This window comes from Lynx canadensis, chromosome A1 (assembly GCF_007474595.2).
Source record: "Lynx canadensis isolate LIC74 chromosome A1, mLynCan4.pri.v2, whole genome shotgun sequence".
In the NCBI taxonomy this organism is placed as follows: domain Eukaryota; kingdom Metazoa; phylum Chordata; class Mammalia; order Carnivora; family Felidae; genus Lynx; species Lynx canadensis.
Window position 1 is genome coordinate 174460518 of NC_044303.2, and position 144179 is coordinate 174604696.

The window sequence follows — 144179 nt, forward strand, 5'->3', positions numbered from 1 at the left end:
GTCAATGGGCTGCAGTTATAAAGAAATTTAATTTTCCCTGCCATTTCCTTCTTGCCTGTGTTCTCTACATCACTATGGAGGGGAGGGTGATATTAGGGGCTCCAGGAAACCGAGTCTATAGGTTTCTGGAGATTAGACTATTGAAATGAATGCCTTTTTCTTGTAATTTACTAAAATATTTGTAAACTGATGGAGACTCATGCCCTCATGACTGTGATCTCTGTCAGTTTCCTTTCCTTTGTTCTTGGGCATCCAGGAGTGCCTGAGGAATCACACGTATCCCACCTAGGGGTTGGGAGTGGGGGTACTAGCTTGTGCTTTGCCCTCAACTTGCCTAATGGTCCCTTGTCCGATCCCCCCTAATCAGTTTTGACTTTTAAATCTTTAAAGTTGCTGAAGGTGGAGGGTCTCATCTTCTATAGCTTCTTCCTGCTAAATAGCGGTATAGAGATGTCCCTACCTGTGGGTCAACATTGGTCAGTCCGGGGACGTATAGGAGAGTTATGAAAGGCGGAAGCAACTGAATTCAAGGTGGACAATGAGTATGAATCTCCTTGAGTAGAAAAGATCATCTGTTGGCTTGAAGTTATTGTAGTGATGGAGTCTTAGCATCAGGTGGAGAGACATGGGAGAAAACAGCAAAACATAATTAGAGTAAGAAGAAAGAAACCCCAATAAAAGTCCTTGGTAGTTGACAAAAATTTTGCAGTCTAGATGTTTAACCAATCATTAAAGGAAAGAGAGGGATTTTTAAAAGTGTCAGTTTGAGCATTCATGTTGCTTTGAAATCCAGAAATATTCGTGTGGTAATCTGGAATGTATACACAGCATTGTTTTTTTGTTTTTGTTTTTGTTTTTTTTTACTTTGAAAACTGTGCATCTCAAAGCAAACTTTATTTGTTCAATTATTTTTTTTTTAATTATTATTATTTTTTTCAACGTTTATTTATTTTTGGGACAGAGAGAGACAGAGCATGAACGGGGGAGGGGCAGAGAGAGAGGGAGACACAGAATCGGAAACAGGCTCCAGGCTCCGAGCCATCAGCCCAGAGCCTGACGCGGGGCTCGAACTCACGGACCGCGAGATCGTGACCTGGCTGAAGTCGGACGCTTAACCGACTGCGCCACCCAGGCGCCCCTGTTCAATTATTTTTAACAACAGCGTTTTATGATAAATACACTGATTTTTCAAGAAGGAAACTCATCTTAAATTTTTTTTTTTTTAAATAGGCCTGTATTCACCTAAAAAAATTTTCCCCCAGCTCTGATCAGATTATTTTGATTTGGGAAGAAAATACCATTTTGACAGCATGAAATGCAAAGTTTAAGTTTTTTTAAACATCCCAGTACAGAATTTTAAAAACTATTAATGGAAAATAGGTTAAGGACATTAAGTGCACAACACTAATTATTGGCCACCTAGTGGTGGTATTCGGTTCTTCCCTAGTTCTCCCAAGGGAAACTTAAATTCAGTCTTCAGCAGAATGCTCTTAAAGCAAAATGAGAGTGTTGTTTACATTGTTTTTAGATCTTGCTGTTCCTAATTTTATTCTGAACTCAGTTTTACCCCAAACCTTAATTAACATATTAACTTTGTAATGCACAGTTGTATGCAGTTCAGCAAGCAGTAATATACTAGCAGGCTCTGTTCACCCAGAGTTCAGGGTAAATAGGATTGGTCACACCCATTTAAAAACAAATCTCACAGGGCACCTGGGTGGCTCAGTCAGTTGAGCGTCCGACTTTGGCTCAGGTCATGATCTCACGGTCCGTGAGTTCTAGTCCCGTGTCAGGCTCTGTGCTGACAGCTCAGAGCCTGGAGCCTGCTTCAGATTCTGTGTCTCCCTCTCTCTGACCCTCCCCTGTTCATGCTCTGTCTCTCCCTGTCTCAAAAATAAATAAATGTTAAAAAAAAAAAACAAAAAAAACCAAATCTCACATTATTTGCCAATGTGTGATTTCCATCTAAGTTCTGACAATGAAATATATGGATATATATCTATATACCTTATCTTAATTTTCAAAGATAGGCAAAGGGAGTTCTTCACAGCTTAGCTTTGCCTGACTGAAGCTGACGATTTTGTAACTCCATAGCCAGACCCATGTTGTCAGTGATTTTCAATTTGCCTTGAAAGAATGCCGACTGAGGATTCATTTTACCAGGCGTTAAAGCCAGTAAGTCAGTAAGTCGAGTCAGCCATCGTGATTGTGCAGTCACAATCTAGTTAGGAAGCACTGACCTTTGCCATTCTTCACATCCACCATCCAGGTGGCTTCTTTACCCCCAGGGCCATCCTTCACCTTGAAGACAAAAAAACCACCGGTTTTCTTCAAGTTCCCTTGTCTTCAAGTTTCTTCTCAATCTCCTTAAAGACAAGATTTGCCTTAAATCCATCAAATGTAGAGCTGGTTGGAGCAGCCTCGATTTGATGAGTTCTGAAAGAACTGGCAGCTTCAGGAAAACCCATCTTGTAGAGCGTCTACACAGCATTGTTTTTATGAGAGCACAAATTCCACCTTGTGCAGCAGTTAAAACATCTAATGCCATTCTCTTTTGTAGAACTATGTAGAGAGCAAATTCCTCTTCTAGAGGTCCCCAAGATATCCTGAGGTTCCTGCACCTGCCAGGAAATGACGTTCTTTACACACCTGATAAGGCTGCTGGGAACTCTCTAAGCAAGGTATCAGGCCACCATTTCCAACGGGCTTTCTTGGCTTCATGCTTTTATTTTAATGTTTAATTTTATTTTAGTTACTTTAGTATTTAATAATATAGTGTTATTTTGAGAGTCATTTAAGGCCTTAACTGTGTAAAGGTTGTGTATAGCCGTCATAGACTCTGTTCAGGAAGCAAATAAGTAATCAATAAGGAAATATAGAAACAAGGCAATTATAGGTTAATGGTTATAGCAGATTTCAAACCCGGTGTCTGCCAGCACTGCCAGTGAGATTTTTAGATGTCAGGCTTGAAGCCTCTCAGAGGGGAGTACTTCTACTACTTCTACCCCTACTACTTCTCAGAGGGGAGTAGGAACTGGCAGCAGGAATCAGATGGGTCTTTTTGGTTTGTAATTCAAATGTCTTTGGTGATCCTTTTGAATGACCCATTATAAGAAGGAATTATCAGTATAAATTGGGAAAAGGAGAATGAAGAAGAAAGGTGCAACCATCACAAGAGAAGCTTGAGGTCTTCCACAGGTTTCAGGAATAAGAAAGCACATTAGTTGGCTCATCGGTTTCCTGTGAAGGAGGTACAGTTTTTATTCTGGGTATATGAGCCCATGAAGAATGCCCCTCTAACTTTATTGCAGTAGAAGTACACCATATGACCCCAGTAGGGGTCCTTCCATTTTGGAATTAAATCCCCTGCTGTATTAGACTTTCGCCCAGGACTCCTGGGTTTTTATGGGGTAGGTTTCTAGTAACTGTCAAATCAGGTTTAGGGAGGATATGGTTTGTATATTCACTTAGAGATTGATGAATTAACCCAGCCTCAAGTGAATAATTTAATAAAGCGCTATAGTCTTTATCTATTGATAGGTTTACAGTGAGAAAAGTCTTTTTATATACAATTGTTGGGGAAATCCATCCCACTAAAATAAATAAATAAATAAATATATATATATATATACACACACACACACACACACACACACACAAATATATATATATATGGCCATGGGGTCCTGTTATTATTCCCACAAAATAACAAACAAGATTGTCCATACCTGTGCTATTGTGACAATTCTTCTGAAGTTTACCTCACGTTGTTCAACTTAGGCAAACAACAAACAGGTAAAGACAATTAGAACTAGAATTTAACATCCATAAAGGTGCATTATTGAAACATAATTTTTGTAATAATCCTCATTTCCAGAGATAGCCAAATCAAGACTAATTTGCTTGTAAAACAAGTCCAGTTTTAATAAACTTGACCTAATTAATTACATAAGCTCAGCAAGAACAGCGACTGATCATATAAATCCTTTATAATTTGCTTTGCTAGAACTTTTTGTAAGGAATCTCTAGGTTGAACTTTTAGGCCTCTCCAGGCCAGAAGCCAGCCATATACTTGCCATCAGACGTGCCTGCAATACTTAGAGAGTTGGGCAAGTTCCTCTTCTAGAGGTCCCCAAGATATCCTGAGGTTCCTGCACCTGCCAGGAAGTGACATTCTTTACTCACCTGATAAGGCTGCTGGGAACTCTGTAAGCAAGACATCAGGCCAACATTTCCAACGGGCTTTGTTGGCTTCATGCTTTATAAAGTCAACCTTAGTTCCTTAAAGCTGTTTGGTTATTTCTGAGTCTATGCATGATTCTCAAATATGACCTTCCAGTCAAAGCCTAGTAAAATAACCAATGGTGTCCTGTTACAAAGAGAACAGATTCTTATATAACTCATGCAAATAACTGTAATTGCCATGAAAAAGAACACTTACTGGGAGTCTGAATTTCAGAGGGTTCAGGTAGAGAGAAAGGTTAAAAGCTTCAGTTTGTTTCCCAATGAATACCTTATCCTATTTTTGTATATCATGGATATCTTAAGAGAAAGTTTCCTTAATCGGAAGAGCAAACAGAGAACCAGCAATTGTTTAAAACAAGAGTCATAAAAAACTGTAATTTCCTCAGTTTATTTTGTACCATGTTCCTAATTTTTGTTCAGTTTGAATGATGTCTTTTGGTTCTGGAAATTCTTACCCATTTTAGTATTAATGTTAAAGATTTCAGATACCTGTATTTGTCCTAAAAGTCCTTTTTATAAATCTTGAAGATAAAAGACGTTTTGTAAGAGCATCAGAACAATAACTATAAGTGACAAAAGAGTAAAAAGTGGACATGGTTAACAGTCTGATGAGAGTTCATTTTGATGCAATTGACAAGGAAATTTGGTTATTTCTGTGACACATAACACTTTGATAATCAGAATATCAAGTGTCAACCTTATCACCAAAACATATTAAAATTTTAGGAATTGCGTATATATTTGAAGAGTTATAGCATTTACCCAAGCAATAAAACCTAAACTTAACCATTATTTGTTTGACAGTGTTTGCAGAGTAACTTAACATAACAAATAAAATGGCCTAACTGGTCAAAAAGACTTCATTTACAATTTAAATCTTGGAAGTTTGTTAAAACCTTAGAAAGTTATAAAGCACATCCTAAATAGGATTATAGATCATTACAAATCTTAAAAACTTTAAATTATTTATTTAACCAAGATGGCAATAAGAGATTTCAAAAACAAACATGTAGGGTTGTATAGTTGTTAGCAAAACTTAGGTCCTTTAACATTGAGAAGTTTTAACTTTAAGTTGTCAAAGACCTGATAAAGACAAAACATAAGCTTTCGTTTTCCCAGCAGACGAAAGAGAAAAAACCGTTTGCATACATATATTTACTATATGTATTATATATAATATAGAATTATAGATTTATTCATATATCATATAAATATTATATATAAAATTTAATATATATATTTATCAAGAGCAGAACAATCCAAGAAAACTTTGTCTTTTGAATATAGAAAAGCAGAATTTTAAACCTTATACCAGTGGTAGTTAAAAAAATATTTTTTTAATGTTTATTTATTTTTGAGAGAGAGAGAGAGAGAGAGAGAGAGAGAGAGTGTCAGTGGGGGAGGAGCAGAGAGAAAGGGAGACAAAGAGTCCGAAGCAGGCTCCAAGCTCTGAGCTGTCAGCACAGGGCCTCATGCTGGGCTCAAACCCACAAACTGTGAGATCGTGACCTGAGCCAAAGTCAGATGCTTAACCAACTGAGCCACCCATGCACCTCAATACCAGTGTACTTTTAAAATCCATTAATTTCACTTAGTCCATTCTAACCACATGTAAAATTCCTTTCCAAAGATTTCCTTTCACGAACCTTCTACAACTTTCCTTTGCCTTCAAATTTTGTCCCAAGCCATTTCTTTTCAAACAACCAATCTCATTTAGGACAAAATTACTTTCTTTTACTTTCAACAAACTTATATTTCCATTTACTATATCTTATACATCTACTTTTTTTTACATACAGAGTTGTTTCCCTCATTTCCATCAGTCTTAACTACATTTAGCAGAATTTTAACTCTTAGGAACCTTAGTCTCCAGTGAAAACTAAGTAGTAACCAATTGTGAACTGTTAAAGCAGAATTTTTTTAGATGACAAATTTATGAACCAGTTAAGTGCAAAGCATGTTTACCAACAGACCCAAATAGCCTTAGTTTCTCTGCAATAAGAAGTCAAAAGCACAAATCTACATTGAATCATTAATATTTTAACATTCCATTCTATTTGGAAAAGACCTATATGTCCAGTGAATTCAGTCCCACTTACCACGCAAGCAAAACTTTTAAGTTTCAGATTACCAAAGACTTTGAAAGCTATCTTAACAATTACCCATGAAAACTTTGAGACAGGCAAAATTAACCATTATTTTAAGTCATCTTTTCACTAACAAATTGGAACGGAGATAACGTGAGCTTTTGTGACCTTCAGCAAACCTAGATAGAATAAGTTCCATATTTAATGCTGATAACTGTAAAAACATGTCTATCTTAATTAAATCAACAAACTTAATTTAAATACCAAATATGTTCTACCTGTGTCCACTTAAAAGTCAATCAATTGTTCCCCATTGTCAGTTTTTACCTGGGAATCTGAAGTGGGCGGTCCAAGGGGGTGCTCTTCATTCTTTGACATTGATGATGGGAGTGGGAGCCAATGGTGCCAGAGACACCGAGGATGGTATAGAAGCCAGTTTGTAGGCTGCATCCAAGGTGGTGCAGAAACAGGAGTGGGAGGGGAAGGCAGAAGAGGCAAGGTGCCAGCAGAAGGCAGAGAAGGAGGATTCCCGGTTTTAAACATTGTCAGCTGGGACAGAGGAACAGACGCCAGATTTTTGTGTTGTTTTGTTTTGCTTTGTTTTCTACCAACTAGTGGAATTAGGCTGTCCAGTGTCAGGCTGGAAAAGACAGGGAATTTCCTGAAACAAATGGAATTTTAATAGCTGTTTGGGAATATTCCTTAAAGTTCCCATCCTGACTAACCACAGTTGGCTCCAATTATCATAGCCATTAACCTAGGAAATGAATGAGGGAGAAACCCTCACATTAATTAGAAGAAGGAACAGTAAGAGAGGGTCAGTGTCCCCTTCGTTAGGGATGGCTTGTGTTTCCTCCAGCGACTGTGTTCTATCAGAAGGAAGTCTGTTTAGACAATTATCATCCAATATATGTCTGGGGGAGTTTACTAACCAAATACATTTGGGCAAAAACATTCTACAAGAGGCCCTTAGGTCCAGAGCCTCAAAGGCCTGGATCTAGGGTAGCTTGTGCTTTGCCCTCAGCTTGCCTTATGGTCTTTTATCAGAGTTTCTCTCCTTTTTTTCTTAATGTTTATTTATTTTGAGAGAGAGATAGAGAGTGAGCAGGGGAGGGGCAGAGAGAGAGAGGGAGACAGAGAATCCCAAGCAGGCTTTGCTGTCAGCACGGAGGCTGATGTGGGGCTCAAACTCACGAACCATGAGATCATGACTTGAACCAAAATTAAGAGTAGGATGCCTAACAGACTGAGCCATCCAGGTGCCCCAGAGTTTCTCTCCTTTTAACTAAATGAATTCTGACTAAAGCACTTACATTTGGGTTTTTCCCCAATTTTTTTTCTTTCAAAATTTTCAGGGGCACCTGGGTGGCTCAGTCGGTTGAGCGTCCGACTTCGCTCAGGTCACGATCTCAGGTTCCGTGAGTTCGAGCCCCGCATCAGGCTCTGTGCTGACAGCTCAGAGCCTGGAGCCTGCTTCAGATTCTGTGTCTCCCTCTCTCTGGCCCTCCCCCTGTTCAGGCTCTGTCTCTCTCTGTCTCAAAAATAAATAAATGTTAAAAAAAATTAAAAAAATATTAAAAAAATTTTTTTTCAAATCTGCAGAAGAAAATTTAAGCATAGCTTAATGAACACTTGTAAATCCTTCATCTAGAGTCACCAGCTGTTAACATTTTGCTTTATTGTTTTATCTGTTTATCTCTCTCTTTGTGTATATTCAGACAGATACACAACGCACAAATACACACAAATTCTTTGAGATTTAGTTGCAGACATCATGGCATTTTAGTCCCAAATACATCAGAAGCTTCCTAACAAGACCAGGCTCCTACAAAACCACAGGACAAATATAACACACAGGAATTTTAATGTTGATGTAGTATGATTGTCTAATATGCAGTCAATATTTGAATTTCCTCATCTAACCTTTATAGCTGTTTTTAAATGGAAAAAGTTATGATTCTGGTCAATATTGGTTGTATTTAAAACATTTTTTAAATTTTTAAATTTTTATTTTTTTTAATTTACATCCAAATTAGCATATAGTGAAACAATGATTTCAGGAGTAGATTCCTTAATGCCCCTTACCCATTTAGCCAATCCCCCTCCCACAACCCCTCCAGCAACCCTCAGTTTGTTCTCCATATTTATGAGGCTCTTGTGTTTTGTTCCCCTCCCTGTTTTTTATTATTTTTGTTTCCCTTCCCTTATGTTCATCTGTTTTGTCTCTTTCACTCATATGAGTGAAGTCATATGATTTTGTCTTTCTCTGACTAATTTTACTTAGCATAACACCCTCCAGTTCCATCCATGTAGTTGCAAATGGCAAGATTTCATTCTTTTTGATTGCCAACTAATACTCCTTTGTGTGTGTGTGTGTGTGTGTGTGTGTGTGCAGAAACAGGAGTGGGAGGGGAAGGCAGAAGAGGCAAGGTGCCAGCAGAAGGCAGAGAAGGAGGATTCCTTTATCCATTCATCCATCTTTATCCATTCATCTTCTTTATCCATTCATCCATCGATGGACATTTGGTCTCCTTTCATACTTTGGCTATTGTTGATAGTGCTGCTATAAACATGGGGGTGCATGTGTCCCTTTGAAACAGCACATCTGTATCCCATGGATAAATGCCTAGCAGTGCAATTGCTGGGGTCATAGGTAGTTCTATTTTTAGTTTTTTTGAGGAACCTCCATACTGTTTTCAGAGTGGCTGCACAAGCTTGCATTCCCATACCTAAACTTTTTTTTAAGTTTATTTATTTATTTTGAGAGAGAGCACAAGTGGGGGAGAGGCAGTAAGGGGGGTAGAGAGAGAATCCCAAGCAGGCTCTACATGGTCAGCACAGAGCTCAACATGGGGCTTGAACCCATGAACCGTGAGATCATGACCTGAACCAAAATCAAGAGTTGGATGCTCAACCAACTGAGCCACCCAGGTGCCCCTGTCATGTGTTGTATTTAGTTGTTATGACTCTTTGGTGTACCTGAAACTAGAACAGTTGTAGTGTTTTTTGACATTTATGACATGATAGGAGGTCTTTTATGACATTGACATTTTGGAAGAGTCTGGGTCACTTGTGGGCAATCCCATAAGTTGGTTTGTCTGATTGTCTCCTCATGATTAGATTTGTGTTAGTTGTTTTTGGCAGGGATGTTACTTGAGTGACATGTCCTAAGGACATCACACCAAGGACACATAGCTATCAGCTTATTTTAGTATTGATGATGCTAATGTGATCACTTGGTTAGAGGTGGTGTTCACTAGATTGCTCCATTTTTAAGATACCCTTTCCCCTTTCTAATTAATAAGTAGTCTATAAGGGAATACTTTGAGATTGCACGAATAGCCACTTTCACAAGTTAGCATCTGTTGATTATTTTTGCTTGGATTATGTTTGGATTCATTTTTTTTTTTTTAGGTTTGTTTGTTTGTTTATTTATTTATTTTTGAGAGGGATAGAGAGCAAGCAGGATAGGGCCAGAGAGAGAGACAGAGAGAGACAGAGACAGAGACAGAGACACAGAACCCCAAGTGGGCTTTGCACTGTAGTGCAAAGGGGCTTGAACTCACCAACCATGAGATCATGATCTGAGCTGAAATCAAGAGTTGGACCCCTATCCGACTGAGCCGCCCAGGTGCTCCATCTTTGGCTTCTTAACATTATATTCAGTTTGGGGAACTGCTTCTGTGGTCTCATTAGGAACATATGAGTTTTGTAAAGTTCCTGGGAATAGGTGAATACCCAGGAGGTTCCCTCCTCTCCTCACTCCCACTTACTACTTCTAGGGGCCCCTTCTGTCCTCAAATCCTAGTTAGGAACCATTGTTATATGCAAAGAAAACTGGTCTTGGCTTCAGCAAGACCTTAAAAGGACACAGCATATTGGAAAGATCTGGGCTCAGATTCTGGACCCACTGCTTATTAGGTCTATGACCTTTATCAGTTTACATAACCTCCCCGAACCTGTTTCTTCAACTGTAAAATGGAGGGTGATGATTGTGGCAGACACTGTTGGTAGCCTACCTAACAGCCATTCTTCTGTTTTTCTTGCTAACAGAATCCCAATTTTATTTATTTGGCATGCGCCAAGCCCCAGGAGGAGTCACAATTTAAAACAAAGCTAGGGGCACCTGGCTGGCTCAGTTGGAAGAGCAGGCGACTTTTGATTTTGGGGTCATGAGTTTGAGCCCTACATGGGGTGTAGAGATTACTTAAATAAATAAAACTGGAAAAAAAAAAAAAAGCTAAGCTAACTGAAGCCTTCCAATTCAGTGTTAGTTTAGGTTTAAGTACCTGCCTCAGTTCTGGCCCAGGAGATGTAGGTAAACGATGGCCAGTTTTCTGGGAAATAATTTTCTCCTTTCTTGTAGAAAGTGCTGTCATGGAAGGAAGGTATGCTTTGTGAGCTGGGGTGGCCAGCTCAAACATGAGGTGCAAGCCTGCAATGAAACTCAACTTGCTTGGGGGGGGGGGTGCAGAATGGGGGAAGAAAAGAGCCTGGGTCCTTGATATCATGGAGCTTCCCAACCAATCCTGGGCATACTTTCCTCCATACCCTCTGGTAAGTAAGCAGATATCCTTATGCCATTGTTGAGTTTTTCTCTTGCTTATAGTCCAATGCATACTGACAGATATAATGATCCTTATGATTGAGGTAGGGCATGTAAAAGTATCTGTGTGCATGATGTAGGCACTCAAAGATGTTAAGTTCCTCTCATACTTCGACCCTTCATCCTATCCTTCTGTTGAACCCCACTCCTGGGTGAACCCAATAAGCCCCTCTCTGTGCCTGCTTCCAGATTGCTAAACTGTGTTTCAGGAGACACACAATGAGGCAGATTGGCACAAACATTTACTCTTGGTGACCACCCTCAAATGGGTCCTCCACACTTTCCAGGTAGTTTCTTCCACTCTCTGGAACAATAATTTTTTCTTTTCTTTCTTTCTTTTCTTTTTCTTTTCTTTTCTTTTATCTTCTTTTTCTTTTCTTTTCTTTTTAAGTTTATTTATTTATTTTGAGAGAGAGAGAGCGTAGGAGGGGGCAGAGAGAGGGAGAGAGATTCCCACACAGGATTCACACTGTCAGTGTGAAGCGCCATGTGGGGCTTGAACTCATGAACTGTGAGATCATGCCCTGAGCTGAAGTCAGACACTTAACATACAGAGCCACCCAAGCACCCCTGAAACAGCAATTAAAAAACTTCATGCTTCTCTTTCTTTGCCCATAACCCATGCCTCCCCCGTTCTGCTTGCAGAAGAGACAACCTCGTCTTCTACTTCACAGACAACAAAAAGCCATTAGAGTGGGGCTTGCCAATATTCCTGTGCCAAATCCCTTGAAAACTTCCTCCTCTTCAGTATTAGTCTCCTATAAGTCACACGATCTGGCTCACCCCACCCCCCACAGTGACTTTTAGATCTTCTTTGGCCCTAGTCTGTCTTTAGAAGTCTTCACCATGTACCACACCAAACATATTCAGATGTACTCACTTCCTATATGAAATATATATTTTTGCTGTAAAAATCTTAAATACTTTTTTTGAGAATTTAATTACTTAGCTGCAGGTAACTTGTCTAATTTGTGATTGGCAATGCTTCCCCCTCCCCTCCCCTCCCCCCACGTCCCCGCCTTAGGAGCACTAAGGTGCCACTTGGAATTTATTTTAAGGTAAGAAAAATCTAACTCCCAAATTGTTTTCAAATGTAATGCCATTTTTATGAACATTAAATATTGCCATAAAGGAAGTTGACATAATAATCTGTTGTGCCGTCATTTAACTAAACAATAAGTTTGATTAGGTATGGTTTAAAAACAATTTTGGAGGCAATAATTCTACATTTAGCACTCAAAGATTTTTGTGGGTCCCTGAAAAGCTCAGAGGCCCTAGGTAATTTGCAGAATGCCAGGTGCCCCTTCTTTCTTCTCAGGGCTTTTAAGCCCTCACTCAGTCACATCTTCCACACCTCCCTCTCTGCTTGATTCTTCCCAGCTGCATTTAAATGTACTGATTTCTGCCATCCTGATAAACCCTTCTAGCCTAACAAAACCTGGCCTAACAAAATCACACTAGGACCCACTGCAACTAACCTTTCTAACTGTCCTCTCCCTTCCTCACCAAAGGCTGAGTTCAGAATTGTTTACACTATATCTACTTTGAGAGGGCCCCTTATCCTCTGGGCTTTCAGGGAAAAAACAGAACTCCCTACCTTGGCCTGTAAAGCCCAACCTCATAGTCCCTACCCTCAGCTTTACCTTCTCTCAGTTCTTCAGACACAAGCTTTCTCTTACCTTTGAGTCTCTGCCCTTACTGTGGTGCCCCACTTGGAGTACCCTCTTCCACCCACTTCCTTGCTTCTAAACTTGTATCTCTGTGGGCAATCTCCCCTGACATTTCCGAGTCAGTCCTTCTATTACATAGTACCTGGTGCTATTGCTCCAGGACGTTTGATTTGTAATTATTCATAACCATTCATTTATCGTCTGTTTCCTCATGTTAGTTTGCTAGGGTTGCCATAAAAAGGACCATACACCGGGTGGTTTAAACAACAGAAATTTATTTTCTCACAGTTTTGGAGGCTAGAAGTCTAAGATCAAGATGGTGGCAGGCTTGGTGTCTTTTGAGTCCTCTCTCCTTGGCTTGCAGTTAATTGCCTTCTTACTGTATCGTCACATGGCCTTTCCTCTACGTGTGTGCAACCCTGGGGTTTCTTCTACTTATAAGAACACCAGCCTTGTTTTAACTAAATTATCCTTTAAAGACTTATCTCCAATACTGTTCTGAGTCACTGAGGTTTGGGACCTCAACATGTGACTTTTGGGAGGGACACAATTCAGCCCATAACAGTCGGACTGTGTCCTCCTCCCCAGTGTATCCCAAGCACTGAGCATCATATCTGACATTAAGTAAGACACAAAGAACACATTTCTATTTAATTAACTGCCCCAGACTGTGGGACATTGGGGCCTGGTTCCTTCTGTTTCTGTACCTTAGTTGCACCACCTGTAATATCAGGCTGGACAAACTGGTCTCTAAGGGGAGTCTGACTGTTGACCCAACATCCTTTAATTAATCTCTTCAGTGAAATCTTTCCCCGCCACCACTAGAGGGAGATGCTACTTCTAGTTTTGTTTTTTTTTTCTCTCTGTAGGAATGTGCCTTTAACTCTCTTGCCCCAGGGATATTAAAAGTGGAGGAGCTGAGGCCAAGGACAACCTGCAGCCAAACTATCATTGGGCATTCAAGCCTTGGGCTTGAATTTCAACTCTACCATTTCCTGGCCAGCTGAGGTATCTTTGGCAAGGTCCCCTTGAGAGCGTTCATTTTCTCTGCTGCTGAGTGAGCAATGGAAATGCCTCATCTATGATGATACGTGGGGCAGGCTTCCAGATAGAGCTCCCAGTCTAGAAACCCCAGAAATGGCAAATACTCCACTTGCTCCCATCTCAGTAAACAGCTCCTGTCTGCTGATGGGTGGTTTGAGAATGTTGGCAAGTCTAAGGAGGAAGGCAGGTAAGCAGAATTTGGTCCTGCGCCCTGCCTCCTCCCCCATGAAGTAGGAACGTAGGATGCTTTGGGGCATCCAGGGTAGATGCAAGAGAGGTCCTGGTCAATTGTAATTTTCGAAGGTCCAAATTTGTTAAAGTATGAAATGCCCAAGGAGGTGCAGAAAGGCAATTCAGAGACAAAAGCACTTATTTATTTATTTATTTATTTATTTATTTATTCATAACATTTATTTTAGAGTGTGTATGTGTGCACGTGTGTGTATGTGCTCTTGCACAAGCAGGAGAGGGGCAGAGAGAGGATCCCAGGGCTCGATATCATGAGATCATGACCTGAGCTGAAATCAAGGGTCGGATGCTTAACCAACTGAGCCACTCAGGTGCCCCCAGAGACAAAAGCATTTAGAAAATTAGTTTCATGGTAAGTGTATGTTGTAAACATACATAAAAAGGCAACCAGTTTCCCTGGTCAGTCACATACAGGGACCCCTGACTGTTGTCTGCCCCCAGACAAGAACCATACAGTCAGACCTCAAAGACAAACTTCTCAATGATGCTGCCACTCTTGGGGAAATAAAGTGGCTGTGTATATAACTGGGAGCAAGCTTGGTTATGAACCAAAACCAGAGTCAGAAAAAAAGCACAAAGGAGGGGATGAAAGGGAACTTCTATTGCTACAAGAAATCCACGCCAGGAGCTGCAAAAGAAAGCCTGAGCTCAAACAGCTTAAAAGGCCCTTCTTGGGCTGATGGATTCAGTTTTGACTGACTGACTCTCCTTAGCAATGCAACCATACCCTTTAGAAAAGTAGTTTACTTGCAAATAAGGCTGCTAAGAGACACCAGGGCTTTGAAATAATATATTTTATTTCCCCATGAAGTAGGAATGTAGGATGTTTTGGGGCATCCAGTGTGGATGCAAGAGAGTCCTGGTCAATTCTATTTTCGAAGCTCCGAATTTGTTAAAGTATGAAATGCCCAAGGAGGTGCAAAAAGGCAATTCAGAGACAAAAGCACTTATTTATTTATGTATTTATTTATTTATTTATTTATTTATAACATTATTTTAGAGAGGGAGTGGTGTGTGTGTGCACATGTGTGCATGTGCTCTTGCACAAGGAGGAGAGGGGCAGAGAGAGAGGTATAAAAAATACAACACCCATGTAAAGGGGAAAACTCCTTAAGATCGTAAAGGTTGAAAGTTTACAGTCTGGTTTTTTGTGGGAAACAGCAATTTTCTTACATGATATCAACATAATGCCATAGGTTCAGAAATTTGTACCATTAAAGGTCAGGGATAAAGTTGTATTAGAACATCAGGAAAGACTCTAGTTTTAATTTATTTGATGATAAGAACAAACCGATCATTATCACTTATAGAAGGGTGCAAAGTCCTGTTTCTCCCATTTTGACTGAAATGTTCTGTGCGGCCTATCCTCTTAATGGAGGAGGGCAACGTGTCAGCTTTGCTTCCTGCAGAATGAAAAAGATTACAGCATATTTTAAAAGTTCCAATTAACAAATTAACACTTTTAACCACACAAACCACACTGCAAGGTAATTGTGCTATTCATAAGCTAATTATAGAATTTATAAAAGACCTGAATTCATTCACAGGTTTGGTAATGGCACTCACGTTTAAAGTCGCGGGAGCAAAGCCTCTCAGGCCTACTAGTAGGCCCAGCAAACGTCAAATGCAGAAATCTAAATGTGAGACCTACCCCCAACCCTCAGAGCCCTCCTGAGAAGAGCCTTGATGGCAAGCTTTGGACGTGGGGTAGAAACGGAGGTAGATTTTTTCCCCCATCTTCTTTTACTTCCTCAACTTTGTTGTTCTGTCAGATTTGTAAACACTATTAGGGGAAAAAAAGGTCTTCCTTCAGGATGTGAAATTTGAGCTGGCACCATCTCCAAGTATCACTTTCCTTAGTGTTAAAAGGGACATGATATAGACCGTCTTATGGAGGGGAGAGAGCAGGTGCGGATAGCTCTTCTCGGTTGTGCTGTTAGTATGAACCCTGCATAACCTATTTATTCCTGGAAGAGGGTTCCGGCTCAGGCTCACTTCCTTAAGTGACTTCTCATCTCTCTGGGCCTCAAAATCACCTCCCTGAAACGGGTTTCAGGGTTTCACTTTGCAATGGCACCTCCATCTTCTCAGCCTGTCATAGACCAAAGCACAGAATGGTGGTAAAGGGTGGCTTTTCCTCTGGGAACTGGCTAGTTTCACACCTGCAACTGTGGCCCCACCCCTAACTCGCGGTGCGGCTGAAGTTGTGCGGCCTTCTGGACCGTGGACTACAGTTCCCAGCATGCCCCGAGGGCCTCTCGGGCCAAGTCTCGCGTGATGTGACGAGACCTCGGAAGGCTTTACAGGAAGGCTGCCGGTCACTGCCGGCCAGTGCTCCTTGGTTGGTGCCTGAGGCCTTCGGTGTCTCCACAGGCACGACGCTGCTCGCACCATGGCTTGGGTCCCAAATGCACCACAGCGTCTCGTGAGACAGGGGTCCTCGGAGCCTCTTTAGTGCCGGAGCTCTGGCCGCAGGCAGCCCCGCGGCGGCGGAAGAACAGGTAACCAGACGGCCCAGGCCTGGCCCTCCTTGGGGCTGTGTTCTGCGGGCATACGGAGGGGCGTGCCTGTGGCCCCTCCACCGAGGCGTTGGCAGAGGGCCTCTTCGTGGCTCGCCCTTGCCCCCTACCCAGGGTCAGAGCTCAGCCCCACAGCCCCTAGCTTCTCTTGCCCCGCCTTCTGGGAGGGTTGTCTAGTGGGACGTCTGTCTGATGATCCCCCTGCATCCCCGCACCAGGCCTGGTCTCTGCTTCCTCAGACTGGCCTAGCCCGGGAACCCCACTCCTAGCCCTCACCCCATGCTTCTGCCTTGCCCGGCCCTCGGGGAACCTTCGGCTTGTGCCAGGCAGCGGCCTTAATCTCCTTTTTCTTAGACTCGCGGGGTGGGAGGGGGGTTGGGTCAGACCTGGCCTTTCCAATCCTTGTGGCTTTGTTCTGTATCCTGTGCAGGAGCAGCGTGAACTCTGCGGGGGAGTGCGAATGGGGTAAGGGAAGGGGAAGGGGAAGTGGAAGGGGCTGTATGTGGGTCGGAATGCTTCCTGGACCCGGAGGATGCTAAACTTTGGTTTCTGCGATGTTTTTTAATGAAGAACTAACTAGTTTGTCCTCTGAGCTTTCAGGATAGAGGGTCAGTGCAGCAAGTTGAAAAGCAAATAACTTGGCTTTTGAGGGCTTTTTAAAAATATTTTTTTAATGTTTATTTTAGAGAGCGCAAGCAGTGGAGGGGCCCAGAGAGAGGGAGACACAGAGCCTGAAGCAAGCGCCAGGCTCTGAGCTGTCAGCACAGAGCCCCAGGAGGGCCTGGAACTCAAGAGCTGTGAGATCATGAACTGAGCTGAAGTCATATGCTTAACCAACTGAGCCACTCAGGTGCCCTCAAGGGCTTTGTTTTAATTCCCCTGTAAAATGGGGGTGAAACTATCAGCCTTGCAGATGGGCCACTTATCTGTGACAGTGGACAAATCACATATATACATCTCCTGAGTTTTAGTTTCCTTCTTTTAAAATTATAGGGGATAGAAAGTGCCCGCCTTGCAGAGTAGAAAATGCTTATGAATAGAATGTTAATGCTGGCAACAAAGAATGAGTTTAACCATTATGGTAAATAGCTCCTTGCTGTGGGTTAAGTTGTATGGACCCTGGGTCCTAACTTACTTAAAAATGAAATGTTTATAATCACTGTTGCGAGGTTGTGGGGAATACATGAATGTATAGGAAGGTGTTTGGCAGACTCTGAAGGGCTCTACCAATGCTGGTTGTTTGTTATTCGTAGAACCTCTGAAATGGATGGACTCTTCCCAAGCAGCTTTGCTAATTCACAGCAGCTGGACAATGTTCCTCATTAATACCTGTCTGTCAGCATAATCGTCACATCATTTCACTCTGGTAAGGTGACCTTTTCACCACGTGTTAGTGTCTTTGTCATATCACAGGTGTTAAGATCAGCCATGAGTGTGGTGAGACCTTTGACTTTATCCTTTTTTTTTTTTTTTTTTAAGTCATCTTTGGCATGTTTGTATGTTTGTCACCCACCCATTGGCTCTTCAACCAAGGTTGAAGTGTGCTTCAACCTTGTGAACAAGCTGTAAAACTGTGTGCCTGTCAGAAGAACAGGATTGGAGCTATTCTTTCGTGTTCACTGTAAGAAAATGCCCTTTGTTATTTTTATTAGGTGGCAGGCACTCAGCTCCGAATTCTATATAGAAAAAGCACCTGGATCCCAGTCTTTCAATGGCTTCGAGACAACCAGAAGTGCCTGGTAAACTTAATTCTTTTGATAAAGTTTTGTTTTGCCCTTAATGTTTTAAGCTAGATAGAAACCAATTTTTTTCTCAACCATATATTAATGGTTACTTTCTGCCTCCAGGCAAGTATGTAAACTTAATAGATTGGCATCATTTAAATATTATCTTGCTAACTACCCAGCCAGGGTACAAACCCAAACCCTCACTCATAAGCGTACAGTCATTTCACTTAAGCATATACCAAATTTGTCACTTTCCTACAGATATCAAATAAGAATTCAGAATAAGTTGTGTAGTTCTAATAGTATGTACCAAAAATGACTACCTATCCCCCTTTTTTGAGGGGATGGGGGTGGGCAGAATGGAGGTCTGGGCAAAAAGGCACCAGCCTGATTTAAAGGCAGATTAAATTTGGGCAGTCGTGAAAACCCTCACAGCAACATCTAATGAGTCCTGGGCCTGTGTAGGGCAGTACCTTCTGGGTTACTAAAGCCATTGATCCCTCCTAGGACTGTTTTAGTGGGAAGGACCAGTGATTTTTAATCAGATCTGAATCCCTCAAATTTTGATTCTCAGTAGAGAGATACTGCCTGTCTTTCAAGGTTGCTGTGAAGATTAAATATAACATATGTGAAAATGTGGGTTAAAAAATTAGTGATGAATATACATGTACTGCTCAATTTTTTGGTCTCTATCTGTAGGAATATATTTCCTAATAAATTTTAGCTGACTTAGTATTATTTTTAGAAGGGCTGTTGGGATGGCTGCTAAGAGGGGTCTTTAAGATACTTTGAAATTGCTCCCAAATTAGGTGGATTATTAGGAGTCTCCCCCACGTCTCCCGATGTGGATCTGTCTCTGGTCTCTAACATCATCAGTTTGCATTATAGTTTGTCTTTCATCATTGTTGTGATCACATAAATTCCCTGTAACCATCTGGGCTATAGGGTTGCACTCATTAGGTTAGAGTTTGAGTGTGGGGAGGATGGAGTGTTGCACATAGAGTGTGAGCAGTGGCTTAGATCTATGATGCAGTCCCCACCTTGCTACCTGGGTGTCACTTAAGTTCAATGCCTCAGTTTCCTGAGCTGGAAAATGGGAAGAATATCTGCTTAATGAGCATTAGGTAAGATGAGGGATGTAACTGCTCAGCAAGGAACGGTATTTGGTAATTATTATTTGCTTGTGTGTTTGTTTTAATTGAGTTAATTCACATGCCGTAAAATTCCCATTCAAAGTGAACAGTTTAGTGGTGATTAGTATATTCCCATGGTTGTGCAACCATCCCCACCATTTAATTCCCGAGCGTTTCACCACCCCAAAAAGAAAACCTTGTACCCATTAGCAATCACTTCTCATCTGTTTCATCCCAGTCCCTGGCAACCATTGATTCTTTATTTCTGTGGATTTGTTAGTAATTATTATTAATGTTAATAATAATGGTAGCTGCTTGTTCCCCTTGCTGTTTAAATGAAGTGTCTTTGCTGGTTTGGGACTTCCTGCCATTGAAGTTGATGTCTTAGAGAGTTATGATATAATTTTAAGCAGGAAAATGTCATGCTGAAGGTAGGATCTGGACATCAGTTCTGCAGTGAAAGGATTAGCAAACAAACAAAATGAACTTTGCTCCCTGGTCTGGCAGAACTGAGAGTGCCCTTGAAGTAGGGTGCCTGTGTCACAGTGGGACATTCCTTCCGCCAGTGAGTTCAGTGGACAGGAATGGCAGGATCAGCCGGCAGTGCTTTATGAGAGTGGTTGTCAACAATTTCTGTGATGGAAATTGGCTCTGCTGTTTAAATCACACAGACTGCTCAAAACTAGAGGTGACTCTGGACAGGAAATGCTTTAATTATATCTTTTTAAAAAATATTATACTTTAATGTTTTATTTATTTATTTATTTACTTTGTGGGGCAGGGGGCGGGAGGCGGGAGCCAGAGAGCAAGGGGGACAGAGGATCCGAAGTGGTTCTGCTCTGACAGCAGTGAGCCCGACATGGGGCGCGAACTCATGAAACGTGAGATCATGACCTGAGCTGAAGTCAGATGCTTAACCAACTGAGTCACCCAGGTGCCCCTAATTATTTATCATGGCACTCTTGTTTTCTTTGGTAGAGTAGGTAAAGAAGGCAGAAGATTTGCAGTTGTGCCCCAGCTGGCTACTTTCTGTATGAGCTTTGCCAAATCACTTTACCTGTAGGCCTTAGTTTCGTTATCTATAAAATGGGAACAAGAACTGCATATCTTTAGTCCTACATGAGTTGAGAGCCTTGGCTTTGCCGTTGGGTGGCTTCGGTGGCATAAAGAACATAGCTTCGAAATCAGGCTTGGGTTTTGATTTGATTCCAAACTGTACTTTGAAGGTGTATGACCTTACTCAGGTAATTTTAAATTGAAGTTTGTTTTTTCTGCTCCATAAAAGTGGATTAGAGCTTCTGGATGGGTAAAGTGGAGAATTCAAAGCATCAGGCATAAAGGAAGGATTTAGTACTATTACCTTTCCTTGAATGGATTAGCTATTCCAGAACAAGCTATTGCTCTGTCCCAGAAGGAGAGTGTTTCAGAGCTTTCCTGCCTAAAGATTAATTTAAAGATACTAGTATGTTCAGCTGCTGAACTCATCCTGACAGGTATCTCTGTTCTTAGCTCTAGAGCCTAGTGGGCCTCTAGGCAAGATGTCCCTGCCCATCGGGATGTACCGCCGGGCATTCAGCTATGATGATGCCCTCGAGGACCCTACACCCATGACTCCTCCTCCATCGGACATGGGCAGCATCCCCTGGAAGCCAGTGATTCCAGAGCGCAAGTATCAGCACCTCGCCAAGGTATCTGACTCCGCTGACTGCTTCTGGCAAGCCCAACCTTTTCGTTTTCCTTCGTCTGCTCCAGAAGCCTTCAGTGGCTCTTGGCACCCTTTGAATTGGGTAGCCCCCTGTATGTTCTCAGTGCCTCAGCTGGAGTTGGTGGGCCTTCTTTTTTTTATGAATTCAAACTAGAATGGCTGTGTCTTCTCTTACCTGAGACTCTGCTGTGTCATCTCCCCGCCCCGTGATCCGACCATGCAAATTATTTAAGATTTCTTGCACTTGATGGGTATCTTATGCCTCTAAGTCTTTGCATCACACTGCTGGGATGTTTACAGTCCCTGTCCCGTTTACAGCCCCCGTCCTGTTCTCCCACCCCTCCTCCTACTTCAGCTGCACGATACATCTTAGCTCAGACATCTCTTCTGGGAGGGTTTTCCTCCATCCTGCTGCCCTTTGAGCTCTCTGCTGTGCCCCTGTCATAAACTTTACGTGATTTTTATCACCTTCCATGAGGTTCTTGAGGGCAGGGGCCATGTCCAGTTTTATACTCCCATCTGCAGTATTTAGCAAAGGACCTGGCGTGAAGTAGATTTCCAAAAAAAGTTTTCATTGAGTGCTTAGGAGAAAAAATGGCTCTTTCCTGAACACATGCTGTGCTTTTCCTCATGCGGTTCCTCCTGCCTCAGATGCCCCTTCCCATCGCTATCCTCCGTAAAGGCGCCTCCTTCCTAAGGCCCACCTGTCACACACACACACACACACACACACACACACACACACACACACACAACCCCACACACACCTCGTTGCACCTTGATCTGCTCTCCAGCCCTTTTGTGTAGTTTGGCTTCATAGGTTCTCACATGCTTGTTATAGACCTGTTTCCTGACTGCAGGGGCTGCGTCTCCCTCGCTTCTGACTCTCCAGCCATCAAGAACCCAAGAAAGGTGGTACTGTTGCCTGAAAAAACTAGGCCTGCCAAGTTCACATGAGGCCATTTAACCTGCAGCTAGTTTCACTGAACTTTGAGCTGTGTGACAGCTCAGGGCCTGGCAGGAAGTGCACAGTACGCATCTGCTTAAGCAGACCTGGGTGTGAATCCCGTAAAGGTCTATGTACTAGCAATGACCTTGGGAACACAGCTTCATCCCCGAGTCACAGTGTTTTCATCTGAGAGATGAGAATACTTTATGTCATGGAGGTGTTGTGGGGGATCAAATCAAAGAAGATTAAGAGGCTTGACACGTTAGGTGTGTATCTGCTACTGTGACTCCTGGCTTAACTTTCACTGGGTAGAGCTGTATTTAATCGTTCCTTTCCGATGAGGCCCCCAGCCCACCCCCTCCCACAGGAAGCTCTCAAAATAGGGAGCTCCGGTCTACAAAAGCATCCCCTGCAGCTCTGGGGGGAACTCCCTGGATCAGTTATCTACTGAAATCTGACCCAGTCATTTGTGAAGGAGAAAATATTTAGTCTAGAAAGCACAAGAGCGCCAGGGGGAAAGGGCCTGGCAGCCTGGCCTCAAGGCCAGAGCAGCACACTCGGGGGACAAGGGCAGAAAATGGGTCTGGCTTCTGATGGTGCTTTGAAGGGCCACACCCTTTCCATCCTAAAGGCTGCTCCTTACTCCACTGGGCAAGGGATGGGCTCCCAGTTTTGTATCCTGCCCCAGCTGGAAAAGTTGACAGTTTGGAACAACTGTTCTCTCAAAAGAAAGCTTGATTTGACTCATTACATGCATTCTCTCATTTGTCCTGACTCCCCGTGTCCAAACAGTCAACCACGCTCCAAGTGAGGAAGTAGAGGTCCCTTTTAGTCCAATAGGGTTACAGCTAAAAGCTAGAAATCCCATTTTGTAACAGGGATGCAGCATTTCAGTACTTTCTTCTGCTCTCCTCCTTTTGGACCATCTTTCTCCTCAATTCTTTTGGGAGAAGCAGAGAACAAAGAATAAACCCAGTTCTCTTCTTCCTGGTAGTCCTGAGCATGGTGTCTAGATTACAGAAGGTGGCATGTCTCAGCTTTCTCGTGTTAAAGGTTAGGAGCTATTTATTTATTTATTTATTTATTTATTTATTTATTTATTTATTTTATTGTCAAGTTAGCTAACATACAGCATATACAGTGTACTCTTGGCTTTGGGAGTAGAGTCCCATGATTCATCGCTTACATACAGCACTCAGTGCTCATTCCAACAAGTGCTCTCCTCAGTGCCCATCACCCATTTTCCCCAGCTCCCCCCGTCCCCATTTTTGATTTGTTTTAAAGACCGTTACTTGAACCTTTAGAGCAGTGGGCATCAAACTGTGGTCCTGGGCACTAGCGGCATTAGCATCACCTGGGAATTTGTTAGAAACGTGATTTTTTTTTTTAATGCTTATTTACTTTTTGAGATAGAGACCCACACAGACAGACAGAGACAGAGTGCAAGCAGGAGACAGGCAGAGAGAGAGAGAGGGAGACCCAGAATCCGAAGCAGGCTCTAGGCTCTGAGCTGTCAGCACTGGTGCAGGGCTCGAACTCATGAACCGTGAGGTCATGACCTGAGCTGAAATCAAGACTTGGATGTTTAACCCAACTGAGCCACCCAGGCGCTCCAGAAACAAGAATTCTTGAGAGCCCCCCCATGCCTCTCCCCGGACTCATTGAATCAGCTCTGGGGTGGGCCCAGCAATCTTTATTTAACAAGTCCTCCATGGGATTTTGATGCTCAGCAAAGTTTGAGAACCACCTAGCAAATGTAGTGATTAAACAAAAGCCAGCATAGTGACTGGGACATGGTCAGGGCTTAGTAATGTTTCTCCTGCATTCTTAGGGACACAATCGTATAGTATATTATACAGAGGCTGGGAAGGTAGAAGGCCTCAAATCTTCAAATTCTGGCTTTCTCACTTTTATTTATTTTTTTAAAAGTTTATTTATTGAGAGAAAGCATGAGCATGCACAAGCAGGGGAGGGGCAGAGAGGGAGGGAGAGAGAGAATCCCGGTGGGCTCTGCGCGGTCAGTGCAAAGCCTGATGCAGGGCTTGAACTCAGGAACCGTGAGATTGTGACCTGAGCCAAAGTCAAGAGATGCTTAACTGACTGAGCCACCCAGGCGCCCCCAGCTTTCCCACTTTTATAAATTCAGACTATTCATATAATGTCTTTGTGTGTTTTCACTGTGGATAATACATACGTAATTGGGTGGAGATAACCAACCCCCTTTCAGATATTTCCTTACCTGTCAGGTGAAAGGTATTTGGGTAACTTCTTCCCCAAAGGAGTAAGTTTAGGTGTGTGACTCCCCTGCCCTGCTCAAGCTCCTCCTTACCTTTCTTGAACAGGCGGAGGAAGGGGAGGCCAGTGTCTCCTCCCCTGCCATGACCATGTCATCGGCCACTGACAGTGTGGACAAGGCCCCTGTGGTGAAGGCTAAAGCTACTCATGTCATCATGAATTCTCTGATCACAAGTAAGCACTTTTCATCCTCAGAATAGAATGAAGTAGGGGCGGGGAGAGTTTGGGCTTCCTACAAGCTAGCTGTGGGGGATACTGCAAACTCCCATGCCTTAGCATGGCATGTCCTGACCGTACCTGGCCCTTGTCAGCTTGGCTGCTGAGGCGTCGGTACTGACGATCATTTAAATGGAAGGTTTGACAAATATTGAGCATCTCAGTTGATTTGGGTGCATCCCTGCTGATCTGCTGATGCAATCTGATTTTCCCATATCCATTAGTGTGGTGTCAGGCCAGTTAGTTAACTCTCGAGACTGTTTCCCTCTCCGTGAAATGAGGCAGCTGGTTGGTGGGCTGAGGGGACATGTAGCTGGCCCCAGTGCTCAGTGGCTGGGAGCTGCTGCTGCTGTGGCTGTCTCAGGCCGTCCTGGAGATGGTGACACGCTGAGGCATCTCCCACCTGCCCTGTGCTACTACTACTTCTTGTTTTTAATTGAAAGGCTCAAAGTTGTTTCTCTTCCTGGACCTGAGGCAAGTTTGGTGCCTCAGACATCTTTATCGTCTTAGGAATGTGTGGTTTGTGGGTCTAATGAGACCAGAAATGAGAGCTAGCTTTTTTTTTTTTTTTTTCTTCTTTCCCTTTTAAAACCTTGTAACAAATTAACTAAACTTTTGGTTCTGAGGGCCCTTCTAGTTGCTGTGGGAAGTTAATTAACATCTCTTAGATCCACAGCTCTGCTGGTCAGCAGCGGCTCTGCCGAGCACCCAGAGCTCCTTGGTTGGCTCCGCTTTGAAGTTGGAAGCTTTTGTTTACCTGCTCCAGGAGGGCATCCGCTTGTCTCGGGCAGTTCTTGGGAGAATTCACCTAAGAACCCAAAGTCCAAACTCCTCCTTGGACTTTTTTTTTTATTCCTACATAAAGGCACTGTTTGAATCAGCAACTACCACTTGTATTTTGCCAGCTCGAGAAGGTATCGTGGCAGGCGTTAGAAAAGCTTAGTCATTGTCTTAGCACAGTATTAACTTCTTTATTGAAGATCCCATTTCTCACCAGTGCAGAATGTTGTTAACAGCCCAGTGTGCTCCTGTCACTCAGATACTTGTTTGGTTTAGTCACTTCCACTTTTGAGCAAGTTTTTATGTAATCACAGGTATAGACATACCATTCTGTTTTGCCCAACTAATAATGCCATGAACTTTGCTGTTGTTCTAGTCTTAAATTTAAAAAAAGCAACAAAAAACCCTCTGCATTTAAAATCCTGGTGTTAGTGAACTGCAATTCATTAAATTCTTTCCTGCTTTTAAAATTTTCAGGTGGCCACCTGGCAAAATTGGAAAACATTTTTATGCATTTGTTTTCCTTTTGCTTCTATTTCTGATGATAATAAAATAGTTCCTTAGAAGGGGAATGGCTAACTCATAAAGGACATCTGGTGTCTAGGCTTTTGGTCCCCAGCTGCCACATTCCTGTATGAAGGGGTGTGTTTTGTAGTGTGTGTACAGATGAAGCAAAAATGCAGCTGTCAGTCATACCGCAGATTAACTGACTTACTGATGAGATAAACGGGTCAGACTGACCTAACACTGAGTCTGCCTGTGTCTTCTGCCGGGCACCGTGATGGCTGATCTCACACTTGAGACACGTGGGATCAGCAGACCTTGGCTAGGTCAAAGCATGTTCTCTGTGGTTTGGATCTACTTGGGACCTTGCTGCCACCCGGCCTAAATGCGGCCCGTTTCTCTTTGGTAGAGGTCTCTGTGGGAGTAATGAGGGTGGGGAGTCTGGGGAAGCTCCACGCTTGGAGAACTTGCACCACTTCTGAATGTCAGCTGCCTTCTCCATGTTGCATTTCTAAACACAAAAAAAACCGTCAGTGCACAAATAAAGGAAGGTAAGGAGTGTTTCCCTGCAGGTGATCCGGCTGTCCCTTTAGGAGTAACCTATTTTAGTTTGGTGTGAGGGAAGGCTTCCTTCTGGTTAGAGAACTTTTGTATGAGGTTCAGCATTGCTGCCGTGATGCCCGTCTGGGGGACCCCTCCTCCTCAGATGGTCAGTGTGGTCTCTTGCTTCTGGGGAGAACAGCGGACATCTGTGTAGATCTCCCCCAGTTTGTGGTGGGAGAGGGGGATGGGCATGACCATCATCTCCTCTGTTCCCAGAACAGACCCAGGAGAGCATTCAGCGTTTTGAGCAACAGGCAGGGCTGAGAGATGCTGGCTACACACCCCACAAGGGCCTTACCACCGAGGAGACCAAGTACCTGCGAGTGGCAGAAGCACTCCACGTAAGCTCGTCTCTTAGGAACGTTAAGAAAGTCCTCCTCACTCATAGCTCGAGATGTGGCTGTGTGGCTTACAAGTTACCAGCGCAGCCAGCCGGGGGTTGTGGAGAGCAGTGGACAGAATTGGGTGAGCGTTTCAGAACTGGTTTAGTCCCACCCGTGGTGGCACGTTCTGGTTGAGAGCTCCAGAACTCTCAGCCTCTGGTTTCTGCTTATCCATCTGTAAAGTGGGGGTATCTGCCTTGTTGCCTTCTGGTCAGGGGGATCAGATGAGACTCTGAGCTTACACACATGATGTGTGTGAGCACGTTATGAACAATGGAGCGGGTACTTTGTGTACCAGAGTGACACTTTGAGGGAGAGAAGAGAACTGGACAGTCTCAACAGTTGAGCGGGAAAGGAACGTTATGCTCTATGTTTAATTTATTTTTAAAATTTTATTTATTTTGAGAGAGACAGTGAGTATGAGCGAGAGGCAGAGAGAAAGAATCCCAATTAGGCTCTGCACTGTCAGCACGGAGCCCGATGTGGGGCTCAAACCCACAAACTGAAATCATGACCTGAGCTGAAATCAAGAGTCAGACACTTAACCGACTGAGTCATCCAGGCTCCCCTAGTTTTTAAAATAGTAAAATCACAGGTAGAATTGAAATGTTTTTGCCCTTTCATTTCTAAAATTGGAATGAATGAGGAATAATTTTTGATGAGGTTAATGACTAATTGTATGAATGACATAGTTTCAAGGGATTTTCTGCCGGGGACTACTAGGTGGCACTTAGTAGTGCTTTGTGATCTATGAAGCACTTGGATTCACTTAGTCTTTGTATTAATCCTTGGAGGTAGATACTGTTCTCCATATTTTATAAGTGAAGAGACTGAGGCCCAAGGTCATATATGTAACCAGTCACAGTACTAGAACTCAAAATCTCCTGATTCCCTATTTCCCGGTGTTTTTCCCCCCATATTCCAAAGTTGTCTGGGAATCTGGTTCCTTAAGGGGTCATAAGAGGATCATGATGCACAGTATATGGTACTGGTGGCTTGTGGGTAAGGTATAGGACATTGTGGACTGTTTGCGTTTTGCAGTGAGCATCCCAGATGATTCTTTGCACCCTGAGTTTAGAAACCACTGCTGTAGGGCATCAGGGTTGGGTTGGTGGCTCATTTAATCTCTCAGACAAGGCAGATACTTCTGGAGAGGGGCACTGTCCGTCTTTGAGAACTTTCCAGGATAGGTGTCAGTCAGAATTCCAGTTGAGCATTTTTTCCAGTTGGCTGGCCCATTTTCTGCATCTTGGCCACAGGAGTAGAACGTGAGGATGGCTGAAATGCCAGCTTACATAAATTGACATGTTGAGTGTGGGAGAACATTTAGACATGCTCATTTGTTTGGAATGTAGCTTGGGCTTGCTAGATAATGGCGCACAGAGACCGTGGTGGTGGAGCGGGCCTTGATCTAGAAGAACTGAAAAGTAGACTTGTCTCTCCCCTCCGAGACGGCTAGTCTGCATGTTAGGAACCCAGAGTGACTTACCCCAGTGAAGGGAAAGGGGCAGGCTCCACATAAAAGCATTTAGCTGGAGAGGAGTAGCATGCCTGAGTCTTGGCTTTGAGACACCGGGAATGGCAGGGCTTGTACCTGGTAGGAGAAGCAGCATGAGTGTTCAAGGCCTCCTTAAAAGGCCGAAAAGGCCTATAGCTTGTGTTCCGGTTTTTCACTTGCTGGCAAGTGGGAAAATTATTTCTCTGAAAGCAAAAGCTGTATTGCGGTATTTAATACAGAACTATTTGAGATATGTTGTAGAATGAATACATTCTCCTTTTAAAGATGGAATTCTGTCTGGTACGGCAAAATCAAATATCTGTTCTGTAATCAAAATTATTCTACCTATTAATGTTTTTCCTTTTGCCTGAGGTTAAAGTGTGAACCAAGTTATTTATACCCAAACTAGCTGTTTTGTATTTGCTGTCATTTAAAAAAAGTCCCTTCACACCCATCTGAACAGAAATTAAAGCTACAGAGTGGAGAGATAACAAGAGAAGAGAAGCAGCCGGCCTCAGCCCAGTCCACCCCCAGCAGCACCCCGCACTCCTCCCCTAAGCAGAAGTCCAGGTGAGCCCTTGCTGGGAGCCTTTCGTGCTGCATCGTGCTTCCAGGAAGCTAGTGCTGCATGTGAAATCGGAGCTTAAGCCTGTGGTTTCAGAGGGAGCCGGGGGAGCTGACAGTTCTAGTCTTTTGGCATGAGGCGCTTCTAGAGGTGTCAGAAGGGGATATAAGGATATGCTTTATTCTTTCTCTTCCAGAGGCTGGTTCACTTCTGGTTCTTCCACAGCCTTACCTGGCCCAAATCCTGGCCCCATGGATTCTGCAGGTGGGGACAAGGACAGAAACTTGGCAGATAAATGGAGCCTCTTTGGACCAAGATCCCTCCAGAAGTCTGATTCAGGTAAGGCAGCTCCTTCAAAAAAAACCAAAAACCAAAACAAAAAAAACCCATGTGGATGGCATTTTACCATGTATATTGGGAGCTGCTACTAATTTTGAAATAATTTACTTTTTGGTTTACTTCCATAGGAGGTTTTGCCACCCAGGCTTACAGAGGAGCCCAGAAACCTTCTCCGATGGAACTGATCCGTGCCCAGGCCACCCGCATGGCTGAAGATCCAGCAACCTTCAAGCCACCCAAGATGGACATCCCAGTGGTGGAAGGGAAGAAACAACCGCCACGGACCCACAATCTCAAACCCCGTGACTTAAATGTGCTCACACCCACTGGCTTCTAGAGCTCTTTGTATTCCAGGGACTCTGGATAGAGGATATCTTGTATCCAATTCTCTTTTTACCTTGGCTTTGACATAGGAAAGGTTTCTTTTTTTTTTTTTTTTTTAACCTCTTAAACTGAGGCTAGAGCTGGAGATGTAATTGGGTTTTGAGGAATGTTAGTGCAAAGCTTATCCTTGTGTGGAAGAAGCCATTTTGTATGGTTTAAAGTTAAATCCCAGCAGTGATGTATGGGGGACCTCATTACCCATTTTTGTATCATTTACCTTAGACAAGAACTTTGATCACTGCTTAATAGGTAAATAATGTTTGTGTTGGTCCAGAACTGAGGCTTCTTGATGTCTTTACCACTATCAACACGTGTGCATGGAGAAACCATGAAATAGATGTGTTCACGAGCTAGTTTAGACTTTGGCCCTCTTGACTAGTGTACTTCTGTGTGTTCTAGCCTTGTCCGTGGAGCACCTGAGATCTATTTGAGCCAGACTCGGCAGGGACCCCTCTCCCTATGCTGAAACCGGAGCGTCCTTGCCTTTCGGTAGGCCTTATGGATCATGTCATCTTGCAGCCACTCATCGCCGCAGCGCCTCTTTGGCCAGTGCTGTTGGAGGGATGCTTCTCTTATGTGTCACAGAGCAAACACTAGTCTTGCATATCCTTTTTCCCGCTTTGAAAATGAGAGTAACTCACAATTCGGTTGAAAACTTCCTAAGGGAGGAAATTTAGTGTACTGGTTTGGTATAGATAAATGGATGTTAAACTTTTTTAGTATGGAAGGTGGTACCTACATTTAGATTATAGTCATTGAGGTTCATGTGAAACCAGTGTCACCCTATTTTGAATTTTTTTTTTTCCATTTTGATTTTCTTGTTCAGGCGAAGCATAAAACTTTTTTTTTTTTCTGAGAGGTAGAAGAATTTAAAAATTTTCTATATGAAATCATTGTCCCCCACAAAGAGCTGCATACTTTTATAAACATGTAAGTTACTGAAGAACATTTGTTTTTCCTCTCACCGTGTATATGTTCAGTCATTGTTCTAAACACAGTCTCAAATTCCCACTGTTTTGTTTTATTTTGGATAGTGTCCTGTCTACATAAGGACCTGGGCTGACCTTTCCATAGAGAAGCCCTGGAGTCTAAAATGATCAGAATAATTAATTTATTTGTGTCTTCTGTTCTGTATGCTTGTATTTCTTATTTGTTTTGACAATAAAAATCCTTAGTGCTTTCTCAAATGTGGATAGCTTTTTTTTGTTTGTTTTTTTTTGGGTTTTTTTGGTCCTTTTGAGAGTTGTTATTACATTCTGCCTACTCGCAGTCATAGAACCTAAGCATGGTAAACTTGGTATTTTGAAAAACCAGTGCCTTTTTATTGTATCCTTTTAACATCAAATTATTTGTAACACATTCAATCCTTTTGTTTCTGCCTCCTCCCCCCCCCACCCCAATACATTAGATCTTAACAGACTGGCCACAAAGTCAAATTCATAGGCAACATAACAGCTCTAAAATAGGATGTTTGTGTTCCATCAGGGAGAAATGAGTAGATCTTTCTCTTTCGAAACAGGTTATCAGTACCTTGAATGACATACGTTGATGTCCAGAATTTGTTCAGCAGAGGGATTCTTTTTTCACATATTGAGTGGAAATGGTAAACACATAGTGCATATAGTATTACCTGTTTCAAAAAAGGTATAAATAATTTATTAAAAAATATATACACCTTGTATATTTAAGCCATATTTGAGAACAGGCTAGGATAGAATATCAAAAGATATTTACTAAAGAGTTAGAAAGTCATTATAACCTACAGATAAATAGATAGGTTTGGTCCTCTAAGATTTTTAACTACTTCAGATACTTTTAGAACTTCCAAGTAGTTGGAGATAAGAGTTCGGGAGGTATTCTTGGTGTTCAGTGCTTAGAAGGACCTCAGGGGCTGCTCCAGTTCTTTGGAGGAGGCTCTGCATCGGGGTTCAAGTCGGCGGCATAGAAGAGCAGGAGCTTCAACAAGTGCACCTTGTCTTGGAGCTGCGGCACGAGCGGCTCCCCCAGCATCTGGACCAGGCGGCTGCGGAAGGCCTCGATCTGCTTCTCCACGTCCACCACCGTGATGTCATCCCCCTGCTGGGGCTTGGGCTTAATCCTTTTGATGATTAAGTCTTTTCGATCAATCACTGAACTCCGTAAGTGCTCTGCAAGAGGGAAAAAGTCCACTGAACTGTTCTGAACTGCTTTTAACTCCCCTTTATGGTTTAAGATGAAGTGCAATTTCAGCAGGTAGGGTCTGGGCAGAGACTGGTTACTGGGGTACGACTCAAAGGCTATTTGAGGAACTGTGGTAACTCCATTTTTTTTAAAGTTGCTTATTTTTACTAATTTATTTTTGAAAGAGAGAGAGACAGAGCGTGAGTGATGGAGGGGCAGAGAGTGAGAGAGACCCAGAATCCGAAGAAAACTTCAGGCTCTGAGCTGTCAGCACAGAGCCCGATGCGGGGCTCGAACCCGTGGGGCTGGAACCCATGGACCATGAGATCATGACCGGAGTTGAAGTCAGATGCTTAATTGACTGAGCCATTCAGGCACCCCTTTTTAAGTCTGAGAGCGAGCGAGCCAGCACGGGGAGGGGCGCCGAGAGAATCTTAAGCAGGCTCCACATTCAGCACAGAACTTGATATGGGGTCTCGATCCCACAACCCTGTGGATCATGACCTGAGCCAAAACCAAGAGACGGATGCTCAACCGACTGCACCACCCAGGCGCCCCTACATGAAGAATTATGATGGTGCAACTTACTCTCAACTCCAGTATTTAGGTGGATCAACAGATAAACCAAATGTGGCAAAATGTTAATAGCTACTAAATCAACATAAAAGGTAAATGGGTGTTCATTGAACCTCTCTTTCAACCCTTCTGTAGGTCCAAAAATAAAAACATTAGGGAAAAGTAAAAGAGGTTATAAAGGTGGGTCATCCCAATGCACAGATCAGCCCCAATAGGATTCTGGAAGCCCGTGGAGCTCAGGCAAAGCAGCACAGGTCAGGCTAAGGCAAATGGATGGAAGAGAGCTCCGAGGACTTGCGGACTCCCAGATGCACCAGTGTGCACTAACTAGAGCATCATTTTCTCGATCTCATTTGTGAAAAGGGGATAATGGCACCTCTGCCAGCAGGGTTATTAGGACCAAACTACCTTGTACCCAGAAGTTTGGGAAACACAGAATAAACTTATTTTTAAGCAACGTTAGGTTACGTTTTCAAATAATATGCTCAATATGTTTCTCCTGAACCTTTAGATAACTTTCCAGGTGAAGTCCCTCTAAACTTACGGCACTAGGCCTAACTGTAATATGAAAAGAAAGTACAACAAACACAACAAATGGAGTGTTCAAAAAGGTAACACAGGAAGCAAAACTGCCTTGAGGTGTCATTTCAGGGCCCTTTCAGCATTCAGTCAACAATTCCAGCAATCACCTACTATGCATCTGGAACTGGGCTAGTTTCCAGGGATACAGTGGAATTAGACTTGGGCCCAGCCCCCACGGACTGGCATTCTACTTGCAGAGAGCCTGACAGTAAACCAGCCGTCAAGAACAACTATAGTTTTGGTGAGTACAATCAGAGAAATAAATCAGATGCTGTGATAGTGGCACTGGGGGAATGAGGGAAGCAGCCCACTCTCGTCAGGGATGGCCTCTTATAAGGCTGAGTCCTGAAGGGTGAGAAGGAGGCAACTGCAAAGGCCTAGGGGAAAAGCAATTCAGGTAATGAGAACAGGAGCTGTAAATGCCCCGAGGCAGGACAAAGCTTGTTCTGAGAACTAGAGGTAAAATCTGGGTAGTAAGGGAGAGCGGTAAAAGATGAGACTGGAAGGCAGTCTGGACCACAGAACAATGTGGAGTTTGGCCTTGAAGAGCAAATGGAAGTATCTGGAGGGTTGTAAGCCAGGGAATGTCCTCCATTTTATTCTGCTACTGGTGGAGAATGGTTGTAGGGGGGGCAAAAGCCTTTTAGTAAAATGTGGTTTTCTTAAGGCGTATGCTACTCTGAAAAATACAGAAGTGATTTGGAAAAAATGGAAAGAACTGGCTGAACAGAGCGGGGGAGAGGGAAGACTTGGGGTGGGAAGAAGAGTTTGGAGTTCATTAAAGTAATACAGCACATTCAAAGAAGCAAATGTTAGCTGTTTCCATCCAAACACTGTCCAAGGGGGAGGAGCTCTCAGCCAGTGGACTTCGGCCATTCTGGTCCAGTTGGCAAAGGCCTTGGATTTTATGCTTCAGTAAGCATGCTTTAGTAAGTCTTACATCAGAGGCTGCTGGGATTACTGTGTCAGGTGATTTATGTAATGGGTTCAGCACAATACCTTACTCAAGATATTCTGGCTGGTGGTATTATTATTATTAGTTCCTGGATCAGGTTACTAGGGTTAACTATTATTATTTTATCATCATCCTCCTCCTCACCCTCATTATCGCCATCACTACAGGAATCTCCAACCTAACAGTCACACTGAGCTTTTTATCTTCTTTACAGATCTTTCTCCATTTATCTCCATGTCAGTAATGGCAGAACCCTGGAGTCAGCCTTCAGACTCAGTCACCCAAGCCCTGTCAAACGGATCTTCAAAGTGCTTCTGTTCCATCCACTGCCTTCCCTGCTGTACCACCCACGTCCTCGCCACCATGACCCCTTCCGGGACCTGCCTGGTCCTCCACCAAACTACTTGCCACACATCAGGCGGAACAATCTTATGCAAAACCACTTTGATGGCTTCTCTTCACTCTTGGAATCAGCTGACATTCCTTAGCATGGCCCAGAAGGCCCTTTGTGCCCTCTCTACCACTCTAGTCTCATCTCGTGCTATTCTCCCCTGGCTCTCTACATTCCAGTCTTTTTTTTTTTTTTTTTTTAAACGTTTATTTATTTTTCAGACAGAGAGAGACAGAGCATGAACGGGGGAGGGTCAGAGAGAGAGAGGGAGACACAGAATCTGAAACAGGCTCCAGGCTCCGAGCTGTCAGCCCAGAGCCCGATGCGGGGCTTGAACTCACGAACCGCGAGATCATGACCCGAGCCGAAGTCAGACGCTTAACCGACTGAGCCACCCAGGCGCCCCTCTACATTCTAGTCTTACTAGTGTGTTCTGTGTTCCTTGGACTCACTAAGCAACCTCTTGCCTCAGGGCCTTTAGACGTGCTATTTTTTTTTTTTTTTTTCTGGAAAACTTTGCCTTATTTGCCTGCTAACACCAGTACTTCTTATCTCAGCTGAAGTATCACTTCTTCAGGGAAGCCTTTGTGGGTCCCTCCAAAAATAGATTACGTCCTCCTATTTTATGTACTTCTCTTTTCCTTCAGAGCACTTATGTTAATTGTAATTATATGTTACTTGTGTGAATATTTGCGTAGGATCAAATCTTTTCACTAGACAGTAAGCTCTGTGAGGGCAAAGGCCATGTCGGTCTTATTCACTGAAGTATTCCCAATGAGCCAGGCACACAGGAGGCATTTCGTAAATATCTGTTGCCTGCATGAATATATGAATTGAACTGATCTTGCCTGCATCTGCTTTTCTCCCCTCTTTGGACAGGGCTCCTTGTGGGAAGGCTGTATGTGTCTCTCTCCTCAGAATGAACTGGGATCTGACTTCTGCGGGCCATCCTGCTAACCTGTCCAGCCAAGTGGAATTCAGAAAAGCATGTGTTTTTCTTCCTTTAAATACTGTATGTTTAAATTCCTAGCATTCCTAGCTTCAAAATAAGAGGTATAAACTATTCACAAGTGTCAGGAAAACTCATGGCATAAAGCAATTTGTAATTGTGCTGAGGCTCAAACTTGAGCTGCATGGCTATGTAAGTGGGGGTGTGGTGGGACTGGTTCTCTTTGCCAGACAATGTGAGCTCATCTGACAGACCAGCATCTCAGTGGGGCTGCTCTGCCTTGAAATATTTACAAAGTGTGGGGCTTCAGGATATACTTCTCCCCAAGGTCAAGGGTTTGTACAAAAGTAATTTAACTATGTACAGACAGTTTAGAAAATGGGGGCTGGAAATTCCTTAGAATCTCACCTTCTAATCTCACCCAGTGATTTCATAGAATAATAATTCCTTCCAGTGTGTTTTCACTGCACACAGACTGGGCGACAGACCTTTGAATCCTGGCTCTGCACCTTAATTTTCTCTCAGCCTTTGTTTCCCCATCTATAAAAAGGGGATGATACTCTTCTTTACCAGGTTATTGGATTATATAAGCCAGTCTGTGTGAATTTACTAGTCTTCCTTCTTCTCTTCTCCCATGCTAAGATGTTCCCCTAAACAAGGGGCAAGCTCCCCAAGCTCTTCCCTTCTTCTCCTATCCGTGGAGCTGGACAGCTCAGGCTGACCCAAAATGCCCTCAACATCGTCCTCAGACACTTGCAGAGGGCAGAGATGATTAAGGAGCCCTCACAGGAAAAAGCCTCCCGACAATGATACCGAACATTTCAGGGTACCATTTAGCTGTCTTCTTTGGAGGACATTGTTTCCAAACTATTGGTTCTAAATATTTTTTTTCTCCTTAACTCTTGGTCTCCAAAGAAAGTGGAGAGAATGTTAAGGATAAAATAGCCCTGGAATACTCCATTTATTTTTGGTCAGTATACACTGGTCTAAGGCTTTCCTCTCCTTTCTTAGAAGCAGAAGAATATTCTGTAATGAAAATGGATTCCTTGGGTGGGAGATGGGCTAGAGGGGTGATGGGTACTAAGGAGGGCACTTGTGATGAGCACTGGGTGTTGTATGTAAGTGATGCAGCACTGAATTCTACTCCTGAAACCAAAATTGCACTGTATGTAAACTAACTAAAATTAAAACAAAAAACCAAAAAAAAAAAAAAAACCAAAAAAACAAACCCAACAAAATGGATCCCATGTCCATCTTAAGTCACTATTGCCCAAGGCCTAGCTGTATTCCCTGAGAAGCAGAACAGAAGTGAACAAGCGTGTTAAAGGTGAACTTGAAATCAACCCAAGCTGCTTTAATATTAAACTTTCTGCTTGATCTCCAAAAGAACAATTACGTAAACCTTGATGAGGCTAAGTACACATGGAATTTGCCTTTGGGGCTTTGTCCTGAGAAGGACATGCACCTTTCTTTGAGGTGCTCAATAATGCACAAACTACACAACTACAAATGTCAAGGCCTTAACAATGCACTTTTAAGTTTCAGTTACAAGAGCCTGAAACAGAAGACCTTGCAGCCTGCTCCTGGCTGGGCAAACAGGCTGAGAGTCAACGAACATGGACTGTGGGCTTACTATTTTTTCTCACACCTATTAACAATCAGTGTTGAAAAGTTATATATTACCATCCCCATTCCATAGAAGGAAGAAAATGAGGTCTAGAGACATAAAGTTAGGAGAGTAAGTAGCGGAGTTGGGATTCAAATCCAGACCTTCTGTCTTAAATTCAGTGCCGTTTTTTTATTTCTCTACAACAGTTTCCTCAGTTCCAGGCCCGAGAGGGTGTAAGGACTAATTGTACCTTCCCAAGTGCCATTACTGAGCTAAGATCAATCTCAACATGATCATGGCAAATATAAAATTTGTATTACATGTAAATTTATATATTTGTGTATATTTACATATGAATATAGACTTTCCCTCCTGTTTGAGAATAAGTTGAACATTATGCATTTCTACCCTTCAGTACTTCAGTCTGGATTTCCTAAGACCTAGGACATTTACTTTCATAAGCCAGGATCATTATCAAAAATAGGAAGTTTAATATTAATATAATGTTATCACATAATCTATTTAAATTTCACCAATTGTCCCAATAATGTACTTTATAGCTTCTTTTTTCCTTGTTCAGGATCCAATCCAGGATCATGCTTTGCATTTAGTATTAACCTGCATTAATTTCTAATCTGGAAGTTTCTTGGTCTTTGTTTTTAAGACATTGGCACTTTATTTATTTATTTACTTATTTAATTTTTTAATTTTAGAGAGAGAGAAATTATGAGTCAGGGAGAGATGGAGAGGGGCAGACAGAGAGAGAGCAAGAGAATCTTAAGCAGGCTCCATGCTCAGCACAGAGGGGCTCAATCCTATGACCCTGGGATCATGACATTAGCTGAAATCAAGAGTTGGATGCTCAACCTGCTGAAATACCCAGGTGCCCCAAGACATTGGCATTTTTAAGGAGCATAAGCCAATTATTTTATAAAAGGTCCCTCAGTGTGAGTTTGTCTGGTGCTTCCAAGTGATTAGACTCAGGTCATGGATTTTTGGCAAGAACACTACATAAGTGATGAGGTGTTCTTCTCAGGGCATCATATTAAGAAATGTGTTTTCTTGGGGTGCCTGGGTGGCTCAGTCGGTTGAGCGTCCGACTTCGGCTCAGGTCACGATCTTGCCGTCTGTGAGTTTGAGCCCCGCGTCGGGCTCTGTGCTGACAGCTTGGAGCCTGGAGCCTGCTTCGGATTCTGTGTCTCCCTCTCTCTCTGTCCCTCCCCTGCTCATGCTCTGTCTCTTTCTCTCTCTCTCTCTGTCAAAAATAAATAAAAGTTAAAAAAATTAAAAAAAAAAATGTGCTTTCTCCTGTAAAAAGTTACTATCTTTCCTTTTGGAATTAATGATATCAGTTTTCCCAAGGGCCTTATTAGTCTTTGGCCAATAAAATCATTCTCATTCGAAGGAGCTATTAATTATTTTCCTTGTTGATATTTGCCTCTTGAGCGTTAATTAGTCTGACTCTCCTGGATCCTCATTGATCACTGGCTTTGCCAGGGCCTTGAGCAAACCTATGTTCACAGACTTTAGAGTGTCTTAACAATTTCTGCAAGATGTATGCTTTTAGCTTGCCACTGATTTGCTCTGGATTTGCATCATACTGACAGATGCTTACAATGTCTGCAGTCAATGAGCAAATGACTCAACAAAGACTTTGCAGTGACAGGCTAGGGTAAGATGCCAGGGCCAATCAGATCATTCCAAAATATTTCTCATGTTATAATGACATCTGCTTACCTATACAACCTAACAACTGCGATGACCACTGGATTATCTGCCATTACAAAAATATGTGAATTCTTTTGACTCACAGCGGTGATTCCAACGATGTCATTCCTTCTTCCTTATAGTTACAACCAAGGCACAATGCTTTACTTAGGCTAACAAATTAGAATCACCTATTAACTTCAATTCATAATAATGACCATTGTGAGGCTCCTACACCATCTTATTTGTGAACAAATGCTCCTTACCTCTTAAAACATGTTGATAACTGGATAACAGAAACTGCAGATGCTCAACCAGTTCATCCCACGTCTGCCACTGGGTTTTATCCGACTGCAGAGAAGTAAAAGCAGGTGGTAGTAGATGCCTTCCTCAATTAGAAGCTCAAGGGTTGGGGGGAAGGTGTTCTAGGCCTGACCAAAGCAGGGAAGCATGTACCTGGCACTTGAGCAGTGATGTGGAATTGTTCAGAAAGTAGAGGGCCTGGGCCAGAGACAAGGGCAGGCGGGTGGGAGTCTCGCAGCTGTGAAGGAATATGATTTCTAACACTTTGCAGCGCAGAAGGTGGCTCTCCATCGTAGTGAAGAACATCTCTCTGTGTGGAGAACAGAAAGGTTAACCATCACAACTATCACTTCAAGGAACACATACCACAATTCCCCCTGAAAGTGCTAACGTTTGTCCTGAAGCAGAGACGGCTAAGAAGGAATATGACAGGGGCCTACAAAATCACAAAGCTTGTGGACAGGGCAGAGGGGGATTTGTTCATGAATTAACCACTGCCAGAAAGAGGGAAAAGTCTTTGACATTTGGAAAAGATAAGTTGAGGACAAATGAAAAAGGATAACTTCATACTGTAAGAGAATTCATATGAGATAAATATTTCTGAGTGTCCACAGTGTGCCAGGTACTGTTTGGCCCAGCAAAGAACATCAAGGTAAATAAAAGAAGGTATTTCTCTCCAAAAGCTGACTGTTGGAACAAGGGCAGACGGTACGCGACGGGAACTTAAATATAGTGCGGGGCAAGTGCATGTGTACGTGAGCTGCCTGTGGTGCTCCAGACACACAAACAGGAGAGAGTACGTTTGGTCAGGGGACTCCGAGTGGCCTTCTAATGGAGGAAGAGGCATGGGACAGTGGTCCAGGAAGAGCAAAGAAGACTCAAGGCAGGAGGCCTTTCTCCAGAGAGAAAATGAGAGACAAAACGAATAAAGTAAAAAATACACAGCTGTGGGCACTGCAGCCTCTTAAATTTCAAGACCAGGACTTGAGAGTCCCAGAGGGCTCTTGCCCTTGACTCTGTCACTCTACCCAGTGAAGGGCTCAACCAGCAAGGGTGGGCTCCAGAATATTCAAAGTCTCAGAGAGGGAGGGCTACAAAATGACAAAACTTCCTGTGCTTCAGGAAGGTGAAGCAAGCTCATTGTTTTGAAAGCAATGTCAGCTTCTAGAAGAACGGTATAAATCTCAGATGCATCTGCTCCAAGGTGTTTTCTTAAAGGTTTGTCAGTCCTTGTCAGGTCTGCCGGTCACAGCAGTTCCGGGGAGCAGATAGCTCACGAGCACATAAGGAGGTGCAGCTGTAAGGAACACGGGTAGCCCTGATCCAAGAGCTCTTTCTCCTGTAACATCTTGCCCTTTGTAGTTTTGCAACATCTGGAAAAGTAGGGGGTTCTTCGTGCCACTGCCATTTATAAAAAGGATAAAGCACAAAGAGTTTATTATTTTAATCTTCTTTTTTCCCTTTCCCTTTGCTTTTGTGTCAGGCACATATATTATTTGTATAAAAGCAAAATGAATATTTTTAACCTTTGCTTATTACTATTCAAAAGTTTAAAAAGTCAACAATAATTTGTGGCTATCCATTTTATCTCTAATGATTTGAAAATCATTGTATATTTTCTGACACATTTTCCTGATATAAGGAACTCCAAATGATTACATTTGCAAGATAGTTCCCAAATTCTTTTTAAAGTCCAATCTGTACAGTGTATTTGCCCTATTTCTTTCACAAGACAGTTTTCCTATTCAATAACCTTTTACTTCAAACTGTATTTTCTCTTCTAACTTTGTTTCCAGGGCTTGCGGTTGTCCTGGTTTTATAATCCACAGGTGGCAAACTCAGAGATATACAAAGGACAAAAAGATCATTTTCATGCATTGGCCAGAGTAGGAAATGGAGGTACAATGATCTATAGCAATTCAAATTTGGATTTCAAAAACAAGATGTACCTAATGAGTGACTAGGTAGGTGGGGACTACTAGCAAAGAGAAATGGAAACCATAAAAATGAATCAAATGGAAACACCAGATCTGAAAAATATAATATCTGAAATGGAAAAAAAGAATAAAAAAGACACCACTGCTTAGGCTTAACAGCAAATTGGGCACTGTGAAAGAAATGATTGGGAATCTTGGAGCCTATCCAAACTGAAATAGAAAAAAAGAGTCAAGACACAACAAGGCAAAACAACACCAACAGAAAACACCAGAATCTCAGTGATCTGTGAAACAGTGTCAAACAATCCATATATGTACTTGAATCCCCAGAATAAGTTGAGAGTTTGGGGCAAAAAAATCCTGGCCAAAATGTTACAGAATTTGATGAAAAACATCAACTCACAGATTTAAGAAGCTCACTGAACCCCAAGCAGGATAAATGTAAAGGAAACCACACCTAGGTATCATAATCAAATTGCTGGAAAAAAAAAAATAAAGCAGTCAGAGAAAAAGACACACGACATATAGGGGAACTGCAGTAAGATGTTCTAAGAACCTCTCATTAGCAAACCAGGAGAAAATGGAACAACTTTAAAATAAATGAAGAAAAATTACCTATCAACCTAGAATTTACATCAAGTAAAAACACCACTCATAAATGAAGGTGACATAAAAACATTTCCAGATAAAAGCTGAGAGAATTTATTATAAGTAGACCTGCACTACAAGAACACTTTAAAAAGTAAATTCTTTTGGTAGATAAGAAATGACACCAAATGGAACTTGGATCTTCAAGAAAGAATACCAGAAATGGTAACGATGTGGGTCTGATGTATATATTTTTTCTGACACTACAAGCAGTTAACTCAATTCTGGCGTGAAGATAGCATCAGATCCCACAGGTTATGGATCCTATGAGACTCCCTCCACCCTTACTTCAGATGCCACCCTCACATCCAGTTTGTCATCTGTGCTTCTGGATGACTGGCTGTGGATGAGAAGTTCCTAGGTCTCCCTCCTCAGGTTCAATCAATTTGCTAGAATGGCTCACAAAGCTCAGAAAAAGATTTTACTTACTAGTTTACCAGTTTCTTATAAAGGGATGTAACTCAGGAACAGCCAGATGGAAGATATGCACAGGGCAAGGTATGGGAAGAGGTGAAAGGCTTCCAAGCTCTCTGAGGCTGTTATTCTCCTGGTATCTCCCTGTGGTCACTATCCTGTAAGCTTTCTGAGCCCTGTCCTTTTGGTTTTTTTATAGAGGCTTCATTAGATAGACAGGATGGATTAAATCATTGACTATTTGTGATTAAACTCCATCCCCAGCCCCTCTCCCCATCCCGTAGGAAGGTGGAGGTAGGGGGTTGGGGGTTGGGACACAGTTGGTTCTCCTAACAACCAGCTCCCATACCTACCCTAGGGATATTCCAAAAGTGACTTCATTAACATAATAAAAGGCACCTTTAGCTCTCCTCACTTAGGAAATTCCAAGGGTTTTAGCTCTGTGCCAAAAATGAGATGAAGACCAATTATATATATTTCTTATTATAAATCACAATATCATGGAGGGTAAATATGAAAGACCCTTCCTACATCCTCTCTCTCTCTCTCTCTCTCTCTCTCAAAAATAAATAAACATTAAAAGAGAGAGAGAGAACGCGTGAGCAGGAGAGGGACAGAGAGAGAGAGGGAGGCACAGAATCCAAAGCAGATTCCAGGCTCTGAGCTGTCAGCACAGAGCCTGACGCGGGGCTCGAACTCATGAACTGTGAGATCATGACCTGCGCCGAAGTCAGACGTTTAACCGGCCGAGCCACCCAGGTGCCCCACTCTCCCTCTCTTTTAAAATGTTTTATTTATTTCTGAGAGAGAGAGAGAGAAAGGGAGAGGGAGGAAGGGGAAGGGGCAGAGAGAGGGTGGGGGACACAGAATCCTAAGCAGGCTCCAGGCTCTGATCTGTTAGCACTCTGAGCTGGAACTCACGGACCAGACCATGAGATCATGACCTGAGCCGAAGCTGGACGCTCATTCAACTGAGCCACCCAGGCGCCCCATCCCACATCATCTCTTAAATTTGTTTTAAAAGCAACTAAGTGTTTAAAACAAAAATGTGAGTTCATTCTGGAGTTTATACCTATGTAAAAGTAAAAGTGTATGACAGTGAAGCACAAAGGATGAGAGTAGGGTAAACGGAAGTACAAGTTTTTAAGATTCTGACATCACGTGTTAAGTGACATAATATTAATTCAAGGCAGACTACAGTAAGTTAAGGATGCATATTCTAATTCTAAGGGCAATTATTAAAAATAATTTGCTGAAAAGTATTTGATAAAATTCAATATCCACTCACGATGAAAACTAGGAGTAAAAGGGAACTTCTTTAACTTGTTAATGAACATCTACAAAACCCCCCCACAGCTAGCATCATAATTCATGGTGAACTTATATTTTAATAAATAATTAACTAATGAACTGAATGTTTCCCCCTGGGTCATTAACAAAGGCAAAGATGTCTGCTTTTACCACGACTATTCAACATAGTTGTGGAAGTTCTAGCCAGTGCAGTAAGGCAAGAAAAGGAAATAAAAGGCATAAAGATTCTAGACAGGAAAAAATAAAATTGTCGCTATATACAAGATAACACACTGACACAGATCTATATGGACAATCCCAAGGAATCTTTGGCACAAAAGTATCCATAGAAGGAAAGTTGATAAATTGTATTTTATCAACATTTAAAACTTTTGGTCTGTGAAAGACCTTGTTTAGAGGCTGAAAAGAGAAACTACAGAATGGGAGAAAATGTTTGTAAACCACAGATCGGACGAAAAAGTAGTATCTAGGATACAAAAAGATTCTCAAAACTCAACAGTAACAAAGCAAACAATCCATTTAGAAAATGAAAAGAGACATTTCAATAAAGAAGTTATACTAAGCACATGAGAAGATGTTCACACTCATTAGCTATTAGAGAAATGAAAACCACACTGAGACGCCACCACAGACTTATCAGAACGGCTAACATCAACAACAGTGGCAACACCAGATGCCGGCTGGGGTGCAGATAAACTGGATCACAAATGTATTGTTGGTGGGCATCTAAAATAGTATAGCTGCTCAGGGAAAGAGTTTGGCAGTTTCTTGAACTAAACATGTCACAGACATATGATACAAACATTATACTCCTTTGTATTTATTCTAGAGATACGAAGACTTCTGTTCACATGGGAATTTGTATACGAGTATTTATAGCAGCTTTATTCATAATAGTCCCAAACTAAACAACAGATATCCTCAATGGGTAAATGGTTAAAGAAAACCCAAGATACACTCACACCATGGACTACGATTCAGTAATAAAAAGGGATGAACTACTGATACAATAACCTGAATGAATCTCTAGAGAATTATGCTGAGTGTAAAAAGCCAACCCCAAAAGGTTATACACTGTATGATTCCATTTATAAAATATTCTTGAAATGACAAAAGTGTAAAAATGGAGAGCAGATTAGTTGCCAGAGGTTAAGAAGGGATGGGGTGGGAGGGAAGGGCATATGGCTATAAAAGGGCAACATGAATAATCCCTGTGGTGATGAAAGTGTTCTGTATGTTGGCTTGCACCAATCTAGATGTTCTGGTTGTGATACTGCACTATGGTTTTGTGATACGTTATCACTGGGGAAAACTGGTTAAAGAGTACATGGGATCTCTCTGTATTCTTCCTTGTAACTAATGCAAATAGATGTCAAAATAAAAATGTTTTTGATGTTTATTTATTTTTTGACAGAGAATCAGAGCGTGAGTGGGGGAGGGCAGAGAGAGAGAGAAGACACAGAATCCGAAGCAGGCTCCAAGGTCTGAGATGTCAGCACAGAGCCTGATGCAGGCGGGGCTTGAAATCACGAATTGGGGGATCATGACCTGAGCCGAGAAGTCGGATGCTTAACTGACTGCGCCACCAAGGTGCCTCAAAATAAAATTTTAATTAAAAAAAGCTAAAAGCCAATAGGAAAGACTAAATGGAATAACTGAAAATAATCCAAAAGAAGGCAGAAAAGGAGGTAAAAGTGAACAAAGGAGAAAGAGACAAATAGGAAGCAAATAGCAAGATGACAGATATAAAACCAACAATTAAATGTAAATGGAATAAATACTCCCATTAAAAGGTAGGGATTGTCAGCTGACTCAAAAAGCCAGACTCTATGCTATTTACAATAAACATACCCTTTTTTCCTTTAACCTTTTGTTGGACACACAGAAAAGTTGCAAGAATAGTACAAAGAATTCCCAAATACTGTTAATGCTTTTCACCAAATGCTTATCACATCTTCTTTATCCTTCTGTCTTTGATTTTCAATTTATTTCTCTTAACTATTTGAGGGTAAGCTGCAGACATGATGCCTATTTACCCCTAAATACTTCAGTGTGTAATTCCTAAAAACAAGGACATTCTTTTAGATAATCAAATACAATGCTCAAAATCAGGAAATTAACTTTAACATAATATTATCCACAGACTTGAGTCAGATTTTTTTTCATTGTCCTCATAATGTTATTTATAACAAAATAAAATCAGAGATTACACATTGTATTGTCTGTTTTTACAGTTAGTTCCTTTACTGTACTTTGTCTTTCATGACACTGACATTTTTTAAAAGTGCAGGTCCGTTTTTTTCATAGAATGTTTCTCATTTTGGATTTGTCTGATTATTTTCCCACAATTAGACTGAGGTTATGCATTTTGGGGCAAGAGTACTACAAGAATTATGTTTTGTTTTTCTCAGTGCATCATATCAAAAGGCACATGATGCCAACTTACCTTATTGTTGGTGTTAACCTTGATCACTTAGTGACTAAGGTAGGGCCTCCACTATTATTTTTTCCCTATTATAATTAATACCTCGTGGCAATACACTTTGAGATTATGCAAATATCTTGGTACTCCACAAACTTTCACCATTTTAATATCCATTTATACCTAAACTAGCTATTATCATGATGGTTGTCAAATGGCATTTTTTCCCAATTCGTCATTTCTTCTTATATTTATTAATTGGCTTTCAACTGTAAGGAAGAAAGTCCTTTCTCTTCTTTCCTGTCAGTATTAGAATTATAGATTCTTATTTTATTTAATAGTTTTTATAGTCTTTTACTGTCAATATTTATTCTGATGCCAAATTATCCCAGATTCGGTCAGTGAAGCCCTTTAAGCTGGCTCGTGTGTCTTTTGACAAGTCTGAACATTTCCCTACTTTCTGGCACAAGATGTTCCAGGTTCATCTTGTACTTTTCCCTACCTCGGCTGTGGAATTATCCTTTCCTTCAAGGAACTCTTGTTCCTTTTAGGGTAAATTGGTATTTAGAAACAAAGATCTGGGTCCTAGGTGAGCTTATTGCCACTAAAGTGTAATTATTTTTATGTTCTCTCAGTGGGCACAGGTAGGAAAAAGATGTATGAATGAATACACACATACACACACACACACACACACACACACAGAGCACTGTCACACATCTACATCTATTTCTTTATCTTTCCATATTTATTAGAAACCACAAGTTCATATTGATGCCTCCAATTCCAATCCAGCACCACAGGGTTCCTTCTATCCTTTCCCCTTTTCATATGTGTAACTCTCTTCTCTGACAGTGAGAAACTTGGCTCTCATTATCCACAATACATTTATTTGTTTAATCCTAGAATACACATAAGATAATTTTTGAATTGTTAACTTAATACCTCTGTGAAAAAGAGTTCCAATATTTATTTACATTTCATTTTCTCTTTAGCCTGAGAATATTTAGTCCAAATACTGTGTTTTAAATTACTTGGACAGATTAGTGGTTGCCAGGGATTGGGGAAGATGGATGGTGTGGCTGTAAAAGGAAAGGGATCCTTGTGGAGATGGAATAGTTCTGTATATCTGGATTGTGCCGGTAGTTACATGAATCTATGAATCTATACATGTGATCACACTGCACACAAATGAGTGCATGCAAATTGGGTGAAATCTGTATATGATCTGTGGATTATACCAGTGTCGATTTCCTGTTAGTGATATTGTACTATAGTTATGTAAGATGTAATCACTGGGGAAAAAACAGGGTGAAGCGTACGTAGGACTTCTCTGTATTAATTTTTGCAACCTCCTGTGAATCCATAATTATTTAAAAATAGAAAGTGAAAAAAAAAAAGTTACTTGGGCTTGTTTTTCCCTCATACCCCTCCCCTCATACACCTCCCCTCACCCCGGTTATGTTATTTATTTAAAGCACAGATTAGTTTGTCTGCATTCCATGTTAGGCTCTCCCTTGTTATCTTTCAACTCTCTTGTTGATTTATTTTCCTTTTTTGGAGTATATAAAACATTAGAATAGCCCCCAAAGCCTAAAAGTCGTAATATACGAAGAAGTTTGTACTTAGAAGTATTATAGCATCACCATCACCACCAGTAACACCATTATCACTCTGGCCTAGTACCTTTTCTCTTCCAGCCCATTGCCATCCATCCCCTCAATGTAAGCAATTTGATTAGTCTGCCAGCTGCCATTTTTTCAGTCTGCCATTTTTCTTAACTTTGTTCCTTTTTTGACAAATGATCATAATCATGTACATTTAAAAATTTCTCCTTTCTTACAAAAAGATACATATATTTACTATGCATACTCTTTATATTTTGCCTTTTTTATTCAATAATATATTTTGGAAATCAGTTCAGAAAATTTGCTCCTACTTTTATTTATTTATTTGTTTGTTTGTTTGTTTATTTATTTATTTTTTACCACTGCATAATACTCCATTGTGTGGATGTACTATGGATATTCAACCACTGCACTATGAATGGGCATTTGGGTTGTTTTTAATGTTTTACAATTATAAACAATGCTGTAGTGAAAATCCTACATACGGTATTTTCATATTGTTAGAAGTGTATCTTCAGGGCAAATTCCTAGAAGTGAGCTTGCTGGGTCAAGGGACAATTATTCATTTAGTTTTGTTAGATAATGCAGAATTCCCAACAGGTCTGCCCCATTTTGCATTCCCACTAGCAACATATGAGTACCTGCTTTCTCAAATCTCTCTCTCTCTCTCTTTTATTTTTTAAAGATTTTATGTTTAAGTAATCTCTACATCCAACATGGGGCTTGAATTCACAACCCTGAAATCAAGAGTCACATGCTCTACTAAGAGCCAGCCAGGTGCCCTCAAAACCTCTCTACTGGAATGTATTTATTGTACTTCAAAATTCTTACTATTTGGGTAGGTGAGAAACGGCACCTCAGCGTAGTTTTAGTTTATATTTCTTTAAATATGAGTGAGGGTGAACATTATAAGAAAACAAAATTACGGCTCAATATCCCTTGTAAACACAGATGCAAAAGCCCTTAATAAAATATTAGTAAATGGAATCTGTCAGTACACAAAAAGAGTAACATATCACAACCAAGTACGATTTTTTATTCCAGGAATGGAAGGTTGGTTTAACATTAGGAAATTAATCAGTATAATTCATCACAATGTGATAAGGGAGAAAAATTACGATTATCTCAATAGATGCAGAAAACATATTTCACAAATTTCAATACCTAGTTTTCATAAAAACACTCCACTATAGAAACCAGAAATAGAAAGAAGCTTCCTCAATCCAACAGACGACCTCTAGGAAACATCTATAGCTAACATTATACTTGGTCAAAGACTGAATGTTTTCCCACTAAGATTAGGAATAAGGCAAGGATATCTGCTCTGATCACTTCTCCAACATTCTATTGGGGGTGCTAGCCCATGTAATAAGGTAGGAAAAAGAAGAAAAAGGCATAAAGATTGGAGAGGAAGATGTTAAACTGCTTTTATTTGCAGAAAATATGGTTGTGTATGTAGAAAATCCTAAGAAAACCACAAAAATATTCTTATTAGATATAATAAGTGAATTTAGCAAGGTTGCAGCAGGATTTCTACATACTATCAGTGAGTCACTGGAAAACGATAGGTGACATGGGTTATGCATTTGCCAAAATCCATGGAATACTTATGCAAATCAGTTTATATAATTTAATTGTGTGTAAATTATACCTAAACTTTAAAGAATTTAAATAAACCAAGGTAAAGGCTATATAAAGTATCTTCTAGTATAATTTGAGTGGTTGCCAATTTGCCCCTTCTGAGTTTTAGAACAGGGTCAGGCTTTATTTAAATTGTTTTTGTCAGTGTTAGGTCTAAATGTGTTTACAGTTACCCATTCCTTAGATTTCCCATCTCTCATAAGAATCTAGGCCTATATGAATGAATGGCATGCGAGTTGGACCCAAATGAAATACTTCCGACAAAGTGATAGAGCGAGCATGGCATTTATGTACGCTTCCTTCGGTCTGACCACTATAACATATTGCTTCCTTTGAACATTGAACTTGGGATCAAAAAGTCCTGGGTTTGAATTTGTATTATGAATCCAATTAGCTGTGTAACCGTGGACTAATGATTTCACCACTTTAAGTATTTTTCTCATTTGTTAAATAGGAATACCATCTGAAAACGTGAAAATATGAGATAGCTAATGTGACAAGGACACACGTCATTGTAGGGACTCAATAAATGTTTTTCTTAATCTCACTGGGGTATTTTAATTAAATCTCTATTACAGTACAATTTGATGTGACGTTTTCTTCTAATAGAGGAACCAGAACTGTAGAAGAACAGTCTCGCCTGCCAATTGGGAGTTATGCGATGGGGATCAGAAGTCACACATGGAGCTCTGATAGAGATAATTTACCCAAGAGACACTACTGTTCAATGGCTCTCTCATAGTTATTTCCTGCACTAGCCACTATTCATGAATTCATATTCATTCATTTATTTATTTTTCCTCTGGATTCTAAAATTACTGGTTTAAAGAAGGAATCACTGGTCCCTGCCAAGAACTCTATTTCTTTATCTCCTTCTAAGGGAACACTTTACTAATGCATGCTTAGAGAAATTGAGTTCCTGATTCTTACTGTTTGGGCTTATTCTCCAGGTGCAACTGTTTTCATTCTTGGCTCACCTCTTCTTCTGCTAATATTGGACATGCCTATTTCATTCATCCACCAAGCCTTTAGTGAACATTTATATCAGGCTCTATGGTTGAGGATCAGAGAACAGCTGAACCTTGAGGGATGAGTAAAGTTCTCAGCCAAATGAATCAAGTAAGAAACTGCAGGCTCCACTTAAGGCATCCTGCCTGTTCTCAAGAGGTTTTGCCTTAGTTTCGAATAATCAGTTGAGAACCTCTTTATTTCAAAAGACTAACGAGACAGAAACTATCCCTCCTTCTCGTCTTTCCCAATTTAACTACTGTTTGGAATTTTCTTTTGAAATTCTGTTCCCAGAACATAAAACAGAAACAAAAGTAAGACTCACCTCTGACTCCTCTCAGGAATGTCCAGCACAAATCCAAACATCATCTCAGCAATTTTATTGGAGCTGCAGGTGGGGGTCCTGTCTACCTCTACGGCTATAGACAGCATCCTTTGCAGCTGACACACAATCCTGAGTCCAGAACACAGAACACAAGTGAGTGGGACCGTCTGGCAAGGAGCCACCCTGCTAGCTGGGAGGAGGCCCCCACCAGAGTACTAAAGGATCTTGTAAAGCACCTACTAGGTCAGGGAGAACCACCTGAGCCATCAGCATGCTTTTATTTAGAAATTTCACCTACCTGAATCCCTTCTGCCAGCTATCTGAACCACTGAACCTGTGGTTGAGCTGTAAAAGCAAGCTACTTTTAAATTCAAAAATAGAAAATAGGATCTAGAGAACTTTAAGGATCATCTAACCTGTAACTTCTCTGTTTTCCAGATGAAGAAACAGGTCCAGAATGACTATCAATTATTTGAATTTCTTTGATACGGGAGAAAATACATATTTATCATATAGTTCTCCTGTTACTGGTTCCCTTATAATTATCCTTTACCAAGTTCAGTCTCAGAACTTCAACTGGTGGACCGTGACCCTCTCTCCCATCGGACCTAAATGTGGGAGATAGCCAGGCTGATGTGACCAAAAGAATGTAGGCCACCCCGCAGAAAGATGGGCCTGGCGTGAAGTCAGTCTTTTCTAACATGCATTATTATTTGTGATGGAAGAAAGGGCTGTTTTCAGAAAATCTGCAGCTAGTAACACAATAGGTGGCCCAGGGGCTTTGGCATCAGTTTCTGGCTCTGCAATGACAAGCTGTTCAACTTTTGACAAATTACTAAACTGCTCTGAGCCCAAGTCTTCTCATCTCTAAAAAGAGGAAATAATACTACCTATTTGATAAAGTTGTGAGCGCTGTGTAAGATATTTGGCAGATACACACTCATTAATGGTAGATGGTAGTGCTTACTGTTGTTATTAAGATCATGATAAACTGACTTTTAGAGGGCCTTATTTTTATTTCTACTCCTATTTACTTATAATAAATCATAGTAATTTAGATTATAATATAGACTATCTTCCACTGAAGGCACAGTGTCTGCCTCTCTGTTAGGTCTCTATAAGTGGGGTTCTAGGATAACCCTACTTTAGTGCCTCCCCCAATCTGCCAAGCAAATGCTTTATCGTTCTAAACATTCTCCTTTTAGATACAAGATTGTCTCTTAGTTAAAACCCATAGGCCTTGGGGCGCCTGGGTGGCTCAGTCGGTTGAGTGTCCGACTTCAGCTCAGGTCACGGTCTCACGGTTCGTGAGTTCGAGCCCCGCGTCAGGCTCTGGGCTGATGGCTCAGAGCCTGGAGCCTGCTTCCGATTCTGTGTCTCCCTCTCTCTCTGCTCCTCCCCCGTTCATGCTCTGTCTCTCTCTGTCTCAAAAATAAATAAACTTAAAAAAAAATTAAAAATAAATAAATAAATAAAACCCATAGGCCTTATATGTAAATCAGATCGATGCAACCAGATTATAAAATAGCATTGTGAATTTAGGCACAAATGCTGTATTTGGAATGTCAAGCGTGACTGGCTTTTAACAATATGACTGACTTGGAATAGTAGGTTACTTGTGCAATGACGGACGGCTCTGGATCTAAAATCCTGGCCTCTCTCAAAAAATGCCAAGACCACTCTCAATCCCATAAAAGAAATGCCAGTAAATCTCTTTTCTGTGTGGTCTGAGGTGATGGGGTCTTTTCAGTGTGGTTTGAGGTGATGGGGACGGCTCTGTTCTGTTCTAACAGGCTGTTATAACCTGTTGGAATCTGCAGGTTAAACTGCTACTCCTCTCCCAGGCCTGAAGGAGAGACATGAAGGTCCCTGAAGGCTACAGGCTGCTGGAACACCCAGTATCCATGATTCTTGCTCTTCTTTTGTTGGTGGACAGCTGAAGTAATGAGTAGCTGTAACCCTGTACTGTCTCTGGGAATCCAGGGGATGGAAGTCAGTATCCCCTAGCTTTCGTTTCACTTCAGCTTTGTGAATTTATGTTCACTTAGTGAAGTCCTATTTATCTAAGAGGGAAATCATCTGCTTTTGTTTAGCTTTGGCATTAGAATTTAGCCTTCAGTCAAACTAAGATAGTCTTTAGTAAGAATCAGTCTATGTTATAAGAGCTAACTAATTTTGTGGAAACTTCTTCTAGGAAAGGTGCTGTTCTCTAAAGCAATAAATCCCAATAGCCCTGGGAAAGACAATTTCTGTCTGCCCCTTACAGCTGATTGGTGTTCTTTGTCAGGTTAGGCTGGGGAGAAGGATGGCTACTGGTGGCCTTCAAGATTCCTGTTCCTGAAGAGGTTTGATTTCCATTTGTGGGTTGAGTTAATCCGTCTTCAGTCACTACTTTGACCAACCACTTGATAACATCCCTGTAGAGGAAAATAAGAAAAAAAAAAGTTTAAACTTCTGTCTTATGGTATGATAATCAAAACTGCAGCCTTAACCTAGGTTCCAAGGCCCAAGATTTCCCCAAAGGCAACCAAGAGGGCTCTTTGGAGATTTTCAATATTTAAATAAGTCTAATGGAAACCCCACATTTAACTGTAGTAAGGTTATAAGAGCTAACTAAAATACTGACATTTTTGTGAGTTCTAATTATTGAAAGGCACCTCTGAGGTCAGAGAGTACTATCTATGGCCTCTTGAGCAGGTGGAAAGTTAGACCTGATGACCAAAGAGGTCCTTGCTGGCTTTCTATGATTAGGTGTCATCCATTAATGCTAGTAAACAAGGTTTAGAGTATATGCAATGGAGTCATACTTTCTATAGGGTGTAGGCTCTTAAAGTTAGTAAGGTAAAAACATCTCATATTCTCATACAGTCAAAATTGCTTTTGATGATCACTTAGGTAACCCAGGTAAAAATGGTGGACTTAATACACACTTCTAATATTCTTCCTTCCTAAAATCCCACTAATATTAGACTAAATAATTCTTTTAAAGAGCCACAAGGGAGAAGAGAAAAAGGAGACAACAGTGAAATTTTAGAAGATGGAAAGAAAATGAAGTATAGTCACAAAATAGAATATTACATAGTAGTGAAAATAAACTACAGTGATAAGTAACACTATGGACAAATCTTACACTCTATAATATAAAGTGGAAAATAAAAGTCCCAACAGATTATGTATAGCATGATATCCTTTAATATATAGCAGGAAGGAACTAAAATAAAAACATATACTTTACAGGAACACATAAACTAAAACTACATAAAAAAGTAAAGGAATTGATAAACATTCAAGATGCTGATCACTTTGGGTGGAGGAAGGTGCAAAAGTAGGTGATGGAGGATGGATATATGGTTAGATGCAGGTAACCGTCAAGGTCCCAGCCTTTGATTTGGGGAGTGAGTTACGAGATGCTGATTATAAAATCAAAGGTAACCGATTAACTAATTAAATAAGGCAAGTGTATCATGCTTTCAGGATGATTTTTAATCTAAATCTATGACTTTAGCAAAGGGATGGATTTTAAGTGACTTAGCAGGATTGAGAAAGCTGAATCCTAAACTAGCAGTAGAGAAGAGCAATCCTATGTAAGCATATTTACCAAAAAAGAAAAAGAATCCTCAATAAGCTCTGCAAAAGACAGTGCAAGTTTTCTCTGAAGCGAGGATGAAAGGACGTAAAGGAAAACGAATATGATGGTTTGTAAGCTCTTTAAGAGAAATTTAGACCCTACACTGCAGGTTAACATCATGGAGAGATAAAACAGAGGGTCTCTGGACGAGGACACCAGGCACAGCTGGGAGGCAAGGGCATCAAAGTGTAACAGCAGCACTAAGTGAACCTATGCTGAGTGCAGAGACCCTGGCTATTTTCCCACACTTGTCTTCTAAAAACCTGGCATCCCGGTCTTTACCCTTCATGTGGGAAACTGGAAGTCTTCTCTGGAAAACCCATCCAGCCCAAGAGGAAAGACTTAAAGACATGACGAGGTATTTTCTAAGAACAGGGAAGTGTAGAAATGATGAGTCCTCCCGTGGACTCAGCTTCCATCAGCTGTTGAGTCTGTCACAACACAGACTACCAAGGTTTATTACACACTTATGGAGATATTCTAATAAGAGAGATAAGCACCAAAATAGCCAAAACCAACTCTCCCCTCCCCCTAAAAAAGCAACTTGGGAGAAAATAAGACTATACAGAGAATAAACAAAAACGAAGGCTATCTAAATGTCCATCAACTAATGAATGGATAAAGAAGATGTGGTTTATATACACAATGGAATACTATTTGGCAATGAGAAAGAATGAAATATGGCCATTTGCAGCAACATGGATGGAACTGGAGGGTATTATGCTAAGCGAAATAAGTCAGTCAGAGAAAGACAGATATCATATGTTTTCACTCATATGTGGAACTTGAGAAACTTAACAGAAGACCATGGGGGAGGGGAAGGGGAAAAAATAGTTACAGAGAGGGAAGGAGGCAAACCATAAGAGACTCTTAAATACAGAGAACAGAGGGTTGATGGGGGAGGGCAGGGGAGAGGAGAAGGTGATGGGCATTGAGGAGGGCATTTGTTAGGATGAGCACTGCGTGTTGTATGTAAGCGATGAATCACGGGACTCTACCCCCAAAACCAAGAGCACACTGTATATACTGTATATTAGGCAACCTGACAATAAATTATATTAAAAAAACAAAAACAAAGGCTATAATTAGTGTCACCAAAGATATGAGGAAATACAGACCCATGAAAGAAGAAAACAAGAACAGAATACTATTTATTAATTTAATTTTTTTAAGTTTATTTATTTTTGAGAGAGACAGAGATAGTGTGAGCAGGGGAGGGTGGGTGGAGAGGGAGAGGGCGGGGGAGAGACAGAGAAAGAGAGAAAGAGAGAGAGAGAGAGAGAGAGAGAGAGAGAGAGAGAATCCCAAGTAGGTTCTGCGCTGTCAGCACAGAGCCTGATGCGGGGTTCAAATTCATGAAACTATGAGCCAAAACCAAGAGTTGGACACCTAACCCACTGAGCCACCCAGGTGTCCCATATTTATTATTTTAAAAAAGAAACATTTAGAGACAAAGTAAAAGAGCCCTTGGAAATTAAAAACATGATAGCAGAGATAAAAACTCTTTTCCAGGAATGAAGGATGTTCCTAGACTGAAATGGCACACTGAAGGCCCAGAACAATGGATGAATAGAGACCTACAACAAGCATACTGGGCAAAAAAATAGGATTCTAAAAACTTTCAGAGGAAAAAATTAGGGCATATACAAAGAATCAGTAATCAAGGTAGTTATGACTTTTTAACAGCAAATGTGGAAGACAATGGAAGATTTCCTGCAGTACTCTGTAGAAAAGTTATTGCTAACCTAAATATCTATACTCAGTTATCAGTCAACATATAGGAAGATAAAATATTTTCAGATATATAACATCTCAAAATTTTACTTTCCACATCCCTTTCTAAGAAGCTACTGGAGACCGATCCATCAAATGAGGGAGTAAACCAATAAAGAGAAGACACAGGACAAATAAAGGAAAGATCCAACTTTTGGAAACAAAGGAAATTCTCACATTTAGGATAAAAGCTGGCAAAAAGGACAACTAATCCAGATTGAAGGAGGTCAAACAGTTCCACCACAGATCTTCAAGAATATGACGACCCAGTGCAAATAAACATCGAGGGGAGATTTAGACCAAATAGAGAATTTGGGGTTGACTTCCAATATGCAAAAAGAATACAGGGGAACTAAAAATAAGGCAATTATTAACTGTAAGGAAACACAAAGGTATGAATTAAAGGAAAAATAATCATAGTTTATTTAGGACTTGGCTCAACTCTGACTAGCATACATCGTCGTAACAATAGAAACATTGAATACTGATCTGAACAAACTTACGATATAAATAAATTAATAGCATGGGGGCAGGGAAACATGTGTGTGCCCAGGAGGAGGTAGGGAGGAAAAAGAGTTAACTACTCTTATTTCATGTGGAAAGTCAATAGATAATAGCTAATAATGAAAAATCAAGAATTAGCAACATAAACATGTTATTTAGCCATACAGAGGTAAATATTAAAAAAAATCACTTAAAAGAGTGGAAAGTAGCTACCCCTGTGGAAAAGGAAAATGCAGGTGAGGGAACCTGGAAACTAGTGTATTTCCTAAACCTTATAGAACTAGTTTACTCTTTGTATGCACAGTTAAAAAAGAAAAGAAAACCCCGTAAGACCAGGGTAATATAGAGACTGACTTTTAAAACCTCATATCTCTGAGACAAGAAATAACAAATGCTGGCAAGGATGTGGACAAAAGGGACTTCTCCTGCACTATTGGGAATGTAAGTTGGTGCAACCACTGGGGAAACAGTATGGAAGTTCATCAAAAATTTAATAACAGAAAAAAACATGTGATCCACTAATCCCACTAGCGTGTATTTAAAGGAAATGAAAACACTAATTTGAAAAGACAGATGCACTACTATGTTTACTGCAGTATTATTTACAATAGCTAAGACATGGAAGCAACCTAAGTGTCCATCAATAGACGGATGGATGAAAAAGATGTGATATATATATGTATGTACATACATACATACAAAGGAATATTACTCAGCCATGAGAAAGAGTGAGATCTTGCCATTTATAAGAGCATGGATGGACCAAGAAGATATTACACTAGGTGAAGTAAGTCAGAAAAAGACAAATACCATATGATTTCACTTATTTGTGGAATGTAAAAACACAAAACAAACAAAAGAAACAGACTTGTAAATACAGAAAACAAACTGATGGTTGCCAGAGGGCAGGGGTTTGGAGGATGAGTAAAATAAGTGAAGGGGACTGGGGGGGTATAGGCTACCAGTTATAGAATGAATAAGTCACAGGTATGAAAGGTACAGCATGGGGAACATTGTCAATGATATTATAAAAGTGTAGTATGGTGACAGATGGTGGCCACACTTCGTAATATATAGAGATGTTGAATCACTATGTTGTATACGTGAAACTGATAAACATTGTGTGTCAGCTAGACTTCAATAAAAAAAAAAAAGCCCTCATCTTTGAGGTACAGTTTATATACAATAAATTGCACACAGATTTTTATTTGATGAGTTTTGGTAAATAGATATATACATCTGTGTAACCATAACCTCAATCTAAGATCCATCTTTAGTGTCCGTAAATTGTTATTTTTCTATTTAAAACCCAGCTATGCTGGGGTACCTGGGTGGCTAAGTCAGTTGAGCATCCAACTTTGGCTCAGGTCATGATCTCGGTTTGTGAGTTCAAGCCCTGCATTGGGCTCACTGCTGTCAGCACAGAGCCTGCTTTGGATCCTCTGTCCCTCTCTCCCGCCCATGCTCTCGCTCTAATAAAAAATAAAACATTAAAAAAACAAAAAACTACCTAACTACACTATCCTGTGCTCTTTGTAGATCTACTTACTGATTTTCTATTCTATAATCATTAACATTTAAACTTTACAGAAAATGTCACATCTATGAAAATGGGTATGGGCATGCAAACTAAGGGGGGAAGCTGACTGATGCTCAAAACAGTATGAAGCTTCCTCTTTTTTTTTTTTTTTTTATTAAAGTAGTTATAACAGTCAATATTCCATATTGGCCTGTAGAAAACTATTTTTTTTTTAAATTTTTTTTTCAACGTTTATTTATTTTTTTTTGGGACAGAGAGAGACAGAGCATGAACGGGGGAGGGGCAGAGAGAGAGGGAGACACAGACTCGGAAACAGGCTCCAGGCTCCGAGCCATCAGCCCAGAGCCCGACGCGGGGCTCGAACTCACGGACCGCGAGATCGTGACCTGGCTGAAGTCGGACGCTTAACCGACTGCGCCACCCAGGCGCCCCTAGAAAACTATTTTTAACAAACATACAAGAACATATGAGAATGTAAATATGAGTGGAAGAGTTTCAATGATGCTGTTAAAAAAAAAAAAAAAAGGATGCTGGTACACTAGCTTGGTGAAAACCATTTCCAAAAAAAGTAAGGATTGGAGTGCCCGGGTAGCTCAGTTGGTTAAGCATCCGACTCTTGATTTCTGCTCAAGTTGTGATCCTGTAGTTCACGAGTTCGAGCCTCATGTTGGGCTCTGCACACAGCATGGAGCTTGCTTATGATTCTCTGTCTCTCCCTCTCTCTGTACCTCCCCCACTCGTGCTGTCTCTCTCAAAATAAATAAACTTAAAAAAAAAATGGGGGGCGCCTGGTGCTTCAGTTGGTTGGGTATCCGACTTCAGCTCAGGTCATGATCTCACTGTGTGTGAGTTCAAGCCATGCATCAGGCTCTGTGCTGACATCTCAGAGCCTGGAGCCTGCTTTGGATTCTGTGTCTCCTCTCTCTGCCCCTCCCCACACTCACTCTGTCTCTCTGTCTCACACACAAAAAATTTTTTTAAATTAAAAATAACAAAAGAACCCACGAGTTGTAGTTCCAGGAAGAAAATTCCAGCCTGAGATTGCCACCCTAGAAATCACATTTTCTCCTATTCATATAAAGATATAGTAGTTCCCTGTCCTGAGGCTTCCAGAAGCTCCCACTTGCCCTGATTCTACAAAAAAAGAATACATGCTTGCTACCATCTTGTACCTTATTGTTAGCCTCAGGACCTATTATATTACTTTTTAGAAACTAATAGTGACAAATGAGAGTTCTCCTGAGGTACTCAGGGAGATGGAAATAAATCTAGGTTTATAAAAGCTGTGAAAAGTTTTATGCAAGTTAAGGTTTTCCCCTAGATCTCCTGAGGCTGTCTGGACAATTCTGAAATACACCAAAGGACGTCTGACAGTCTTGAGAAAAACCAAAAACCATGAAGGCTGTGGTGCTCAACACACGGTTGGTACAGAGAGATTTTCTTTTAGAATCGTCTGTAGTTCTTTTTTTTTTTTTTTTTAAGTTTATTTATTTATTTTTGAGAGAGACACAGTACAAGCAGGGGGAGGGCAGAGAAAGAGTGGGAGAGACAGAGAATCCCAAGCAGGCTCTGCATTGTCAGCACAGAGCCCAAAGCGTGGCTCGAACTCACGAACCATGAGATCATGACCTGAGCTGAAGTTAGATGCTTAACTGACTGAGCCACACAGATGCCTCTAGGATCATCTATAATTTTTTTTTGTTTTTATTTATTTATATTGAGATCGAGTGAGAAAGCGTGTGCACGTGGAAGAGGCAGAGAGGGAATCTCAAGCAGGCTCCATACTGTCAGCATGGAGCCTGATGCTGGGCTGGAACTCACGAACTGTGAGATCATGACCTGAGCCGAGATCAAGAGTTAGACGCTTAACCGACTGAGCCACTCGGGCACTCCTTGTCTCTAGTTTTAATAGCTCTCCCTGTTATATTATTGTGTGACTATGAAACTTCATCCATTTGATGTTCTCCAGCCTTGAGTAGCTGCCCACCTATGGCTCCTACTTCTTAACATCCCTGAGCTTAGGTGCTAGTTAGTTACCTGACATTGTGGGGCTGCTTGTCACAGGACAGCACAGTGCTTGCAATGGACTGCTGCAGGTGCTGTCGTTGCCTCCTCAGGATCTGCTGGAAGTCATCTTCTAGGGTCTGTACCACATAACGCAGAAAAAGGACTCTCCCAGGCAGATTTTGCCCCTGTAGAAGAAAAAATGAGAAGTATTTCCTCTCAATTTCCTGATGAGTGAGCATTCGGCTCTCCTAAATATGAAGCCCAAGCGAAGGCCATGCATCACGAAGTATGTCTGTACCTAAAAGAGAAGCTCCTGAGAGAGAGCAGGCAATCGAGGTTGTTTTAAAAGAGGGAAAACAGGGCAATCCCAGAGCCTGGAGGCTCAGGACTGTAGACTTTCTAATTTTAAGAGCTAGATAGCCATGAGAAGTCGTCTCTCACTAAACTTGACTATCAGTCTCAGGATAAACCTCAAACTGTGGGTATCAGAATAGAGAGACAAAAACTGGTTCCTATATGATCCTGTTGAGCTGCTGGATCAAGCAGTCATGATGTCCATACCACTGCTGAACTTCTAGTAACGTGAGCTGATTCACATCCTCATTGTTTAAGCAAGTCTGAGTTGAGTTTTCTGTTACAGGTGAAATGATTCTGAGAAAGCTGAACTGTTGCAGGTAAAGAGCATGGGCTTTGATGGCACACAGATCTTATGTATTTATTTTTGTTTGATTGTTTTAAACCCAGATCTATACTCATTCAACTTGCCCTTCTGAGTTTCACTGTCTCTTGATTTAAGTGGTGATAATTTTAAGTATACAAAAGCCAGTATAAGTACCTGTGACATGCCAAGCAGACATGCACCATTTGTTGATTTCCCTTTACTGGGAGACAAGTGCTGGGACGTAGGACCAGGAGCTCGGGCTTTAAAACTTCAAAGAATAAGGCCCCAAACTGTTTCTGGATTCTTTAGGAACTTTTCAAACAGCAGGGGGTTGGTATATACTCTGAGAATATAAATTCATGGACTAGGGTACAGTTTAGTAAGCAGGAAAACGAATAACCATTGTAAGCACATATGATTTCTTTTTCTAAGAGGTGAGAGGGGCATCCGGGTGGCACAGTCAGTTGAGTGTTGACTTTGGCTCAGGTCATGGTCTCACAGTTCATGGGTTTGAGCCCCACATTGGGCTCTGTGCTGGCAGCTCAGAGCCTGGAGCCTGCTTTGGATTCTGTGTCTCCCTCTCTCTCTGGTCCTCCCCTACTCATGCTCTGTCTCTCAAAATAAATAAACGTTAAAAAATTCTAAAATAAATAAGTAAATAGGTAAGGATGTGATAACTTTGTCTTCCAATGTGCATATTTTTTTCTAATCCTCATTAATTAGTGCAAATGATTTTTTAAAAGTTTATTTATTTTTGAGAGAGAGTGTGCACAAGCTGGAGAGGGGCAGAGAGATAGGATCCCAGGCAGGCTTTGCACTGTCAACGTGTAAGTGGGGCTTGAGCTCACAAACGACGAGATCCTGACGTGAGCCGAAATCAAGAGTTTGATGCTTAACCAACTGAGCCACCCAGGCACTCTGGTGCAAATTTTTAAAAAATCAAGTAATTATGCTAGATTTATGATGAAAGTCTTTCACTAACACCACTCTCCACTACTGCTTGCCCCCTGCAGTACCCTAGAGTGAAATTTTACTCTTCTGAAAGTTACTCTAAACATCTCTAAAAAATGCTCATATCATTACTTCTTGATTTATCAACTTTAGACATTATCTATTGGCTTCTGCTGTGTTAGATAAAGATTTAATTCACTTATGCCACTTCCCCATTTCTCTTCCTAAAATAACTATCTCAATTTATGTTCCATCATCTACAGATAGTATCTCTTGACACCCAATTTTATAAGATAAAGATGCTATAAAAGCCCTACTACTCAGAGATCCTATCCTTTTTCACTTCCTAATCTTTATCATCTAGGGCTTTCCATTGTCAAGGCTAAAATTGTTTTGTTTTATATATAAATTGATTCTAAATATAACTAGTGTTTACAGTATGAGGACTATGTTAAAATTATTTACTACACTGGAAATCCATATAGGACACTTAGAAAATTTTTCTTGTTAAGCTTTTTGATTTTCTTAAAGTTTCTTTTTTATCCTCCCTATATTGCCTACAATTATCACTTTACTTCTTTTAACTCCTCAAGAATGGTGTTGAATCTTGAGAATATCCTTCTTTCCCATTTTTTTTTTCATTTTTAAAAACAACTTTTTTGGGGCGCCTGGGTGGCTTAGTTGGTTAAGCGTCCAACTTTGGCTCAGGTCATGATCTTGCAGTTTATGGGTTTGACGCCCACATCGGGCTCTGTGCTGACAGCTCAGAGCCTGGAGCCTGCTTCAGATTCTGTGTTTCTCTCTCTCTCTGTTTCTCTCCCACTCAGGCTCTGTCTCTCTCAAAAATAAATAAACACTAAAAAAGAAAAACCAACTTTATTGACAACCCTTATAAATCCACCCACTTTAAATGTGCAATTCAATGATTTATTGTAAATTTACTGAGCTTGGTAACCATGACCATAACCAATTTTTAGAGTATCTTTATAAGATCCCTCATGCCTGTTTATAGTTAGTTCCCGTTCCCATCTCTAGCCCCAGGCAACCACTCCTCTACTTTCTGGCTCTACTGATTTGCCCTTCTGGACATTTCATATACAGAGAACTATACACTATATGACCTTGTGTATGTGGCTTCCTTTTATATAGCTTAATATTTTTTGAGGTTTGTCCATGTCACGGCATATATCAAGAGCTCTTTTTTTTTTTTTAAATTACTGAATAGCATTCTCATGTATGAAGACAGCACATTTTGTTTATCCAATTGTTTATTTTTTTATTTTTTTTACTTTTATTTATTTTTGAGAAACAGAGTGAGACAAAGCGTGAGCGGGGGAGGGGCAGAGAGAAGGAGACACAGAATCTGAAGCAGGCTCCACGCTCTGAGCAAGCAGTCAGGACAGAACCTGATGTGGGGCTCGAACCCACAAACTGTGAGATCATGACCTGAGCCGAAGTCAGAGGCTCAACTGACTGGGCCACCCAGGTGCCCCTATCCATTCAATTGTTGATGGACATTTGGGTTGTTTCCACTTTTTGGCTATTATAAATAAGGCTGCTATGAACATTCACATGTAAGCCTTTGTTAGACATATATTTTCATTTTTCGTGGGTCAGTATCTGGAAGCTGAATAGCTGGGTCATATGATAAGTTTATGTTTAATTTTTTAAAGGAACTGTCAAACTGTTTTCGACAGCGGCTGTTCCATTTACATTCCCATCAGTAATGTATCAGACTTCCTGTATCTCTACTTTCTTGCCAGCATTTGTTATTGCCTACTTTCTTTTTAGAATTGTGGTCAAAAAACATATAACATAAACTTAACTATCTTAACCATTTATTTTTTATTTTTGAGAGAGAGCACAAATAAGGGAGGGGCAGAGAAAAAGAGGGAAACACAGAATCCTAATCAGGCTCCAGTCTCTGAGCTGTCAGCCAGAGCCTGATGCATGGCTCAAACCCACAAACTGTGAGATCATGACCTGAGCTGAAGTCGGATGCTTAACCGACTGAGCCATCCAGGGGCCCTGTATTTTTTTTTTTTTTTTTTTTTTTTTTTTTAAGTAGGCCTCATGCCTAGCATGGAGCCCAACACGGGGCCTGACATCAAGACCTGGGCTGAGACCAAGAGTCGGATGCTAACCAACGGAGCCACCCCTATCTTAATCATTTTTCAGTATATTCATGTAGTTGTGCAACAGATCTCCTGAACTTTTCCATCTTGCAAAATGAAACTTTACACACAACGAACAATCATGTCCCATTTCCCCCTCCCCCCTAGCCTCTGGTAACCAACATTCTATTTGCTTTTTGTATTAATGACAGCTATAGATACTTTGTGTGTGTCAAATTATACAGGGTCTTTTTATGACTGGCTTATTTCACTTAGTATAATACCCTCATTATGGTACCGTCCATGTTGTAGCATATGGGATTTCCTTCCTATTTAAAGCAGAATATTTCACTGTACCTGTATATGCCACATTTTGTTTACCTCATCATCTACGGATGGACGTTTGGGCTGCTTCCACTTCTTGGCTTTTGTGAATAATGCTGCTATGAACATGGGTGTGCAAATATCTCTTCAAGACACTTTTAATTCTTTTACACGTATACACATGTGGGAATATATGAAGTGGGATTGATGGATCATATAATAATTTTTTTAATTTTTTGAAGAAACACCATATAGTTTTCCACAGTGGTTGTACAATTTTACAATCCTACCCACAGTGGGCAAGTGTTCTCATTTCTCTACAAATTTGCCACAACTCAGGACTTATTTTCTGTTAAAAATTTTTGTTTTAATAGTGGTCATCCTGAATGGGTGTGAGATGATATCTCATTGTGGTTTTGATGTGCCATTCTTTGTGATTTAGTGATGTTGAGCATCCTTTCATATGCTTGTTGGCCACTTGTATATCATCTTTGGAGAAATGGCCATTCAAGTCCTTTGCCCTTTTAAAAATCAGATTATTTTGTTCAATTTTCCCTTTAATTCTGTCAGTTTTGTAATAAAATGTTTAAATGTTGTTGAGTTAAGGAGCTCTTTATATATTCAGGATATTAACCCTTTATCAGATATGCAATTTTAAAATGTCTTCCCCTGGGCGCCTGATTGGCTCAGTTGGTTGAGTGCCGACTCGATTTTGGCTTAGGTTGTGATCTCACAGTTGTGGGATGGAGCCTGCGTGGGATTGTTTCTCTGTCTCTCTGCCCTCCTCTGCTCATGCTTGTGCATGTGTGAAATCTCTCTTAAAAAAAAAAAAAGTGAAAAAAATACTTTATAAAAAAATAACAAAATGTTTTCTATTCCATAGACTGTCTTTTAATTCCAGATTGTGTTTTTTGGTGCACACGTTTTAAACTTTGATGTAGTCCCATTTGCCTATTTTTGCCTTTTTTTTTTTTTTTTTTTGCCGGTGTCTTTGGTGTCATATCAGAGAAAAATGTAAAATCCAATTCTCATGAAGCTTTCCCCTATATTTTCTAAGAGTTTTATAGTTTTTGGCATGATGTAAGAGATCTTTGATCCATTTTGAGCTAATTTTTGTATATGGTATTGGATAAGAGTCCAACTTCATTCTTTTGCATATGGCTATCCAGTTTTCCCAAAACCATTTGTTGAAAAGGCTATCTTTTTCCATTGAATGGTCTTGGCACCCTTGATGAACATCGTTTGATCATATTCACAATTTTTTTTTTCTGGGTTCTCCATTTTACTCCACATGTCTGTAGGGCTGTCTTTATGAGATTACCACACTGTTTTGATTACTGTAGCTTTGTAATATGTTTAAAAATCAAGAAGTACGAATACTCCAACTTTGTTCTTTTTCAAGATTGTTTTGGCTATTCAGGGTCCTCTAAGATTCCACAGGAATTTTAGGATGATTTTTCTATTTCTGAAAAAAATGCTGCTGGGATTTTGATAGGAATAGTGCTGAATATGTGGATTACTTTGGGTACTATTGACATCTTAACAATATTAAATCTTTCAACCTATGAACATGAGATGTCTTACCATTTATTTGTGTCTTCATTTTCTTTCAGCAATGTTTTATAATTTTCAGTGTGCAAATTGTTCATCTCTTTGGTTACCTCTAAGTATTTTATTGTTTTTGATGCTATTGTTAACCAAACTGTTTTTCTAATTTCGTTTTGAGATTGTTAGGACACAGAAATGCAATTGATTTTTGTGTGTTAATTTTGTATCCTGTAACCTTGCTGAATTTGACTATTAGCTGTAACAATCTTTCTGTGTGGAATCTTTAGGGTTTTCTTCATATAAGATCATGTTATCTATGAACAGAGATAATTCTTGCTTTTAAATTCAGATGTCTTTTTTTTCCTTCCTTGCCTAACTGCTTTGGTTAGAACTTCCAATACTATGTTGAATAGAAGGGACAAAAGCAGGTATTCTTGCTTTATTCCTGAACTTAGAGAAAAAGCTTGTAGTATTTCACCATTGAATATGGTTTGCTGGGGTTTTTCCATATAGGGTTTTTATGAGATAGTTTCCGTCTATTCCTAGTTTTTAGGATGAAAATGTGTTGAATCTTGTCCAATGCATTTTTTGCATCAATTGAGATGATCAGGTGGTTTCTGTCCTTCATTCTGTTAATATAGAGTATTTGATTGACTGATTTTTTATATTGAACCATCCTTGTATTCCCAGATAAATCCCACTTGATCATGATGTATAATCCATATGATATGCTGCTGAATTTGGTTTGCTAGTATTTTGCTGAGGATTTTTGCATCGGCGTTCATAAGGGATATTGGTCTACAGTTTTCTTGTAGTGTTTATATCTGGTTTTAATATCAGGTTGATGCTGGTTTCACAGAATGAAGATACTTGCTATGAGATCTTTTAAAATCTATTGGGACTTGGGGCCCTGGGTGGCTCAGTTGGTTAAATGTCTGACTCTTGGTTTCAGCTCAGGTCATGATCTCATGGTTTGTGAGTTTGAGCCCCGCATCAGGTTCTGCCCTGACAGCATGGAGCTGCTTCAGATCCTCCCCATCCCCCTCTCTCTGTCCCTTCCTTGCTTGCCCTCTCTCTCTCAAAATAAATAAACTTAAAAAATTTAAATCTATTGGAACTTAATTTATGGCCTAAAATAAGGTCTTTCCTGGAATATGCCCCTTGTGCACCAAGAAGAAGGTGGGTACTGTTGTTGGTAGACTATTCTGCATATAATTATTAGATCTGGTTAGTTTATTGTGTTGCTTAATTTCTCTCTTTCCTTACTTATCTTCCATTCTGGTTATTCTATCCATTATTGAGAGTTGGGTATTGAAGTCTCCAACTATTAATATAGAACAATTTTTCCCTTTGGGGTGCCTGGGTGGCTCAGTCAGTTGCACGTCTGACTTTGGCTCAGGTCATGATCTTGCGGTGTGGGAGTTCAAGCCCCCACGTTGGGCTCTGGGCTGACAGCTCAGAGCCTGGAGCCTGTTTCAGATTCTGTGTCTCCCTCTCTCTCTCTCTCTGCCCCTCCCCTGCTCATGCTCTGTCTCTGTCTCAAAAATAAACATTAGAAAAAAAATTAAAAAGAACTATTTTTCCTTTTGATTCTATCAGTTTTTGCCTTGTATCTTGATGGTCTGTCATTAGGTACGTAAATATTTATGATTGTTGTATCTCCGAGTTGTATTGAACCTTTTAATTAATACATAACATCCTCCTTTGTCTCTTGTAACATTTTCTGACTTATCTATTTTGTCTCATATTAGTACAGCCACCTGTGCTCTTTTGGTTACATACTCTTTTGGTTCATGGAATATCTTCTCCCATTCTTTCACTTTGAATCTCCTTGTGTCTTTGGATCTAAAGTGTTTTTTGTAGATAGCATGTAGTTGGATCATGCCAATCTGTGTCTTTTGATTGGAGAGTTTAACCCATTTATATTTACATTTTAAAGTAATTGCTTATAAGGAAAGAGGGTCAGTCAGTAGAGAGTGTGACTTTTTTTCTTTTAATGTTTATTTATTTTTGAAGGAGAGACAGAGCATGAGTGGGGTGGGAGCAGAGAGAGACGGAGACACTGAATCAGAAGCAGGCTCCAGGCTCTGAGCTGTCAGCACAGAGCCCAACATAGGGCTCGAACTCATGAGCTGTGAGATCATGACCTGAGCCGAAGTTGGATGCTAAACTGACTATGCCACCCAGGCTCACCCCAGAGAGTGTGACTCTTGATCTCAGGGTTGTAAGTTTGAGCCCCCTGTTGGGTGTAGAGATTACTTAAAAAAAATAATAAAAAGCAATTACTCATAAGGAAGGATGCACTTGTGTCATTGTACTGTTTTCCACATGCCTTATAGCTTTTTTGTCCCTCATTTCCTGCATTATTGTCTTTTGTTGTTAGTTGATTTTTTTTGTAGTGAAATGTTTAAATTCCTTTGTTGCTTCCTTTTGTGTCTCTAGCTATTGTCTTTGTGGTTACCATCATAATTACATTTAATATTCGGAAGTTAAAATACTCTAATTTGAATTTGTACAAGCTTAACTTCAGTAACATATAAAAACTGTTCCTTTACAGCTCTGTCCCTTACTATTTTGGTTGTTGATGTCACATAACTATATCTTCATACAAAACAAATTAATAATTCTTTTAAATGCATTAGTGTCTTTCATTACATAGAAAGCAAAATGTGGCGTTTCAAAGTTATAGTAATACTGGCTTTTAGACTAATAATTATGAAACTTGTATTAGTCACTTAACCATATAGAAAACCAAACATTATAAATTGTTGTTACAATCATAGTTTTTGTAATTGTCCATGTATTTACCTTTACTGACATCTTTGTTTCTTTATATGGCTCAAGTTACTGTTCAGTGTTTCATTTTACTCTGCAGGACTCCCTTTAGGCTTTTTTTGCTGGGCAGGGCTAGTGGAAATGAACTCCCTCAGCTTTTGTTTATCTAGGGAGGTCTTTATTTCTGCCTCATTTTTGAAAAGCAGCTTTGTTGAACATGGAACTCTTGGCTGAGTTTTATTCTTTAGCACTTTGAATATATTAGCCCACTACCTTCTGGCCTCCAAAATTTCTGATGAGAAATCTGCTGATAATCTTATTGAGACCTTATATGTGATGTGTTGCTTCTCTCCTGCTGCTCTCCCTCATTTTTGAAGGATGGTTTGGCCAGATATAGTTTGGCCAGATAAGAGCTTTTTTTCCTTCAGCATTTTGAATATATCATCCAACTGCCTTGTGACTTGCAAGATTCTGCTAAAAACCTTGCATGCGGTGAGCCACTTTTTTCTTGCTGTTTTCAAGATTCTGGCTTTACCTTTTGTTAACTTTTGACAGTTGATTTAATGTGTCTTGGTGTGGGTCTCTGGTTTAACTTCATTGGAGTTAAACTTCACAAATCTGTATATCCATTTCTTTCCTCAGGTTTGGGGAGTTTGGGGTCATTATTTTCTCAAGTAAGTTCTCTGCCCCTTTCTCTCTTCTTCTGGGGCTCTCATAATACATATATGGCCCACTTAATAATGTCCCATGGTCCCTTAGGCTCTCTTCAATTTTCTTCATTGTATTTTCTTTTTGCTTTTCTGTCTCAATGATTTCAAATGACCTGTCTTCAAGTTCATTGCCAGTCTTCTTTTGCCTGGTCAAGTACGCTGTTGAATCCTTCTAGTGAATTTTTCAATTCAGTTACACTTTTCAGGTCCAGAATATGTTTGATTCTAATAGTTTCTTGTTTAATACTCTCATTTTGTTCACACATAATTTTCATGCTGCAGTTAGTTGTCTATCTCTGCTCTCTTTTAGTTCCTTGTACATTTTTAAGATAGTTCAAAAACACTCTTTTGTCAGGGGGGCACCATTTAAGCATCCAGCTCTTGATTTCAGCTCAGGTCATGATCTCATGGTTGTGAGATCTAGCCCCACGTCAGGCTCTGCACTGAGTGTGTGCTTTTATCTGTCTTAATTTCCCAAATGGCTTGCCTTTGTCTCAGGAGCCACAATCTCTTGCTTCCCTGGTACCTGCCTGTGGAACTGCATACTCCTTGCAGCTCTAACATGTGGCAGTGCTCACCTGTCTTTTCAGCAGCTTCCAAACTATACCACTATTCCCATCAGTGATCTGAGTCGGGTGAGAAAACAACTGTCCCTTGCACAGCTCCCTAACAAGCCAGGACACTGGCTCAAAGTCCACTTTTTTGTTTCCATCTTGAGGGAGGAGCCGGGGCATGTGAAGTTTCCTTCCAGTTGCACCATGATAAGCAGGGTCGGGGGAGGGGCATGGGCACACCAAATAACACAAATCTTCCTACTCCTTTCATTGAGCCCCTTCTCGATTATGCATTCTTCTGGGTACTGAGGCTTCTCAACTGATCTCCAGAGTTTTCACAAAAGTATTCTGGTCCGTATGTTTTTCTTAATTTGGCGTCTCCATGGAGAACAATAGCCTGGAGCTTGTTTATCATCTAGGTGATGTTTCCCAGATCATTCTTAAAGCCCTCAATTATTCTGCTCCAATCTGGACTGACTACTTTGTAGGTCTACTATTCACCATAATTTTAGGAATTCTCTGTATTATTCTCTTGGATTAGATCTAGTGTTCCCTAGATCCTGTTCCACCCTCTTTCTTAATCCCTTCTTCTTTAGATGCATACCTTTAGGTAACTGAAGAAATGGGTGTGAGGATATTTTTTCAAGTTCCCACATGTCTGGAAATGTCTTTATGTTACACTCATACTTGAATAATAGTTTTGTTGAGTATGGAATTCTAAGCTGAAAATAATTTGTTCCATCCAAGTGCTCTGGGTGAGCAGACAGAATCCTGGCCATTTAGAGATCCCTAAAAGTCAGAATGCAGAAGACTTCTTTTCTGCAGCACCAACTCTATACTAGGTGCCTTTGTTTATGACGGATGTTTCATTCAATGTCTTTAGAAAATAAGTCCTCTGACTTTTTGCCTGAAGGGTAGGTAACCTGATGACTGAACTTTCTGTACTCAAGAATGGAAAGACTGTCAGTTCTATTTGCAAACTTTCAACAGATTTACAGCCCACATCTGACTCTAACCCTCTTGTATATATTGTGTTTCTGAGTTGAAAACCTCTTTACTCTAAAGGGAGATTTCCTTTCTCCTTGACTGCAGCCACCTCTAGATGTATTACAGCCTATGGCTTTCTCTGCCTAGCTTCACCAGTCAACACTTACATTTCCTTTAGTTCTTCTAGTTTTCATTCAAATCTATTGCCCTTCCCCTTATTTTCATTGCCATGGATTTATATCTTTCACTATTCATCTACTATTATTTTCAATGGGATCTCAAGAAGGAGAGGGATAAGTGAAGGTACTCAATTTTGAATTGGAAGACAGCACATACCATTTCAAAAGGAGTTTTTTGGTGAGGGTGGGAATATAAGGATGGAATAATGGCAAAGACTTTACTACCAGATTTGTCATCACTTTTGTTTCTAGTTAAAACTTCCTATGCAAAAGATACACCCTCATAATTGTTATGTTACCTCTTCCTCCATGACATAAGTGAGCAGCTTCCAGTCCCACTCCACTGTCTTGGCATTAGCTGGATGTAGCCTGAAATTCAAGGGACATCAATTAGAATTCTAGAGGGTATAGTGGAAGAAGGGATGGGATCTGGAAGATGACAGAAACAAAAAAACCTCCTCTTATCCTCACTGCTTTTGTCTATCCTTTGACATGATACCATGTCATCTGACGGTAGTAGAACTTCAGTTTTTTTGCTACCCAGTATTCACTTCTCTTTTGGAAGACATTAGCACCCCAATTTTGCTTTGAAGAAATCAACTCTTTATTACTATTAGCCCATTAGCTTTACCCTACCAGGATCCCAGCCCATGAAGTATATTGAGCCAATCATGATATTCTATCCCTCAGTTCAGTGATTGGTTCAAAAATGGGCTCATGTCCTATGTTATTGCAATTAAAGCCTACAAGACTAAATTTCAGAACTTTTGTGTGATTATAAAGGAAGTGGGCTTTCTCTCATAAAAGCTGGAGGCTGAGAAGACTACTATGTGGAGCCTCAAGAGAGAAGCAAAGCAGGAAAATGGATCCTGGTTACCATTCTGAACTGAATTAAGTCTTATTCCTAGGCTTCTAGTAAAATGAATAATTAAATTCTCTTTTATCAGCTGTTACAGCTAGTTTGGATTGGGTTTCCCATTAGTTGCAATCCAAATAATACTAATACACTAAGTCACCCTCTCTAATTGGTTAGCTCAATCAAGCTCAGGCAAGAGCAAGATCTGCCCTGAGTCCAGATTCTCTAGGAGATTCACCAACATCAAAGGTTCATACTGTTGAATTTTCATGAGAAGCATATAGGCCTCCTTCAGTACATCCACGGTCTCAGAGCCACTGAGCAGGATTTTCTGGATGATGTGAGCCACAATTTCTCTGGGTGGGTAATGCTGGGGTGACACAAAGTCCATCAAAAACTGCACAGTCCCCAGGGGAAAATTTTCTTCAATGGTGTTTGTTACCATTCTTAGTCTTCGATGAGGAATGGGTTCTAATTTTTGACTTTTACTCTGTAGAGATAAAAATAAACCAATTAGAACAGGTTTCTATAGACATATATACACAGGATCTGAAACAGATTCAAGACAGCAAAATTTTCCATGCATTTGAAAAATTAATAAAAAATAAAAAGACTGAAAAGCCTTATCTAAAAAACTTTCAACGACATGGAAAAATACTTATATTAAGTTAAAAAATAAGAAATCAAAGTTCTACATATAATATGATTTCATCTGTGCTAAAAGCACAGAAAAGAAGTACAAAAGAGTCAAGAGCTAGCCTAAGTAGATTTTGGAGTGAAGGTGGGAAGATAGGGTAGCTGTGATACTATTATCAGATACTTAGATAAAGAGAGGGAGACACAGAATCCCAAGCAGGCTCCAGGTTCTGAGCTGTCAGCACAGAGCCTGATATGGGGCTCAAACTCACGAACTGTGAGAGCATGACCTGAGCTGAAGTCGGACGCTTAACCGATTGAGCCACCCAGGTGGCCCGAAAGATGCTTTAAATATGTTTTATTGTTAAAATAAGATCCCGTTTTATTGATTTACTGTTAACAGTAAATGTTAAGTTGCTTCCCTCCCACCTCCCAAAAGTATGTATATAAAGACTGGGAGAGAATATATGAAAAGTGGTTTTCTATTATCTGGGGTGCTGGAATTACAGATGTTTTGCCTCTATACGCTCTTCTGTATGTTTCCATAACAGATACATATTACTTTCAGAATCAAAAGGAAAAACATGAAAAAGTTTTCTGACATCAGAATATAATAACAATAATGACGATAATTTTTGAACATTTGACTTATCCTCATCTTAATTCTCACAACCCTACTACTACTATTATTATTCCTATTATGTAGATAAGGAAGCTGAGGTTTAGAGAGTAAGGACTTGTTATGCAACAAATGTCAGAAGCTGGTTTCACACATGGGTGGTGTAACCCCAGATCTACCCTCTAAATTCATACTACCTTTCAACAACAAAACCAATAATAATAAATATATTTTTGTTAAAAATCCCCATTAAAAGATTTTAAATGCCTATGTATAAAAAGGCAACTGAGCAGCAAGTATTATTTTTAAAATCTGAGAATAAGTATTAAATTTATTATTTTACTTTATTATTATTTTTTTAATTTTACAGAGAGAGAGAGAGCGAGAGAGAGCGCGCGCACGAGTGGGGAAGAGGGGCAAAGAGAGAGAGAGAAAATCTTTTTTTTAAAAAATTTTTTTTTTAACATTTATTTATTTTTGAGACAGAGAGAGACAGAGCATGAACGGGGTAGAGTCAGAGAGAGAGGGAGACACAGAATCTGAAACAAGCTCCAGGCTCTGAGCCGTCAGCACAGAGCCCGACGCGGGGCTCGAACTCACGGACCGCGAGATCATGACCTGAGCTGAAGTCGGACCCTTAATCGACTGAGCCACCCAGGCGCCCCGAGAAAATCTTAAGCAGGCTCCATGTCCAGTGCAGATCCGATGTGGGGTTTGATCTCATGACCCTGGGATCATGACCTGGGCCAAAATCAAGAGCTGGATGCTCAACTGACTGAGCCACTCAGGCACCCCAAGTATTAAATGTAAAACATCAACCAAAGGTCTGACAGCTTATATATGACAGTAAAACAGTGATGACTAGAACTGTCCTTCCAGAAAATCTTCTGGAGAAGTCTAGTTAGCTTTCCTTATGCCTCAAATCACCTAAGGGTAACCCTTTATCTCACTGATCAGAGACCAATACTGTACATGTCATGTAATGAAAATTAAGAGCCAGAGAAGAGAAGAACAAACAATATTGCTTTTGTGACTATTTCACATGTGAGGCACTTTACCTGTATTTGAACCTATATTATGCATTTCTTGCCTACAAATGGGGACATCTACAGCAGATAAAGTTTACAAATTCTTTTGATGCCCATATACTTAAGGGGAACTAAGACTTATAAAGTATTTCTTTAGGCCTTGAAAGGTGGCTTTGTGCTTTATGTATTTACTTTTAGGTCAAACAACTTTATGATATGAGCATTATGACTTATTTTAGAGTAAACAAAGAAAGACTCAGAGGAGTTAAGGCCAAAGGCTGGTAGGTGGCAGGCAGCGTGGGGACTGGCTAAGAAGTTCTGGGGGGATACGACCTGGTTGAAGAAGTACTTATTAAAAGCCCAAAAGAAATAATAGGAGAGACCAAAAAGATTTACAGATGGATTCTAGATGGCCAAAGTTCTTTAAGGTAAGAAATAAAGATGAGGAAGAAAAATCCCCTTTGTTTGGCCTAACTACCATCTTATAATCCAAGCTGTGTTTACACAGAAAGGGGATGTGGTGCCCCATTTGCATCTACTGGTGGCCTCGCTACTTTGTGCAGCACTTACAAAGCACTACGGCCTTGACTAAGGAAACACAAACTCTCTCAAGTCCTCCAAATGCTCTTGATAATGGACTGATATATCACCATCCTGAGGCAAACCCACAGGAATAAAGAGAATGAGCTAGGGTAGTTAGGGAGAGTCATTCAGAAAGAGAAGACATAAAACGTATTAGAAGATACAACAACAATTAAAATGAGAGAAAAAAATTCAATCTTCAAGGCCAAATCGATGTGAATGTCTGATACAGGCTACATGGGATTCCTGATTGCTCCAAGAATGCACCTTCTGAATTCATGGACTACCTCAAGCCAGTCTTTTTTTTTTTTTTTTTTAAGGTTTATATATTTATTTATTGTGAGGGAGAGTGAGCCTGAGCCAGAGAGGGGCAGAGAGAGAGAGAGAGAGAGAGAGAGAGAGAGAGAGAGAATTCCAAGCAGGCTCCGCATTGTTGGTGAAGAGCCTGACTTGGGGTTTGACCTCATGAACCGTGAGATCATGACCTGAGCTGAAATCAAGAGTCAGAGGCTTAACCAACTGAGCCACACAGGTGCCCCTCAAGCCAGTCTTCTTAACATTGAGAATATGGTTACGGATGATGAAAAAATAGCTTCATATTGTAAAACCTAGCCACAAACTTTTTCTTACATCTGCTAAGAAAAGCATCTGGTTTAGTTCTCACAGCTTAATAAAGACCAATGGGAAGTAGCATTTCCATTAAAATCTTTTTTTTAATGTTTATTTATTTTTGAGAGAGAGAGAGAGAGAGAGAGAGAGAGAGAGAGGAAGTGTGCATGCACTCATGAGGAGGGGAGGGGCAGAGAGAGAAGGAGACAGAGACTCCCAAGCAGGTTCCGCACGGTCAGTGCAGAACCCGATGGGGTGGGAGGGGGGTCAGGCTCGAATTCATGAACTGTGAGATCATAACCTGAGCTGAAATCAAGATTGGTTGCTTAACTGACTGAGCCAGCCAGGCGCCCCTCCCATTAAAATCTTAAAACTGAATTTCCTCCTCAAAAGTCAGAAAGTAATAATTTTGGAAGCACTGAAGTGTCAAGGGTCTCACTATTTCTGTGATTTGGGAGCTGTAATAAGGGCATCAGGAAGGGAAAGGCATAGGAATTGAAGAGAAGCATTTGATGAAGACCTATAATGAGCCAGACACTCTAACAGACACTTTTACATATGTTATGTCGTTTAATGATCCTGTGAGGTATGTTTTTATCTCCATTTTACATATAGGAAAGAAGCTAAGGCTCAGAAAGGTAAAGTGACTTCTACAGTGCCAGTTTTTCACTGTGGGGGTGAAATTTGAACCCAGGTCTGACTACACTAGATGGTTCCACAAGTGGAGGAAAGATAAAAATATCAAATTTATACTGGGCCTGTTCTTTCATGCATATTTATGCTAGGCCTATACAAAGGACACCTAATCCCTAGGGGAAGACATATTAGCTCACCTCTCTTGTGTCTTTATCTGGTATTAGTGTCTGGAAGAAGAGGTGATGCACTGGAGGTCGTAAGAAGTACTTCAGTCTATGCAGGCATGGTCTGCTGTATAACCCACCTTGTGGTGTTCGTGCTTGTACCTGGGCAGACTCGGGGTTAGCAGGCTCTGACAGTGATCTCTCTTTTCTAGCTGGTGTTTCTGTAGCAGAGAGCCAAGGAACTTTCTCTAAGGAAGTTTCAAACTGTGGAGACTGTGGACTGGGAGAGGACCTTGGAGAAGATGGAGCTGAGACATCCATAGGGATGTCATGGTTCTGTATATCATTTTGGGGAGGGTCAGGCCAGTCTTGTCGTAAGTGAGGCAAATCTCCAAGTGAGTGTAGCATGTCTCCTGGCAAGCAAGGCATGTCTCCAGCTGAACGGAACATATCTCCTGGGAAGTGTGGGACTTCTCCAGGTGAACGTGGCACGCTTTCTGGTGACTGTGGCGCATCTGCTGGTGACTGTGGCATGTCTGATGGTGACTGTGACATGCTTACTGGTGACTGTGGCACATGTCTTGGTGACCGTGGCACGTCTTCTGGCGACTGTGGTGTGTCTCTTGATGACTGTGGCACATCTCCCAGTGACTGTGGCATATCCTGTAAGTGTGCCACATCTTGTGGATATGATATGTTTTGAGGTGGGCCTGGTACATCTTGAGGTAGGCCCAGAGAGTCTTGAGGTGGGCACAGTGAGTCTTGAGGTGGGCTGGGTGAGTACTGAGGTCGCAACGATGAGTCTTTAGGTGGGCTTGGCAACTTCTGCTGAGGGCATGGCGTCTCTTGAGGAGGGCATGGAACTTCTTGAGGCGGGTGAGGCAAAGCTTGTAGTTGGCACTGCATGGTTTGTGGTGGGCATGACAAGGCTCGTGGTGGGCACGAGGAGGCTCGTGGTGGACAGGGTGAGGCTCGCAGCGGGCATGGCAAGGCTCGCAGTGGGCATGGCAAGGCTTGTGGTGGGCAAGGCACATCTTGCTGTGGGGTTGGCAAGGGTGCCCTCTGATTGCTGCTGCTACCATTATTGCTTGTTGGGGAATGGGAGTGAACATCTGAAGATAGCTGTAGGCTTGCCAAGAAGCCAAGGTCACCTTTGAATGCAGTTGAGCTGCAATTTGGCTCTGCTGCATAAATAGAGTCCCCACTGACGGATGTAGGAGGTTGTGGACCTTCAAATGCGGTTTCTTCCAAAAGGTCCAAATCCACAGGATCGCTGTTAATGATTCTCCGTGCTGCAGGCCGAGAGCTTCTGTCTACCCGCCCTTCCATCACCTCTTTGCTGGAGAGGCTGGCACATGTCTGAAGACTGGCTGGCTCCTTCTGGGAAGGAGCAACAGGTTCTAGGGTCAAGTCAAGAGTGGCAATAGGTCTATTTTCTTCTTCAGTTCTTGTCAGGTCAATCACACAGAGTCCATTGCGATCCTTTGCCCTTGGTCTGGTTTCTCTGGTTAAGTCAATGAAGTCCTGTTAAAATATTATGAGAATATAAGTGGTCAAGAAGGGAGCCTTTGCTTTATCTAAGATCTGCATCTGAGCTTTTAAGGATAATCATATTTTACCTTTTCACTTCACTGAAAATTTATACATTTTATATACCATAAGCATTAGTATTTCCTTTGGTCAAAATTTTGCTACTGTCAATCTGTCAATTTCTTAAAAAAAATTTTTTTTTTCAACGTTTATTTATTTTTGGGACAGAGAGAGACAGAGCATGAACGGGGGAGGGGCAGAGAGAGAGGGAGACACAGAATCGGAAACAGGCTCCAGGCTCTGAGCCATCAGCCCAGAGCCTGACGCGGGGCTCGAACTCCCGGACCGTGAGATCGTGACCTGGCTGAAGTCGGACGCTTAACCGACTGCGCCACCCAGGCGCCCCAATCTGTCAATTTCTATACCATCTTAAATTATCCAAATGCCACATGCATATAACTGAGGGCATAGTGGGAAATTTTTTCTGATCCAAGGTAAATAGGGGAGTAGTAGGGAAGATTGCAACCTTAAGTCACAAGGGAAAAAGCAACCTTTGTTTGGAAAAGCAACTTACTTACTTACAACAGAAACTAAAGAAGGTAAGCTAATATAAGAGAATCTACTATGTGCTAAGAACATGTTGAGTGCTTGCACATATCTTTAACTTTCACAATATCCCTGTCAGGTAGGCCTTATAATCTCCATTACACAGATGGGGAAAATGGAGTTCAGAGGAGTTAGGTCATTACCTAAGGATTATACACATTCAAACCCAGGTCCGTTTCCTTTTTTCTCTGTACAACTTCATTCAATATATAATTACCTTATAGTCAGATATGTAGAGTAATGCAATAACAGTTATAAAACCAACAGTGTAAGTCTGAGCCCTAACTAGGTTCATTATTGGAAAACCTCCTATCTTTACCTCCATTCCTTGCCAAAATGATTAGGTACTTCATAAACCCTAATGACACCTGCCCATGGTACTAAAATCAATCTCTGTGCCATACACATGTTAAAATATTGTACTCCCTTTCAACTCTCAAAACTGTCTCAGTGTGGATGAAAATTAATAGCCTAATTATCCATCAATTTCATTGATGAATATGAATGCAAATATTCTCTATGAAGTATTAGTAAATCCAGTATTTAAAAAAAAAAGTTCCATTTCTGATCAGAAGGGCTAGCTAGATACTCTGATCAACCAACCTAATAAAAGCGAGAAATTATATACAAATGTAAAAACACGGGAGAGGTTATAACAAGAAAAACTGACCAAAAAGAAAGCCAGTGTACCTATATTAATGTCAGACAAACTAGATTTCAAGGAAAATAGTGTTACTAAAGATAAAGAGGCTACTGTACAATAAAAGACTTATTTCATCAAGATATAATAATTTTAAAACTATATGCCTAATAACAGTCTCCATAAAGCAAAAACAGATACAAGGAGAAAAAGGAATATCCAGTCATTGTAAGAAACTTTTACATGTCTTTCTTGATTGACAGATTACTCAAACAAAAAAATTATTATGGATACAAAAGATTTGAACACTTTTTTAAAAGTTTTTATTTTGAGAGACAGAGAGAAAAAGAGAGGGGGTGGGGTGGGGCAGGGAGAGAGAATCCCAAGCAGGCTTTACACTGTCAGTGCAGAGTGTGACATAGGGCTTGAACTCATGAACTGCGAGATCATGACCTGACCTGAAATCAAGAGTTGGACACTTAACTGACTGAGCTACCCAGGTACACCCCAAGATTTGAACACATTTAGTAAGCTTCATCTGAAGGACTCAGAATAGATATTCACAATTACACGAAATATTTACAAAAATTGACCACAAACCAGGAGTCAAAGTACATCTTAGTCAATGTCAAAAAGATTATCACTCAGGCCAAAATACTATTAGGCTAGGAAGCAGCACAAAAGAATAACTAGGAAAAACTCCATATAACTGCAAATAGGTCAAAGGAGGAATCACAAATTAGAGAAATTTTAGAACTGAACAATAACAAAAATACCAGTTATTAAAATGTGGCATGCAGAATCACTATGTAGAAAAAAATGCACACTTACACACTTAATTAGAAAAGTGGAATGGAAGAAAATTAACGTGCTAAGCACAAACCTTTTGATAGCAGAAAAAGGAAAAAATACCCCAAAGAAAGCAGAACAGAGGAAATAATAACAAGGGCAGAAATGAATGAAACAGAGAACACAGCAGAGAAGTGCAACAACGTTACAGGTTGTTCTTCTAAAAGATTATTAAAATTGGCAAACATCTGAGAAGAAATTTGAGAACAAAGGCACAAATAACCAATATTAAGAATGAAAATAGGACAAAATTACAGATGTTTTTAAGATAAAAAAGATTAGAAGATGTTATGAATAATTTTATGTCGAAAAAACTTGGGAACTTGGATGAAACAGATAAATCCCTGGAAAAATAAAGCTTAGCAAAACTGACTCAAGAAACTGGGTGATGGGTACATGGGGGATCATTATACAATTTGCTATATTTTTCATGTTTGAGATTTTCCTTAATGAAAAGACATTTTTAAGTTGACTCAAGAAGAAAGAAAAAAATCAAAATAGTCCTTTAACCAATAAAGAAATAAATCAGTAGTTGAAATTTTTTCCATCAAAAAACTCCAGGTCAAGGTGATTTTAGAAATCACCTGTTTAGTTTTGCTAAAAATTCAAGGAAAAAATTATTCTACTTTTATACAAGTTATTTGAGAGTATAAAAAAATGAAGGGCTACCTCTGACTCCTATTATGACTTAGCATACACTTGATACAAAATCTGAAAGAAGGAAATGTTATAAGTCAATATCACTTGTGTACACAGACATAAAAATTCTAAACAAAACACTATTAAACTAAATCCAGCACAACCGAGATGAGTTTACCTAGGAATCACAGCTAGCTTACATTAAAAAAAAAAAAAATCAATTAATATAACTCATCACATAAAGGAGAAAATCTATGATCATGTGAAGAGGCCAAAAAGCATTTGATAACACATTCAACATCCATTCTTAAAAAGAGGGGAAAAAAAACCCCTCAAAGTAGAAATAGAAGAAAACATACTTGTCTATTAAAAGTTATTTCCAAAGCACATATAGTAAATGTTACACTGAAACACTGAAAACATTCCCTGTAAAATCAGAAGCACATCAAAGATGCTTACTGTTGCTAATTCTATTCAGCAGTGTACCAATGTTGTATATGCAATGCAGGAAAATATGATATAAAAATTGTAAAAATTAGAAAATAAAACTGTCCTTCATGAATAATATGATTATTTACATGAAAAACTCAAAAGAATCTATAGATAAATATCAGAATAAGAGCATTTATCATGGTTGTTGGATATAAAAATTACATTTTTTAATACTTCAACAACAGTAGCCTCATGTTGTATAACTCCCACATCTCACAACTTCAGGGGAAATCATTCATATTATATTCTATATGAATTATGCCATCTAGGGCAAAATTCTAGGCAATCCATATGATATCAACACAAAAAACATATACATGTATATGAATCTGTTTGTATATATTTGTATACACATGCATGTGCACATATGCACACACACACTACAGGTGGTAGTTATTTTTTTTAACATTTATTTACTTATTTTGGGAGAGAGCGTGCATGTGAGCAGGAGAGGGGAAGAGAGGGAGAGAGAAAATCCCAAGCAGGCTCCATACTCAGTACAGAGCCCAATGCAGGGCTTGATTCCACCACCATGAAATCAGAACCTAAGCTGAAATCAAGAGTCTGACACTTAAATGACTGAGCCACCCAGATGACCCCCCCCTTTAAAAAAAAAAAGTTTGTTTACTTATTATGTGGTAGTTATTTTTGTGGGTTGCTGAACATTTCCATGATACATGGTAGACTGTAGTTCCTGAATCCCATGACTAGGTGGAGTCATGTGATTAATTCTGCCCAATAAATTATGAGGGGAAGTAACATGTATTACTCCTGGGCTGGGCCTTTCTGGATGCAGATGCTCCAAAGGTTTCTTTTCCTTCTGATGTGTCTGTCTCATGTCCATGTTCAAGATAATGGCAACTCTGTCAGCCTGTGTCTCCACAGGACTATGATATGCAGACATCCCTCCTCCTCTACCCCACCTGCAATGGGCATGTAGTAGTGTGAATGGAAATAAATCTTGTTTTAAGCCACAGTATAACGTTGCTTATCCTGACAAACGCAGTACCTGGGAACAAATTTAACTAGAGATGTGCAAGACCTGTGCAAAAAAATATTATGGAAGCATACTGAAGAACACGAACATAGGCCTAAATACATGAAAGTATATACCATTGTCCATGAATTAGAAGACGCGATGTAATAAATATGCCATCCTCCCCAAACTGACATACAAATTCAGTACCATCTCAATGTCTAAGCAGGTTTTACTGAGGAACTTAGAAGTTAACTCTAAAATTTGAAAGGAAAGGGGCGCCTGGGTGGCTCAGTTGGCTGAGCATCCGACTTTGGCTCAGGTCATGATCTCACAGTTCGTGAGTTTGAGCCCTGCATAGGGCTCTGTACTGACAGCTCAGAGCCTAGAGCCTGCTTCAGATTCTGTGTCTCCCTCTCTCTCTGCCCCACCCCTGCTTGTGCTCTGTCTTTCAAAAATGAATAAACATTAAAAAATTTAAAAATAATAAAATAAAATAAAATTTGAAAGGAAAAACAAAAGACCAAGAATAGCCAAGACAATTCTGAAGAAGACAGTGTGGTATTGGCACTAGATAGTCAAACAGATAAATGGACAGAAGAGCAAGTTTACAAACAGACCCATACATTTAGAAAAATTTGATTTATGTCAGAGGTGGTATTAAAGATTATGAAGAATGGGGCGCCTGGGTGGCTCAGTCGGTTAAGCGTCCGACTTCAACTCAGGTCACGATCTCGCGGTCTGTGAGTTCGAGCCCCGCGTCGGGCTCTGGGCTGATGGCTCAGAGCCTGGAGCCTGCTTCGGATTCTGTGTCTCCCTCTCTCTCTGACCCTCCCCCGTTCATGCTCTGTCTCTCTCTGTCTCAAAATAAATAAACGTTAAAAAAAAATTAAAATAAAAAGTGTTTAAAAAAAAAAGATTATGAAGAAAAGGATGGAACTTTAAATGGTACCACTACCCATTCAGGGAGAAAAATGAAATCAGATCTTAACTTCATGCCAAAATTATAAATCAATTTCAGATTTATTAAAGAAATGAAAAACCCAATTAAATTATTTTTAGGAAAAAAAACAAGAGAACATCTTTATAATATTTGTGTAAGGAAGAATTTCTTAAGATACAAAGGGTAAACCATAAAAGAATATTTGACTACATCAAAATTAGGACTTACTGTTTATCAAAAGTACCTTAAAATTGTAAAACAAGCCACAAACTGGAAGGAACTTGGCAGTGACTGACTTGGGAATAGTATGTAGAGAAGAAAATGACTAATTAAAGGCACATGCAATAACATTAATTGTTTTAGAAGATTTTATTTTTTTAAAGTAATCTCTACACCCAACTTGGGGCTTGAACTTACAACACGGAGATCAAGAGTTGCACACTCTACTGACTGAGCCAGCCAGGCACCCCAACAGTGATTAATTTTATAAACATAATATTGAAGCTAAAAGAAAAACAAAAGAGAATAACATACAATATGATTCTGTGACATTGTGATATACAGTAGTCCCCCCTTGTCCAGAGGGGATACTTTCCAAGACCCTCAGTGAAGGTGTAAAATCGCAGATGATACTGAACCCTACATGTTTTCTCCTATGCATACATTCCTATGATAAATTTAATTTTTAAATTAGGCAAAGTAAAAGATTAATGACCGTAACTCATAAGAGGAAACAATTATAACAATATACTATAATAAAAGTTATGTGATTGTGGTTTCTGTCTCAAAATAACTTCTTGTACTATACTCATCCTTTTTGTGATGATGTGAGATGATAAAATGCCTATGTGATGAGATGAGTGAGGTGAATGGTGGATGTAGGCGTTGTGATGAAGTGTTAGGCTACTATGGACCTTCTAATGATATGTCAGAAGGGGGTCATTGTCTTAGAAACTGCACCTGACCCTGGGTCACTGAAACCTCAGAAAGTGAAACTGAAGAAAGGAGGGGACTACTGTCTTGGCCCTTATCCCTGGTTCCCAGCAGAACTCCAGTAAACCCCTGTAATTTGCTGAGTGATAGGGTAAGAGGACTGTCTTTTGTTATTCATAAGTCCCTTTCAACCATACTTGAGTTTGCTAATGACTGAAAACCCCTACACAGCTTCAGGATTGGGGCTAGTTGTCAGAGGAACCAACCAGGCGTTTAGAGGGTTAGAATTTTCAGCCCTACTTCTTCAGTCTCTGGGGAGGGGAGAGGAGCTGGAGATTGAGTTAATCACCAATGGCTAACGATTTTAATCAACAAGACTCATGTCATGGAACATCCATAAAAATCCTAAGCAACAGTTTGGAGAGCTTCCAGGTTGGTGAATACATCCACATACCAGTAGGGAGGTGTACCTCAAACTCCAGGGGGTCAGAAGCTCCTGCACTCGGGACCCTTCTGGACCTTGCCCTATGTACCTCTTTATCTGGCTGTTCACTTGCATCCTTTATAATAAAGTAGTAATAGTAAGTAAGGTGTTTCCCTGAGTTCTGTGAGCTGTTATTATCAAAACTTTGGAAGGGGGTTATGGGAACCCCCAATTTATAGCCAAGTTGGACAGAATAGTGGGTAACTAGGGGCCCAACTACTTGTGACTGGCATCTGTATGGGGGGCAGTCATGTGGGACTGAGCCCTTAACCTGTGGGTTCTGCACTAATTCCAGGCAGTATCAGAATTGAGTGAAACTGTAGGGACACTCAGTGATGTCCAGAGTTGGAGAATTAGTTATTATAAGGAAAAACTCCCCACACGTTTGGTATCAGAAATAATGTGAACAGAGAAATAGCGTTTTCATTTAGATTCCGTTCATATAAAGTCCAAAAATAGGCAGAAGCAAACTATATTGTTTAGATACACACATATAGTAAAACTATAGCGAAAAGCAAGTGATCATCATGAAAATTAGGAAGTAGTTGGGAGGAGGAGGGTGGCAAGGCATGGAGGTAGAACATACGTTGAACAAAGAAACATATCCACAACTTTTATAATACAGGCAATATGGCTGCATGGGCTTTAACTTAATTTGTTCTACTATATGTTTGCTTTATACATTCCCTCCCCTGCCGCCGTGTGTGTGTGCGTGCGTGCAATGTATATCTATATACACATATTTTTTTTTAAGTTTACTTATCTATTTTGAGAGAAAGAGTGGGGGGAAGGAGGGAGGGAAGGAGAGAGACAGAGAGAGAGGCAGAGAGAGTGAATCCCAAACAGGCTCTGCACTTGCCAGGGCAGAGTCTGACGTGGGGCCTAAATTCACAAACCGTGGGATCATGATCTGAGCTGAAACCAAGAGTCAGACACTTACTGAATGAATCATTCATGCACACCTATACACATGTTTAAAAAAAAAAGAAAGTTAAAAAGTCTGTGGAGTAAACTTCTTAGGAAATTTCAAGACCCACGTGAAGAAAACTTTAAAAAAGCCCATTTAAGTAAGGATCCTAAATGTCTAAATTCATGAAAACACTATTCTACCACTATCGTGTAGAAAGATGCAGCACTGTAGGATAGCAAATCTTTCTTTTTTTTTTTTTTTTTCAACGTTTATTTATTTTTGGGACAGAGAGAGACAGAGCATGAATGGGGGAGGGGCAGAGAGAAAGGGAGACACAGAATCGGAAACAGGCTCCAGGCTCTGAGCCATCAGCCCAGAGCCCGATGCGGGGCTCGAACTCACGGACCGCGAGATCGTGACCTGGCTGAAGTCGGACGCCTAACCGACTGCGCCACCCAGGCGCCCCGATAGCAAATCTTTCTACGTTAATCTGTTCATTTAAAATGCTGAGGATTTTTAGAAAATGGGACAGAATGACAGTAAAGTTTAATTATAATGTGTGAAATTTTGATTAAGAAAATAAAAGTGTTGCTAATTAACAAATGGAGGGAAGCCTTTCACAATATATATGTATGTCAAATCACCGCAATGTATACTTTAAATATCTTATAATGTTATTTACACTTCAATTGAATTACACCTCAATAAGGCTGAAATTAAAAACAAACAACTTTAAAAACGTGACGAAAGCCAGAAAAACTGGCAAATAATGAGCCGGGGACTAACGCTACCTTAGAGTATTTGAATTTCTTGGATTGGTACGTATAACTTTTTTTTTAAATGTTTATTTTTTGAGAGAGTGCAAGTGGGGGAGGAGCAGAGAGAATGGGGGACAGTGCAGAGCTTAGTGGACTCTGCACTGACAGCAGCAAGCCCATTGTGTGGCTCCAACTCAGGAACTGCAAGATCATGGCCTGAGCTGAAGTCAGATGCTCAACCAACTGAGCTACCCAGGCACCTCAGTACATGTAACTTTTATGTAAATTAATAAAACTTTAGTTTTTAAAGCAGCTTTAGGTTCACAGCAAAATCGAAAAACTTCAGAGCATTCCCATGTACTCCTCTCCCCACATACAATCTCCCTCACTATCGGCATCCAATACCACCACGGCACATTGGTTACAACTGATGAATCAACATTGACCCATTATCATTACGCAAAGTCCATGGTTTACATTAGGGTTCACTCTTGGTGTTGTACATTCTATGGGGTTTGACAAATGTATAATGACATGCCTGGAAAACCCTTAATATTAGTTCCTCCTATTTCTTTCCCTTCCCACTAACCTCCAGCAACCACTGATCTAACTTTTCACTATCTCCATAGTTTTGACTTCTCCAGAATGTCATGTTGTTGGAATCACAGAGTAGGTAACCTTTTCAGATTGGCTTCTTTCCCTTAGTAATATGCACTTAAGTTTCCTCCATGTCTTTTTAAGACTAGATAGCTCATTTCTTTTTAGCAACGAATAATATCCCAGTGTCTGGATGTACCACAGTTTACTTATCCATTCACTTACTGATGAACATCTTAGTTGCTTCCCAGTTTTGGTAATTATAAATAAAGCTGCTATAAATATCTGTGTGCAGGTTTTTGTGTGGACATAAATTTTCAGTTCATCTGGGTAAATACTAAGGACCACGATTGCTGGATCTTATGGTAAGAATATGTTTAGTTTTGTAAGAAACTGAAATGTTTTCCAAAGTGACTGTACCATTTTGCATTCCCAGCAGTAGTTAATGAGAGTTCCCTTTACTATATATCTTCACCAGTATTTGGTGTAATCAGTATTTTGGATTTTGGCTATTCTAAAATCCAAATGTAGTAATATCTCATCCTTGTTTTAATTTGCAATTTCCTAATGACATATGTTGTTGAACATCTTTTCATATGCTTACTTGCCATCTGTATACTTTCTTGGGTGAGGTGTCTGTTTAGGTGTTTTGCCATTTTATTTGAAGTTTATTTTTATTTATTTTGAAAGAGGGAGATAGAGAGCAAGCAAGGGAGGGGCAGAGAAAGAAGGAGACAGAATCCCAAGCAGGCTCCATGCTGTCAGAATTCACAAACTGTGAGATCATGACCCGAGCTGAAATCAAGAGTCAGATGCTTCTTAACCCACTGAGCCACCCAGGTGCCCCAGATATTTTGCCATTTTTAAATTGGATTGTTCATTTTCTTATTGAGTTTTAAGAGTTCTTTGTATATTTTTGATAACAGTCTTTTCTCATATGTGTCTTTTGCATACGTCTTCTCCCAGTCCGTGGCCTGTCTTCTCATTCTCTTGATGTGGTCTTTCGCAGAGCAGTTTTTAATTTTGATGAAATTCAGCTTAGCAATTATTTCTTTCATGGATTGTGTCTTCAGTGTTGTATCTAAAAAGTCACTGCCCAAAGTCATGTAGGTTTTTTCTACTTTATCTTTTAGGAGTTTTATAGTCTCACATTTTACTTTTAGGTCTATGATCTATTTTGAGTTAATTTTTGCTGAGGGTGTAAGATGTTTGTCTAGATTCTTTTCTTTGCATCTGAATGTCCGGTTGTTCCAGCACCATTTGTTGAAAAGACTATCTTTGCTCCATTGAATTACTTTTGCTCCTTTGTCAAAAATCAGCTTACTATATTAATGTGGGTATATTTCTGGGCTTTCAATTTTGTTCCACTGACCTATTTGTCTATTCTTCTTACACTGTCTTGGCTACTGTAATTTGTAGTAAGTCTTGAAGTTAGGTAGTGGCAGTCCTCTGTTCTTCTCCTTCAATATTGGATAGGCTATTTGCAGTCTTTTGCCTCTCCCTATAAACTTCAATCACCTTATTAATATCTACAAAATAACTTGCTAGGATTTTGACTGGGATTGTGTTGAATCTATTGACCAAATTTATAAGAACTGACATCTTGACAATATCGAGTCTTTCTAACCACAAACGTGCAATATTCCTCCATTTATTTAGTTGATATTTCACCAAAACAATATGGCACTGGCACAACAGAGACATAGATCAACAGAACATAACAGAAAACCCAGAAATAAACACACACCTATATGGTCAACTAATATTTGACAAAGCAGCAAAGAATATGCAATGGGAAAAAGTCTCTTCAGCAAATCGTGCTGGGAAAACTGGACAGCAACATGCAAAAGAAACTGGACCACTTTCTTACACTATACACAAAAATAAACACAAGATGGATTAAGGACATAAACGTGAGACCTGAACACTTCAGCTTTGTAATATAACTTGAAGTCTGAAATTGTGATGCCCCAGCTTTGCTTTTCTTTCTCAAGATTGCTTTGGCTATTCAGGGTCTTTTGTGGTTCCATACAAATTTTAGAATTGTTTGTCCCAGTCCTGTCAAAAAATGCTGTTGGTATTTTGATACAGATTGCATTGAATGTGTAGATTGCTTTGGGTAGTACAGATATTTTAACAATATTTGTTCTTCCAATCTCTGAGCATGGAATGTCTTTCCATTTCTTTGTGCTATCTTCAATTTTGTCACCAGTGTTTTATAGTTTTTAGAGTACAGGTCTTTCACCTCTTTGGTTACGTTTATTTCTAGATATCTTATTATTCTTGGTGCAATTGTAAACGGGATATATATTTTTTAAAGTATGCTGTATACCCAAAATGGGAGTTGAATCCATGACCCCAAGATCAAGAGTCACACGCTCTCCCGACCAAGCCAGCCAGGCACCCCATAAATGGGGGTTTTCTTAATTTCTCTTTCTTCATTTTTGGTCTATAGAAATGCAACATATTTCTGTACATTAATTTTGTGTCCTGTGACTTTACTGAGCTTATCAGTTCTAATAGTTTTTGGGTGCAGTTTTATGGGTTTTCTATATATAGTATTGTGTCATCTGCAAATAGTAAAGATTTTACTGATTTGGATGCATTTATTTTCTTTCTTTCCTTTATTTTTCTCTTCTCTCTTCTGTCCTCTCCTCTTTCTCTCTCCCTTTCTTTTCTTTCATTTTTTTCTCTTCTCTTTTCCTCTCTCTCTGATTGCTGAGGCTAGGACTTCCAGTACTATGAAGAACATAAGTGGGGAGAGTGGACATCCTTATTCTGTTCCTTACCTTAGGGGAAAAGCTCTAAGTTTTTCCCCAGTCAAGATGATGTTAGCTGTGGGTTTTCATATATGGCATTATGTTGAGGCATGTTCCCTTTAAACTTACTTGTTGAGGATTTTGTCAGGAATGGATGTTGTACATTGTCAAATGCTTTTTCTCTGTCTACTGAAATGATAATATGGTTCTTATCCTTCTCTTACTGATGTGATGTATCATGTTGATTGATTTGCAAATATTGAACCACCCTTGCAACCCAGGAATTAAACCCACTTGATGGTGGTGAATGGTATTTTTAATGTATTGTTGAATCCAGTTTCCTAGTATTTTGTTGAGGATTTTTGTATCTACGTTCATCAGGGATATTCAACTGTAGCTCTTTTAGTGGTGTCTTTATCCGGTTTTGGTATCAGGGTAATGCTGGCCTCATAGAATGAATTTGGGTTTTCCTCTTTTCTATATTTTGGAATAGTTTGAGAAGAGCAGGTATTAACTCTTCTTTAAATGTTTGGTAGAATTAGCCCGCAAAGCCATCTGGTCCTGGACTTTTGTTTGTTGGGAGATTTTTGATTACTGATTCAACTTCTTTGCTGGTTAAACAAGTCTGTTCAAAATTTCTATTTCTTCCTGCTTCAATTTTGGCAGGTTATATGTTTCTAGGAATTTATTTCTTCTAGGTTGTCTAATTTGTTGGCATATAGTTTTTCATAATGTTCTCTTGTGATTGTATTTCTGTGGTGTTGGTTGTTATCTCTCCTCTCTCATTCGTGATTTTAATTTGAGTCATTTCTCTTTATAAGTCTGGCTAGAGGTTTATCAATTTTCTTCATTTTTTTCAAAGAACCAGCTGATTTCACTGATCCGTTCTGTTTGTTTGGTTTTGGTTTCTATACCACTTATTTCTGCTCTAATCTTTATTATTTCCTTCCTTCTGCTTGTTTGGCTTTTGTTTGTTCTTCTTTTTCTAGCTCCTGTAGGTGTTAAGGTTGGGTTGTTTATTTCAGATTTTTCTTGCTTCTTGATGTAGGTCTGTATTGCTATAAATTTCCTTCTTAGAGCCACTTCTGCTGCATCCCAAAGGTATTGGACCATTGTGTTTTCACTTTTATTTGTTTCCATGTACTTGTTTATTTCTTCCTTTATTTCCTGGTTGACCCATTCATTGTTTAGTAGCAGGTTATTTAATCTTCATGTATTTGTGGTCTTTCCCGATTTTTCTTGTGGTTGACTTCTAGATTCATAGTGTTGTGGTAAGAAAAGATGCATGGTATGACTTCGATCTTGAATTTGAGGCTTGTTTTGTGGGCTAATATATGATCTATTCTGGAGCATGTTCCATGTGTACTTGAAAAGAATGTGTATTCTGCTGTTTTAGGATGGGATGCTCTGAATATATCTGTTAAATCCATCTGTTCCAGTGTGTCATTCAAAGCCATTGTTTCCCTGTTGATTTTCTGTTTAGATGATCTGCCATTGATGTAAGTGTTGTGTTAAAGTCCCCTACTATTATTGTAATATTATTGACTAGTTCCTTTACGTTTGTTATTAACTGTTGTATGTGTTTGGGTGGTCCTATGTTGGGTGCACAGATATTTACAACTGTTATATCTTCTTGTTGGATTGTCCTATTATTATATAGTGTCCTTTTTGGTCTCTTGTTACAGTCTTTGTTTTACAGTCTATATTGTCAGATCTAAGTATTACTAACCCAGTTTTCTTTTGACATCCATTTGCATGATAGGTGTTTTTCCGTCATCTAACTTTCAATGTGCAGGTGTCTTTAGGTCTAAAAGGAGCCTCTTGTAGGCAGTATATAGATGGGTCTTGTTTTTTTTATCCAATCTGTCACCCCATGTCTTTTTTTCCCCCCTGTTACCTTATGTCTTTTGATTGGAGCATTTAGCCCATTTCCATTCAAAGTAATTATTGATAGATATGTAATTACTGGCATTTTAGTATTTGTTTTGTGGTTGTTTCTAAAGATTTTCTCTGATCCTTTCTTGTCTTTCTTTCATGGCTTATTTTCTTTAGTGATATACTTGGATTTCTTTCTGTTTATTCTTTGTGTATTCATTAGCTTTTGATATATGGTTACCAGTAGGTTTCTACATAACCTCTTCTGCATATAGCAGTCTATATTAATTCGATGGCTGCTTAAGTTTGAGCCTATCCTTTACTCCTCTCCTTCCCCCACATTTTAGGTATATGGTCTCCTATTTTATATCCTTTCATTTTGTGAGTTCCTTGATTGAGTTTTTACAGAAGTGTTCATATTTACTGCTTTTTTATTATCTTTATAGTGTCACTCCTTTCTACTAAAAGAATCCCCTTTAATATTTTGCAGTGTAGGGGAGTAGCCAATATGGCCGAACAGCACGGAAGTTTTTTTGTGTCTTGCGTTCATGAAATACAGCCAGATCAATACTAAACCATTCTGCATACCTAGAAAACTGACTTGAGGATTAACACAACAATCTGCACAACTTGAACCACAGAACTCAGTAGGTATGCGGTGTGGAGAGGTGAACTAGGTGAGAGAAAGGCCGCAGAGGGCAGGGAGGTGTTTTTACTTACAGAGAGAGGATGGGGACAGGGGGAGAGTTCAGGAAAAGCATCCCCCCCCAACCAAAGCAGCTGGAGGGAAAGTGGAAAAGTGGAAACAGCCACAGGGACTGAACTAAAAAGGGAGAAAGGAGAAAGGAGAGGGTTTAAATTCCATTAAGACTCTATAAACAGGGGGAGCACAGAGTCTGAAACTCTGCAGCTCAATACCTGGTGGTGCTCTGGTGGGAAGGGTAAATCCCTAGAAACAGAGTGGGGTCTGGGAAGTTCTCAGGCCACACAGGGAGAAGTGGTTCCACTGCTGGAAAGATATTTGGTAGAGGCTGTGCAGCCACCTGGTCCCAGCAGACCCTAGAGAACAACCACATCTGCTGGTGCCGGAACAAGGTCATTAAGGGTGAAGCCTGGTGCCAGATGTGTGTTGTGATTTTCCAAAACCCCTGAAACACTGCTGTTACATGACTGCATGAACTTTTTCTGGGGTGGGCTGGCATCCAGCCACAGTCTCTGGGCATCGGCAGCAGCACGGTCCCACGAACATTCCTGGATGTGGCCGGCATCCAGGCATTGCTCGGTGAGACACTGCTGCAGACAGTCAGAAAGGGTCAAAGCTGCAGTCCCTCAGAAGTGAGGGGTGGGGAAACACAGCTGCTTTTGAGAGAAAACTCAGGAGGGAGGTGCCTCCTGGCAACCTGACGGCATGGTCACAGACAGTGTAAAAGCGGGGAGTGGATGGAAACTGGAGAGAAAGGATGGGTGCATGATTGCTGGTCGGGGAGAGCAGAGTTCCAATACTAGAGACTGAGTAGCTGGGTGATGCCATTTTCACCCCTCCGTGCATGTGCATACCCACCCAGAAGTGCCACAACAATCCACCCCAATAAGCTACACAGTGCCATTTAGTAGAGAAGGGGACCATTACACTAAGCCCTGGCCAACTGTGCCAAACTCACTCTTCACGTACACCACAAATCTCTCCACCTGCCTAGTTTATGACTATAAAGGGCTTCACAGTTTCACTTCTAGAGGAAACTGATGTAATTTCAATCGTATTTCAGTCTGTTTGCTGGTCTATCTATTCAATTTTCTTTTTTCTTCTTCTTCGTTTCTTCTTTTTCTTGAATACAGAAAAAAATCTATTTTTATTTTCAATTCTTATTAAAAATATTTTTATTTTTTCTACTATATATCTTACTTTTTTGATAAGTTTTTCAAATTCTATTTTACTTCCATAATTTCATTTTATTCTATTTCATTGTATTCAGTTTCACAAATTTTCAAACGTTTTCCTTTTTCCCACTTTTTTTCCTCTAATCTATCAAGCTCCTTTCAATAACCAGACCAAAACACACCTAGAATCTAGCATCATTTATTTGATTTTTGTGTGTGTGTTATTTTTAATTTTAATTTTTTTTATTACCTTATCAATTCCTTTCTCCCTTCAAAATGACAAAACAATGGAATTCACCCCAAGAGAAAGAGCAGGAAGAAACGAAAGCCAGGGACTTAATCGACACAGATACAAGATGTCTGAACCAGAATTTAGAATCATGATAATAAGAATACTAGCTGGGGTCGAAAATAGATTAGAATCCCTTTCTGCGGAGATAAAAGAAGTAAAAACTAGTCAGGATGAAATAAAAAATGCTATAACTGAGCTGCAATCTCGAATGGATGCCACGGTGGCAAGGATGGGTGAGGCAAAACAGCAATGTAGAGGACAAACTTATAGAGAATAATGAAGCAGAAAAAAAGAGGGAGACTAAGGCAAAAGAACACGATTTAAGAATTAGAGCAACCAGTGACTCATTAAAAAAGAACAACATCAGAATCATAGGGGTCCCAGAAGATGAAGAGATAGAAAAAGGGGTAAGAGTTATGTGAGCAAATCATAGCAGAAAACTTTCCTAACCTGGGGAAAGACACAGACATCAAAATCCAGGAAGCACAGAGGACTCCCATAAGATTCAACAAAAACCGACCAGCAAGGCATGTCATGGTCAAATTCACAAAATACTCAGGCAAGGAAAGAATCATGAAAGCAGCAAGGGAAAAAAAAAATCCTTAACCTACAAGGGAAGACAGATCAGGTTTGCAACAGATGTATCCACAGAAACTTGGCAGACCAGAAAGGAGTAGCAAGATATATTCAATGTGCTGAATTGGAAAAATATGCAGCCAAGAATTCTTTATCCAGCAAGGCTGTCACTCAAAGTAGAAAGAGATTAAGTTTCCCAAACAAAAATTAAAGGAGTTCATGACCACTAAAACAGCCCTGCAAGAAATTTTAAGGGGGACTCTCTGAGAAAAGATGGGGAAAAAAAAATACCAAAAGCAACAAAGACTAGAAAGGACCAGAGAACACCACCAGAAACTCCAACTCTATAAGAAACATAATGGCAATAAACTTATATCTTTCAGTACTCACTCTAAACGTCAATGGACTAAATGTTCCAATCAAAAGACACTGGGTAACAGAATGGACAAGAAAACAAGATCCGTCAATATGCTGTTTACAAGAGACCCACTTCAGACCTAAAGATACCTTCAGATTGAAAATAAGAGGATGGAGAACCATCTATCATGCTAATGGTTGACAAAATAAAGCCAGAGTAGCCATACTTATATCAGACAATCTAGACTTCAAACTAAAGACTGTAACAAGAGATGAAGAAGGGCATTATATCATAATTAAGGGGTCTATACACCAAGAAGACCTAATAATTGTAAACATTTATGCTCCATATGTGACAGCACCCAAATTCATAAATCAATTAATTACAAACATAAAGAATCTCATTGATAATAATACCATAATAGTAGGGGACTTCAACACCCCAATTACAACAATGGACAGATCATCTAAACAGAAAATCAACAAGGAAACAATGCCTTTAAATGACACCGGACCAGATGGACTTAACAGATATATTCAGAACATTTCATCCTAAAGCAGTGGAATATACATTCTTCTCCAGTGCACATGGAACGTTCTCCAGAATAGACCATGTACTGAGACACAAATCAGCCTTCAACAAGTACAAAAAGATTGAGATCATACCATGCATATTTTCAGACCACAACACTATGAAACTTGAAATCAACCACAAGAAAAAATTTGGAAAGACAGCAAACACTTGGAGACTAAAGAACATCCTCCTGAGAAAGAATGAATGGACTAACCAAGAAGTTAAAAAGGAAATTATAACGTACATGGAAGCCAACAGAAATGATAACACCAAGACCAAAACCTCTGGGATGCAGCAAAGATGGTCGTAAGAGGGAAGATTATAGCAATCCAGGCCTTCCTAAAGAAGGAAGAAAGGTCTCAGATACACAACGTAACCTTACACCTTAAAGAGCTGGAGAAAGAACAGGAAATAAACCCAAAACCAGCAGAAGACAGGAAATAATAAAGATTAGAGCAGAAAACAATGCTATTAAAAGCAAAAACAAACAAACAAACAAACAAACAAAAAAAAAAACCCAGTAGAACAGAATAATGAAACCAGAAACTGGTTCTTTAAAAGAATTAACAAAATTGATAAACCACTAGCCAGTTTGATCAAAAAGAAAAAGGAAAGGACTCAAACAAAATCAAGAATGAAAGAGGAGAGACCACAACCAATACAGCAGAAATAAAAACAATAATAAGAGAATATTATGAGCAATTATACACCAATAAAATGGGCAATCTGGAAGAAATGGACAAATTCCTAGAAACATATACACTACCAAAACTGAAACAGGAAGAAATAGAAAATTGGAACAGACCCATAACCAGTAAGGAAATCGAATTAGTAATCAAAAGTCTACCAAAAAACAAGAGTCCAGGGCCAGATGGCTTTCCAGAGGAATTCTACCAAACATTTAAGGAAGAGTTAACACCTATTCTCTTGAAGCTGTTCCAAAAAATAGAAATGGAAGGAAAACTTCCAAACTCTCTCTATGAAGCCAGCATAACCTTGATTCCAAAACCAGACAAAGACCCCACTAAAAAGGAGAACTATAGACCAATTTTCCTGGTGAACATGGATGCAAAAATCCTCAACAAGATATTAGCCAACCAGATCCAAGAATACATTAAAAAAATTATTCACCACGACCAAGCGGGATTTATGCCTGGGATGCAGGGCTGGTTCAATATCTATAAAGCAATTAATGTGATTCATCACATCAATAAAAGAAAGGACAAGAACCACATGATCCTCTCAATAGATGCAGAGAAAGCATTTGACAAAATACAGCATCCTTTCTTGATAAAAACCCTCAAGAAAGTAGGGATAGAAGGAGCATACCTTGAGATCATAAAAGCCATATATGAAGGACCCAACGCTAATATTATTGTCAATGGAGAAAAACTGAGAGCGTTCCCCCTAAGGTCAGGAACAAAACAGGGATGTCCTCTCTTGCCACTGTTATTTAACATAGTATTGGAAGTCTTAGCCTCAGCAATCAGACAACACAAAGCAATAAAAGGCATCCAAATCGTTGAGGAGGAGGTCAGACTCTCACTCTTTGCAGATGACATGATACTCTATATGGAAAACCCTAAAGATTCCACCAAAAAACTGCTAGAACTGATTCATGAATTCAGGAAAGGGGCAGGATACAAAATCAGTACAGAAATCGGTTTCATTCCTATACACCAACAATGAAGTGGCAGAAAGAGAAACCAAGGAATTGATCCCATGTACAATTGCACAAAAAACCATAAAATACCTAGGAATAAATCTAACTGAAGAGGTGAAAAATGTAGACACTGAAAACTGTAGAAAGCTTATGAAAGAAATTGAAGAAGACACAAAAAAAAAGGGAAAAAGATTCCGTGCTCCTGGATGGGAAGAACAAATATTGTTAAAACGTCAATACTACCCAAAGTAATCTACATATTCAATGCAATCCCTATCAGAGTAACACCAACATTCTTCACAGAGCTAGAACAAACAATCCTAAAATTTGTATGGAACCAAAAAGACCCTGAATTGCCAAAGCAATCTTGAAAAAGAAAACTAAAGCAGGAGGCATCACATTCCCGGACTTCAAGCTATACTACAAAGCTGTAATCATCAAGACAGTATGGTACTGGCACAAGAACAGACACTCAGATCAATGGAACAGAATAGAGAATCCAGAAATGGACCCACAAATGTTTGGCCAACTAATCTTTGACAAAGCAGGAAAGAATATCCAATGGAATAAGGACAGTCTCTTCAGCAAGTGGTGCTGGGAAAACTGGACAGCGACATACAGAGAGATGAACCTGGACCACTTTCTTACACCATACACAAAAATATGAACTCAAAATGGATGAAAGACCTAAATGTAAGACAGGAAGCCATCAAAATCCTCAAGGAGAAAGCAGGCAAAAACTGCTTTGACTTTGGCCACAGCAACTTCTTACTCAACACATCTCCAGAGGCAAGGGAAACAAAAGCAAAAATGAACTATTGGGACCTCATCAAAATAAAAAGCTTCTGCACAGCAAAGGAAACAATCAGCAAAGCTAAAAGGCAACTGACAGAATGGGAGAAGATATTTGCCAGTATCCAAAACCTATAAAGAACTTCTCAACCTCAACACCCCAAAAACAAATAATCCAGTGAAGAAATGGGCAAAAGACACGAAGACACTTCTCCAAAGAAGACATCAGATGGCCAAATGACAAATGAAAAAAATGCTCAACATCACTCATTAGGGAAATACAAATCAAAACCACCATGAGATACCACCTCACACCTGTCAGAATGTCTAACATTAACAACTCAGGCAACAGATATTGGTGAGGATGCGGCCACTACTGGTGGCACTGCTGGTGGGAATGCAAACTGGTGCAGCCACTCTGGAAAACAGTATAGAGGTTCCTCAGAAAACTAAAAATAGAACTACCCTATGACCCAGCAAATGCACTACTGGTTATTAATCCACTGGGATACAGGTATGCTGTTTCGAAGGGCACATGCACCCTGAAGTTTATAGCAGCACTATCAACAGCAGCCAAAGTATGGAAAGAGCCCAAATGTCCATCGACGGATGAATGGATAAAGAAGACGTGTGTGTGTGTGTGTGTGTGTGTGTGTGTGTGTATACACACACACATACATACAATGGAGTATTACTCAGCAATCAAAAAGAATGAAATCTTACTACTTGCAACTACGTGCATGGAACTAGAGGGTATTATGCTAAGTGAAATTAGTCAGAGAAAGCCAAATATAACATGACTTCACTCAGATGAGGACTTTAAGAGACAAACAGATGAACATAAAGGAAGGGAAGCAAAAATAAGGGAGGTAAACAAAAAAATGAGACTCTTAAACATGAAGAACAAACAGCAGTTTGTCAAAGGGGTTGTGGGAGGGGGGATGGGCTAAATGGGTAAGGGGCATTAAGGAATCTACTCCTGAAATCATTGTTGTACTATAAAATAACTAACTTGAATGTAAACTTAAAAAAATAAATTAAATACAAATTAAAAAAAATAATATTTTGCAGGGTTAGTTTATTGATAATAAACCCTTAGTTTTTGTTTGTCTGGGAAACTATCTCTCCTATCCTGAATGATAGCCTTTCTGGATAGAGAATTCTTGGCTGCACATTTCTCCCATTCAGCACTTTGAATATTATCATGCCACATGTTTCTGACTTTGAAAGTTTCTGCTGCAAAATCCCCTGCTAGCCTTATGGGTTTTCCCTTCTTAGTTACTGTCATCTTTGGTCTTGCTTTAAAATGTTTCTTTATCACTATATTTTGCCAATTTAATTGCAATATGTCTTCGTGTGGATTTGTTTTGGCTGATTCTGATGGAAGTTCCCTGTGCCTCCCGGATGTGGTTATCTATTTCCTTTCTCAGATTAGGGAAGTTTTCAGCTATTTCTTCAAATAAATTTTTTGTTTCTCTCTCTTCTTCTGGGACTGCTATGATACGAATATTATTATGCTTGATGAAGTCATTGAGTTCCCTAAGTCTGTTCTCATTTTGCATAATTCTTTTTTCTCTCTTTTGTTCAGATCGATTATTTTTCATTACTCTGCCTTTTAGGTCAATAATTCATCCTCTGTTTATTCCAGCCTGTTGGAAGAATCCTTTCTTCAAATGTGTTTCTCATTTCATTTATTGAGTCCTTTATCTCTGCTATGCTATTCCTTATCTGTTTCAAGAGCCTCACATGTCCCTCTCTTTTCTCAAGTCCACTGAGTATCCTCATGGTCACTACTTTAAATTCTCTACCAGGCATGTTACTTATATCAGTTTCGCTTAGATCTCTGCCCATGGCCTTGTCCTGTTCTTTTATTTGGGATAAATTTTTGTTGTCTCATTTTGTCTAAGTCTCTGTGCCTGTTTCTGTGTGTTAGGTAAGTCAGCTATGTCTCTTGCTCTTGAAAGTAACCGCCTTACGTAGAAGATGTCCTCTAGTGCTCTGCTGTTTAGTGTCTCGTTCCCCAGGGCCTGCTGCTTCTGAGAGGGTCTCCAATGTGTACTGCACGTGCTCTGTCTTGTCCTGGCCACTTTATCCTTCAGGCTAGTCATTTGCAAAGACTCTCTTTGCCTATTGTGGGTAGCGTATGGTCCCTGGCCTGAATGTGGTGCGTTTTAACTAGGTGTGTTCTGGTCTGTTTGTGAAATGAGACTGTTGCCACCGTCACCAGAACTGAGGCTCTGCAAAACTCCCAAGTCAGGAGACATGGTGTGAGCAGGGTTTGGGACAGTTTTCTGTGGAAAGGGGCCCCCCATGCAGGGTATGAGGCAAGTGTGACTAGGAGGGGCAATTCTAAAGAGTATGGGGAGTGGGACTTGGTGTAAGCAAGTTAGGTAGCATATTTGATGATGTTCTGGATCCCACATGTAGCTCTGTGTTTATGTGAGGGGCAGGGGAGGGAAATGGCACCAGCCAGTTCCTTTGTTTCTGGAGGGGTATCTCCACTGACACTCTCTGGGATATGCTCTGAGATGAGCGAATAACCTCCACAGTGTGTACCCAGACACTCTTGGGATCACTGTTTCCATGCTGTATATCTGTGTGTTGTTTGCCTGCCTTCTCTCCAACAGCAGAGCAATGCCTTCTGGGTTCCATCCCAGCCAAGCCCACTGACCTTTGAAACACCAGGCTTTAAGCCCCACTGGTTGCAGGAACTTATGAAGGCCTCTTTTACTTTCCAAGCTAATTGCTGGCTACGGGGATTTGTTTTCCCTGTGTGCTCCCCTGTGTGCTAGTCTGTCTCTTACCCTTCTCCGTGACCATGGCTCCCTCCTCAAGATAGAAGCCACTATCTGTTTCTGTCCCAAACCACATCTTTGCACTTCCTATTTTCTTCATTGTGGCCTTTTTTCTACCTTTAGTTGTGAGTTTGTTATGCCAGTCTTCAGGTCAATTTCTGAGGTATTTAGGATGATTTGATAGTTATCTAGTTGTATTCATGGGATGAAGTGAGCCTAAAGTCCTCCTACTCTGCTGCCATGTTTCCCACCCCACATTAATTGATTTTTGAATGAACAGCCTTGCATACTTAGGATATATTCCTCTTGATCATGGTATATAATTCTTTTTAGACACTGTTGGCTTCAGCTTGCTAATACTTTGTTGAGTTTTTCTGCATATGTTCAGTGAGAGATATTAATCTGTTTTTCTTTTCTTATAATGTCTTTGTCTGGTTTTAGGGTGTTAGGGTAATGCTGGCCTTATAGAGTTAGACTGTGTCTTCTCTGCTTCCATATCTTCTATAGAGAATTGGTATAATTTTTTCCTTAAACGTTTAGTAGAATATGCCAGTGAACCCAACTGGGCTTGGTACTTTCTGGTTTAGAAGGTTATTAATCATTGATTCAATTTCCTTATTAGATATAGGTCTATTCAGACTGTTCATATAACTTCTGTAACAAAAAATTTAAAATTTAAAAAATGTTTGTTCTCCCCCAAATTAACCTATAAATTCAATAAATACCAAGCAAAATTCCAATGGCATTTTTAAAAGAAATGGAGATGATTCGAAAGTTCATCTGAATCAGAAAAGGCTCAAGAGTAACATAAAAAAACAAAAACAAAAATGAAAAACTATAAGGGAAAGCAAAAGATAAGTGAAGAGGTGAAAAGGGTTCCTGGATCCAATTCCAGTGTGTTCTGTGGAGACTTCCCCACACCAACAAGCAATTCTCTCACGTCTGAGAATTCAACTCAACTCTGACATGATCTACCTGGAGATAGAATCATATTCCGTAGGTAACAGGCTCAGTTAGACAAACTTCCAAACCCTCTCCAGGTGTGCCACTCTCCTAGCACTTTTTTTAAAGTTTATTTATTTTGAGAGAGAGACAGAGACAGAGAGAGAGAGAGCGAGCCAGCACAGAGCCTGCTGTGGGGCTTAAACTCACAACTGTGAGATCATGACCGAGCTGAAATCAAGAGTCAGATGCCAACTGACTGAGCCACCCAGGCGCCGTTCTCCTAGCACCTCTATGTGTTCACCAACCCAGAAGCTCTCCAGACGTCCTTTGGGTTCTTATAAAGGCTTCATTATATAGTCAGAATTGATTGAATCATTGGTCACTGGTGATTGAAGTCAATCTCTAGACCCTCTCCACTCTCTGGAGGTCTGGGGATGGGACTGAAAATTCCAATCCTCTAATCATCTGGCTTCACTGGTAACCAGCTCCCTTATTTAGGTGTTTTCCAAAAGTCACCTCACTACCATAACAAAGAACACCTTTAACTTCTCATCACTTAAGGAGTTCCAAGGGTTTTGAGAGCTGTGAGCAAAGAACCATGGATAAAGACTACATATATGTGAGAAATATATATTTTGTCATCTGAATGATCAAAAAATATGTATATATATTTAAAAATTTTTTTAATTTAAATTTTTAAAAATTTAAATCCAAGTTAGTTAACATATAGTGTAGGGTACCTGGGTGGCTCAGTCTGGTAAGTATCTGACTTCAGCTTAGGTCACGATCTCAGTTTGTGTGTTTGAGACCCATGTTGGGCTCTGTGCCGACAGCTCAGAGCCTGGAGCCTCCTTCAGATTCTGTGTCTCCCTCTCTCTCTGCCCCTCCCAGTTCATGCTCTGTCTCTCTCTTTCAAAAATAAACATTTAAAAAATTATTTAAAAAACCATATAGTGTAGTAATGGTTTCAGAAGTAGAATATATATGTAGTTCTTATAAATCACAATATCACAGGAGGCTTTGCCCTACTAAATAGCAAGGTAAACTGCAGAGGTGCAGTAATTAAAATATGCAGAAAATAGGTCCAAATTATCTAGAAAATTTATGACACAGGTAGTTTTTCATATATGTGGGTAGATCATTTGATAGTATTAAATAAGCTAACATTTGAGAAGAGTTTTCCCTTTCAGCAAAATTCTAGACAATTGAAACATTAGACTATCAGATTCGGCACAAATCTAAGAAGCTTATAATGACCAGGTTGGCCAGAGTATAAGAAAACGGGTATTCTCATACAGAGTCTGTATTAAGAATATATGTTATAAACTTTTGTAATATGGTGGCTATGTGTCAACGACCTTAGCTGCAAGCAAAAAACAAACAACCCAAAATCTTCCTCTAATTTAACCACAAAAGGAGCTTATAGAGGATAATGGGTAGTTTCTAGAATGTAGACAAGAGCCTGAAAACCAAGCTTGGAATCTACACAACCAAAATCTGGTGCTCCAAACCATGTGGTACAACTGAGTACCCCATTATCACAGGCACTGGACACAAACACCCCAGCTTGTATGGCCAGCAGCACCATGCTATATACCCTGCCACCTGCACCTTTATAATTGCTACATGTCATTGCTGATGCCATCTCACCAAAATGGAGTACAAGGACCCTGCTGCTTCTCAGCATTTCCAATTCAAAGTCTGGAGTAAGTACATCTGACTAGTGTATCTGGGTTCTATGTCCAAGCCCTATGTGCAAAGTCGTCTGGGAATGTGATGTGAGTATCTGGCGTTTCGGCTTTAGTTAGAAACAGATTATATCTCCAAAGGTGGGAGTTCTGTAAACACAGTTCTGGGATTCAGATACTAGGATCCCACAAAGAATGACATATTGTTCTCGACCATGGTATATATTAAAATTATAAACACATATTACTCTTTAACTCCAAAATCCCACTGTAAGGAATTTGTCCTACAAATGTATTCTCATGACCATGAAAGAGAGTTCATCACATCTTCTGTGATAGCAAAATTAAAATCAGTAAGGGCTGGTCCAATAAATTATGGTCTTTTTCAAAATATTAGAATAACATGCAGCTGATAAATACTTACTAAATGAATACTATGTACCAGGAATCATCATGTTATGCACTAGGAATACCACTGTAAGCAAAATGGGCAACAGTTTTGATGAGGTACTAATATTTTTTTTAAATGCCTAAAATATATTTAGTGGTTTAAAAGATTAGTATGACTCCATTGGGAAAAAAGACACTTATGCATTTTTGTGTACACACAGAGAAAACTTCTGGAACAATACACAAAAACTTACTTATCTCAGAGTGGCAATGGACAGGGGTGGGTTTTTTCCTGAGGCCCTGAATTTTTTACCTCTATTTAAAATTTTAAAATACTTTTTATAATTTAAAATGGGGAAATTTTATTTTTCAGGTGGTATGATTACCTTAAAAAAACAGAAAACAAAGAGAACCCACTGGAGAGTCTGGGTTTCCTTCTGGAGTAAGGAAAATGTTCTAAAATTAGATAATGGTGAAGGTCAAACAACTCAGGGAATTTTATGGGTGGGAATCTTCACGTAAGGTATGGAATTATATCTTAATAAAGCTGTTAATGGGGGATGGGGTAAGTGATCTGCAGGCTTACATGAGAGCTGACCTTGATTTAAGATTCAAATTAGTGTGACATCTGATGTTTAAATTCAAAATGTAGGTGAATTCTGCCTTTTATTCTAAGACATAGCCACATTTTTTAGTTTTAAAAGTCTTAGTAGCCTGGAAAAAAAAAATTAGCCTGGGATAGCTGCCATATATATCCCTTGGCTCTCCCATCACATAAAATTATTTTGATGTAACTGCAACAAAACTTAGCAGGAGAAAAGGATTCCTTAGAAAATCAGTAAAAGGAATTGTTTTTCCTAGAATAAATAGTTACTGAGCATCTACTACACTCAAGGCACTAAGCTAGTTGCTGGGGATATGGCTGTGTCCAACAGTGTACTTTTATTTGGAGGAAGGGATTAAGAAAGAGAAGACAATTTTTAAAAATATTTTTAAAGTACATGATAGGGGTTTAAAAAATAATTTTGGGGGTTGCCTGCATGGCTCACTTGGTTAAGTGTCTGAGTCATGGTTTTAGCTGGGGTCATGATCTCACAGTTCATGGGTTTGAGCCCCACATCGGGCTCTGTGATGACAGTGAGGGGCCTGCTTGGGATTCTCTCTCCCTCTCTCTTTCAGCCCCTTTCCTGCTCACTCTCTCTCTCACTCAAAATAAATAAACTTAAAAAAATAATTTTTGGATTAAAAAACTGCAATGGGTCTATTCTTCTAAAACCATACATTAAAAAAAATTTTTTTTAACGTTTATTTATTTTTGAGAGACAGAGACAGAGAACGAGCAAGGGAGGAACAGAAAGAGAAGGAGACACAGAATCTGAAGCAGGCTCCAGGCTCTGAGCTGTCAGTACAGAGTCCAATGTGGGGCTCAAACCCATGAACTGTGAGATCGTGACCTGAGCTGAAGTCAGACGCTTATCCGACTGAACCACCCAGGTGCCCCTAAAACTACATTCAAAAAACAGAATATTTTGCAACTTGCTTTTTTCAACTTACCCATTTATTTCTAGTGCCTCCAGAGGATGTGCCTTCAGAAACCTGGTGAGAGGTTTGCAAGTTCACCCCAGGATTTTCTTTTTTAAAATTTTATTAATTTAATTTTATTTATTATTAAAAATTATTTTAATGTTTATTTACTTTTGAGAGCATGAACACACAAATGGGGGAGGGGCAGAGAGCGAAAGAGTGGGAGACACAGAATTTGAAGTAGGCTCTAGGCTCTGAGCTGTCAGTGCAGAGCCCAAGGAGGTGCTTGAACTCATGAACTGTGAGATCACCACCTGGGCCGAAGTGGGATGCTTAACTAAGACACCCAGATGCCCTCACCCCAGGATTTTCAAGATTGAGACTAATGGTGGTAAACCTGTTCTACTAGTTAGCACCTGGCTGACCCTACCTCAGATTCTTCATCTATCAAATAGAGATAATAACAGTACCAAACTTACGGGGCTGCAGTGAAGATTACATGAGCTAATCCATGCAACGTACTTAATTAACAGGGTGCCTAGCATAAAGGCAAGCTATTCTTAACTATGTGAGGCTCACCATGATTGGCATGCTCAACCCTATGGGGCAACCAGTTACTCAGAATCAAAACACTAGCTCCAGGATAAGAAACGCACAGGATTCAAAGCAAGTTTTATTGATTGCCAAAAAGGAAACCCCATAAAATGAAAGGTAAGCCATGTTTCTAATTAGGAAGACAGTATTATAAAGATGTTATTTCTCTTTCAATTAACTTATAAATCCAACACAGTAGTTTTGAACCAGTGGCAATTTTGCCCTCCAGGAGACACTCGGGAGTGTCTAGAGACACTTTCGGTTGTAACAAGTTGGGGGAAAGGTGAGGTGCTGCTACTGGCTGGCAACTAGTGGGCAGAGACCAAAGATGCTGCTAAACATTCCACAGTGCACAGAACAGCCTCCCACAACAAAGAATTATCTGACCTAAAGGAACCCTAATCAAATGCAATCCTGGACAAAATGATTCTAAAATTCTTTTGGAGGCCTACATGGGCACAATAACCAAGAAATTTCGGGAGAAAAATAAGGAAAGATAATTGCTCTATTAGATACCAAAAAATATGATCAAACCACAAAAACAGTAAAGTTCTGTCATTGAAAATAGACCAATCAATGAAACACAAAAGAAAACCTAGAAACAGACACAAGTGTATAAAATAATTCGGTGTTAAAAATATGTCTCAAATATGTGGAAAAAAGATAATTATTTGAGAAATGATTCCCAGACAATTAACACCATATATTATAAACTCTCATATCTAGAGTGTTCCCCTCCTGTATCTGCAATCAGGGTGCATCTAATAGTTGGTCTCACATTTCATGTGGTAGTTTCTTTTTTCCTGAAAAGCTGTTCTTAAGTTGACAGCAAGTCTTACATAGGGCAATACGGTATATGGAAAATGGCAGGTACATTTCATGCCATATAAAACATTTTAGGTGAATTAAAGATCTAAATGTAAGAATGAGATGGTAAAAGAATAATAATAAGGAAATAAAAGGAAAGTAATCTCAGGACAGGAAAGATCTCTCTAAACATAAAACAAAGAAAAAAACCATAAAGATAAAAGATGCACAGATACATACATAAAAGTGTAAAACTTCATTAAGTAAAACACCACAAAGTACAGATTTCTAAATTTAGTATCATCCCCATTTTAAAAGTAGAAATTATTTGGAGGTTGACAAAACGATTTTAAAGTGATCTGACAGAATAAACATGCAAAACTAGTCAAAAAAATTCTAAAAAGAGCAATGAAGTGTTTCCTCTGCTTATTGTTAAAATTTTTAATGCTTATTTATTTTAGAGAGACAGAGACAGAGTGTGCACAGGGAAGGGACACAGAATCTGAAGCAGGCTCCAGGCCCTGAGCTGTCAGTACAAAGCCTGATGTGGGGCTTGGGGAGCCTGGGTGGCTCGGTCAGTTAAGCATCCGACTTCGGCTCAGGTCATGATCTCACAGTCATGATCTCACGGGTCGAGCCCCGCATCGGGGTCTCTGCTGACCGCTCAGAGCCTGGAGCCTGTTTCGGATTCTGTGTCTCCCTCTCTCTCTGCCCCTCCCCTGTTCATGCTCTGCCTCTCTCTGTGTCAAAAATAAATAAACGTTAAAAAAAAAATTAAAAAAAAAAACAAAGCCTGATGTGGGGCTCGAACACAGGGGCTCAAATTCAGGAGCCGTGAGACCACGACCTGCACTGAAGTCCAACGCTTAACCGACTGAGCCACCCAGGTGCCCCTCCTCTGCTTATTATTAAAATAGCATGTACCAAGGCGAGAAAAGAAAGTCCACAAATAGACACAAAAATATATAAAAGTTTACCATTTGATAAAGGTAATATTTCAAACCACAGGGTAGAAAGGATAGATAATTCAATAAATGTTAGGACAACTAGCTAACCATCCTGAAAGAAAAAGATGACTATATTATCCCTTTTTTGAAATTAATTCCAGGTGGATTAATAAATTAAATGTAAAAAATATTTTTATAATCTTAAGAGGAAAGGCTTCCTAAGGAAAAGAGTGATAGAACTGGCTACACAAGAATTTAAAACTTTTGTAAAGAACCAAAAGAAATAAAAAATTGGGGGGGGGGGAAGTAATGTGTATAACACAGGGGGCTGTATTAGTTTCCTAGCACAAATTACTGCAAAATAGCTTAAAACAACAGGCATCTATCATCTCACAGTTCTGGAGGCTTAAAAGTCAAAACCAATCTGCAGTGCCACGCTCTCTCGAAGCCTGTAGAAGAGAATCTGTTCCATGCCTTTCTCTTAGTTTCTGGTGTCACCAGCAATCCTTGGTATTCCTTGATTTGCAGCTTCAACTCCCATCTTTGTTTCTATTGTCACATGGTGTTCTTCCTCTATCCTCATGTCTTCTTATAAGGACACCAGTCATGGGGCGCCTGGGTGGCGCAGTCGGTTAAGCGTCCGACTTCAGCCAGGTCACGATCTCGAGGTCCGGGAGTTCGAGCCCCGCGTCAGGCTCTGGGTTGATGGCTCAGAGCCTGGAGCCTGTTTCCGATTCTGTGTCTCCCTCTCTCTCTGCCCCTCCCCCGTTCATGCTCTGTCTCTCTCTGTCCCAAAAATAAATAAACCTTGAAAAGGACACCAGTCATATTAGATTAGTAAGGGCCCACCCTACTCTGTATGACCTCATCTTCAATTACTATATCTGCAATGGCCCTATTTCCCAATAAGGTCACATTTTGTAGTGGTGGTTAGGCCTTTGACATATCTTTTTGAAGGACCCAATTCAACCCATAACAAGTCTTTAGTATGTAAGGAAAATTTACAAATAACACCCCAATAGGAGAAGAACAGGTAATCTTCATGCACACATGCACACAATCTCTCTCTATATATATACCCAATATACCAATAAACATGTTCAAGGTGTCCAGCTCTACTACGTGCTGAGCACACTCTCTGATCTCCAACCTCACTAGCTGCTCCTCCTCCCCTTACCTTCATTTGAGGTAGACGCTGTGTGTGCCCTAGGGCTACGTCCAGGATGCTCTTCTTGTTGAGTCTTAGCCTAGATGATCTCATCCAGGTCAAGGACTTTACTACGACCTATGTGTCAATGACATCAAATTTGTGTCCCTAGTCAGACCTTCTCCCCTGGCCTCCAAACTCAGTACAAACAACATACCTTGTATCTCCAGCTGGCTATTCTATAAGCATCTTTTAACACCTTCAAAACAGAACTCTTGAATCTTTCCTCCAATCCTGTTCTTCAAGTCTCCATTTCAATGAATGACACCAACATACATCTAGTTGCTCTGGCCAAAACCAGAGCTTCATTCTTGATTCCTCCTTTTCTTTTCATTGTCCACATCCAAGTTATCAAGACTTGTTGATTCTACTTCCTCACTATCTTCCAATGTCCCAAATCCTCCCAGTATCCCAGGCTATTCCAAGCTACAATTATTTTTGGTTTAGACTACTGCAGCAACCTCTTAAACTGGTCTCCCTGATTCCGCTATGGTCTCCTTTCAGGAAGGTGACTATACTCCTGGTTTGTTTGGGACAGTTCTAGTTTTCACCTGTTGTTTGACATCCCCTCCAGTTAGCACCCCCTTTCATTTGCAAAAGGATTCCCACTTGGATGATAAATTACACGGTCACCTTACTGTAAAGTATTATCTTCTCACAGTAGCTAAAACTACTTTTTAAATCTTTTCCTTTTTTTTTTTAATGTTTATTTTTGAGAGAAAGAGTAGACACAGCGTGAGCAGGGGAGAAGCAGAGAGAGGGTGAAACACAGAATCTGAAGCATGCTCCAGGCTCTGAGCTGTCAGCACAGAGCCTGACACGGGGCTCGAACCCACGAACCGTGAGATCGTGACCTGAGCCAAAGTTGGACACTTAACTGACTGAGCCACCCAGGCACCCCTAAAACCATCTTTTAAAAATGCAAATGAGATCATGTCATTCCCCTGCCTAAAACCCTTCAAAGATTTCTTATTACATAAGGATAAAATTGGAACTCCTTATTGTGGTCTACAAGACCCTATATGACCTAGCCCACTACTTCTCATCTCTTCAGACTGCGTCTTCCATTAATTACCTTCCAGCCCCGCTGGCCTTTCAATTCCTCCAATTAGTCATACCATTTCCACTTCCAAGTCTTTGTTTTTGCCACACCCATTGCTGCTACCTTAGATCTTCTCATAACAAATCTATTCTGTCATTTTTTTCTCAGATCAAATATTAACTCTTCAGAGAGAGACCTTCTTTGAAAATACAATTTAATGTTCCCAACACCACCTGTTACTATTACATTGTTCACTTATTTGCTGGTTGTTTATTGCTTATGTTTCCCCAACAGAATATCAGCTCATTGTTAACTTGTTTGCTTCTGGTCCCCAGGGTAAGAGCATGTGCTCAATAAGTATTTATTGAAAGAATGAATCACAACCAAAGAAAAAAATTAAAACCATGACAGCTCATAGAATTTGGCTACCAAATCAACAAATATTTAAATGAACAAAAATGCCTATTTTTATTTCTAACACTCTGTATCATCTGACATTACATTTATGTGACTGTTTATTGTTTGTTTCCCCTTGACTAAAATAGAACTTCCACAAGGGCAGGGACTTGTTCACAGCTGTATTGTTAGCACCTACAAGTGCCTTGCATATAGTAAGTGTTCAGTAAATGTTTACCAAATAAATTGACAATATCTAGGAGTGACTGGGTAGTGGAGAAAAGGGTATGGTGAGAATATAATTGGTGCACAATTTCTGTAGGAAATTTGGCAATATATATCAAAAGCTCTCAAAGGGGGCATACCTTTTGACTTCATACTCTCACTTCTAAGAGGAACTCATCCCAAAGAAGCAAATAAACAAGGGTACAAAGATTATTTGTGAGGGACTTTACACTGGGTTGTTTATGACAGAGAAAATTTGTAAATGTCAGCATGATATCCATTAATAGGAGATCATAAATAGAATTACAAATCTATACAATGAAACACATAAAATATTGGAGAGACATGTATTGATTTGGGCAAGAGACAAAAAGTGTATTAAGAGAAAAGGTGGGGCACCTGGGTGGCTCAGGCAATTAAGCATCTGACTCTGGATTTTGGCTCAGGTTTTATCTCATGGTTTGTGAACTCAAGCCTTGTGTTGCCTGGGATTCTCTCTCTTAAATAATCAATAAATAAACATTTAAAAAGAGAGAGAAGGGGCGCCTGGGTGGCGCAGTCGGTTAAGCGTCCGACTTCAGCCAGGTCACGATCTCGCGGTCCGTGAGTTCGAGCCCCGCGTCGGGCTCTGGGCTGATGGCTCAGAGCCTGGAGCCTGTTTCCGATTCTGTGTCTCCCTCTCTCTCTGCCCCTCCCCCGTTCATGCTCTGTCTCTCTCTGTCGCAAAAATAAATAAACGTTGAAAAAAAAATTAAAAAAAAATAAAAAAAAATAAAAAGAGAGAGAAAAAGGCAAGCTAAAAAAGCCCCACATGTATAGTGGAATTTCATTTTCGCAAAAACATACATGGGGAAGACACGAGGGGCTGTATGAATGCACACTGGCATTTACAGATAAAAGTTTAGATGGACATACTTCAAAATATCAACACTGGTTATCTCTGGATGGTGAGATTAAGGACAGTTTTAATTTTCTTCTACGTACATTTCTAAAGTTTTTGTAATTAGGTCAACATTCTGCTTTTGTAAGTGGCAAACAGAAAGTAGTAAGTATTATGGAAAACACAGACCCGCTTCATAAACTTAGTGAAGACTAAAGCCCAGGTTAAGAACCAGGAGTTCAGAAATGTCAACTTCAGTATTGGAAATAGTTTGCTGATTTCCCGAATTCAAGCAAGTTGTTTCCCCTCAATCAATATTTGTAAAAAAAAAAAAAAAAAAAAAAAAAAAGAAAGAAAAAATAAATAAAACTTGTTTCTTTTATTTCATCGCCTGCCACGCTTGAGGTCAGGCCTGGTTGAGAAAAAATACAAAGTGTAGCAAAAGCGATCATCTATGCTAGGCATTTTCCTTGTGTTGCCTTATTAAAACCCCCCTTATGATCCTGTCAGATAGGTATCAATGTTCTCAAGCACAAAAGCTGAGAGAGGTGACAGAATTTGCCAAAACTCTCACTGCTGCTATGCGCAGTAGGGGTGGGGGTTCCTGATTTGAAGAGAGGTCTCTCTGACCTCAGGGCCTTCAGGCGAAAGCTAGACAAAAGCGTTTTAGGCTTTAACCTTGCAAGTCTCTTAACGCATCTGATCTCTGGCATGGTTATCCTACTGCCCTATTTAATTCGCAACAACCATAAAAAGAGACCAAGCCTGGAGTTTTAAAGGAAAACTAGAGTAAATATATGGAGAGGCAAGATTTACATTGGGTACTGTTCTCTGGAATGTGCCCTTCATTTCTCTTCAACTCAGAAGGCTCAGAATGAAAAGGCTTGGTTGGGCGGTCACGGGGGCGGGGAGCAGTTTGAGAGATCACCCACGTTTGTGTGTGAAGGGCCACAAGAGACACCACAGACGAAGGATGACATCTGAGCACTTAAAGAGAGGAGCTGGACGAAGATGAGGGAAGATGGACGACACCTGGAAGGAAAGGGGACTTGAGACCAGGGGCAACGGGAACGAGGAAGAACTGGAAGGAAAGGCAGCTGTGAGTTATCCTGAGGCCACTTCTTCCTTCCACCTTTTTTCTCCCTCTCGTCTTTTCCTTGCTTATCTCGGTCACGATTAGGTCTTCAGCACTCTTTTCTATTTGGGTGATTACCAAATCTCTCCAGTCCTGACTTTTCTCCAGAGTTCAACTCCTCCTGAGGTCCCAACTGAAGGCGGCATCCCTTCCACCTCAAGCCTGCTCCTACTCATGTAGTCGTTCTCACTTATCAAACATCCATTAGAACTGCTCTTTCTCCTCTCTTCCTTCAGCCATTCTTTCACCCAACAAACATTTATTGTGGGTCTACGTCCTTCACACCGCCACGGCACTGGGGCTACCCCATGCACTTACCACGTTGGGTCACTTCTCCTCTGAAATCTTGTCTGTCCATCTCCTCTAAGTTCTTTACTGAGATTTACTGAGAATCCTGCATGCTTGAACCAGGGCGACACGGGACTAGATGTTAACTGGTCTGGCATGCCATTCATTTTGTAGCGACCACTTCGCATTTAGCACTATACCTGGGGCACAGAAGGGGCTGGCAGTGGAGGCGTAGGGACTACAAACTGGCTGGGACCGGAGGAGCAGAAGCTAGGAGATTTGCCTCGAAAGAGTATTTGCATATGAAGAAAGGTGTCTTCCTTGACCTGTAGGTTACAGACCTATACCAGCCAGAGAATTCTTTTATTTCTGGGGTGTGTCCGTGGGAAGCTAGGAAGACGGCTGGAAGTCTGATGTTGAGAGTCTTCTGATAGAAAGCCTGTCCACCTCCCACTCCTGGAGTACTCAACAGTCACTTGTTGAATACATCACCTTCTGTGAGAGAGGCCACGGACATTGTGTTCTCCACTGTATCCCCAGCGCCTAGCACATCTAGCCCACATTAGGGGTTCCGTAAATATCTGTGGAGGATTCTAGAAAGGCAGGGACCATAGATATTTCATTCACCACCTCAGGACGAAGGACAAAGACTAAAGACTAAGGAGCCTGAAGGAAAAAGGGAGCAAGACGTTTCCTTCCCTACTCCTTTAGAGCTGGGTAAATGTTTGCTAAGCGAAATAAATCGCCTTCCTGCACTACTCCAAAATCGGGCCCCTCGCTCGGCTGCCAGGCCCTGGAGCGCGGCCACCATCTGGCTCAGGCTCAGGCCCGCGCTTCCCTCCCTCCCAGCCCGGGCTCCTGTTACCTCCCTGCACACATCTGTACCCACCACAGGCCAAACAATTACACGCTCCCGCGTCCCTGCCTCGAGATCCCCCAGGACCACGTCCCCCCAGCTCCCCGCCCCCACCCGAGCTCCGGGGAAGCCGGCGGCCGGGCCTCACACCGCCGCTTGCAGCCGGCTCCCGCACCCCCAGCCACAGGCGCGCCAGGCCGCCGTCCATGTGCTCGGCCGCCGTTGCCAGCCCCGGCCCGCTGAGGCTGCAGCGCGGAGCCCGGGAGGCCCGGCGGCCGCGGCCCGGGCCCGCCGCGCTCCTCAGAGCGGGAAAGGTCGGCAAGCGGCGAGGCGGGAAGCGGCTGAAGCTGTGAGGCGCCAGGGGGCGGGAGGCGGTGGCGCGGGGGGACCAGCGGGCCGAGCCGGGGGTGCGAAGATGCGCAGCCCGAGCGGGGGCAGCGCTCCGGCCTCGGCGGGGCTGGGCGAGCGGCGGCTCGCTCACTCACCACGGTCCGGCGGGGCAGAGCGCCGGGGGTTCGGGACAGGGCCCGGCGGAGCCTCCGCGCCCTGCCCGAGCGGGCCCCCCCGGAGCTCTCGGAGCCGCTGTCGTCCGAGATCACGATGAAATCCTCCATGGCTGCGGGCCCCGGCCGAGGCGGCGCGCGGGCGGCCGGCGACCCGGACGACGGCGGCGGCGACTTCGGTTCCTGCTGCTGAGGCGGTGGCGGCGGCGACAACCGGAGCCATCACCCCGCCGGCCCCGCCCCTTCCCGCCCCGAGCCCCGCCCCCGCCGGCCGGCTCCGCCCCGCCCCTCCGGAGCCCGCCCCCCCCAGCCGGCGGTGGCGAGCGGCGGGCAGCGGGCGGGTAGGGCTCTGGCCCCGCGGGCGCTGTGCTTGGCGGCGAAACTTATCTTCCCTTCCTGGGGAGGAAAAAAAAGAGAGAGAGAGACAGAGAAAATCAAGTCGCAGCCGGCTTGGGCCGGTGTTGCGGGCGGGCGTGGGAGACGCTCAGGCTGCGAGGGCTTCCCCAGCTGTTTCCAACTGACCCAAGTGTGAAGTGAGGTGTGAACAGGCAGGCCTCTGACTGAGCCCGAGCCCACTGACTGCCCAGGAGAGAGGCCCTTGAGGACCTGGCCTGCAACAGACTGGCTGGAGAGTCCCCCACTGACTGAGGGTAGGTGGCCTTGGCCTGTGGCTGAGGGGGCAGAGACCACCCCCGCTCCCTTGTGCACAGGTGCCAGTACGACTGTGGGATAAATGCCTAGAAGTGGAATTACTGGGTCAGAGGGGATGTTTCTGCTGTTTCGATAAATGATGCCAAATTACTCCTAAATCGTACCAACTGGCAGTTTCACCAACAATCTGGGTCACGCAGGCATTTAAACTATGAGATTCAGAAACTTGGGCAGTTGGTAGCAGAATCAGAAACTTGAAAAAATGTACAAAGAGAAGCCCTGAGATGGCTCCCGCCAGGAAAAATGAGATGTTATGAATGAGCAAAGTTATAAAGATAAAAAGATACACCCGGTAGAGGGAGAAGTGGTAGGTAGGTGGCCGGTTGTAGGGCAGGAACAAGTCAAGATGGGGAGGATCTGTGTTACGATAAATGTTGGGTATTGACAAAATCCTGTTGCTCATGCTCCCGCAACTTGCTAATGTGAGTTGACAGAGCCAATGGGAAAACGTATTTCTCAGAAGAGGGATTGATTTCCAAAGGAATGGTTATCAGATGCTACCTGATAAGCACTGTCTAGAGCAGTGATTCTCAAACTTCAGTGAACATCACAATCACCAAGAAGACGTGTTCAAACACAGATTGTTGGGCCCCACCCTGGAGTTTGTAATTCTGGGGTACGAGGCATGAGGCTCTGAATTTATATTTCTGAAAAGTTTCCGGATACCGTTGATCCTGCAGGTCTGGGCACCATGTGTTGAAAACCACTGGTCTGGTGGGCAGGGAGTCTACTGCGAACGCATTTCAGAAGTTCTGGTTGAATGGCGAAAATCATCCCACTTGTGAGGGGATTCATTAAGTTGTCTTCACCAAATGCCATTAAACATTCGGTTTATTTGACTCCCTGCTTCTTGAAACACTGTCTTCTCTAAGCTTCTGTGACGCTGCACCTCTCTGACCACTTCTTTTCAGTCTTCCTAGATGACTCCTGCTCCTCTACTCACTCCTTGAATCTTATTTTTAATTTTTTTTAACATTTACTTATTATTGACAGACAGAGACAGAACATGAGCATGTGAAGGGCAGAGAGAGGAGGAGACACGGAATCTGAAGCAGGCTCCAGGCTCTGATCTGTTAGCACAGAGCCCAATGTGGGGCTCAAACCCACAAACCGTGAGATCATGACCCGAGCCAAAGTCGGACGCTTCACTGACTGAGCCACCCAGACGCCCCATCCTTGAATCTTGATGTTCCTCAGAGTTCTAACAGAGGCCACCTTCACGCACTCTCCCTACACAGTGTCAACATGGCTGTAAGGGTAACTTTGATGTGGACGGCTCCCACAGGCTTATCTCCAGCCGTGCATGTATATTGAATGAATTAAAACCGAACCCCTGTCCCCTCAAAAAAAGCCTGCTTCTTCTTCTCTGTTCCCTATCTTAGTGAGCGGTGGTACTACCAGCCAGCAATTGCTCAAGTGAGAAATCTGAGCATTATGCTTGATTTCTACCTCTTTCTCACCAACAAGTCCTGTCTCTTTTATCTCCTAAATATTTTTCGTGCCTGTTTGCTTCTTTTGGCCTCTTCTGGGATCATTCTAGGCAAGCTAAGGTCACCTCTGGCCCAGTCTACTTTAGTAGTCACCTATTTAGTCTTCCTGAATCTATTCTTACCCTCTTTCATTCCTTTTTCCACATCCAAAGTGATCTTTAAGAGAGTATGTAATCAAGCCCCCTTTAGTGGCTTCCTAATAACACTGTGTCTTAGTTGCCACCATATTAACAAAATACCATGGCCTGGGTTACTTAAACAATAGAAATTTCTTTTCTTACAGTTCTAGAGGCTGGGAAGTCAAAGATCAAGGTTTCTGGTGAAACCTCTCTGTTTAGGTTGCAGATTTCTTTTTACAGCCTCACATGGTCTTTCCGCAGTGGGTGTATGCTGAGAGAGAGGGAGAGAGGGAGGAAAGGAGGGAGGAAGAAAAGAAGGAGCAAAGGAAAGAGGGAAGGAGGGAGACAAGGAGAGGGAGAGGGGAGAGAGAGGAAGGGAGGCAGAGAAGGAAAAGGAGAGAGAGAGAGAGAGGAGAGAGAGAGATTTCTTCCTCCTATAAGGCCACTAATCCCAGCATGAGGGCCAAATCTACATGTCTAATCTAACCTTAATTACCTTTCAAAGGTCCCATATCCAAATACCATCACATTGGGGGTTAGAGTTTTTTGGGGGGAACACAAATATAGCACTACAAACTTTTAAATGTAAAAAATATATTTTTGTAAATTATATAAATATTATATTTATATATAGTAAACATATGATTTCACCGTAAGTAATTTTTACCCCCCCCCCAAAAAAAAGGAAGGGAAAAAATTTTGAACTCTATGATATGCATGTTACAGTGTTAAGGGACGAAGTGTACTGATGTCTACAAGTTATTTTGAAATGCATCAAAAATAAAATAGATGAATGTGTAGATGGATAAATATGGATAAAGCAAATATAACAAAATGTTAACATTGTCAAATCTACATGATACTTTAACTTTTATGTAAATTTGAATGTTTTCATATTATATTGAGAAAAAATTTGAAATTAAGAAAGTGAGTTATGATTTTATAACGTTTTAAAAAAAGGAGAGTGAAGATTATGATGAACCCTGTGTGCCCATCATCCAGCTTCAAGAATGATCAATCTTGTTCCACTTATATTCTTATCCACTCTGTGAAAACACAGTGACACTTTTGAAACAATAGTGAACAAGGTAGACATGGTCTCTGGTTTATGGTGATTATACTTTGTGGAGAAAGCAGACAATAAGCTAGTAAATAATTATAAATTATGATAAGTATATAACCACTTTGTGATATACTTGTGAGATGTAACTTGTGAGATATAAATATAAAATAATTTTATTGTTTCTCCAGTAACCATCACCACTGTCTGTAGAAATCCTCTTGTTCTCTGGATAGTGAATTCCCTTAAAAAATAGTCTATTCTGGGGTGCCTGTGTGGCTCAGTCGGTTAAGTGACTCTTGATTTCAATTCAGGTAATGATCTCATGGTTCGTGACATTGAGCCCCACATCGGGCTCTGCCTGGTTGGGATTCTCTCTCTCCCTCTCTCTCTGCCTCTCCTCTGCACATGCTCTCTCTCTCTGTCTCAGAATAAATAAACATTAAAAGATATTTTTAAAAAAATATCCTGTTCTGGTCCCATTCCAAGCATTATGACTTAGGCTTGTCCATTTAAAGTCTTTAATCTCATATTTAATTTATAGCTCTTACCATTCTCCGGGTGCAGGTGGACTTGTGGTTACAACAGCTCCTAGTGGAGAGGGTGGTAATGTCCCCTTCTGTACCCTTGACTCTTGTTCCTCCCAAGTAGGAATGAGGAAGAAGGAGAGAGAATATTCTCTGCAAGACTGTCCAGAAAGAATTGTTTGCTCTTTTTCTGCTGGTTGTTGCTGTTTCAATAATAGTTCTCCCAGTGTGTGGGGAGTACAGAGGCTAGCTCTCTTACTTGGACGGGGCACATGGTTGCTCTCTGGGGCCTGCTCTGTGTACATCCTAACCTAGGAGAAGTCAGTCTCAACCTCTTTCTCCCAGACATCCCCATCAGTCCCTACCAGGGGCAATCTAACCTGTAAGCCTGTTGGGGGATCCTTGTTGTTCGGGGATCCTTGTCTGGAGGGGCTTCTTGGGGAGTGCCAGCAAGAGCCTTGAGGCTCAGCCATCTTCTGTGCTCTCTAGGAGACTCACACATGGAGATTTTGCATGCTTAAATCAGGAAGGAAAGAAATGCAGGCAGCTCTCATCCTGATGGCCTTTATCTAAGCCCACGTTAGCTCTCTTCTCCCTTCCTTCGCACCCAAGGACATCAGGGGCTTGTTCAAGTCATGGTTCAGTAACTTTCAGACAAGTTCTCAGCTTGGGGAATGGGAAGAAGAATAGTTTGCTGCACTTTCAACTTGTGGTAAGGGAATGGGGAGAACAAGTTGAATGACCCCATCTTCTTTAGCTAGGGAGAATTAATGGATGGTTGCTAACTACAATATTCATCTGGATATATGAACTAATTGGAGAAAAATTTAAATTCTACTTTTGTTGCAGAATTTATGATAAAGTGGTTAATATTAGTAACTAACTTTTAAGCATAGTGATATGACTTTAAGGGTACAACGGTGTTCTGATTGTATATATCTTTCTCATCAGCCGTCCTGCCTGAAAGTCAGGAAACACAGGGGCCCTGGTTGTGTAATAAGAGTACACTTGAAAAATGCCTTGTCCTTATCTGAAAACCCAGATGGAAGAATACCAGCCCTGAAGTTGCTTTTCTTAAAACTGTAAGTAGTGTCACTTATGTTTTCTTGGTCATCCTGGATCTGTCTTGAAATACTCTGTTTACCCAAGGCTTCTAAAATCATAGTTTTTCACAAGCTAGTATCTTTGTGTGTTTTTCTTTTCTTTTTTTTCTGGGAGATTTGTCTTATTTTTTTCCAGATTTATTGAGATATAGTTGACACATAACACTGTGTAAGTTTAAGAAGTACAATGTGATATTTTGATACATACATATGTTGTGAAATATTTACCACAATAAGGTTGGTTAACACATCCTTTACCTCACATAACTACTGTTTTGTTGTTGGTATGGTGAGAACATTAAAGCTTTGCTCTCATAGCAACTTTCAAGTATACAATACAGTATTATTAACTATGGTCATCATGCTGTACATTAGATGCCCAGAACTTATTCATCTTAAAACTGAAAGTTTGGACTGTTTGATTAATAGCTCCCCTTTACCCCCTCCCAACCCTGGCAACCACCACCCTCCTCTTTGTTTCTATAAGTTTAATGTTTTAGATTCCACATATAAGTGAGATCATAGAGTATTTGTCTTTTCCTGAATTATTTTCCTTAGCATAATGCTCTCAAGGTCCATCCACGTTGTTGCAAACAAGAAGGATTTCCTTTTTTTTTTAATGGCTGAATAATATGTGTGTGTGTGCGTGTGTGTGTATTTTTCAAGCTGATACTTCTTAATAGAGTTATTCCCCTTAAATAATACATTAATCCCTTGTAAACTGAGACGCTAACACAGTCATTTATTCATCCAATGATTACTGTATAGGTATCTCCCACTTTTCTGAAAGTTCCACATCATACCACTTTGCTTTTACGAAAGACTTAACATTAGTATCTGTTTTTGCTAACCAAAAGAAATCTGAAGAGGATTTTCACCCTTATGAGAAAAGGCAAAAAGCAAAAACAGTGTCCAGCATTTGTTTTGCAGCCAGCCCTAAGAGTGGCAGCTTGCACCCCAAGCAGTGAGAGCGGCCCTGCCCAGCTCCTTTACCAGGATCTCCACTCAGCATCTCAGCAGCGAGCCACTGTAGCTTTGAACTGTGTCTGTGAGCATCTGTGCTGTATCTCAGTTTATTTTGTGCAACTGTTAGCAAGATGTGTCCTAAGGTAAGGGAAGAGCCTAAGAGAGGTCATTTTTGGGGTCTGGAAACACAAAAAATTCCATATAAATGGATGGAAATTGCTTCTTTGCTTTATGCCATTTCAGCTTATGAAGGGTTTCACAGGAGGACTCTAGTTTTGGATGGAAGGGTGTATTGAGTGCCTACTGGGTGTCAGGCACCTTGTTAGGGGCTGGGGATGAAAACAGTAAGCAAGAGAGTCATGGGCTCTGTTCTCACAGAGCTGAGCAGTCCTACTTTGTGAATGAAGAAAACAAATCTCAATCTCTTACTTTCTTTTGGAAAATATTTATTTTTTTTAAAAAATGTTTGTTTATTTGTTTATTTATTTATTTGGGGGGTTGCCTAGAAGAGTTTGCTGCAGTCGCTCTCATATATCTCGCGTAGATTATTTTTGCCAAATCTGATCACTTATGTATTTAAAACTTCTGAATAACATACGTATATGACCAATCTACAATAATCCTGATTCAAAAAAGAAAGTTCTTCATTCAGTCAGTCTAATCTGCACTGAAACTTTTTTTTAATTTTATTTTTTATTTTTTAAAATTTACATCCAAATTAGCATATAGTGCAACAATGATTTCAGGAGTAGATTCCTTAATGCCCCTTACCCATTTAGCCCATCCCACCTCCCACAGTAACCCTCAGTTTGTTCTCCATATTTGTGAGTCTCTTCTGTTTTGTCCCCCTCCCTTTTTTTATATTGTTTTTGTTTCCCTTCCCTTATATTCATCTGTTTTATCTCTTAAAGTCCTTATATGAGTGAATTCATATGATTTTTGTCTTTCTCTGACTAATTTCACTTAGCATAATACCCTCCAGTTCCATCCACGTAGTTGCAAATGGCAAGATTTCATTCTTTTTGATAGCCGAGTAATACTCCATTGTACATATATACACCACATCTTCTTTATCCATTCATCCATCGATGGACATTTGGGCTCTTTCCATACTTTGGCTATTGTTGATAGTGCTGCTATAAACATGGGGGTGCATGTGTCCCTTCGAAACAGCACACCTGTATCCTGTGGATAAATGCCTAGTAGTGCAATTGCTGGGTCATAGGGTAGTTCTATTTTTAGTTTTTGAGGAACCTCCATACTGTTTTCCAGAGTGGCTACATCAGCTTGCATTCCCACCAACAATGCAAAAGAGATCCTCTTTCTCTGCATCCTCGCCAGCATCTGTTGTTGCCTGAGTTGTTAATGTTAGCCGTTCTGACAGGTGTGAGGTGGTATCTCATGTGGTTTTGATTTGTATTTCCCTGATGATGAGTGATGTTGAGTATTTTTTCATGTGTCGGTTGGCCATCTGGATGTCTTCTTTGGAGAAGTGTCTATTCATGTCTTTTGCCCATTTCTTCACTGGATTATTTGTTTTTTTGGGTGTTGAGTTTGAGAAGTTCTTTATAGATTTTGGATACTAGCCCTTTATCTGATATATCATTTGCAAATATCTCCTCCCATTCTATCGGTTGCCTTTTAGTTTTGCTGATTGTTTCCTTCGCTGTGCAGAAACTTTTTGTTTTGATGAGGTACCAGTAGTTCATTTTTGCTTTCCCTTGCCTCTGGAGACGTGTTGAGTAAGAAGTTGCTCTGGCCAGATCAAAGAGGTTTTTGCCTGCTTTCTCCTTGAGGATTTTGATGGCTTCCTGTCTTACATTTAGGTCTTTCATCCATTTTGAGTTTATTTTTGTGTATGGTGTAAGAAAGTGGTCCAGGTTCATCTTTCTGCAGGTTTCTGTCCAGTTTTCCCAGCACCACTTGCTGAAGAGACTGTCTTTATTCCATTGGATATTCTTTCCTGCTTTGTCAAAGATTAGTTGGCCAAACATTTGTGGGTCCATTTCTGTGTTCTGTATTGTGTTCCATTGATCTGAGTGTCTGTTCTTGTGCCAGTACCATACTGTCTTGATGATTACAGCTTTGTAGTATAGATTGAAGTCTGGGATTGTGATGCCTCCTGCCTTGGTTTTCTTTTTCAAGATCGCTTTGGCTATTCGGGGTCTTTTCTGGTTCCATACAAATTTTAGGATTATTTGTTCTAGCTCTGTGAAGAATGTTGGTGTTACTTTGATAAGGATTGCATTGAATATGTAGATTGCTTTGGGTAATATCGACATTTTAACAATATTTGTTCTTCCTATCCAGGAGCATGGAATCTTTTCCCATTTTTTGGTGTCTTCTTCAATTTCTTTCATAAGGTTTCTATAGTTTTCAGTGTCTAGATTTTTCACCTCTTCAGTTAGATTTATTCCTAGGTATTTTATGGTTTTTTGTGCAACTGTAAATGGGATCGATTCCTTGATTTCTCTTTCTGTTGCTTCATTGTTGGTGTATAGGAATGCAATTGATTTCTGTGCATTCATATTATATCCTGCAACATTGCTGAATTTACGAATCAATTCTAGCAGTTTTTAGGTGGAATCTTTTGGGTTTTCCATATAGAGTATCATGTCATCTGTGAAGAGTGAAAATTTGACCTCCTCCTGGCCGATTTGGATGCCTTTTATTTCTTTGTGTTGTCTGATTGCTGAGGCTGACTTCCAATACTATGTTGAATAACAGTGGCGAGAGTGGACATCCCTGTCTTGTTCCTGACCTTAGGGGAAAAGCTGTCAGTTTTTCACCATTGAGGATGATATTAGCGTTGGGTCATTCATATATGGCTTTTATGATCTCGAGGTATGCTCCTTCTATCCCTACTTTCTTGAGGGTTTTTATCAAGAAAGGATGCTGTGTTTTGTCAAATGTTTTCTCTGCATCTATTGAGAGGATCATGTGGTTCTTGTCCTTTCTTTTATTGATGTGATGAATCACGTTAATTGTTTTGCGGATATTGAACTAGCCCTGCATCCCAGGCATAAATCCCGCTTGGTTGTGGTGAATAATTTTTTTAATGTATTCTTGGATCTGGTTGGCTAATATCTTGTTGAGGATTTTTGCATCCATGTTCATCAGGGAAATTGGTTTATAGGTCTCCTTTTTAGTGGGGTCTTTGTCTGGTTTTGGAATCAAGGTAATGCTGGCTTCATAGAAAGAGTTTGGAAATTTTCCTTCCATTTCTATTTTTTGGAATAGCTTCAAGAGAATAGGTGTTAACTCTTCCTTAAATGTTTGATAGAATTCCCCTGGAAAGCCATCTGGCCCTAGACTCTTGTTTTTTGGTAGACTTTTGATTATTAATTCGATTTCCTTACTGGTTATGGGTCTGTTCCAATTTTCTATTTCTTCCTGTTTCAGTTTGGTAGTATATATGTTTCTAGGAATTTGTCCATTTCTTCCAGATTACCCATTTTATTGGCGTATAATTGCTCATAATATTCTCTTATTATTGTTTTTATTTCTGCTGTGTTGGTTGTGGCTTCTCCTCTTTCATTCTTGATTTTATTTATTTGGGTCCTTTCCTTTTTCTTTTTGATCAAACTGGCTAGTGGTTTATCAATTTTGTTAATTCTTTTAAAGAGCCAGCTTCTCGTTTCATTGATCAAGAGTAATTTTTAATTGAAAACTTACATATGAAAAAATATGTGAACATGTAAATCAAAACCATTTCACACCCATTATGATGACTGTTATTAAAATAAAATGGAAAACAAGTTTTGGCGAGGATGTGGAGAAATTGGAACCCTTGCTCATTGGTGGTGGGAATGTAAAATGGTGCAGCTGCTGTGGACAACATTTTGGCAGTTCCTCAAAAAGTTAGACATAGAATTACCATATGATCCAGAAATTCTATTCCTTTACCCAAAAGCATTGAAAGCAGGGACACAAATAGATACTTATCCACGTATCTTCATAGCAACAGTATTCATGATAGAGACACAGGTAGAAATAACCTCTGTCCATTGACAGTTGAAGGGATAATCAAAATAGAATTCTATTCAGGCTTAAAAAGGATGGAAATTAAGACAAAAGATATAACATGGAGGAAACTTGAGGACACCATGCTAAATGAAACAAGCCAGTCGCAAAAGGACAAATATTGTATGAGTCTACTTATATAAGTTACTTAGACAAGCAAATTCATAGAAATAGAAAATAGAATGGAGTTATCAGGGGCTGGGGGGAAGGGGGAATGGGTGCTATTCAATAGGTACAGAGTTTCTGTTGGGAAGACGAAAAAGTTCTAGAGATGGATAGTGGTGATGGCTGCACAATATTGTGACTATATATTAATTCCATTGTATTCTGCACTTATAAATGGTTAGAATAGTAAATTTTAGGGGCGCCTGGGTGGCGCAGTCGGTTAAGCGTCCGACTTCAGCCAGGTCACGATCTCGCGGTCCGTGAGTTCGAGCCCCGCGTCGGGCTCTGGGCTGATGGCTCAGAGCCTGGAGCCTGTTTCCGATTCTGTGTCTCCCTCTCTCTCTGCCCCTCCCCCGTTCATGCTCTGTCTCTCTCTGTCCCAAAAATAAATAAACGTTGAAAAAAAAATTTTTTTAAAAAAAAGAATAGTAAATTTTATGTATATTTTACCACAATAAATATATGTGAATATTTTCTTTTTATTAAAAAATCAAAACATTATGGACAACATCAGAGGCCCCTTTCACCACGTCCACTATCCTGATCCCAATTTCCCTCTTCATTGTTTTGTGTTTTCTCCTCTAGAGTTTTTCTGTATATTTGGCTGGATTTATATTTACTTAGCAAAATGACTTTTATTTTTAGCTTTAGCCAAAGAACATGTCTGCCTTGGCATGGAGATTTGAAACCATCACTTGCAGTAAAAATGTTCTAAGCAGTAGGACTTTCTGCCTTATTAATGGGGATTTTTTTGTGTGTGGATATACATTTTTAAATGTTTTTATTTATTTTTGGGACAGAGAGAGACAGAGCATGAGCGGGGAAGGGGCAGAGAGAGAGGGAGACACGGAATCCGAAACAGGCTCCAGGCTCTGAGCTGTCAGCACAGAGCCCGACGCGGGGCTCGAACTCACAGACCATGAGATCATGACCTGAGCCGAAGTCTGCGGCTTAACCAACTGAGCCACCCAGGCGCCCCTGGATATACATTTTTTAAAAAGTTGTGTTTTTCTCTCATTTTTCTTTTTTTCATTATATGGCGTTTCAGGGAATATGGCCAGAGTCGCAAAAGATGAGTCCACAAACAAAATGCAGTTAAGTGAAAGTCCTCATACTTGAGTAGGAATGAGGCCCCAACTCTAGAATGGAGCTTCTTTTTGTTATGATAATTGCTAACGACTACGTGCATAAAGTCAGCTAAGCAAGTGTGTTAATCAATTTAATGGTTTAGGTTTCCAAGGTTGAATTTTGAGTTAATTGGTGTCTACAACACTAGGAAGGGTTAGGTGTGAAGGGGGATCAGGCCCTGGACAATGTTAATGGCTGCGTAAACATGTCCTAAGGCCTTGCACCTTCTCCAGCCCTTCCCTTTTGAAGTCTTTTCCTTTGATGCTTCTCTCCTGCATCTCCCACAATATGGCAGGGTCAGTGCCTACAGAGCTGCTTTTGTTATCCCACAGCTAGCCAGCTCAGATTTCTCCCATGCCTTAGAGAACACTTTGTCCTTCCTGATGGACTCCAGGTATAAACTCCCAGTTTCAGGTCACTCCTAGCTTTTCCACTGTACTGCTTTAGTAGGCAGCCCCTCAGTGCTGCCTACTAAATACATAACTTTATTTAAATAATTTTCTTATCTTTTCCCCTTTTCCATCCCTGTTTCTAATTTGCTGAGATATCAAGTAGGTGCCAAATCTTTATAAAAATTTTGTTTTATCCTCTATGTTTAAGGATGATACATCCTCATTTTGAGAAAATTAAAGCAATTTAGAATGGTTATAAAACAATGTGCAACCACATCACACTTTGATAACTTTTCTAGACATCTCTGAATGGTGAATACCCACAGGTGCAAACCACACAATTTTAGACAAATAGGATCATACTATGCACATTGTATTGCAATTGGCTTTCTTAAAAAAATATGTCCTTAAAGTTTTCTGTGGCAGTGGATATAGATTCACATTATCCATTTTACTGGCTCATAATATTTTAAAAATAGTATGACATTGTTTTGTTATTTAATAGAAAAGCACAAAGAAACAAAAAAGTGTATCACATTCTCTCAACCCTGATAGCCTACACTGAACAGTTTGTAAAATTAAAAACACATCTGTGAGATTAGGAAATTCATGCTACAAAAAGTTACAAAATAAAAAGTGAAAGTTGAGAGCCACCCACACTTTCCTAGTTTATTCTTCCCAAGGCTAAATGCCTTTAATTTCTAGTGAATCCTTCAAAACATGCAAAATCACTTACATATATGTATTTCTATCTTTCTAATTTTTGTTTTTTTTTTAAATACAAAACAGATCACTATATAGAATTATTTACGTTGCTTTTTTGTTTTGTTTGTTGTATTTGGGGGATCATTCCTTAACTGCAAGGTAAATGTATCTTTTGAACAGCTGCGTAAAAAGTCATTTGTTAGGATGTGCCATAATTTACTTAGTTCCCTGTGATGGATATTCTGATTGTTTCCAGGGTTTTGCTTGTTTATTATGCAGTTTTGATTCTACTATTATCAATAATGTTGCAAAAACATCTTTGTACTTATCTTAACAAGTCCTGCCAGCGTATCCATAGAGAAAATCTTAAGCATTGGGGATTGGATTACAGGGTGTATGTGTTTTACATGTTGGTAGAAATCGCCAAATCATCATCCAGAACGGTTACACCAAATACCATTACAACAAAAGTGTTTGAGAGTGCTTGTTTCCTAAAATTCCACAAGCGTTAGTTATCAGGCTTTTTAGGTGTTGCCAATCAAATAAATTAAAATTATTATCTTGTTCTGATTTGCATTTACTTTATTACGAATGAAGTTGAGATAGTTTTGAAATGTTTGTTGGCTGTTTGTAGTTTTTTCCTTGAAACTGTTCATACATTCACTGTATTTTTTTCCTCCTAGGCTGTTCATCTTTTTTAATAACTGTCACTAGAATTTGTGTGAATAGATAACATTTATTGAGCAAGGTATTGCATTGCTTGGATAATTTATTCAACTAATTACCTAATAATGAACAGTTAGAATGTTTAGAATATCACACTACAGTTTCAAGCTTCATGTACTTGCATCTTCATGCTCTGAATAAAATATGTCTTTAAGTTAGATTTCCAGAAGTAGAATTGCTGGCCTAATGCCCAATTCCTTGTCAAACTTTCAAAATAGCATTGTTTGATGGGGGAATAGTCCAAGTTAGGGAGTGGGAGCAAAGAAAGAGGCACTAAATAGGAGATCCTGATTGCAAGGCTAATCTGCTCTAAATTAGAATTGAACTAAAAGGCTATTTGGTGATGTTATCATCCTAGCTGCTTTCATCAATAAGTTTCTTAAAATCCTGAATCTCCTTTGCTATTTGGTGCCTCCTGGGCGTCTGCAAATTCTCTGGAAGGAAAAAAAGAAAAAATGTCATTTTCAAGTGAAATAATAGTATTCAAACATAACCATAAGCACATTTTGAATCATTGCATGGCCATGCAGTTTTAATGTTGGCTTTGCATTTCTGTTTACAATTATCTGGGTGGTGCACATGGTTTAAAGGAACATTTGGCATTAAGGTAATTTATGAATTTAAATTGATTGGAGGAAAGTAGTGGGAGACTTGAATAAGGTTACCTATAGGACTGGTTCAGTTTAAGAACCCAAGTTCAAGCTGAGTTCAAGAGAAGCTGTGCACAAGTCAATCCATTAAATTAGGATAATTTAGGAAGTGATTTGGGGGAGGATGAATTGCATAAATCTTGTCTTTGTACCTAATAACTTTTTCATTAGCAGGTAGTATAGTAGAAAATACAGAGCAAAGAAATTTACGTTTCTGATTGGAGCTATAATTGGACTAGGATACCAGTTCAGGCCAAATTGCATTAATGACCACAATGCCAACCTTAGTTTTACAGGGGTTATTAGGTAACACTACGTTAAACCAGGCATTCCAGGATTACTTGGGCAGTATGAGGTCTGCCTTGGTATCTGCAAAGTTAAGAAGTGAAGTTATTCTCACCACTTTGTGCAATATCATTACCTGAACAGACATTTTGTGCATTCATATTTTTGACAGACAAAATCAAATAGGCAAAAATTGGTTTGCTCTCATTTTTTATTCTAATAATGCATTTATTATGAATATATATATACACACATATAATGTTAATAATGTTAATCTATTTTCTTTTTTTTTTACCAGTGTTACTTTTTTTTTAATGTTTATTTTTGAGAGAGAAAGAGAGAGAGATTGAAAGAGAGAACATGATTAGGCAAGGGGCAGAGAGAGAGGGGGATACAGAATCTGAAGCAGGCTCCAGGTTTTGAGCTGTCAGCGCAGAGCCTGATGTGGGGCTCCAGCTCACAAATGAGAGATCATGACCTGAGCCGAAGTCAGACGCTTAACTGAGTCACTCAGGCACCCCTCCAGTGTTACTTTCTTTTGAAAACAATCCAAGATAAAAATCTGCCATTTAAATTTTCTATTGTCTTTGTTACCTCCACAAGTATATTCAGTTTTACATATTTACAACAATGTTATAGCTAGAGTTTTGAATTTTACATTTCATTTAACATATACCATAATTATTTTCCCATTTTGTTCATCTGTTTTTATTCTTAATGTTTATTTATTTTTGAGAGAGAGACGACAGAGTGCAAGCAGGGGAGGGTCAGAGAGAGCGGGAGACACAGAATCCGAAGCAGGCTCCAGGCTCTGAGATGTCAGCACAGAGCCTGACGCAGGGCTCAAACATGAATGGGGAGTTTGTGACCTGAGCCAAAGTCAGATGCTTAACTGACTGAGCCACCCAGGCACCCCAATCTGTTTTTATTCTGATTTTCTGTTGCTTCATGCATTTTCCCTTGACCACCATCATGTAACCAATGTTTGCGTAGGTATGTGAGTCCACACATTTTTCTCCATAACTATGTAAGCATTTACAAAGATATACAGATACATGCATACACATATAAATAAATATATAAAATATATATTAAAAGATTGTTAATTGTCATTTACTTTTACAGAAGTATGGTCATAAATTATATCTATTTCTCAGTTACATCCTTTCTTGTTTAATTCATTAGGGCAGCCGGACATATCAACTTGATTTTTTTTTAATATGAAATTTATTGTCAAATTGGTTTCCATACAACACCCAGTGCTCATCCCAACAGGTGCCCTCCTCAATGCCCATCACCCACTTTCCCCTCCCGCCTACCCACCATCAACCCTCAGTTTATTCTCAGTTTTCAAGAGTCTCTGATGGTTTGCCTCCCTCCCTCTCTCTTTTTTTTTCTTCCCTTCCCCTCTCCCATGGTCTTCTGTTAAGTTTCTCAGGATCCACGTAAGAGTGAAAACATATGGTATCTGTCTTTCTCTGTATGACTTATTTCACTTAGCATAACACTCTCCAGTTCCATCCACGTTGCTACAAAAGGCCATATTTTATTCTTTCTCATTGCCAAGTAGTATTCCATTGTATATATAAACCACAATTTCTTTATCCATTCATCAGCTGATGGACATTTAGGCTCTTTCCATAATTTGGCTATTGTTGAAAGTGCTGCTATAAACATTGGGGTACAAGTGCCCCTATGCATCAGCACTCTTGTATCCCTTGGGTAAATTCCTAGCAGTGCTATTGCTGGGTCATAGGGTAGGTCTATTTTTAATTTTTTGAGGAACCTCCACACTGTTTTCCAGAGTGGCTGCACCAGTTTCCATTCCCACCAACAGCACACGAGGGTTCCTGTTTCTCCATATCCTCTCCAGCATCTATAGTCTCCTGATTTTAGCCACTCTGACTGGCGTGAGGTGGTATCTCAGTGTGGTTTTGATTTGTATTTCCCTGATGAGGAGTGATGTTGAGCATCTTTTCATGTGCCTGTTGGCCATCTGGATGTCTTCTTTAGAGAAGTGTCGATTCATGTTTTCTGCCCATTTCTTCACTGGATTATTTGTTTTTCGGGTGTGGAGTTTGGTGAGTTCTTTATGGATTTTGGATACTAGCCCTTTGTCCGATATGTCGCTTGCAAATATCTTTTCCCATTCCGTTGGTTGCCTTTTAGTTTTGCTGATTGTTTCCTTTGCAGTGCAGAAGCTTTTTTCTTCATAAGGTCCCAGTAGTTCATTTTTGCTTTTAATTCCCTTGCCTTTGGAGATGTGTCAAGTAAGAAATTGTTGCGGCTGAGGTCAGAGAGGTTTTTTTTTCCTGCTTTCTCCTCTAGGGTTTTGATGGTTTCCTGTCTCACATTCAGGTCTTTATCCATTTTGAGTTTATTTTTGTGAATGGTGTAAGAAAGTGGTCTAGTTTCATTCTTCTGCATGTTGCTGTCCAGTTCTCCCAGCATCATTTGTTAAAGAGACTTTTTTCCATCGTATATTCTTTCCTGCTTTGTCAAAGATTAGTTGGCCATACATTTGTGGGTCCAATTCTGGAGTCTCTATTCTATTCCATTGGTCTATGTGTCTGTTTTTGTGCCAATACCATGCCGTCTTGATGATTACAGCTTTGTAGTAGAGGGTAAAGTCTGGTATTGTGATGCCTCCCGCTTTGGTCTTCTTCTTCAATATTACTTTGGCTATTCGGGGTCTTTTGTGGTTCCATACAAATTTTAGGATTGCTTGTTCTAGCTTCGAGAAGAATGCTGGTGTAATTTTGATTGGGATTGCATTGAATGTGTAGATTGCTTTGGGTAGTATCAACATTTTAACAATATTTATTCTTCCCATCCATGAGCATGGAATGTTTTTCCATTTCTTTGTGTCTTCTTCAATTTCCTTCATAAGCTTTCTATAGTTTTCAGCATACAGATCTTTTGCATCTTTGGTTAGGTTTATTCCTAGGTATTTTATGATTCTTGGTGCAATTGTGAACGGGATCAGTTTCTTTATTTGTCTTTCTGTTGCTTCATTATTAGTGTATAAAAATGCAACTGATTCTGTATATTAATTTTGTATCCTGCGACTTTGCTGAATTCATGTATCAGTTCTAGCAGACTTTTGGTGGAGTCTATTGGGTTTTTCATGTATAATATCATGTCATCTGGAAAAATCAACTTGATTTTTTTAATAGCAACATAGTTAGCTATATTATAGATGTACACATTATTCATCAATAGAGGGTTCCTCCATTGATGGACTTTTAAGTTTTCAAGTTTGTTTGTTTTTAAGTTTACTTATTTGGGGGGGGGGCAGAGAGAAGGGAGAGGGAGAATCCCAAGCAGCTCTGCACTATCAGGGCAGAGCCCGATGTGGGGCTCTATCTCATGAACCATGAGATCATGATCTGAGCCAAAATCCAGAGTCAGAGACTCAACCGACTGAGCCACCCAGGTGCCCCAGTTCTCAAGTTTTTTGTTATTACAAACAATGCCACAATAAATATTCTTGGGGCACCTAGGTGGCTCAGTCGGCTAAGTGTCTGACTCTTGATTTTGGCTCAGGACATGATCTCACGGTTTGTGAATTCTAGCCCTGCACTGGGCTCTGCACTGACCGTGTGGAGCCTGCTCCAGATTCTCTGTCTCCCTCTTTCTCTGCCCCTCCCCTGCTCTCTCTCTCTCTCAAAAATAAAGAAACATTAAAAAATATTCTCACAGATTCATTCTTAGATTGTTAGGACTAGGATCCCTAGATCAGAGGGTATATATATTTTTTGTTTTTAATGTATAATGCCATATTACTTTAAAAAGCCGTGTGTAGACCTTATTTGGATCTTGATTCAAATAAAGTATAAAATTGAGTATATTTATAAGACAACTGGAAATTTGAACACCGACTAGATAATTCATTAAATTAAGGAATGGGGGGCATTTTTTAGGTGTGATAATGGTAGAGATACATACTGAAATATTTATGGATGAAATAATTTGTTTCTATTAGAGGGAGAGAAGTGGACTGAAGCTGATATAATGGGAATTCATTATACCGTTGTCTTCTTTTATATATGGTTGAAATTCATAATAATAATAATAAAAGCTACAAAAATTCATATTATATAATGTATGAGAAAACCTAGTTCCTTACATTTCCCTTAGCACCAGATATTATCACTTTTTTTACTTTTGTCAATCTCATGCATGAGAAAAGATATTTGTTGCTATAATTTGTATTTACTTTACTACTAGTGATGAGGAAAACAAAGGCAAGAGAAATGCAGCTTGAATTAAATCTCCTTACAGCTTGCAGCTCACTGATAGACACTTGAAACATACAGAACGTGACCTTCCTCAAGCAAGTCATGGCTGCCTTAGTGCCTTAATGTTTTTGTTTTTATTAAAGACTAAAAGTAACCTTATCTTAACAGCCCGCCCCTCAAGGTCCTGAAAGCCTTGCTTCCCAATTCCTTAGAAGCTTACTTTATCTCTATCTCCCTCCCTCCACAAACCTAAAAATATATAATCATTCACTCCTCACAGCCCCAGTTGTGCAGCTCTTTCTGCCCACGGGTTCTGTCCCCATGATTTAATAAAATCACTTTTTCACACCAGAGATGTCTCAAGAATCCTTTCTTCGCCATTTGCTCATGAACCTCATCACTAGATTATCTTGAGAAAGTGTAAAGCTTCCTTATTGGCAGCTAGCAGCCAGGCCATGATGCTCTCAAAAGAACATAAACAAACTCACTAGAATATAAGTAAGATGTACACAAGCCACTCTGTGACCATTTCTAGAACAAGACATAAAAACAATAAAATATCCTCTACTTCTGACTTAACTGACAGCTGCTCCTTTACCAATGACAACAGGTGCCTTGCTTTAATCCTCCTACCTCCAGATAAAAATTGTTCAGCTATCCAGCCACTAAATTTCCCCAACTTTTTGACAACCTTCAATCCATAACTGGTCCTTACTTCTTTGACTTTTCAGGGAATAATCTAGTACAAGTCCAAATAGTATGAGAAACTCCTTCCAAGGTTCTCTTGCTGAGGCCTCTACAGGTTCCTCTGGAGTATTTTCTCCCTTGCTGTGGGAAGGTAAATCTAACTTTTTTATTATGGATATGTTCCTGGAGGCCTTTGATCAGCGGACTTTATTTAAAGCAATCTTGTCAAAGTTTATCATCCATTTGGATTTCCTCTTTTTTGGGACATTCTCCCAGTTCAGTGGGTAGTTCTGAAATTTTCCCTTTTGTTTGAAAGTCAGTCCCATTATTTACCTTCCCCATTCTTCTCTAGGAGCCATAGGTGCTACTTCTTAGAAGAGGTAAGAGATATGGATTATTATTCGAGTTGGATCACTGCGGGTTTGATGGCATCAGCAAGAGTCTTCAGGATCTTATTAATTCACCAGGAATGCTACTGGGAGCTAAGCTAGTTGGATCTCTCCATTTGCTTCAGACTCTTCAGGTTATTTTCTTGGCCACCAGTCTAGTTTGGCTAATGTTGATGACGTGTGTGTATACCATTTATGCTCATTTCATTAGGTATTAAGGGAGAAAATTCATCTTAACTCGGAAGTCTGACATTTATATTAGATTTTGCTTTACATATTCATAAACTCTGATGTGAGATACATAAAAATTCAATACTTTTTGTTAATTGTTCTTTTATTGATATGAAACACCACTACTTGTCTCTTTTAGTGCTTTCCTCTTGAATTCTACCCTTTGTTACATTAACATTGTAACATACATAACATAATCTTTTGTTTGGTGTGCTGGGAAAATATTTTGATACTTAAACCCATGTGTTTTCATCCAGTATGTAACTCTCTATTCAGATGACTAGACTCTGAGTCATCCTCTGCCTTAAGGGAGGTTGTCCCAATAGAACCAGAATACAAAAGAGGCAAATTCTTGGCTTGCGAATTTCAAAGCTGGGGCCTAGGTGTAAGACACCCGGAGCCAGTTTCCTCCCCCTCACTCAGAGGAGAGAAGAACCAAGTCATCTTCTGTCTGGTCTATGCTATTTTCTTAGGTGTTACTTCTCTCTTTTGTGTGTGTGTGTGTGTGTGTGTGTGTGTGTGTGTGTGTGTGTGTGATTTTTGATGTTAGTTTTCCTCAAGTGTTTTGTCATTCTAGGTTGAGTGTTCATCTTAATTTTTGACGTACCCTTTTAGCCTATTGTGAGTGCTGAATCTGTTTATCACATCTTTTTTTTTAATACTTATTTTTGAGAGAGAGAGACAGACAGACAGACAGAGCGTAAGCAGGGGAGGGGCAGAGAGAGAGGGAGACATAGAGTCCCAAGCAGGCTCTAGGCTCTGAGCTATCAGCACAGAGCCTGATGCAGGGTTCGAACTCACAAGCTGTGAGATCATGACCTGAGCCAAAGTTGGACACTTAACCTCCTGAGCCACCCAGATGCCCCTGTATATCACATCTTGTTGCCAGGAAAGAATTTGGACTTGTTGCTGGATGGGGTATATTCTTTAGTATCTAGAATGAGAACTGGGGACAACCATATTATTACCATGGGCACTGCAATACTTTGCCTCTTTTAGGTGCTCCTATTGACATTTCTTTTACTGCAGTTGCTTGACAAAAGCTGGGGAAGATTACCTTACCAGTTGCCCATGTCTTGTTCTGATTTCCCCATATCCACTGTCTCTGAGGCTGGAGAAACTTAAAGTTGCTCTCACCTTTTGCTTCAGTTTTTTTCTCTGCAGACTACTCAGCCTAATCTGGAGCCAATGCAGAGTTAGTTAGGGGGTATAGTCCCCCCCCACCCTTAACCCTGCTTTTTGTCAGGGTTGGAAATGCACAGTCTGGGATGCTTCCAACCAGGGGAAGGACTAAGATGCTGAAAGAGTCAGTTTTTATAACTGAACAGCATCTCCTCTGGCCCAGTTCCATGCTTGAGCAGTTCCAGGATCTGGATCCCCTGGGTATTCTGGAGGGTTCTTGGATTTTGTTCCAAATCCCTTCTCCAGCTCCCTGGGGGCTGGGGGACTCTACCCAGTGCTTCAAGTGTGCAGAATATGCCTTATTTTGATTAGATATGTTTTCCTGGGGGAAGATCAGGACTGGACACTTCCTGCTTTGTCCCTGACTATTTCAGGTGGATTTCTGCAACTGGTAGGCAGATATGACTTCCAACTAAGTTGGTGCCCACCTGTGTCCATTGCTCTTCTCTTTAGGAGACCCTTGCTTTTTGGTTAATGGAAGCTGCTGCTGACACTTGGGCAGCTTTTTGTTTGGGAAGTTAGAAATTGTAAATAGGCAAGATGGGTAACTGTAGGCCTTTCCCCAGGGCCAGGTATTAGCATTGCAAATATGGCTCTTCAGTTCTAGTTAGTAAGGTGATGCCCAGGGAGAGAAGGAATTGTGCCAACTAAAGAAAGATTCTTTCTTATTTATGATTTTCCCCACCAGCAGGTTTTCAAAGCACTGCATCTGTTTTAGAAGGCTCTGTGCTAATTATAATTATAATAATTATTATAATCATAATGTGAATTTAAATTTCATTCATAATCTCAGGTGTGCATAAAATGTAATTTTATTTATTTTTAGTACCTCTTCAATTTCTGACTCTGCATCCTCATTCTGCATAATGGAAGACAACTCCTTGCCAACTGAGGTTGGACCCCAGTAATCTTGGTCAGCCTCTGCTAACAAACGTGGACATTGTCCAACTCCCCCAGATTCAGTGATGGCCTTTACTGGAGACTGCTTCAAACTTTGCTCATTGCCCTATAAAAGAATTTTGAACATCTATGTAACTCCTTGCTCAATTTTTAATTGACATTTAAACTTTTCATCATAAATTTAAATCGTTATAAAAGATTTATTAGCATACTGCATATATTGATATTTAAAAATCGAACTATTATCCCATACTTTTAAATATATATAAATACTATAACAATTTAATTTAATTTAAAATACCTTAGGGGCACCTGGGTGGCTCAGTCCATTAAGTGTCCAACTCTTGGTTTTGGCTCAGGTCATGATCTCATGGTCATGAGATGGAACACCAAGTCAGGCTCCCCCTGGTCATGGAACCTGCTTAAGATTTTCTCTCTCTTTCCCTCTGACCCTCTCCCCTGCTCATGTGTATGCTCATGCTCCCTCTCTCTCTCAAAAAAAAAAAAAGTTAAAAAAAATACCTTAATATTTTGGGGTGCTTGGATGGCTCAGACAGTTGAACATCTAGCTTCGGTTCAGGTCATGCTCCCTTGGTTCATGGGTTTGAGCCTCGCCATCCGGCTCTGTGCTGACAGCTCAGAGCCTGGAGCCTGCTTCACATTCTTTGTCTTCACCTCTCTCTGCCCCTCCCCTGCTTACATTCTCTCTCTCTCTCAAAAATAAATAAAACGTTAAAAAAAATTTTTTTTTAATACCTTAATATTTTAAGAGGAGGAACCAGGTAAAGATGCCTGCTTTCACCACTTTTGTTAAGCATTATACTTGAGGTCCTATCCAGAGTAATAAAGCAAGGCAAAGAAAAATAAAAAGGTTGCAGATTGGAAATAAAGAAGTAAAACTGCCTTGAGACGGGCTTTCAGGTGGCCCTGGTCGGGGAAGAGGAGTTGCATATATCGCTTCAGCTGGCATTTTGTGAGATGGCTGCTGATATTTCTGAATCCAGCGGGCATGATTGCAAAGGAGAGCCGAGGGGCAATACCAAGTTACATGAAGACTACCCACTTTGAGTCCTTTACTGTGGAGTCTGTTCATTACTAACAGAGTACTGTGAATATATGCCTGATGTCACTAAATGTCGACAGTGGTTAGAGAAGAATTTTCCAAGTGAGTTTGCAAAACTTATTGTAGAAAATTCGCCCAAACAAGAAGCTGGAGGTAGTGAGGGTCAAGGCACAGCAGGGAAGAAGAAAAGAAGAAAAGCAGAAGAGAGGTGGAAGGGGTCAAATAAAGCAAAAAAAGAAGACTGTACCACAAAAGGTTATGATAGCCAAAATTCCCAGAGCAAAGAAGAAATGTGTAACCAGAGTATGTGGCCTTGCAACTGTGAAATTGATCTAAAAGAAGCACAAAGATTTTTTGCTCAAAAATTCTCCTGTGGTGCCTCAGTAACAGGAGAGGATGAAATCATCATTCAGGGAGACTTTACAGATGACATAATTGATGTCATTCAGGAAAAATGGCCAGAGGTAGATGATGATAGCATCAAAGATGTTGGAGAAGTAAAGAAGTGATTTTGAAAATTTCTTTCTAGGGGCACCTGGGTGGCTCAATCGGTTAAGCGTCTGACTTTGGCTCAGGTCATGATCTCACAGTCTGTGAGTTCGAGCCCCACGTCGGGCTCCATGCTGACAGCTCAGAGCCTGGAGCCTGCTTTGGATTCTGTGTCTCCCTCTCTCTCTGACCCTCCCCTGTTCATGCTCTGTCTCTCTCTGTCTCAAAAATAAATACACATTTTAAAAAAACTAAAAAAAAAAAGAAAATTTCTCTCTATTTAATGATTTGAACTGAGAGTTGATATGGCCAAAGGGAGAGAGGCCTTTTAAAAAAATGTATATTTATCCTACAGTAAAACTGTAGACTACCCTCACCCTTGGCATTTTCACCGTTCTGTTCTGTATAAGGCTGCTTGTTTGTTTGTTTTTTTTTTTAATTGCCAAAGTCTAATAAACAGGGGAGACTGTCATGCTTATGCATGAAATAGAATTTAGTCAAATAAAAATTTTTGGTCATTTGGTACTGACTTTTCTCTTTCTCTTTTTAACTTTTTATTTTTGAAAAACACTAGATTTTTTTGTGCAAAGCCTTTCTGTTTACTATCTTAAAATAATCATGATTTAATGAGTTAATTTTCTTAAAAATAGTCATGATTTAGGGGCGCCTGGGTGGCGCAGTCGGTTAAGCGTCCGACTTCAGCCAGGTCACGATCTTGCGGTCCGTGAGTTCGAGCCCCGCGTCAGGCTCTGGGCTGATGGCTCGGAGCCTGGAGCCTGTTTCCAATTCTGTGTCTCCCTCTCTCTCTGCCCCTCCCCCGTTCATGCTCTGTCTCTCTCTGTCCCAAAAATAAATAAACGTTGAAAAAAAAATTTTTTAAAAAAAATAGTCATGATTTAATGAAATCATGATTTAAAGCTGAGTAATGTTTTAAAGAATTTGAATTTTGGCTTCATCACCATTAATGATTATCTCCTTGCTTCTTTGGTGTGATAGTTTTGAGATGCTTGGGCATCTAATAGATTTGTGGTTGAATTTGCTTCATTGTTACCAAACAAGTCCACTTTGTGGTCACATTAACTTAACGTTGGTAGGAGTTGTTCAGTTCTGGAGATTATTTGGTAAAGTATACTAAAGCCTTAAAACCATCTGTAGTCTAACCCAGTAAGCCACTTAGTTGACATTATCCTAAAGAGAGATGTCACCCACACTTGCTTAGAACTGTGGGTGAGGGTGTTCATCACAATGTTACTTATAAAGAAATTGCAACTGATATAAATGAACAATTGGGAAATGGTTAGAGAATGATGGTGTACCATATGGTAGAATTTTCATATATTTTTAAATATTTTCCAAGGATACTTTGGAAACATGTTTGATGATGTTAAGTAGGGGGTCGGATCCCAAATCTGTTTTATGCATTATTATCACCATTGTTTTGAGTGAAAGACCATTCAAAGATGCTGCAAGTTCTTGTTCTAGCTATAAATTCTGAGAGTAAAATTCTACCCAATTGAAAAGAATATACACCCATGCTGTCTCTATATATATAGGTAGTCTGGGAAATAACAATTGAAATGAGTCTTTCTCAAGAGAAACAGTGACAATGAATTTTAATGAATGCACTAAATGAATTTAAACTTTGTTTTTATAAGGGTCTTAAGTCAGGTGCTACAAATAGAAAAGAAGACTCCTGGTATTTTAAATTGTTATAGACACCTTTAAGAAATTTAGAACCCATTGTTTATTGCCCTGCAAATTACAACCTTGAATGAATGAGTGGTTTTTTTAAATAATTAAAATCTTAGAAAAAGAATGTAATAAAGATGCAAATTAAGAAAATGAAATTCTGCATTAACTGTGAATTTTACTGAATATGAGTATCTGATGAAGCAAATTTATCCATCAAGACCATTTGGTACGTGTTGTATATGTATTCTGTTAGTGTTGGAAGATGTCTATGTGCCTGTATCAACCATGTGACTTCATGTAAAGATTCTAAATGTTCACAGTTCTTGGCAAATGCAGTTTTAATCCATATAAAGCCGGATGTTACTGCAGGATAGGGTAATGGAGGGTTAAAATTGTCCTAGTGTAAACAAACAAGCAAAAAAAAAAAAAAGAAGTAAAACTGTCTTAATTCACAAATGAAGACCACTCAAGTGAAAATAGGCTATTTATTCAGAATTTGCTATAGCAGATAGCCACAAACACTTGACTTTGGGAGAGACTAAGAGTCAGGCAGGGGCCAGGAAAGTTTTCTAATGAAAAAAAGAGAAAGCTTTCAGCATGCACTGATTGAAGGCTCTTGGCATGGGGAAGCTAGAGATGGGTTAACCAGAAGTCGGCATCTTATGTGATGGTTTGGGGAGCATATTTATCTTTTTCTTGTTGGTCTTGAGTTAGACGCAAGATAAAAGAAATAGGGAAGTTGGCTGTCACCGATCGAATTCTGACCATTCTGGGTTGATTGCTTCAGAGGTTGTAATTTGGCTTCCTAGAGTGGTTGCTGCAGGGGTTGTGGGTCAGAGTTCTGTTGTTATATATGGTCTGGCTTTTGTCTGTTTGTATATCCAGTCACTCAGACAACATGAACATATATGTAGAAAATCCAGAGGAATCTACAAAAACACTTTAGAAATAATAAGTGAGTTTAGCAAGGTCTCATGATATAAGGTCATTACATAAAAATTAATTCTATGGATAAATTCATAGAAATAGAAGCAGATTAGTGGTTGCCAGGGGCTGGGAGGGTGGGAATGGGGAGCGACTGATAATAAGTATGGAGTTTCTTTTTTTTTTTTTTTATGTAGGCTCCATGACCAGTGCAAAACTCAACATGGGCTTGAGCTCAAAACCCCAATATCAAGACCTGAGCTGAGATCAAGAGTCAGATGCTTAACTGACTGAGCTACCCAGGCACCCTGAGTATAGAGTTTCTTTTTGGAGTGATGTAGATGTTATGGAATTAGATAGTGATAATGACTGCACCACCTTGTGAATATACTAAAACCACTGAACTACATTCTTTAAAAGGGTGAATATTATGGTATATTATGGGATGTGAATGTTATGGTATGTGAATTATATTTCAATAAAAAGCTTTAGTTGTATTTATATATAGTAGCAATAAGCAATTGAAATTGAAAATGTAAATAAATCACATATAGTAGCATCAATAGACATGAAATACTAAGGGATAAATTCAACTAAATATGTGCAAGACCTGTACACTGAAAACTTTAAACAGTGTAAAATTTCAGAGAAATTAAAGAAGATGTAAATAAATGGAGAAATAAACTATATTCATGAATTCAAAGATTCAGTATTATTATGACGTCAGTTCTCTGCAAATTGATTTATATAGAGTCAATGCAGCCCTAGTCCTGGCAGGCTTTGTTTTGTAGACTAACTAGCTGATTCTAATACGATTCAGAGGAGAAAAAACAGTTTTGAAGAAGAAAAGTTGGAGGATAGAGGGATCTGCATACACCCTGCCAGGTTCTACTACTTATTAGTTGTATGTCCTTGATCAAGCCTTTTCACCACCCTGGCCTTGGTTTCTTGATCAGTGAAAAGGGAATAATAATAGTATCTAAGACTTACATAGGATTTCTGAGACGATTCACTGAGATGATACATATAAAGCACTTAGGAAAGTATTTGGAACATAGTAAGCCTTCAAATGTATTGTTACTGTTGTTGTCTCTTTCTTGACCAGGCTGGGCATTCAGGGGATGTACAGGGGAGATTCTGGAAACCCAAGCGTTCTCCCTGCCTCCTTGCCCAGATGTAGCATGCTGCCCTTTTTACTGCATGCCCCTGTCCACTGGTACAGGGGACATCTATGGGATACTACTCTCAAATGCCAGACTAGAGGTGGTACACTTGTCTTATTCTTGAGTCCCTCAAATTTCGGTCGGCATTTTGTTGCCTTCCCCCTCTGCCATAAACCTACATATAGGGAAGCTGGTGTGGAGCTTGAAGCTACTACGTTGCTTCTCATTTTCTTTGTCTTCTACCCATCTCACATCTGTGGAACTTTGTAGTCTTAGGCTAGGAAGAAAAACCAGTTTCCCCTGTTTGCATGGCCTCAAAAATGATTTCTGTCTCTCACCTGTTAAACATTAGGAAGTGGTGCCTTTGTTCAACAGGGCAGTCATTAGCTTAACATGCTAATTTTTAAAAACTGAATTGAAAGTTTACATGTAGTGAAATGTGTAAATCTTAACAGTATAATTCAATGAAATTTGACAACCAACACACCAATAAAGATACAGATTTCTACTGCCCCAGAAAGTTCCTTCTTGCTTGACATTATAGTCAATCCTCAACCACCTTTTCCTAATAGGATACCACTGTTCTGATTTTTATTGACATTGATGGTTTTAGCTCCTAGGTAAGGCAACTATATCAGGTCTGAGGGAGCAATAAGCCATCTAACGTTTTGAAATAACCACAACAGGGGCACCTGGGTGGCTCAGTCGGTTGAGCGTCCGACTTCAGCTCAGGTCATGATCTCACAGTCTGTGAGTTCGAGCCCACGTTGGGCTCTGTGCTGACAGCTCAGAGTCTAGAGCCTGCTTCGGAATCTGTGTCTCCCTCTGTCTCTGCCCCTCCCCTGCACATGTTCTGCCTCTCTCTGTCTCAAAAATAAATAAAAACATTAAAAAAAATAAAATGAAATAACCACAACAAAACTACCACTACTATTACCATGAACCTCTCTTGATATTCTGTACCAGTCACTTCAACATTTATTTTTTTTGGGACAGAGAGAGACAGAGCATGAATGGGGGAGGGGCAGAGAGAGAGGGAGACACAGAATCGGAAACAGGCTCCAGGCTCTGAGCCATCAGCCCAGAGCCTGACGCGGGGCTCGAACTCACGGACCGCGAGATCGTGACCTGGCTGAAGTCGGACGCTTAACCGACTGCGCCACCCAGGCGCCCCTGTACCAGTCACTTCAAAAAGCACTTTATGTGAATTAGCTCATTTAATCCTCAGGAGAACTCCTGTGAACCAAATCCTATTATCATCCCCATTTCTCAATGAGAAAACTGAGGCTGTGAGAGTTAAGCCGCTTGCCAGGCATCTCTCACAACTATTAAGACCTAGAGCAGAGATGAAAATTTCGAAGGAATTTCAAGGCCAATTCTCTTTATGAGGGGGACACATGTTTAGAACTTTTATACAATTCAAAACTTATCCATTTCTGAGTTAACTGATGTCACTGTACATTTGCTTTAATGCTTATTTCTAAAAATCTCTTAGCGTGATTTATACTCTTCAGCAGAGTGTACCCTTCTAAATTGTCAGCTTGGTATATCATGATGATTGGCCTTCCTCATGAGGTTTTTATCATCTCGCAACATTTAGGGGGCACCTTTCATAGCTCTGTAATCAGAATTATTACCTAACAAAATATTACCTAACAAAGTATTTAAATGACAGTGTTATGATATTACACTAGAGATGATATTACATTAAAATAACAAGTGAATGTAAAGTGGACACGTGAAAAATCTAACTTGGAGAAATTTTCCGAAGCATATAAAAGCTATAGTTTTTCTTTTTGCCAGCTGAAGGATGCCCAATTTGGCAACTACATAAGTACAGTATACAATTCACCTGGGCTGCTGGTTTTGAAATTACGAAATTCTTGGCAGATTTTTCAAATTGGGGGTGGTGTGGGGATTGCATTGCTTCTATTTTCTGCATATAGTGAGACTTCATTAATATTTTAACTATGGCACTATTTCAAATGTGTGTCATTTTTTAAAAAAGTTTGTTCATTTTGAGAGAGAGCGCATGTGAGCAGAGGAGGGGCAGAGAGAGAAAGGGAGAGAGAGAATCCCAAGCAGGCTCTGTGCACTCAGCACAGAGCCTGATGCTGGGCTCAATCCCATGACCCTGGGATCATGACCTGAACTGAAATCAAGAGTCGGTTGCTTAATGGACTGAGCCACCCAGGCTCCCCAAAACTCACTCTTTAAAATTTTTTTCTTTTTAAACTGAAAATAAACTGAGGGTTGATGGGGGGTGGGAGGGAGGGGAAAGTGGGTGATGGGCATTGAGGAGGGCACCTGTTGGGATGAGCCCTGGGTGTTGTACGGAAACCAATTTGACAATAAATTTAATATTAAATTTTTTTTCTTTTTAAATGTTTATTTATATTTGAGAGAGGGAGAGAGAGAGAGAGAGAGAGAGAGAGAGAGAGAGAGAGATTGAGAGAATGCGAGTGGGGGAAGGGCAGAGAGCAAGGGAGACACAGAATCTGAAGCAGGCTCCAGGCTCCGAGTTGTCAGCACAGAGCCCAACACGCGGCTTGAACTCAGGAACTGTGAGATCGTGACCTGAGCTGAAGTCAGATGCTTTACTGACTGAGCCACCCAGGTGCCCCAGAAAGTCACTCTTTTAAAGTGTACAATTTAGCATTCTTATGTTCTTTTTTTTTTTTAATTTAAAAAAAAAATTTTTTTTTTCAACGTTTATTTATTTTTGGGACAGAGAGAGACAGAGCATGAATGGGGGAGGGGCAGAGAGAGAGGGAGACACAGAATCGGAAGCAGGCTCCAGGCTCTGAGCCATCAGCACAGAGCGCGACGCGGGGCTTGATCTCATGGACCATGAGATCATGACCTGAGCCGACGTCGGACGCTCAACCGACTGAGCCACCCAGGCGCCCCGCATTCTTATATTCTTTATAGAGCAGTGCTCCATCACTACCATCTCCCAGAATTTTTTTCATCACCCCAAAAGAAATTCTGTACCTGTTAGTTATCATGCCCCATTTCCTTTATTTCAGTCCTTACTGACTGCTAATTTATTTTGTGTCTCTGTGGATTGGTCTATTGTGGACATTTCATGTAAGTAGAACTACACAATATGTGACCTTTTGTGTCTGGCTTTTGTCAGTTAGCATTATGTTTTCAGGGTTCATCCACATTGTAACATGTATCAGTACTTTGCTCCTTTTTATGACTAAATAATATTCCATTATATTGATATAGCACATTTTGTTTTTCTGTTCCTCAATGATAGACATTTGGGTTGCTTCTATTCTATTTCTTCTTGAGTCAATTTTGGTAGTTTTTCCATTTTGTTTCATCTAGGTTGACATGACTTGTTGACATACATAGTATTTCCTTATAATTCATTTTATTTCTGCGAGGTCAGTAATGATGTCCCCTCTTTAGTAATTTGAGTTTTCTTTCTCTCTTTTTCTTGGTCAGCTAGCTTTACTTGTCAATTTTATTGGTCTTTGCAAAGAACCAACTTTTAGTCTCATTGATTTGCTCTACTGTTTTCTATTCTCTATTTCATTTATTTTTTGCTCTAATTATTATTTATTTCCTTCTGCTTGCCTTAGGTTTAGTTTGCTCTTCTTTTTCTAGTATTTTAAGGTAGAAAGTTAGTTGAGGTTTTTCTTATTTTTAAATATATATATTTAGGGGCGCCTGGGTGGCGCAGTCGGTTAAGCGTCCGACTTCAGCCAGGTCACGATCTCGCGGTCCGTGAGTTCGAGTCCCGCGTTGGGCTCTGGGCTGATGGCTCAGAGCCTGGAGCCTGTTTCCAATTCTGTGTCTCCCCCTCTCTCTGCCCCTCCCCCGTTCATGCTCTGTCTCTCTCTGTCCCAAAAAAATAAATAAACGTTGAAAAAAATATATATATATTTATAGCTATATAAATTTCCCTGTAAGCAATGCCTTAGAGGGAATGTTGTGTTTTAATTTTGGCATGTTGTGTTTTAATTTTCATTTATAGCTAAGTATTTTCTAATTTCCCTTGTGACTTCTTCTTTGACCCATTGAGGTTTTTTTAAAGGAGTGTGTTGTTTAATTTTCACTTGTGAATCCCAATTTTTTCCCTGTATTTCTAATTTTATTCCATTGTAGTCAGAGAACATACTTTTAAATTTGTTCAGACTTGTTTTATGGCCCAACATATTTTTTTTTTTTTATCCTGGGTAATACACCATGTGCACTTGAGAAGATTATGTAATCTACTGTTATTGGATGAATGTTCTCTATGGATACCTGTTAGATATATTAGCTTCTACTGTTGTTCAAGTCTTCTATTTCTCTGTTGATCTTCTATCTAGATGTTCTATTATTCAAAGTGGAGTATCAAAGTCTCCAATTATACAT

The 144179-nt window shown here is 40.3% G+C and overlaps 2 protein-coding genes and 2 pseudogenes across 3 annotated transcripts; 2 read left to right on the forward strand and 2 right to left on the reverse strand.

Annotated features, from left to right (window-relative positions):
* Positions 1-2044: 2044 nt before the first annotated feature.
* LOC115521783 lies at positions 2045-2468 on the reverse strand (annotated as a pseudogene).
* Positions 2469-16185: 13717 nt separating this feature from the next.
* On the forward strand, positions 16186-30688 carry KIAA1191 (KIAA1191 ortholog). Of its 2 annotated transcripts, XM_030327250.2 has the most exons (9): positions 16186-16402; positions 17674-17786; positions 18073-18159; positions 20790-20968; positions 24277-24403; positions 26549-26673; positions 28677-28783; positions 28975-29117; positions 29246-30688. In XM_030327250.2, the coding sequence occupies exons 3-9, from the start codon at positions 18132-18134 to the stop codon at positions 29452-29454; spliced, it is 918 nt and encodes a 305-aa protein (XP_030183110.1). In that variant the 5' UTR covers positions 16186-16402; positions 17674-17786; positions 18073-18131; the 3' UTR covers positions 29455-30688. The 2 variants fall into 2 exon arrangements, with proteins under 2 accessions (XP_030183110.1, XP_030183114.1); XM_030327254.1 differs by lacking the exon at positions 18073-18159 and having other exon boundaries at positions 16194-16402.
* SIMC1 (SUMO interacting motifs containing 1) lies at positions 29541-113009 on the reverse strand. The gene is made up of 10 exons (XM_030327243.1): positions 112780-113009; positions 75486-76976; positions 71436-71668; positions 70622-70691; positions 59550-59704; positions 52332-52484; positions 50068-50196; positions 38887-39043; positions 38697-38781; positions 29541-31648 (listed from the first exon to the last, which is right to left on the reverse strand). The coding sequence occupies exons 1-10, from the start codon at positions 112906-112908 to the stop codon at positions 31386-31388; spliced, it is 2865 nt and encodes a 954-aa protein (XP_030183103.1). The 5' UTR covers positions 112909-113009; the 3' UTR covers positions 29541-31385.
* Positions 113010-135443: 22434 nt separating this feature from the next.
* LOC115506821 lies at positions 135444-136049 on the forward strand (annotated as a pseudogene).
* Positions 136050-144179: the final 8130 nt, after the last annotated feature.

Excerpts from the sequence above, each read along its gene's own strand:
- SIMC1 (XM_030327243.1), bottom strand. The coding sequence starts at position 112,908 with ATGGAGGATTTCATCGTGATCTCGGACGACAGCGGCTCCGAGAGCTCC. Across the intron at positions 70,692-71,435 it reads CTTCTCATGAAAATTCAACA|GCTACATCCAGCTAATGCCA; the intron begins GTATGAACCTTT and ends CTTGAATTTCAG. Across the intron at positions 39,044-50,067 it reads ATTCCTGAGAGGAGTCAGAG|AGAGATGTTCTTCACTACGA; the intron begins GTGAGTCTTACT and ends TTCTCCACACAG.
- KIAA1191 (XM_030327250.2), top strand. The coding sequence starts at position 18,132 with ATGGCTTCGAGACAACCAGAAGTGCCTG. Across the intron at positions 24,404-26,548 it reads CATGAATTCTCTGATCACAA|AACAGACCCAGGAGAGCATT; the intron begins GTAAGCACTTTT and ends CTCTGTTCCCAG. Across the intron at positions 26,674-28,676 it reads GAGTGGCAGAAGCACTCCAC|AAATTAAAGCTACAGAGTGG; the intron begins GTAAGCTCGTCT and ends CCATCTGAACAG.